General features: G+C 40.7%; 5 protein-coding genes across 8 annotated transcripts in view; 3 read left to right on the plus strand and 2 right to left on the minus strand.

Annotated features, from left to right (window-relative positions):
- tcirg1b (T cell immune regulator 1, ATPase H+ transporting V0 subunit a3b) overlaps positions 1-5,270 on the plus strand; it is a 53,538-nt gene extending 48,268 nt beyond the window's left edge. Inside the window, exons 17-21 of the mRNA XM_061930668.1 lie at positions 83-193; positions 276-368; positions 437-557; positions 672-843; positions 4,638-5,270. Of these exons, the coding sequence (XP_061786652.1) occupies positions 83-193; positions 276-368; positions 437-557; positions 672-843; positions 4,638-4,731 (591 nt within the window). The 3' untranslated portion in view covers positions 4,732-5,270. The remainder of the gene's footprint in view (positions 1-82; positions 194-275; positions 369-436; positions 558-671; positions 844-4,637) is intronic.
- A 6,617-nt stretch (positions 5,271-11,887) lies between these two features.
- On the plus strand, positions 11,888-16,645 carry mrpl18 (mitochondrial ribosomal protein L18). Of its 2 annotated transcripts, none has more exons than XM_061930347.1 (4): positions 11,888-12,175; positions 12,292-12,463; positions 16,205-16,439; positions 16,504-16,645. In XM_061930347.1, the coding sequence occupies exons 1-4, from the start codon at positions 12,061-12,063 to the stop codon at positions 16,579-16,581; spliced, it is 600 nt and encodes a 199-aa protein (XP_061786331.1). In that variant the 5' UTR covers positions 11,888-12,060; the 3' UTR covers positions 16,582-16,645. The 2 variants fall into 2 exon arrangements, with proteins under 2 accessions (XP_061786331.1, XP_061786332.1); XM_061930348.1 differs by having other exon boundaries at positions 12,295-12,463.
- Positions 16,646-20,949: 4,304 nt separating this feature from the next.
- On the minus strand, positions 20,950-69,208 carry ssh3 (slingshot protein phosphatase 3). 3 transcript variants are annotated; one of them, XM_061930321.1, is made up of 17 exons: positions 69,064-69,207; positions 62,284-62,454; positions 60,004-60,041; positions 59,756-59,927; positions 52,162-52,277; positions 52,006-52,074; positions 49,886-49,951; positions 45,495-45,677; positions 45,323-45,416; positions 33,989-34,117; positions 33,865-33,911; positions 33,657-33,803; positions 28,833-29,033; positions 28,573-28,762; positions 28,442-28,507; positions 26,879-26,971; positions 20,950-21,155 (listed from the first exon to the last, which is right to left on the minus strand). In XM_061930321.1, the coding sequence occupies exons 2-17, from the start codon at positions 62,329-62,331 to the stop codon at positions 21,018-21,020; spliced, it is 1,797 nt and encodes a 598-aa protein (XP_061786305.1). In that variant the 5' UTR covers positions 62,332-62,454; positions 69,064-69,207; the 3' UTR covers positions 20,950-21,017. The 3 variants fall into 3 exon arrangements, with proteins under 3 accessions (XP_061786305.1, XP_061786303.1, XP_072768603.1); XM_061930319.2 differs by lacking the exon at positions 20,950-21,155 and adding an exon at positions 26,227-26,815 and having other exon boundaries at positions 69,064-69,208; XM_072912502.1 differs by lacking the exons at positions 20,950-21,155; positions 62,284-62,454; positions 69,064-69,207 and adding exons at positions 26,228-26,815; positions 61,684-62,271.
- Positions 69,209-69,300: 92 nt separating this feature from the next.
- Positions 69,301-105,410, plus strand: grhpra (glyoxylate reductase/hydroxypyruvate reductase a). Its single transcript, XM_061930330.2, has 10 exons — positions 69,301-69,463; positions 69,570-69,659; positions 69,832-69,962; positions 75,959-76,031; positions 79,745-79,861; positions 79,943-80,031; positions 87,149-87,250; positions 93,654-93,789; positions 104,911-105,041; positions 105,138-105,410. Exons 2-10 carry the CDS (start codon positions 69,574-69,576, stop codon positions 105,257-105,259), a joined length of 987 nt encoding a protein of 328 aa, XP_061786314.1. The 5' UTR covers positions 69,301-69,463; positions 69,570-69,573; the 3' UTR covers positions 105,260-105,410.
- Positions 105,411-120,123: 14,713 nt separating this feature from the next.
- LOC133576978 (zinc finger and BTB domain-containing protein 5-like) lies at positions 120,124-122,196 on the minus strand. Its single transcript, XM_061930430.2, has 2 exons — positions 122,093-122,196; positions 120,124-122,016 (listed from the first exon to the last, which is right to left on the minus strand). The coding sequence occupies exon 2, from the start codon at positions 121,969-121,971 to the stop codon at positions 120,343-120,345; it is 1,629 nt and encodes a 542-aa protein (XP_061786414.1). The 5' UTR covers positions 121,972-122,016; positions 122,093-122,196; the 3' UTR covers positions 120,124-120,342.
- Positions 122,197-122,500: the final 304 nt, after the last annotated feature.

Genomic DNA, 122,500 nt, shown 5'->3' on the forward strand with positions numbered 1-122,500 from the left:
TGTGTGTATATATATATATATATATATATATATAAATACGTTTCATTTACTTTTTATTGTTGAATTGGGACTCAATGTGCAGGGTATTGTTCAAAAAGTCCTGGTGGTGTTGGCACTTTGCTCCGTGCCCGTCCTCCTGCTTGGCAAACCCCTCTTGGAGTACATGACACACAAGGGGAGAAGGCGTCTGCCAGTAAGTCTCTTGTTTCTTTTGGACTGCTTTTTAACTTGCCAGTTGAGCAGGACTGCCCTAGATAACCGCATGTCTCCCGCAGCATCAGGAAGAAGAGCGACACCTTCTGGTGGCCGACGAAGGCTCCATCAACACCCGACAGGGGGAGGTGGAAGGCGGGTGTGCGGAGGAGAAGGCGAGGCTGAAGTCTAGTCTGACTCTTCAATAAGGCTTTTGCAAATCCTTTCTGCTTTCCTCCTTTAGGAGTTTGATGGCGCTGACGTGTTCATGCACCAGGCCATCCACACCATCGAATACTGCCTGGGCTGCATCTCCAACACGGCCTCCTACCTGCGACTCTGGGCTCTCAGTCTGGCACACGCACGTTAGTCGCACACGCACTTCCTGTTTGAGACGCACTCTTTCCATGCTATTGTTGGTCAGTCATGAACCCGTGATGGATGCATCATTTCCAAGTGTGCCTCCTTTCTTCCCACAGAGCTGTCGGAGGTGTTGTGGGTCATGGTGATGCGTATCGCTCTCAGGTGGCAAGGCTACGTGGGCTCCGCAGTTCTCTTTGTGGTCTTTGCCTTCTTTGCAGTGTTGACCGTCGCCATCCTGCTCGTTATGGAGGGCCTGTCAGCTTTTCTTCACGCACTACGTCTGCACTGGTACACTCTTTCTTTGCTTTGATTTTTACTAAGGCAACATCATTGCTTGTAACCTATGTGGCAAAGTCAATGACCCCCAGGATGATGTTTCATTAGTAGAGATGTCCGATAATGGCTTTTTTGCCGATTTCCGATATTGTCCAACTCTTAATTACCGATTCCGATATCTTTAAGAAGGGGAACCGGAGGGTGTGTTCTAACTATCGTGGGATCACACTCCTCAGCCTTCCCGGTAAGGTCTATTCAGGTGTACTGGAGAGGAGGCTACGCCGGATAGTCGAACCTCGGATTCAGGAGGAACAGTGTGGTTTTCGTCCTGGTCGTGGAACTGTGGACCAGCTCTATACTCTCGGCAGGGTCCTTGAGGGTGCATGGGAGTTTGCCCAACCAGTCTACATGTGTTTTGTGGACTTGGAGAAGGCATTCGACCATGTCCCTCGGGAAGTCCTGTGGGGAGTGCTCAGAGAGTACGGGGTATCGGACTGTCTGATTGTGGCAGTCCGCTCCCTGTATGATCAGTGCGAGAGCTTGGTCCGCATTGCCGGTAGTAAGTCGGACACGTTTCCAGTGAGGGTTGGACTCCGCCAAGGCTGCCCTTTGTCACCGATTCTGTTCATAACTTTTATGGACAGAATTTCTAGGCGCAGTCAAGGCGTTGAGGGGATCTGGTTTGGTGGCTGCAGGATTAGGTCTCTGCTTTTTGCAGATGATGTGGTCCTGATGGCTTCATCTGGCCAGGATCTTCAGCTCTCACTGGATCGGTTCGCAGCTGAGTGTGAAGCGACTGGGATGAGAATCAGCACCTCCAAGTCCGAGTCCATGGTTCTCGCCCGGAAAAGGGTGGAGTGCCATCTCCGGGTTGGGGAGGAGATCTTGCCCCAAGTGGAGGAGTTCAAGTACCTCGGAGTCTTGTCCACGAGTGGGGGAAGAGTGGATCGTGAGATCGACAGGCGGATCGGTGCGGCATCTTCAGTAATGCGGACGCTGTATCGATCCGTTGTGGTGAAGAAGGAGTTGAGCCGGAAGGCAAAGCTCTCAATTTACCGGTCGATCTACGTTCCCATCCTCACCTATGGTCATGAGCTTTGGGTCATGACCGAAAGGACAAGATCACGGGTACAAGCGGCCGAAATGAGTTTCCTCCGCCTGGTGGCGGGGCTCTCCCTTAGAGATAGGGTGAGAAGCTCTGCCATCCGGGAGGAGCTCAAAGTAAAGCCGCTGCTCCTCCACATGGAGAGGAGCCAGATGAGGTGGTTCGGGCATCTGGTCAGGATGCCACCCGAACGCCTCCCTAGGGAGGTGTTTAGGGCACGTCCCACCGGTAGGAGGCCGCGGGGAAGACCCAGGACACGTTGGGAAGACTATGTCTCCCGGCTGGCCTGGGAACGCCTCGGGGTCCCACAGGAAGAGCTGGACGAAGTGGCTGGGGAGAGGGAAGTCTGGGCTTCCCTGCTTAAGCTGCTGCCCCCGCGACCAGACCTCGGATAAGCGGAAGAAGATGGATGGATGGATGGATGGATGGATATCAAGCGATACCGATATATACAGTGGTGGAATGAACACATTATTATGCCTCGTTTTGTTGTGATGCATTAAACAATGTAACAAGGTTTTCCAAAATAAATCAACTCAAGTAATGGAAAAAAGTGCCAACATGGCACTGCCATATTTATTATTGAAGTCACAAAGTGCATTATTTTTTTTTAACATGCCTCAAAACAGCAGCTTGGAATTTGGGACATGCTCTCCCTCAGAGAGCATGAGGAGGTTGAGGTGGGCGGGGTTGGGGGGGAAGGGGTTTAGGGTGTTAGCGGGGGGTGTATATTCTAGCATCCCAGAAGAGTTAGTGCTGCAAGGGATTCTGGGTATTTGTTCTGTTGTGTTACGGTGCGGATTTTCTCCCGAAATGTGTTTGTCATTCTTGTTTGGTGTGGGTTCACAGTCTGGCGCATATTTGTAACAGTTTTGTAAAAAATGCCAACATGGCACTGCCATATTTATTAATGAAGTCACAAAGTGCATTATTTGTTTTAACATGCCTCAAAACAGCAGCTTGGAATTTGGGACATGCTCTCCCTCAGAGAGCATGAGGAGGTTGAGGTGGGCGGGGTTGGGGGGGAAGGGGTTTAGGGTGTTAGCGGGGGGTGTATATTCTAGCATCCCAGAAGAGTTAGTGCTGCAAGGGATTCTGGGTATTTGTTCTGTTGTGTTACGGTGCGGATGTTCTCCCGAAATGTGTTTGTCATTCTTGTTTGGTGTGGGTTCACAGTCTGGCGCATATTTGTAACAGTTTTGTAAAAAAATGCCAACATGGCACTGCCATATTTATTAATGAAGTCACAATGTGCATTATTTTTTTTAACATGCCTCAAAACAGCAGCTTGGAATTTGGGACATGCTCTCCCTCAGAGAGCATGAGGAGGTTGAGGTGGGCGGGTTTGGGGGGGAAGGGGTTTAGGGTGTTAGCGGGGGGTGTATATTCTAGCATCCCAGAAGAGTTAGTGCTGCAAGGGATTCTGGGTATTTGTTCTGTTGTGTTTATGTTGTGTTACGGTGCGGATGTTCTCCCGAAATGTGTTTGTCATTCTTGTTTGGTGTGGGTTCACAGTCTGGCGCATATTTGTAACAGTTTTGTAAAAAATGCCAACATGGCACTGCCATATTTATTAATGAAGTCACAAAGTGCATTATTTGTTTTAACATGCCTCAAAACAGCAGCTTGGAATTTGGGACATGCTCTCCCTCAGAGAGCATGAGGAGGTTGAGGTGGGCGGGGTTGTGGGGGGGGGGGGCAGGGTTTGGGGGATTAGCGGGGGGTGTATATAAAGTTAAAGTTAAAGTTAAAGTACCAATGATTGTCACACACACACTAGGTGTGGTGAAATTATTCTCTGCATTTGACCCATCACCCTTGATCACCCCCTGGGAGGTGAGGGGAGCAGTGAGCAGCAGCGGTGGCCGCGCCCGGTAATCATTTTTGGTGATTTAACCCCCAATTCCAACCCTTGATGCTGAGTGCCAAGCAGGGAGGCAATGGGTCCCATTTTTATAGTCTTTGGTGTGACCCGGCCGGGATTTGAACTCACAACCTACCGATCTCAGGGCGGACACTCTAACCACTAGGCCACTGAGTAGGTCCTGGAAGAGTTAGTGCTGCAAGGGATTCTGGGTATTTGTTCTGTTGTGTTACGGTGCGGATGTTCTCCCGAAATGTGTTTGTCATTCTTGTTTGGTGTGGGTTCACAGTCTGGCGCATATTTGTAACAGTTTTGTAAAAAAATGCCAACATGGCACTGCCATATTTATTAATGAAGTCACAAAGTGCATTATTTGTTTTAACATGCCTCAAAACAGCAGCTTGGAATTTGGGACATGCTCTCCCTCAGAGAGCATGAGGAGGTTGAGGTGGGTGGGGGGGGGCGGGGTTTGGGAGATTAGCGGGGGGGTGTATATTGTAGCATCCTGGAAGAGTTAGTGCTGCAAGGGATTCTGGGTATTTGTTCTGTTCTGTTACGGTGTGGATGTTCTCCCAAAATGTCATTCTTGTTTGGTGTGGGTTCACAGTGTGGTGCATATTTGTAACCGTGTTAAAGTTATTTATACGGCCACCCTCAGTGTGACCTGTATGGCTGTTGACCATTCAAGTTAGTTTGACACCCCTACCTTTTTTATTTTATTTTTGGATGGGAGAGAGGATAAAAAGTCATACTAGCTCTTCCATCCCTAATTATCCTTCTTTTTTTCCACAATGCTGCGTAAAAACATCCAGTTAACTTGTGATGTCTTTGTTCCAGGGTGGAGTTCCAGAACAAGTTCTACAGCGGCACAGGCTACAAGCTGAACCCCTTCTCCTTCTCTTCTCTGATCAATGCATCAGCTGCCATGTGATCATCAGACCGCCCACGCACAAAATGATTCATTTCACGTACGTCAACAAGTGCTTGGGACTGCAGAAACCTGCCTGAGACGATGTCACAGTTTGTTTGCACAATGAACACGACTGTTATTACAATGACATTTTAAGAAACTATTGTCTTACTTTTCAATTTGTATTTACTGCATTCTTTCTTATTCATTCCAGACACTTAGGTATTGATTTTTTCCCCCACCGTAATTAACATTATGATATTCTTACAAATTGAAAAAGGAAGTTATTGAATTGGGGTTTTCTACTTAATTTAGTTAACGGCCACATTATCATGATTCTCACCCGCTAATGAAGCTTTATCCACCAAACAGTGTTGTGTTACAGATGCATAACACATTTTAACTTGAAAAATTGTAGCAGTTTTCTCTTGTGCCTTACTCAGATTGATTGTTTATTCATTTTCATGACAATACCTTGGACCACATTCTTTCTGTTTTTTTTCCTTATGCATCGTCAAAGTGATCAAATTTGAACTCAAATTAAATATGATTTTCTTGTATGATCACACGGTGTGTTGCGTCTTAATTAGGGCAGGCAAAAATAACAAGTCATGTGATTAATCACAAAACATCTCATTAATCATGTATAAGATCAGATTAATAACTATTTATTTTTAATGCACATGCTGTGTTACCTTTTTAAAAGGTGAAGCGGGTCAGTGATCAGGTCAATGCAAAGATGAATAAGGAGACTACAAATTAGATGTTGAACTGAAATACTGATAGAATGTATTATTTTTTATAGTTTTGTTTTTGTTTATTATTCTTTGGTCAATGGTCAACAAAATAAACAAACAGTTGCACATTTATAGATTGAAAAAGAAAATGTTGCAGAGCGAAAGGGTTTAGGCTGAAGTTGAACACTTATTGCGCCTAACCCTATAAACCATGTCAAGTACAAGATGAACTTTCGAAAATTATGACCAATCTGGCGCCCTAGGCAAGATTTTAGGTGGCACCCCCCCACATCGGCAGTGAAGTGTATATACTCACAAGAAACCGAATAGCTTTGTCTTTGACCTTTTTTTTTACTTAAAGAAAGCAAATTAACAATCAGAATAGTTAACAAGATAAAAAAAATATATGAATAAATAAATGAATGCAAAAAAGTAAAAAATGAATATATGAAATACAATATCTTTACATACATATTGCTTAATTTACATTAATGATGTGCACTTTAACAACTAGGCTTACAACTATACCTAATATATAAAGGGGTGGAAAAGTGACTATTATCTGCAGGGCAAACATTAGCTAACCAGAAGGCAATAACAATGTAAACAAAAAACACCTGCTTAAAAGATCTAACACAAATGTCCCTGAGGAATGTAAGGTGGGAGTACTGTAATTACCTAACGTTACATTATTATTTTCCATAACAATTTAGCCCCCTCCACAATATTAACCCGACGTTAAAACAGAACTAGCTATTTATTGATTAGCAATTGCCGAATCATGTAGCATTAGCTTAATGCTAAAAAGCCAGGTTACTATCACATTCTGTAACAGACAAATAATTTCATGTAGGCTAACGTTACCTACCTGCTACCTCTGTCTTTTCTCGTTTCTCCTCCTCTTCTTTTCTCTTTTTTCTTCCCTGGGCACCTGACAGTTTTGGCCGTTTTGACATCTTGTGTTGATTTTTTGATGTGGTGACGTCCAAAAAGAGTCATGATACGGGAAGGGAGGGGGCGCACCGTGCGGGGGGGCGTAATGTTGTAACAAATAATATTTCTATTAAATAGGCTTTACTTTGCATTTTAATTAACGTGGGGTTATTTTTTGTATTTAGAAATAATAGTACCAACTTTTTTTTTTTTTTCTCCAACATTTGTGGCACTGGCGTGGCGCCCCCTGATGGACGGCGCCCTTAGCATTTGCCTATACGGCCTATGCCACGGGCCGGCCCTGGGGGCGCGTACCGCTTTTAGAAAGTCACGTGACCGATCATGAGCTGTTTTGGTCACGTGACCGATACGCCAACTGTGTCGCACTGACGCCTCCTCTGTGCCCTGTGAGCGGCTCTTTTCTACAGCCGGAGAAATAATAACTAAGAAGAGAAATCGTCTAAAATGTAATACGTCGGAAAAACTTTTATTTATTTATTTTTTTTTTTATAAAAATGTGTAAAAAATAAAATTAAAAGAATTCCCAGTCCACAATCATCCACAACACGTTCTCTTAGATTTCCATGTTATGATACATGTTCACATTATTTATTGACTGTATCTAAAAAAGATAAAAATATATTTTTATTTAAATGAAGATATGAAATAATCCTAAATGAAATACAATGACTTGGTTTATATTATTGTATATACTAGGGCAGGGGTCACCAACGCGGTGCCCGCGGTCACCAGGTAGCCCGTAAGGACCAGATCAGTCGCCCGCTGGCCTGTTCTAAAAATAGCTCAAAGAGCAGCACTTACCAGTGAGCTGCCTCTATTTTTTAAATGTTATTTATTTACTAGCAAGCTGGTCTCGCTTTGCTCGACATTTTTAATTCTAGAAGAGACAAAACTCAAATAGAATTTGAAAATCCAAGAAAATATTTTAAAGACTTGGTCTTCACTTGGAATAAGCGGTAGAAAATGGATGGATGGATGGGTCTTCACTTGTTTAAATAAATTCATTTATTTTTTACTTTGCTTCTTATTACTTTTAGAAATACAATTTTAGAGAAAAAATACAACCTTAAAAATGATTTTAGGATTTTTAAACAAATATACCTTTTTACCTTTTAAATTTCTTCCTCTTCTTTCCTGACAATTTAAATCAATGTTCAAGTCAAAAAAATTTTTTTATTGTAAAGAATAATAAATATTTTAGCTTCTGTTTGTTCGACGAAGAATATTTGTGAAATATTTCTTCAAACTTACTATGATTAAAATTCAAAAAACATATTCTGGCAAATCTCGAAAATCTGTAGAATCAAATTTAAATCTTATTTCAAAGTATTTTGAATTTCTTTTAAAATTTTTGTTCTGGAAAATCTAGAAGAAATACTGATTTGTCTTTGTTAGAAATATAGCTTGGTCCAATTTGTTAAATATTCTAACAAAGTGCAGATTGGATTTTAACCAATTTAAAACATGTCATCAAAATTCTAAAATGTATCTTAATCAGGAAAAAATACTAATGATGTTCCATAAATTCTTTTTTTTAATTTTTTCAAAAAGATTCAAATTAGCTAGTTTTTCTCTTCTTTTTGTCGGTTGAATTTTGAATTTTAAAAAGTCGAAATTGAAGATAAACTATGTTTCAAAATGTTATTTGAATTTTTTTCATGTTTTCTCCTCTTTTAAACCATTCAATTAAGTGTTTTTTTCATCATTTATTCTCTACAAAAAACCTTCCGTAAAAGGAAAAAAAATGCACGACGGAATGACAGACAGAAATACCCATTTTTTTATATATATATATATATATAAATGTATTTATTTAGCTATTCTTGTTTAAATCACACTGACGTGTAACTTACAAATGACAATATATTTATTTATTTAAGTGTGTATCAAACTGGTAGCCCTTCGCATTAATCAGTACCCAAGAAGTAGTTTTTGGTTCCAAAAAGGTTGGTGACCCCTGTACTAGGGCATCAAATCAGTGTCAGTTGAGTCGGTCCATAGGTTGCCTGTAGGGATTTTTAATGTCCAGCAGATGTCAGTATTTAGTGACACAGTATCGACACAGTATCAATACAGTTTTGCAATGTGTCGAAACGCTTCATGACGCCTCATCAACCCATCACTAGCGTGCCGGCTTCTATCACATGATATATGCGGCTTCTACACACACATAAGTGAATGCAAAGTATACTTGATCAAAAGCCATACAGGTCACACTGAGGGTGGCCGCATAAACAACTTTAACACTGTTACAAATACGATTAGTTTATCGTGTATAGTATACACGATAAACTAATCTTGATAATAACTGGACGTAGGAAACTCTTAATTCTCAGTTTAGCCCGGGAGCTCTTTATTTATGTTACCTCTTGGTCGAACACCGCCATCTCCTCCACTTCCGGTTAGTGAAGTGCAATACATCCTGTTACAGCAGTAAGGAACAGACTTTCACAATAAAGGTTTCAGCCGTAAACATTACACTTATGTAATAAAATAATAAAGGGGAGACATTAGGGCAGGTTCGCTAGCCACCGCTTCTTTAATGACAACATCACACACACCTTCCACAACCACACACCTGCGTTTCAGCCCTACGGCAATTCTGGAGGGACAAAACTCCTCCTCCTTACCGAACACACTCTGGTAATTTGGGACACCCTGAACTGTTTGTTACATTATTTTATTAGAGATGTATTATCAATCAATCAATCAATCAATGTTTATTTATATAGCCCTAAATCACAAGTGTCTCAAAGGGCTGCACAAGCCACAACGACATCCTCGGTATAGCCTACATAAGGGCAAGGAAAAACTCACCCCAGTGGGACGTCGATGTGAATGACTATGAGAAACCTTGGAGAGGACCGCATATGTGGGTAACCCCCCCCCCTCTAGGGGAGACCAAAAGCAATGGATGTCGAGTGGGTCTGACATAATATTGTGAGAGTCCAGTCCATAGTGGATCCAGCATAACAGTAAGAGTCCAGTCCACAGTGGGGTCAGCAGGAAACCATCCCGAGCGGAGACGGGTCAGCAGCACAGAGATGTTCCCAACCGATATACAGGCGAGCGGTCCACCCCGGGTCCCGACCCCGGACAGCCAGCACCCCATCCATGGCCACCGGATCTGTGTGTCTTCCCCTCCACAAGGGATAGGGGGGAGCAGAGGAGAAAAGAAAAGAAACGGCAGATCAACTGGTCTAAAAAAGGGGGGCTATTCAAAGGCTAGAGTATACAAATGAGTTTTGAGATGGGACTTAAATGTTTCTACTGAGGTAGCATCTCTAACTGTTACCGGGAGGGCATTCCATAGTACTGGAGCCCGAATAGAAAACGCTCTACAGCCCGCAGACTTTTTTTTGGGCTCTGGGAATCACTAATAAGCCGGAGTTCTTTGAACGCAGATTTCTTGCCGGGACATATGGTACAATGCAATCGGTAAGATAGGCTGGAGCTAGACCGTGTAGTATTTTATACGTAAGTAGTAAAACCTTAAAGTCGCATCTTAAGTGCACAGGAAGCCAGTGCAGGTGAGCCAGTATAGGCGTAATATGATCAAACTTTCTTGTTCTTGTCAAAAGTCTAGCAGCCGCATTTTGTACCAACTGTAATCTTTTAATGCTAGACATAGGGAGACCCCAAAATAATACGTTACAGTAATCGAGACGAGACGTAACGAACGCATGAATAATGATCTCAGCGTCGCTAGTGGACAAAATGGAACGAATTTTAGCGATATTGCGGAGATGAAAGAAGGCCGTTTTAGTAACACTCTTAATGTGTGACTCAAAGGAGAGAGTTGGGTGGAAGATAATACCCAGATTCTTTACTGAGTCGCTTTGTGTAATTGTTTGGTTGTCAAATGTTAAGGTGGTATAATCAAATAAATGTTGGTGTTTAGCAGGACCGATAATCAGCATTTCCGTTTTCTTAGTGTTGAGTTGCAAGAAGTTAGCGGACATCCATTGTTTAATTTCATTAAGACACGCCTCCAGCTGACTACAATCCGGCGTGTTGGTCAGCTTTAGGGGCATGTAGAGTTGGGTGTCATCAGCATAGCAATGAAAGCTAACACCGTATTTGCGTATGATGTCGCCTAGCGGCAGCATGTAAATACCAAAGAGTGCAGGGCCAAGAACCGAACCTTGGGGGACTCCGCACGTTACCTTAACATAGTCCGAGGTCACATTGTTATGGGAGACGCACTGCATCCTGTCAGTAAGATAAAAGTTAAACCACGACAAGGCTAAGTCTGACATACCAATACGTGTTTTGATACGCTCTAATAAAATGTTATGATCGACGGTATCGAAAGCAGCGCTAAGATCAAGAAGCAGCAACATAGATGACGCATCAGAATCCATCGTTAGCAGTAGATCATTAGTCATTTTTGCGAGGGCTGTCTCCGTAGAGTGATTTGCCCTGAAACCGGATTGAAAAGGTTCACAGAGATTGTTAGACATTAAGTGTTCATTTAGCTGCTGTGCGACAATTTTTTCGAGGATTTTCGAGATAAACGGAAGGTGGGACACCGGCCGGTAGTTTACCATGAGGTCAGGATCGAGGTTAGGTCTTTTGAGCAAAGGATGAATAACCGCTTTTTTGAATGCTAGTGGAACAGTGCCAGAGGAAAGTGATAAGTTTATAATATTTAGCACTGATGGACCTAATAATACAAAAAGCTCCTTAATAAGTTTCCCAGGAAATGGGTCAAGTAAACATGTTGTTTGTTTTGTCCCATTGACACATCTTAACAATTCCTCTAGTGTTATTTCATCAAAGAGAGAGAAACTATTTTGGAGGGCGGTATCCTTCGTAGATACAGTCGTATCTGTGTTAATAGAACCCAGTTGTAGCTGTGATGCATTGTCTTTAATCTCCTTTCTAATGAGTTCAATTTTCTTATTAAAGAAATTCATAAAATCATCTGCTGAGTGGGTGGAGCTACTGGGAGGAGTCCCTTGTTGGGTTAGCGATGCTACTGTACTAAACAAAAATTTCGGATCATTTTTGTTGAGGTGGATGAGATTTGAGTAATATTTAGCTTTAGCTAGGTTTTACATTTATATTATTATTATTATTATTATTTTTTTTTAAAGGACCTTATCCTCACCATCCCTGGTTGTCCAAATTAGGCATAATAATGTGTTAATTCCACGACTGTATATATTGGTATCGCTTGATATCGGTATCGGTAATTAAAGAGCTGGACAATATCGGAATATCGGATATTGGCAAAAAGCCATTATTGGACATCCCTATATTTGATCTATAAATAAAATAAATGTATTTACAAAGAGTACAAACATTAAGATGCCAAGTTTAAAAAAAACGTGACCGTTTGTAATGTAAATGGTGTTGAGTTATTAAATATTTGTACTTTTTAGCTGCTGCTTTAAACAAACGTATAATGTCCAATGTTTGGGAAAACAAGCTTTCTATTTATCAGTAGCGGAACTTTACATGAGTCGCTGTTTTCTGTCGGAGCCGTTTTTGACGACGCACCCGGATGTTGTCTGAATGTCAAACATGGCGTCCCATGTGCTGCAGTGACTTGTTTCTTCAATGTAAATATTAGCTTTTTATTTCTGCTAAATGGTATTTTGTGACAAAAGAAGGCAGTTCTATACGTCTAAAAAAAATTGGGTTTGGCTCATAAATGGCGCTGAGTCGAAGTCTTCGTCAGCTGTTTGCTGTAATTCCGCGATGTAGCGTGTCCACTCAGCGATGTAGCGTGTCCACTCCGCGATGTAGCGTGTCCACTAAACTAGCAGGTAAATGTGTCATTTATTTATATTTCAAGTCACTTTAAAAAAAAAAAAAAAGCGGATTCGCTGTATTTATTTAGTCAGAGTGAGATTGTAAACGTTTGTCTTGTTGTTAATGTAAGCAGCTCGGTGTGTGACACAGTGGTCCTCCCAGCCGGAACACAACTTGCGAGAAAATGAGGCCGTGAACCCAAACTTTGTCAACCGAAACCCGCGGAACTTGGAGCTCATGTGCTTGGCGGTGAAGGACCGTGGATGGAAGACGACGTGGCCTCACCGGGAGTTCCACCACAGGTGTGCACAGACTTCTTTGCCTTTTCACAAATAGAACAAGGTCACAAATTGTGTTTTTATGAACCTTCAGGTTCAGATCGAGATCTTTAAAACTACCACCCCATTTTCCGGACCATAGGGCGCACCGGATTATAAGACACACTGCCGATGAACGGGTCTAGTCAGGTCTGTTTTCATACAAAAGGCGCACCGGATTATAAGGCGCATTAAAGGAGTCATATTATTATGTTTTCTTCTAAATGTAAAAGACTTGTTTGTGGTGGTTCTTTGCTCAAAATGTTGCATGGATGATGTTTTACACATCTTCAAGCCGCTTTCTGACAGTCGCTTCAGGATTACGCCGTTTTGTGGGAGCTCTTATTCACGTGCCTCCACTTGGACAGTGTCTTCTCCCCATCATCTTTGTTGTACAAAGTAAACAAAAACAGAATGCTGGACGACAGCAAAGACTTACTGCGGAGCAGAGACGGCGTCCACAAAGTACATCCAAACCATGACATGACAATCAACAATGTCCCCACAGAGAAGGAATAAAACAACTACAATATTCTTGATTGCTAAAACAAAGTAGATGCGGGAAATATCGCTCAAAAGAAGACATGAAACTGCTACAGGAAAATACCAACAGAAGAGAAAAAGCCACCAAAATAGGAGCGCAAGACAAGAAGTAAAACACTACACACAGGAAAACAGCAAAAAAAGTCCAAATAAGTCAGGGTGTGATGTGACAGGTGGTGACAGTACACCTACTTTGAGACAAGAGCTATAGTGATGCATGCTTGGTTATGCTTTAAAGTCATATCCAACAATTGTGACAACTACTTTTTATTGTCAATATCAGCTGCTGAGTTTCATTTTTTTAATAATTTCTGTTGTGGTGTGCCTCAGAGTTTTTTTTTTCAATTGAAAAACACTGCACTCGTGTAACAACAAGGCCGGAAATGTGTCCCGTGAAAAACTGTCCGACCGAAACTCTCTAATAACTAAAGTTCCTTGGGTGAATAATGTAAACTCACTACACCGGTATGTTTTAGCGCTTTCATGGTGAGTTTACTGACTTATATAAGTAAGATCTTTACACTACTTTATATTAGAAATGGCAACAGTGGAGGATGAATGTCACATAACAAGAAGATAGAGGAAAAAGAAGAAGATTATCGACACACACAAATTTTCTGGACTTATGCAGATCCCAAATACAGATCAGCAAGTACCAGTTGCTTTTGCATAATATTGCGAAACAAAACGCCAGATAATGTCTTACCTTATACACACAGCATAATAATACTGGTATGTTGAAGCACAGTACAATCCATCAAGAGGTGTGGCCTCATAGCTTACCAAAGTCTGACTAAAACATTTTTAAAGATTTTCGAGCGCCGTGTGTAATGTTCTGTATTTTCAATAGAACATATACAATTTTGGTGTTTACCTGAGTCATATTGCAGTATCTCTTATGTGTGACTGCCATCTACTGGCCACATTTATCATTCCACCATGTACCAAATAAAATGTATTATTATTATTATTAGCCTTTATTTAACCAGGTAAAATCCCATTGAGATCAAAGATCTCTTTTCCAAGGGAGACCTGGCCAAGAGGGCAGCAGCAAGGTTACATTAAAAAGAGTAAACAAATACATAAAACATCACATTTACAACATTAAAACTTGCTGACATGACACATGTGCATACAGACAAGGTAGACTGCAATCCTTTCACAGAAGCTTTAAACTCATTCAACGTAACTAGGGCTTGAAGTTTAATGTTCGATTGTAGGTTATTCCAAGCCTTCGGTGCTGAAAACCTAAATGCTTTCTTGCCCAGTTCAGTTCTTACTTTGGGGACGACAAATTGCAGAACATTCATTGAACGAAGATTGTGACTTCCTTGTTTCTTTGTTAAAAGACAAGACAGATAAGATGGAGTGATACCCAGAATGGTTTTGTAGATGAAAACATACCAATGATTGAGGCGTCGAGCACATAAAGATGTCCAGTTAACCATTGAGTATAACACACAATGGTGAGTAAGGGGAGTGCAGTTGGTGATGAATCTCAGTGCTAAAATAGCTTCTAGGTCGGTAAGCACAACCAAAATTATTCCATCCACTTATGCACACGCTTGGCATTCTCTCCATGAGCCTTCAAGCACACCTGTGAAGTGAAAACCATTTCAGGTGACTACCTTTTGAAGCTCATGGAGAGAATGCCAAGAGTGTGCGGAAAAAGTAATCAGAGCAAAGGGTGGCTATTTTGAAGAAACTAGAATATAAAACATGTTTTCAGTTATTTCACCTTCTTTTGTTAAGTACATAACTCCACATGTGTTCATTGATGGTTGTGATGTGACAATCTACAATGTAAATAGTCATGACAATAAAGAAAACACATTGAATGAGGAGAAGGTGTGTCCAAACTTTTGGCCTGTACTGTACAGGTAAAAGCCAGTAAATTAGAATATTTTGAAAAACTTGATTTATTTCAGTAATTGCATTCAAAAGGTGTAACTTGTACATTATATTTATTCATTGCACACAGACTGATGCATTCTCAGGAAACAGAGTGGACCGACACCAGCAGATGACATGGCACCCCAAACCATCACTGATGGTGGAAACTTTACACTAGACTTCAGGCAACGTGGATCCTGTGCCTCTCCTGTCTTCCTCCAGACTCTGGGACCTCGATTTCCAAAGGAAATGCAAAATTTGCATGGTTGGGTGATGGTTTGGGGTGCCATGTCATCTGCTGGTGTCGGTCCACTCTGTTTCCTGAGATCCAGGGTCAACGCAGCCGTCTACCAGCAAGTTTTAGAGCACTTCATGCTTCCTGCTGCTGACCTGCTCTATGGAGATGGAGATTTCAAGTTCCAACAGGACTTGGCGCCTGCACACAGCGCAAAATCTACCCGTGCCTGGTTTACGGACCATGGTATTTCTCTTCTAAATTGGCCCGCCAACTCCCCTGACCTTAGCCCCATAGAAAATCTGTGGGGTATTGTGAAAAGGAAGATGCAGAATGCCAGACCCAAAAACGCAGAAGAGTTGAAGGTCACTATCAGAGCAACCTGGGCTCTCATAACACCTGAGCAGTGCCAGAAACTCATCGACTCCATGCCACGCCGCATTAACGCAGTAATTGAGGCAAAAGGAGCTCCAACCAAGTATTGAGTATTGTACATGCTCATATTTTTCATTTTCATACTTTTCAGTTGGCCAACATTTCTAAAAATCCCTTTTTTGTATTAGCCTTAAGTAATATTCTAATTTTGTGACACACGGAATTTTGGATTTTCATTTGTTGCCACTTCAAATCATCAAAATTAAATGAAATAAACATTTGAATGCATCAGTCTGTGTGCAATGAATAAATATAATGTACAAGTTACACCTTTTGAATGCAATTACTGAAATAAATCAAGTTTTTCAAAATATTCTAATTTACTGGCTTTTACCTGTATATAGATTTTTTTTTAACTCACATTTACAAGGCAGGAAGAACTTCTTCAAACTTTACAAAAACCCAGGGGCCCCTCCTTGTGCTTGGGGCCTCTTTACATCCTCACTCACCCGTGTGTGGGGGCACCACACATCCATGTGACCCGTCTAAAACTGACCATGAAGATCGTCCAAACTGCAAAGTTCGACACATTGACTATTTTGTGTTGTGATAGTTCTGCTGTTGGACTTACTTTTTCCCTCCCAGGGACCCTAAATGATTATAATTCCCCCCCCCCCTAGGTTGGTGTTTTCTCGTAGTATACGATACGTGACAGTAGAGGTCTTCTCCTGCTCCTCGCTCGTCCCCGTGCTCTCCTGCTCCACCAAAGAGTGGGCGCTGAAGGAGGACCTGGCCTCCGCCAACTGCGTGGCAGCATGTCAGGCCGTGGGCGAGGTGCTGGCGCGTCGGTGTAAGCAGGCGGGCATCACCAGGATGGTGTTTGAAGCCATCCCCTGGACGTACCGCTCTGATGCTGTGAGTGGAGACCATCAAAAAAAACAATTTTGGACGACGTGTTTGTAACTTTCCTCTGGTGCAGGTTCAGTCATTCCGAGCTGCAATGAAAGAAGGAGGAGTCGTCTTCAGTGAACCAAGAAGGAAATACATCGGGACCTAATTGAGGGTCGTCTAACAGCCACTGTGTTGTTTGGTGAATAAAACCTTACCGGAATGAAAAGAAACAGGATTTGTCTTTATTTTTAATGTGCAGAATCAAACAGCAGAAGTGCTTCTAAACTGGATGATAGAAGAGCTCAGGCTGCTGTCTGATAATACAGGTAAAAGCCAGTAAATTAGAATATTTTGAAAAACTTGATTGATTTCAGTAATTGCATTCAAAAGGTGTAACTTGTACATTATATTTATTCATTGCACACAGACTGATGCATTCAAATGTTTATTTCATTTAATTTTGATGATTTGAAGTGGCAACAAATGAAAATCCAAAATTCCGTGTGTCACAAAATTAGAATATTACTTAAGGCTAATACAAAAAAGGGATTTTTAGAAATGTTGGCCAACTGAAAAGTATGAAAATGAAAAATATGAGCATGTACAATACTCAATACTTGGTTGGAGCTCCTTTTGCCTCAATTACTGCGTTAATGCGGCGTGGCATGGAGTCGATGAGTTTCTGGCACTGCTCAGGTGTTATGAGAGCCCAGGTTGCTCTGATAGTGGCCTTCAACTCTTCTGCGTTTTTGGGTCTGGCATTCTGCATCTTCCTTTTCACAATACCCCACAGATTTTCTATGGGGCTAAGGTCAGGGGAGTTGGCGGGCCAATTTAGAACAGAAATACCATGGTCCGTAAACCAGGCACGGGTAGATTTTGCGCTGTGTGCAGGCGCCAAGTCCTGTTGGAACTTGAAATCTCCATCTCCATAGAGCAGGTCAGCAGCAGGAAACATGAAGTGCTCTAAAACTTGCTGGTAGACGGCTGCGTTGACCCTGGATCTCAGGAAACAGAGTGGACCGACACCAGCAGATGACATGGCACCCCAAACCATCACTGATGGTGGAAACTTTACACTAGACTTCAGGCAACGTGGATCCTGTGCCTCTCCTGTCTTCCTCCAGACTCTGGGACCTCGATTTCCAAAGGAAATGCAAAGTTTGCATGGTTGGGTGATGGTTTGGGGTGCCATGTCATCTGCTGGTGTCGGTCCACTCTGTTTCCTGAGATCCAGGGTCAACACAGCCGTCTACCAGCAAGTTTTAGAGCACTTCATGCTTCCTGCTGCTGACCTGCTCTATGGAGATGGAGATTTCAAGTTCCAACAGGACTTGGCGCCTGCACACAGCGCAAAATCTACCCGTGCCTGGTTTACGGACCATGGTATTTCTGTTCTAAATTGGCCCGCCAACTCCCCTGACCTTAGCTCCATAGAAAATCTGTGGGGTATTGTGAAAAGGAAGATGCAGAATGCCAGACCCAAAAACGCAGAAGAGTTGAAGGCCACTATCAGAGCAACCTGGGCTCTCATAACACCTGAGCAGTGCCAGAAACTCATCGACTCCATAACACGCCGCATTAACGCAGTAATTGAGGCAAAAGGAGCTCCAACCAAGTATTGAGTATTGTACATGCTCATATTTTTCATTTTCATACTTTTCAGTTGGCCAACATTTCTAAAAATCTCTTTTTTGTTTTAGCCTTAAGTAATATTCTAATTTTGTGACACACGGAATTTTGGATTTTCATTTGTTGCCACTTCAAATCATCAAAATTAAATGAAATAAACATTTGAATGCATCAGTCTGTGTGCAATGAATAAATATAATGTACAAGTTACACCTTTTGAATGCAATTACTGAAATAAATCAACTTTTTCAAAATATTCTAATTTACTGGCTTTTACCTGTAAATACAACATGTGCATGTTCAAGCATCCTGCAAAGTAACATAGAAACACTTCTCAACATGAACTGCAGCTATCATTCATTGGCACATTGGAATACAGACTTTGCACCAGAAAACTGGCTCCTAACTTGGTCCACAATAAAATACAGCTTAGGCAAGAAAACCTTCAATGAGTGAACGTCACCAGTCACTGGACTCAACTTTCTTCTTTTTACTTGGCAAATAAGTAATTGCATAGTTGACATCTGGAGTGTTGAAATGTAACTAAACAGACAATGTGGATATGCAAGCTGAATAATCACAAAACAATCAGCTGAAATATAAAGTAAAAACTAGGGATGTCTGATAATGGCTTTTTGCTGATATCCGATATTGTCCAACTCTTTAATTACCGATGTCAAGCGATACCGATATATACAGTCGTGGAATTAACACATTATTATGCCTAGGGATGGTGAAGATAAGGTCCTTTCCAAAAAAATAAGATAAATTAAAAACATTTTTCTTGAATAAAAAAGAAAGTAAAACAATATAAAAACAGTTACATAGAAACTAGTAATGAATGAAAATGAGTAAAATGAAGTGTTAAAGGTTAGTACTATTAGTGGAGCAGCAGCACGCACAATCATGTGTGCTTACGGACTGTATCCCTTGCAGACTGTATTGATATATATTGATATATAGTGTATCCATCCATCCGCTTATCCGAGGTCGGGTCGCGGGGGCAGCAGCCTAAGCAGGGAAGCCCAGACTTCCCTCTCCCCAGCCACTTCGTCCAGCTCTTCCTGTGGGACCCCGAGGCGTTCCCAGGCCAGCCGGGAGACATAGTCTTCCCAACGTGTCCTGGGTCTTCCCCGCGGCCTCCTACCGGTCGGACGTGCCCTAAACACCTCCCTAGGGAGGCGTTCGGGTGGCATCCTGACCAGATGCCCGAATCACCTCATCTGGCTCCTCTCCATGTGGAGGAGCAGCGGCTTTACTTTGAGCTCCTCCCGGATGACAGAGCTTCTCACCCTATCTCTAAGGGAGAGCCCCGCCACCCGGCGGAGGAAACTCATTTCGGCCGCTTGTACCCGTGATCTTGTCCTTTCGGTCATAACCCAAAGCTCATGACCATAGGTGAGGATGGGAACGTAGATCGACCGGTAAATTGAGAGCTTTGCCTTCCGGCTCAGCTCCTTCTTCACCACAACGGATCGATACAGCGTCCGCATTACTGAAGACGCCGCACCGATCCGCCTGTCCATCTCACGATCCACTCTTCCCTCACTCGTGAACAAGACTCCGAGGTACTTGAACTCCTCCACTTGGGGCAAGATCTCCTCCCCAACCCGGAGATGGCACTCCACCCTTTTCCGGGCGAGAACCATGGACTCGGACTTGGAGGTGCTGATTCTCATCCCAGTCGCTTCACACTCGGCTGCGAACCGATCCAGCGAGAGCTGAAGATCCTGGCCAGATGAAGCCATCAGGACCACATCATCTGCAAAAAGCAGAGACCTAATCCTGCAGCCACCAAACCAGATCCCCTCAACGCCTTGACTGCGCCTAGAAATTCTGTCCATAAAAGTTATGAACAGAATCGGTGACAAAGGGCAGCCTTGGCGGAGTCCAACCCTCACTGGAAACGTGTCCGACTTACTACCGGCAATGCGGACCAAGCTCTGGCACTGAGCATACAGGGAGCGGACTGCCACAATCAGACAGTCCTATACCCCATACTCTCTGAGCACTCCCCACAGGACTTCCCGAGGGACACGGTCGAATGCCTTCTCCAAGTCCACAAAGCACATGTAGACTGGTTGGGCAAACTCCCATGCACCCTCAAGGACCCTGCCGAGAGTATAGAGCTGGTCCACAGTTCCACGACCAGGACGAAAACCACACTGTTCCTCCTGAATCCGAGGTTGGACTATCCGGCGTAGCCTCCTCTCCAGTACACCTGAATAGACCTTACCGGGAAGGCTGAGGAGTGTGATCCCACGATAGTTAGAACACACCCTCCGGTTCCCCTTCTTAAAGAGAGGAACCACCACCCCGGTCTGCCAATCCAGTGGTACCGCCCCCGATGTCCACGCAATGTTGCAGAGTCTTGTCAACCAAGACAGCCCCACAGCATCCAGAGCCTTAAGGAACTCCGGGCGGATCTCATCCACCCCCGGGGCCTTGCCACCGAGGAGCTTTTTAACTACCTCAGCAACCTCAGCCCCAGAAATAGGAGAGCCCACCACAGATTCCCCAGGCACTGCTTCCTCATAGGAAGACGTGTTGGTGGGATTGAGGAGGTCTTCGAAGTATTCCCTCCACCGATCCACAACATCCGCAGTCGAGGTCAGCAGAACACCATCCCATATATAATGTAGGAACCACAATATTAATAACAGAAAGAAACAACCCTTTTGTGTGAATGAGTGTGAATGAGGGAGGGAGGTTTTTTGGGGTTGGTGCACTAATTGTAAGTGTATCTTGTGCTTTTTATGTTGATTTAATTAAAAAAAACAAAAACAATACCGATAATTAAAAAACGATACCGATAATTTCCGATATTACATTTCAACGCATTTATCGGCCGATAACATCAGCAGGCCGATATTATCAGACATATCTAGTAAAAACTTAGGCATTTCATAAGAAGTCCTTCAGTTTATTTTAGTTTCATTTAAAGGCCAGACTTGTTTCCTCTTGGCCACTTCAAGGTTTGTCGTGATCAGCGTCCAACACACTTGTGGGTTCGGGTGAAAGATCCACACACGCGCTCTGGTGAATCAGACTCCTTCGGCCGTGGCTTCGCCTCCGTTGTCGTGGCGATCGCCGTGGACTGGCAGGCAGCTTTGAAGACAAAGATGGAGACTGACTGATGTTAGTAATACAAAAAAAAGGCATGCCAGGCAATAAAGGACTGTTGAACGATAGGTCATGTAATAGTCTGTCCACTAGGTGTCACCATACCTGCCAACTTTTGAAATCAGAAAAACCTAGTAGCCAGGGTCCAGGACAAAGTCCTGGTGGGGGGGTTCAGGCTTCGCCCCCCGACGCAAAATGATTATTAGCATTCAGACAGGTTAAAATGTTGCTAAAACCATCACTTTTCTATCAGTCACAGTGACTTTTCAAAACAAAAATATTACAGCAAAAATCATATGGGTTGATTGACATGTTTATTCTGTAAGCTAACTTCAATAGTTTGAAATTATTTTGACAGTTAATGCCAGTTATCCTGTCAACCTTTCACAAGACTTCAATTTGTTAATTGAAAGTATAAACACTTTTTACAGTAAACAAATGGTAAAACAGTACTAAACAATTCCATTAAAAAAAATAATTGGTGTCAGTATTAACTTTCTGTCCAAGCTTGTATAATCTACTGCCTTGTTCAATTGTAAAAAATATTCTGTGCCTAAAATTCACATTTCTATCACAATGATCATACTGTAAACATGGTAAGCTAACTTCATTAAAATTAATAGTCCTGTCAATAGCATGGAATTACAATTCGGGTGGATGGCGGATGGTTGACGACTTTCTGATGCGGTTGCGGATGAAATAATTGCCTATCCGCGCATCTCTAGTGTCTATATATGTGTCTGTATATGTGTCTGTATATGTGTCTGTATATGTGTCTATATATGTGTCATATATGTCTATATATGTGTCTGTATATGTGTCTATATATGTGTCTGTATATGTGTCTATATATGTGTCATATATGTCTATATATGTGTCTGTATATGTGTCTGTATATGTGTCTGTATATGTGTCTATATATGTGTCATATATGTCTATATATGTGTCTGTATATGTGTCTGTATATGTGTCTATATATGTGTCATATATGTCTGTATATGTGTCTGTATATGTGTCTGTATATGTGTCTATATATGTGTCATATATGTCTATATATGTGTCTGTATATGTGTCTATATATGTGTCATATATGTCTGTATATGTGTCTGTATATGTGTCTGTATATGTGTCTATATGTGTCATATATGTCTGTATATGTGTCTGTATATGTGTCTGTATATGTGTCATATATGTCTGTATATGTGTCTGTATATGTGTCTATATATGTGTCATATATGTCTGTATATGTGTCTGTATATGTGTCTGTATATGTGTCTATATATGTGTCATATATGTCTGTATATGTGTCTGTATATGTGTCTGTATATGTGTCTATATATGTGTCATATATGTCTGTATATGTGTCTGTATATGTGTCTGTATATGTGTCTATATATGTGTCATATATGTCTATATATGTGTCTGTATATGTGTCTGTATATGTGTCATATATGTCTGTATATGTGTCTGTATATGTGTCTGTATATGTGTCATATATGTCTGTATATGTGTCTGTATATGTGTCTATATATGTGTCATATATGTCTGTATATGTGTCTGTATATGTGTCTGTATATGTGTCTATATATGTGTCATATATGTCTGTATATGTGTCTGTATATGTGTCTGTATATGTGTCTATATATGTGTCATATATGTCTGTATATGTGTCTGTATATGTGTCTGTATATGTGTCTATATATGTGTCATATATGTCTGTATATGTGTCTGTATATGTGTCTGTATATGTGTCATATATGTCTGTATATGTGTCTGTATATGTGTCTATATATGTGTCATATATGTCTGTATATGTGTCTGTATATGTGTCTGTATATGTGTCTATATATGTGTCATATATGTCTGTATATGTGTCTGTATATGTGTCTGTATATGTGTCATATACGTCTATATATGTGTCTATATATGTGTCATATACATGTGTCATATACGTCTATTTGTGTCATATACGTCTATATGTGTCATATACGTCTATATATGCATACTTGCCAACCCTCCCGAATTTTCCGGGAGACTCCCGAAATTCAGCGCCTCACCCGAAAAACTCCCGGGACAAATATTCTCCCGAAAATCTCCCGATTTTCAGCCGGAGCTGGAGGCCACGCCCCCTCCAGCTCCATGCGGACCTGAGTGAGGACAGCCTTTTTTCGTGACGGGAGGACAACAGGGTGACAAGAACTAAATCATCCAGACTAGAGATAAATTGTATTATTATGTTTATTTTACCTAAAAATAAATATATTTATTAATAAAAAAAACAAAAAAAAACAAAATGCATTTTTACTATATTTTGCTAAAAACATCAAAATTAATTGTATTTTTATTTGTATTTTTTCGTGACTCATTATTACATCCAGCCATAGAATTATACACTAAAATAAACATATTTCAAATAATTGATTTTAAATTATCATAATAATTCATTTAAAATGACCATATTTAATTATTAAAATAATTGCTTGTTTATCAACAACTTTAGCATTTTATTCATTACATTTTGAAACTCTCAGAAGCCAAGTTATGTTATATTCCTTAAGATTTATTTATGCAAGTTTGAAGTATCAATTATCTAAACACAGTTTTGTTTGCATATTTTCAGGATGTAGATATCTACATATATATATATATATATATATATATATATATATATATATATGTATGATATATATATATATATATATATATATATAATATGTATGAAATACTTGACTTGGTGAATTCTAGCTGTCAATATACTCCTCCCCTCTTAACCACGCCCCCATCCACGCCCCGCCAACCCCCGAACACGCCCCCACCCCCCACCTCCCGAAATCGGAGGTCTCAAGGTTGGCAAGTATGTATATATGTGTCATATGCGTCTATATATGTGTCTATATATACATCTATATATGTGTCTGTATATGTGTCATATACGTCTATATATGTGTCTAGATATGTGTCATATACGTCTATATATGTCTGTATATGTGTCTGTATATGTGTCATATACATCTTTATATGTGTCTATATATGTGTCTATATATATGTGTCATATACGTCTCTATATATATGTGTCATATACGTCTATATATGTGTCTAGATATGTGTCATATACGTCTATATATGTCCGCATATGTGTCTGTATATGTGTCATATACATCTTTATATGTGTCTATATATGTGTCTATATATATGTGTCATATACGTCTCTATATATATGTGTCATATACGTCTATATATGTGTCTAGATATGTGTCATATACGTCTATATATGTCTGTATATGTGTCTGTATATGTGTCATATACATCTTTATATGTGTCTATATATGTGTCTATATATATGTGTCATATACGTCTCTATATACAGGTAAAAGCCAGTAAATTAGAATATTTTGAAAAACTTGATTTATTTCAGTAATTGCATTCAAAAGGTGTAACTTGTACATTATATTTATTCATTGCACACAGACTGATGCATTCAAATGTTTATTTCATTTAATTTTGATGATTTGAAGTGGCAACAAATGAAAATCCAAAATTCCGTGTGTCACAAAATTAGAATATTACTTAAGGCTAATACAAAAAAGGGATTTTTAGAAATGTTGGCCAACTGAAAAGTATGAAAATGAAAAATATGAGCATGTACAATACTCAATACTTGGTTGGAGCTCCTTTTGCCTCAATTACTGCGTTAATGCGGCGTGGCATGGAGTCGATGAGTTTCTGGCACTGCTCAGGTGTTATGAGAGCCCAGGTTGCTCTGATAGTGGCCTTCAACTCTTCTGCGTTTTTGGGTCTGGCATTCTGCATCTTCCTTTTCACAATACCCCACAGATTTTCTATGGGGCTAAGGTCAGGGGAGTTGGCGGGCCAATTTAGAACAGAAATACCATGGTCCGTAAACCAGGCACGGGTAGATTTTGCGCTGTGTGCAGGCGCCAAGTCCTGTTGGAACTTGAAATCTCCATCTCCATAGAGCAGGTCAGCAGCAGGAAGCATGAAGTGCTCTAAAACTTGCTGGTAGACGGCTGCGTTGACCCTGGATCTCAGGAAACAGAGTGGACCGACACCAGCAGATGACATGGCACCCCAAACCATCACTGATGGTGGAAACTTTACACTAGACTTCAGGCAACGTGGATCCTGTGCCTCTCCTGTCTTCCTCCAGACTCTGGGACCTCGATTTCCAAAGGAAATGCAAAATTTGCATGGTTGGGTGATGGTTTGGGGTGCCATGTCATCTGCTGGTGTCGGTCCACTCTGTTTCCTGAGATCCAGGGTCAACGCAGCCGTCTACCAGCAAGTTTTAGAGCACTTCATGCTTCCTGCTGCTGACCTGCTCTATGGAGATGGAGATTTCAAGTTCCAACAGGACTTGGCGCCTGCACACAGCGCAAAATCTACCCGTGCCTGGTTTACGGACCATGGTATTTCTGTTCTAAATTGGCCCGCCAACTCCCCTGACCTTAGCCCCATAGAAAATCTGTGGGGTATTGTGAAAAGGAAGATGCAGAATGCCAGACCCAAAAACGCAGAAGAGTTGAAGGCCACTATCAGAGCAACCTGGGCTCTCATAACACCTGAGCAGTGCCAGAAACTCATCGACTCCATGCCACGCCGCATTAACGCAGTAATTGAGGCAAAAGGAACTCCAACCAAGTATTGAGTATTGTACATGCTCATATTTTTCATTTTCATACTTTTCAGTTGGCCAACATTTCTAAAAATCCCTTTTTTGTATTAGCCTTAAGTAATATTCTAATTTTGTGACACACGGAATTTTGGATTTTCATTTGTTGCCACTTCAAATCATCAAAATTAAATGAAATAAACATTTGAATGCATCAGTCTGTGTGCAATGAATAAATATAATGTACAAGTTACACCTTTTGAATGCAATTACTGAAATAAATCAAGTTTTTCAAAATATTCTAATTTACTGGCTTTTACCTGTATATGTGTCATATATGTCTATATATGTGTCAGTCCATCGCCAGCCAGGCATGAAAAAAATGGACCTACAAATGAGCGATCATGGATCCTCACCAAGACGTCACTTGATTGACACTGACAACACCCGAGGGTCTTGTGAGATGACGCTGGCGGCTGCAAGATCATTGTTAAGAAAAAAATGACCGAAAGGAAGGCGAGAAACACTTTTTATTTCAACACCCTCGCCGTACCTGCCGTCAAAACTCTAAAGACCGACTGCACAGTTCCTGTCTTCACAATAAAAGCCCTGCTTCATCCTGCCTGCGCTATCAAAATAAGAGTCTCAGAAAGCTAGCACGCTACAGACTTTGCCGCCAAAGTATTTCTTGTAAAGTGTATAAAAAGGAGTATGGAAGCTGGACAAATAAGATGCCAAAAAGCAAGCACTTTCATGTGGTATTAGACAGAAAGGAGGACTTTTGTTCTCCTCCATTATAAAATGTGGATGTTGTCATCACTACTGTCTGATTCCAATCAACTTATATTCTTGTCTTCATCAAAGAAAGGAATCTATATGTGTTAAACATGCTTGTATAATCAGCAAACACCTTTAAATTGTTAACAAAAACTTCCCTTTCATAAATAAATGGATATAAATGACATATATGAATGAGGTCGATCCCTCCACTTGGGTCAATTGTAAAGTAGCTCACCTGCAGAAAAAGTGCATTAACACATACCGGCCCTTTAAGAGACAGGACACCTGCGTTAGTTACCTGCTCGCATCCTTTGGTCACGTCATCTTGTTCACTGATGGACTGCATGAGGGAGAAGAGGTTCATCCTTCCACTGCGACTCACACATGGAAGCTGGAGACACAAAGTCAATGGAAAAACATCAAGTACTACTTTATTCATGTTGTCATTATGCTGGTACTTAATGAATACTTAGGTCTACTACACTACTGTATTTAATGTTGTCATTATGGTGGTACTTGATGAATACTTAGGTCTACTACACTACTGTATTTAATGTTGTCATTATGGTGGTACTTAATGAATACTTAGGTCTACTACACTACTGTATTTAATGTTGTCATTATGGTGGTACTTGATGAATACTTAGGTCTACTACACTACTGTATTTAATGTTGTCATTATGGTGGTACTTGATGAATACTTAGGTGTGCTACACTACTGTATTTAATGTTGTCATTATGGTGGTACTTAATGAATACTTAGGTCTACTACACTACTGTATTTAATGGTGTCATTATGGTGGTACTTAATGAATACTTAGGTGTACTACACTACTGTATTTAATGTTGTCATTATGGTGGTACTTAATGAATACTTAGGTCTATTACACTACTGTATTTAATGTTGTCATTATGGTGGTACTTAATGAATACTTAGGTCTACTACACTACTGTATTTAATGTTGTCATTATGGTGGTACTTGATGAATACTTAGGTCTACTACACTACTGTATTTAATGTTGTCATTATGGTGGTACTTAATGAATACTTAGGTCTACTACACTACTGTATTTAATGTTGTCATTATGGTGGTACTTAATGAATACTTAGGTGTGCTACACTACTGTATTTAATGTTGTCATTATGGTGGTACTTAATGAATACTTAGGTCTACTACACTACTGTATTTAATGTTGTCATTATGGTGGTACTTAATGAATATTCAGGTCTACTACACTACTGTATTTAATGTTGTCATTATGGTGGTACTTAATGAATACTTAGGTCTACTACACTACTGTATTTAATGGTGTCATTATGGTGGTACTTAATGAATACTTAGGTCTACTACACTACTGTATTTAATGTTGTCATTATGGTGGTACTTGATGAATACTTAGGTCTACTACACTACTGTATTTAATGTTGTCATTATGGTGGTACTTAATGAATACTTAGGTCTACTACACTACTGTATTTAATGTTGTCATTATGGTGGTACTTGATGAATACTTAGGTCTACTACACTACTGTATTTAATGTTGTCATTATGGTGGTACTTAATGAATACTTAGGTGTACTACACTACTGTATTTAATGTTGTCATTATGGTGGTACTTAATGAATATTTAGGTCTACTACACTACTGTATTTAATGTTGTCATTATGGTGGTACTTAATGAATACTTAGGTGTAGTACACTACTGTATTTAATGTTGTCATTATGGTGGTACTTAATGAATATTTAGGTCTACTACACTACTGTATTTAATGTTGTCATTATGGTGGTACTTGATGAATACTTAGGTGTAGTACACTACTGTATTTGAGTGGTGCAGTGCAGGTGTGTGTGATGGTTACAGAGATGATGGGACTGATGACACATGGTGGTGTTTCTTCCTGGGTGGTGTCAGGCTGCTCAAACACCTGAGAAGATAAAGAGTTGAGTGGATGAGAAGAATCAGAAAGTCTTGAGAGCAATAATGACTCACATCTTCCCCTGAATCCTCTTTTTCATCAGAGCTCTCTGTGATGTCATCATCCTCCTCTTCCTCATCCTCCTCTTCTTCATCTCCCTCTTCCTCCTCGGCCTCATCCGGCTTCTCGCCGTCGTCTTTGCGCTGAGACTTCTGCCTTTGGTCTTTGGACTTCCTCCTCCAGAGCAAGCTGTGTCGCTGGCGGCTGAAAGGCGAGCGGACGTGTTCACGTGCCAGTGGGCGGGGCGGGGGGGGGGGGGAGTGTCACGTCTCACCTGGCGTGGAGGATGCCGTTGTAGGTCTGCAGCTGCTTGGTGAAGCCCTCGTTGGGTCTGATGATGGCACGGCGATCCCTCACGTAGGCCGACGCCACGTCCAGCGGCCAGCGTTGCTGCTTCATGGCGTAGGCGATGACGGTGGAGGCGGAGCGAGACACGCCCATCTTACAGTGCACCAACACCGAATGGCCGCTCTTCCTGCCATGCAAAACCACAGGGAAGTTCTTCTTCATCATGATGACAACATTAAATACGAGGGATGTCCGATAACGGCTTTTTGCCGATATCCGATATTCCGATATTGTCCAACTCTTTAATTACCGATACCGATATCAACCGATATACAGGTAAAAGCCAGTAAATTAGAATATTTTGAAAAACTTGATTTATTTCAGTAATTGCATTCAAAAGGTGTAACTTGTACATTATATTTATTCATTGCACACAGACTGATGCATTCAAATGTTTATTTCATTTAATTTTGATGATTTGAAGTGGCAACAAATGAAAATCCAAAATTCCGTGTGTCACAAAATTAGAATATTACTTAAGGCTAATACAAAAAAGGGATTTTTAGAAATGGTGGCCAACTGAAAAGTATGAAAATGAAAAATATGAGCATGTACAATACTCAATACTTGGTTGGAGCTCCTTTTGCCTCAATTACTGCGTTAATGCGGCGTGGCATGGAGTCGATGAGTTTTTGGCACTGCTCAGGTGTTATGAGAGCCCAGGTTGCTCTGATAGTGGCCTTCAATTCTTCTGCGTTTTTGGGTCTGGCATTCTGCATCTTCCTTTTCACAATACCCCACAGATTTTCTATGGGGCTAAGGTCAGGGGAGTTGGCGGGCCAATTTAGAACAGAAATACCATGGTCCGTAAACCAGGCACGGGTAGATTTTGCGCTGTGTGCAGGCGCCAAGTCCTGTTGGAACTTGAAATCTCCATCTCCATAGAGCAGGTCAGCAGCAGGAAGCATGAAGTGCTCTAAAACTTGCTGGTAGACGGCTGCGTTGACCCTGGATCTCAGGAAACAGAGTGGACCGACACCAGCAGATGACATGGCACCCCAAACCATCACTGATGGTGGAAACTTTACACTAGACTTCAGGCAACGTGGATCCTGTGCCTCTCCTGTCTTCCTCCAGACTCTGGGACCTCGATTTCCAAAGGAAATGCAAAATTTGCATGGTTGGGTGATGGTTTAGGGTGCCATGTCATCTGCTGGTGTCGGTCCACTCTGTTTCCTGAGATCCAGGGTCAACGCAGCCGTCTACCAGCAAGTTTTAGAGCACTTCATGCTTCCTGCTGCTGACCTGCTCTATGGAGATGGAGATTTCAAGTTCCAACAGGACTTGGCGCCTGCACACAGCGCAAAATCTACCCGTGCCTGGTTTACGGACCATGGTATTTCTGTTCTAAATTGGCCCGCCAACTCCCCTGACCTTAGCCCCATAGAAAATCTGTGGGGTATTGTGAAAAGGAAGATGCAGAATGCCAGACCCAAAAACGCAGAAGAGTTGAAGGCCACTATCAGAGCAACCTGGGCTCTCATAACACCTGAGCAGTGCCAGAAACTCATCGACTCCATGCCACGCCGCATTAACGCAGTAATTGAGGCAAAAGGAGCTCCAACCAAGTATTGAGTATTGTACATGCTCATATTTTTCATTTTCATACTTTTCAGTTGGCCAACATTTCTAAAAATCCCTTTTTTGTATTAGCCTTAAGTAATATTCTAATTTTGTGACACACGGAATTTTGGATTTTCATTTGTTGCCACTTCAAATCATCAAAATTAAATGAAATAAACATTTGAATGCATCAGTCTGTGTGCAATGAATAAATATAATGTACAAGTTACACCTTTTGAATGCAATTACTGAAATAAATCAAGTTTTTCAAAATATTCTAATTTACTGGCTTTTACCTGTATACAGTGGTGGAATTAACACATTATTATGCCTAATTTGGACAACCAGGTATGGTGAAGATAAGGTCCTTTTAAAAAAAAGCAATAAAATAAGATAAATAAATTAAAAACATTTTCTTGAATAAAAAAAAAGTAAAACAATATAAAAATAGGTACATAGAAACTAGTAATGAATGAAAATGGGTAAAATGAAGTGTTAAAGGTTAGTACTATTAGTGGAGCAGCAGCACGCACAATCATGTGTGCTTACGGACTGTATCCCTGCAGACTGTATTGATATATTACTTACTTACTTAGTCCTCTTGCACTTCAGGGCGCGTAGAGCCGACCATAGCAACCAGGTCTCTCCATCTGGGTCTATTGTGGGCAAGGTGTTGAGCTTGTGCCATAGTCACATTGCAGGCCTTAAGGTCCTGGGCTAATACATCCAGCCAGCGAGTCCTGGGGGCGCCTCTAGGGCGTCTCCAGCCAGCTCGCTGCGGGTTGAAGTCCAGGATTTTGCGCGTGGGGTGTTCCCCCGGCAGGCGGATGACATGGCCGTACCAGCGCACTCGCCGCATTGCTGCGAGGCGAGAGGCTGGGAGCTGTTGGGTTAGCTCTCTTAGGGTCTTGTTGGTGACATGCTGGCTCCACGTGATGCCTTCTATCCTCCTGAGGGCTCTGGAATCAAAGCCATCTAGCCTGGCCGCCAGGATGTTATTCAGCGGCCATGTTTCCGAGCCGTACAGAAGGACGGAGATGACAGAGGAATTGTAGACCCTCAACTTGGTGTCCCGAGATATGTGCCGGTGTCGCCACAACGGTCTCCACAGGGACTGCATGACGGAGGCTGCAAGGGCGCGACGGCGGTCCACCTCTCGTTTGAGGTCGCCGGTGTTGGTGACTGTCGAGCCGAGGTATCTGACGGTAGGGACAAAGTGGACAGGGGTATCCTCAAATAAGAAGGGTGGTGGGTCTGGTCCATCGCCGATATGCATGAGTTCGGTTTTGGACCAGCTGATTTTCAGGCCGAGCTGTTTGGTCTCCTCATCAAACACACCGAGGGCCTCCCTGAGCTGGTCAGCGGTCTCACTGAACAGGGTGGTGTCATCGGCGTATTCGAGGTCCTTTAGGGTGTAGTTTCCAAGTGACACCCCGGGGACTCGCACACAGACTCTGGACATCAGGTGGTCGATGACACAGTTAAATAGTTCTGGTGCGGCAACACAGCCTTGCCTGACCCCGCTGTTGATGGGGAACCACTCAGAGTCTTTACAGTTCACACGCACACAGCTTTCTGCACCCTGATACAACTGCTGAAAGAGTGTGGTGATTTTAGTTGGGACTCCGAGGGACTTCAGGATGTTCCAGAGGGACCCGTGGTCCACAGTGTCGAAGGCAGCCTTAAGGTCAATGAAGGCAATGTAGAGGTGCCGGTCCTTTCTGAACTCCCGGGCCTTTTCTATTAAGAGCCGGATGGCAGAGATGTGATCCGTGGTGGAATGATTGGGCATGAAGCCGGCCTGTTCTTGGCGGCGTCTGCTTCTGGTTGCAGGTAGAGCTCGGGTGAGTAATATGCGGGTAAAGAGTTTACCGGGGATGGAGAGGAGTGTGATCCCTCTATGGTTGCTGCAGGTCAGCTGGTCTCCCTTATGCTTCCAAAATGGTAGTATAATGCCCCGCTTCCAGTCATCAGGCAGCGACTCAGAGACCCACACATGGTTGATGGACAACCATGTATATTGATATATATTGACATATAATGTAGGAACCTACCAGAATATTAATAACAGAAAGAAACAACCCTTTTGTGTGAATGAGTGTGAATGGGGGAGGGAGGTTTTTTGGGTTGGTGCACTAATTGTAAGTGTATCTTGGGTTTTTTATGTTGATTTAATGAAAAAATATTAAATTAAATACAGTAGTGTAGTAGACCTAAGTATTCATTAAGTACCACCATAATGACAACATTAAATTCATTAAACACCAAGCAGAGGTTTTAAATAACAATTATATTTAATCATTTTGGTCACTTCAGCATGACACACACATGGTGCTGTTAAGTTATTGTGGATCAATTTGCCTTAATTTTTTTTTTTTTTTTAATGTATTATTATTTAATTTATATTATTGTTTTAGTTGCTTAAGAGATATTCCTGGCTCTGAATTTGCTCATTGCTATTTTTATGTTTTTGTGCATTATTTGTTGCCGTCATCATTAAACGAACAGGTTACTCATCAGTTACTCGGTACTTGAACATACTTTTTACTTTTACTCAAGTAAATATTTGGGTGACTACTCCTTACTTTTACTTGAGTAATAAATCTCTAAAGTAACAGTACTCTTACTTGAGTACAATTTCTGGCTACTCTACACACCTCTGGCAACGACTACCATCTTACAAAGTGAATAAAAACGACATCAGCGCTTATTTAGTTGATCTGAATATAAACCACCTGAGTGGTTCATTAAACAGAGACTTTACAGTACTTTACTTGGGACGGCGTAGCGCGGTTGGGAGAGTGGCCGTGCCAGCAACCTGAGGATTCCTGGTTCGATCCCCACTTTCTACCAACCTCGTCATGTCGGTTGTGTCCTTGAGCAAGACACTTCACCCTTGCTCCTGATGGGTGGTGGTGAGCGCCTCCCTCCACCAGTGTGTGATTGTGTGTGTGAATGGGTGAATGTGGAAATAGTGTCAAAGCGCTTTGAGCACCTTGAAGGTAGAAAAGTGCTACACAAGTACAGCCCATTTACCATTTACAGTATTCAAATGTGTTTGAAGCTTTTCGACTTCCACTGTATTAGGACATGTTTCACACAAGTTGCTCAAGCGTGATAGACTCTGCAGTGTCACTTCACAAAGCAGAAGTGAGCCGTTTCACGTTAGCGAGCGGCGCAGGACTACCTGGCAGTGTTGATGAAGTTGTACGTGTCGGACCAGTGGGGGAGCAGGTCGGTGGTCTCCACGTCGTACACCCTGATGTTCATGTAGGTGAAGGATTCTGGGAAGAAGTTGTCGATTTCCCGAGTCACATTCAGGATGTAGTCAATGCTGCAAAGAATGCAGAGTCAGCGCTAACATTGCAAACACAACATGAAGGGAAAAAACATACTTGTTTTTCTGCAGCTCCTCAAAGTTGGCTGCGTTCCACTCGGAGCCCTGAAAGAAGTTGAAACCCTGATACAGACCACACGTATTGCTGCCGATTCATGCTCCTACTTTCAGCATGCACTCACCAAGTAGAGGTAGTCAAATATCTTGGATGGCTTGTCCATCTGAGCCATGGTGACCAGCATCTCGTTGTCAATGTACTCTTTAAACGGCCTCATGTCGAAGCCTATCCGAGTCTGCAAGGCCGAGTGGACCTGCAGCAGGAAGAATATTACCTTCACTTAGCTTAGCATTAGCATGCTTTTTAGACCAGTGTTTCTTAAATAGAATAGAATAGAATAAAGTACTTTATTGATCCCTGGGGGAAATTCAGCACCAGTTCGCTCACAATAGATAATGATAATAATAAATAATATAATATATATAATATACAGGTAAAAGCCAGTAAATTAGAATATTTTGAAAAACTTGATTTATTTCAGTAATTGCATTCAAAAGGTGTAACTTGTACATTATATTTATTCATTGCACACAGACTGATGCATTCAAATGTTTATTTCATTTAATATTGATGATTTGAAGTGGCAACAAATGAAAATCCAAAATTCCGTGTGTCACAAAATTTGAATATTACTTAAGGCTAATACAAAAAAGGGATTTTTAGAAATGTTGGCCAACTGAAAAGTATGAAAATGAAAAATATGAGCATGTACAATACTCAATACTTGGTTGGAGCTCCTTTTGCCTCAATTACTGCGTTAATGCGGCGTGGCATGGAGTCGATGAGTTTCTGGCACTGCTCAGGTGTTATGAGAGCCCAGGTTGCTCTGATAGTGGCCTTCAACTCTTCTGCGTTTTTGGGTCTGGCATTCTGCATCTTCCTTTTCACAATACCCCACAGATTTTCTATGGGGCTAAGGTCAGGGGAGTTGGCGGGCCAATTTAGAACAGAAATACCATGGTCCGTAAACCAGGCACGGGTAGATTTTGCGCTGTGTGCAGGCGCCAAGTCCTGTTGGAACTTGAAATCTCCATCTCCATAGAGCAGGTCAGCAGCAGGAAGCATGAAGTGCTCTAAAACTTGCTGGTAGACGGCTGCGTTGACCCTGGATCTCAGGAAACAGAGTGGACCGACACCAGCAGATGACATGGCACCCCAAACCATCACCCAACCATGCAAATTTTGCATTTCCTTTGGAAATCGAGGTCCCAGAGTCTGGAGGAAGACAGGAGAGGCACAGGATCCACGTTGCCTGAAGTCTAGTGTAAAGTTTCCACCATCAGTGATGGTTTGGGGTGCCATGTCATCTGCTGGTGTCGGTCCACTCTGTTTCCTGAGATCCAGGGTCAACGCAGCCGTCTACCAGCAAGTTTTAGAGCACTTCATGCTTCCTGCTGCTGACCTGCTCTATGGAGATGGAGATTTCAAGTTCCAACAGGACTTGGCGCCTGCACACAGCGCAAAATCTACCCGTGCCTGGTTTACGGACCATGGTATTTCTGTTCTAAATTGGCCCGCCAACTCCCCTGACCTTAGCCCCATAGAAAATCTGTGGGGTATTGTGAAAAGGAAGATGCAGAATGCCAGACCCAAAAACGCAGAAGAGTTGAAGGCCACTATCAGAGCAACCTGGGCTCTCATAACACCTGAGCAGTGCCAGAAACTCATCGACTCCATGCCACGCCGCATTAACGCAGTAATTGAGGCAAAAGGAGCTCCAACCAAGTATTGAGTATTGTACATGCTCATATTTTTCATTTTCATACTTTTCAGTTGGCCAACATTTCTAAAAATCCCTTTTTTGTATAAGCCTTAAGTAATATTCTAATTTTGTGACACACGGAATTTTGGATTTTCATTTGTTGCCACTTCAAATCATCAAAATTAAATGAAATAAACATTTGAATGCATCAGTCTGTGTGCAATGAATAAATATAATGTACAAGTTACACCTTTTGAATGCAATTACTGAAATAAATCAAGTTTTTCAAAATATTCTAATTTACTGGCTTTTACCTGTATTATATATAACAGTGACGTGCAGTCACTAGAGGAAAGAAAAAAAAAAGTAAAAAGAAAAAAAAAATTAAATTGTTAAATGTATCCAGTGATTATACTATAAAGTTATTTTCCATTTAACTTCACCAGTTTTAGATTATTTGTATTCAAAATCGCTGAATTTTCACATTTGCCATTCAAATACTGAGAAGAGACGGTGCGGTGAACAGCAGCCAGTTGAGGCACGTCACTCAGTGCCTCAACATGGATTGCGTAATGACTCAGCTAACTGCTGGCCTGCTGTGCAGTGAGACCGTATTGCTATATGAATTATATTATACATTTCCATAGTTTAGTTAGCTGAGGTATATAATCCATCCATCCATTTTCTACCGCTTATTCCCTTCGGGGTCGCGGGGGGCGCTGGAGCCTATCTCAGCTACAATCGGGCAGAAGGCGGGGTACGCCCTGGACAAGTCGCCACCTCATCGCAGGGCCAACACAGATAGACAGACAACATTCACACTCACATTCACACACTAGGGCCAATTTAGTGTTGCCAATCAACCTATCCCCAGGTGCATGTCTTTGGAGGTGGGAGGAAGCCGGAGTACCCGGAGGGAACCCACGCAGTCACGGGGAGAACATGCAAACTCCACACAGAAAGATCCCGAGGCCGGGATTGAACTCACGACTACTCAGGACCTTCGTATTGTCAGGCAGACGCACTAACCCCTCTGCCACCGTGCTGCCCGAGGTATATAATGTACAGTGTATTTTGTCAACAACTGTATGTGTGTAACGTATTTCTTGTGCTGAGCAATCATAAAACTGCCGCGAAGACGCACTGTGTGAGGCTTGGGGTAATCCCGCCTCCTGGTGGTAGAGAATGCACCCCCTGACGGGAGTGTTATATCAACTAAAGCCCACACTTAAACTTTCCACGTGCAAGATTGAATCTATTTAAAAAAGTTATTTAATAAGAAGCCAAAAAGTGCAAAAACAATAATGTTCGTGTTGGAGGAGTTGTGAATGACTGCAGGGCCACAACATTAGGTACACCTGCAGACTGCAGCACGGATTTCATATTTCATTCATTCACAACTCCTCCAACACGAACATTATTGTTTTTGCACTTTTTGGCTTCTTATTGAGCTGCTGCATTTTTTGGTTGGGTTGTTTATTTCTATTGAGTAACTTCTACATTTCTAAAAGGGGAGGAATGTAATAGAGTGATCTATGTTTGTCTGTTGCCATCTCCTGCTATAGCGCACTGTGGTTACTTTTTGTTTGGCCAACGATTTACGTGGTGTTGCGCACCTGACGTCAAGTGTGTTGAGTCTGTTCTGAAGTCTACAGTAAAGAGACGTACTTCATCACCTCGCCTGTTTATTGCCTCCAACCCAATATATTACATAAAGGTAAGACCATAATAACGTTTTTTTTTATTAAATGTGCTTTTTTGTGTGCTACAGTTTGTATGTGTAAAGTTAAAGTTAAGTTAAAGTACCAATGATTGTCACACACACACTAGGTGTAATGAAATTTGTCCTCTGCATTTGACCCATCCCCTTGATCACCCCCTGGGATGTGAGGGGAGCAGTGGGCAGGGAATCATTTTTGGTGATTTAACCCCCAATTCCAAGCCTTGATGCTGAGTGCCAAGCAGGGAAGAATGCTGGTATGAGCTTTTAAACATAACCCGTTAACTGCTGCCAATCAAATGGTGAATAAGATACTCTTTAGGGTTCATATGTTTGTAAATCTGACTGTGATGAAGTCAGTGCCTCACCAGCCATCAACCTCACCGCACGTCACTGATATATACACATATATGAATAATATCAATATATTCTACATGAAAGGTGCCATATGTAGTAATGTGGCCAGAAATGGTACTGCAATCGCGGTCAAAATTCTGTAGTCCCCTCTCACGCTCCATGACTGAGGTTGCCAGATACGCAGCCGAATCCTACTCCAAGGAACTTCAAATGGCAATCGGCGAGTCCTACGCTGTAGGTTTCTCTTGTTTATGCTTCTTGCAAGATGGTTTACTAAGTAATTATGCCACATTTGACTGATGTCAATTAGCCAAGTGTATTTGTAAAGTTACGCAGCAATATTTTCGTCAGGAGTCGGGACAGATTGTGGGCATCACCCTGCTAAAATGTCTAGTTTGACCGCACGGACCACCATCGAAATAATTATATTTAAAAATATATCATATATTATATATGGCATAGGCATACTTTGATGGCAACCCAAGGCCAACAGTAAAATGGCCGCCACATTTGGTTCAGCATAACTCCATGTTGCATCCAACCTGACTCACTGCATTATAATAATAATATATTTTATTTGTAAAAAGCACTTTATATTGAGTAAACAATCTCAAAGTGCTACAGTGTATTAAAAAAAAAAGATAATAAAGAAATAAATACAAATACAAACTAGAACGGCCAAATAGCCATAACTAGTATGCATAAAAAAAAAGGCTTTTTTAAAAAGAAATCAAATCAAATCAAATCAACTTTATTTATAGAGCACATTTAAAATTTACCACAGGGGTAGCCAAAGTGCTGTACAATGAGCAGGTTAAAAGATAAAACGAGTACCGAGCAAACACAACACAAACAGAACACGATAAAAAATAAATAATTAAAATAGAATTAATAAAAACATAAAAACATAAAAACAGGATCACAGCAGGTGTATTATGGGGCGCCATTGCAGGATGGATATCACTCAGTGTTAAAAGCCATGGAATAAAAGTATGTTTTTAAGAGAGATTTAAAAACAGGAAGAGAGGAGGCTTGTCTAACACTCAGGGGTAGGTCGTTCCAGAGCTTGGGAGCAGCAACGGCGAAAGCTCTGTCACCTCTAAGCTTCAGCCTTGTGTCAGGGACCGTCAACAGCAGCTGATCGGCTGATCTTAAGGATCGGGTGGGGCAGTAAGGCTGAAGGAGGTCGGAGAGATAGGTTGGCGCGAGGTTGTTTAGACATTTAAAAACAAATAAAAGGAGTTTAAAATGTATTCGGTAACGCACAGGGAGCCAGGGAAGGGACGCTAAAATAGGGGTGATGTGCTCACGTCTGCGGGTCTGTGTTAGCAGACGAGCAGCAGAGTTCTGCACGAGCTGCAGGCGGGCGAGGGAGGCCTGGCTAATGCCTACATACAGGGCATTACAGTAATCAAGACGAGTCGAGATAAAAGCGTGGATTAATTTCTCAAGATCATGTCTTGATAGAAGCGGTTTCACTTTCGCTATTTGGCGTAATTGATAAAAGCTTTTTTGAACGACGCTGCTGATTTGTTTTTCGAATTTAAAATCTGAGTCAAACTTTACCCCCAGGTTTGTGACAGAGTCGCTGAGATACGGGGTCAGAGTGCCGAGGTCAACGTTGGGGGAGGGACAGCGACTTGGACCGAACAACATAACTTCTGTTTTATCTTCATTTAGGCTCAGGAGAAGAGCTTTTAAACCTTTTTAAAAGCATCCACAGTCTGTGGTGCCCTCAGGTGGTCAGGGAGAGCGTTCCACAGACTGGGAGCGGCGGAGCAGAAAGCCTGGTCTCCCATTGTTCGTAGCTTTGTCCTCGGAGGTTGGAGGAGGTTAGCCTGTCCGGAGCGGAGGTGTCGTGTGGAGGATTTGAGGGTGAGTAGTTCTTTGAGGTAGAGGGGGGCATTTCCATGGAGGCACTGGTGGGTTAGCAGGGAGACTTTGAATTCAATCCTGAGTGGAACAGGAAGCCAGTGAAGGGATTTGAGAATTGGGGTGATGTGGTCATATTTCCGCACTCTCATCAGGATCCTAGCAGCACTATTCTGTAAGTACTGCAGCTTCTGGATGTTCTTGCTGGGGATCCCCACAAGAAGTGCGTTGCAGTCGTCTAGTCTGGAGGAGACAAAGGCGTGGACGAGCCTCTCAGCATCAGAGAGAGTGAGTGAGGGGCGGAGTTTAGCAACGTTCCTGAGGTGGTAGAAGGAGGTCTTGCACAGTTGTTTTATTTGAACCTCAAAGGTCAGGTGAGGGTCCATTGTAACACCCAGATTAGTGACTAAGGATGAGAGGTGAATGTCGTGGCCAGAGAAGGTGATGCTGGTGATGGTGTATGACTGAGTCTGATGTGGGGTGCCCACTAGAATGGCTTCGGTTTTGGAGCTGTTCAGTTGAAGAAAATTGTGTTTCACCTTTATCTCCTCCAGGCAGTTGGTAAGTGTGGATGATGTCAGGGCTGCAGAGGGGGTTGGGTTTGTTTTCAGGTAGAGTTGAGTGTCATCAGAATCAGAATCAGCTTTATTGTCATTACGCAAGGTAACGAGATTGAGGCCATTCCATACAGTGCGATGTGTGCATGCTAGAAAAACAATGTGCAAATATATAAAAATTAAAAAAATGTAGAAGTGCAATGAATATGGTGTGAAATGAATATAACATGAAAAAACAAAACAAAAACAGGGTGGTTGGTGGAATGGGTTATTGCACCGAAGAGAAGGCAGTTATGAGGGACAATGGGGCAGTCCGTTCAGGATGGTTATGGCCCTGGGGAAGAAGCTGTTCTTTAGCCTGTTTGTTTTGGTTTTAATGCACCTGTAGCGCTTCCCAGAGGGCAGCAGGTGGAACAGGTCAGAGCCAGGGTGGGTGCTGTCCTTGATGATGGCACTGGCTCTGATGAGGCAGCGGGAGGTGTAGATGTCCGTCAGAGAGGGGAGAGGGCGGCCGATGATCTTCTGAGCCGTCTTGACCACTCTTTGCAGCCTCTCCCTGTCTGCTGCAGTGCAGCTGCCGTACCATACCGTAATACAGTAGGTCAGCAGGCTCTCGATGGACGAGCGGTAGAAGGTCAGCAGCAGGTCAGGCTTCAGGTTGTACTTCCCGAGGACTCTAAGGAAGTGTAGCCGCTGCTGAGCCTTCTTGATGATTGATGTGGTGTTGACTGTCCAGGAGAAGTCATTAGAGATGTGGACTCCAAGGTACCTGAAGGTGTGGACCCTCTCTACACGCTCGCCGTTGATGTAGAGGGGGGCAGGGTCGGTGCTGCTCCTCCTGAAGTCGACGATGATCTCTCTGGTCTTGCTGGTGTTGAGAGCGAGGTTGTTCTCCGAAGACCAGGCCGTCAGCTTCAGGACCTCCTCTCTGTAGGCAGCCTCGTCACCCCTGGAGATGAGCCCGACCACTGTGGTATCGTCGGCGAACTTGACGGTAAGGTTGTCACTGTGGGCCGGACTGCAGTCATGGGTGTAAAGGCAGTAGAGGAGGGGGCTCAGCACACAGCCCTGTGGGGAGCCGATGCTCAGCGTGCGGGAGGATGAGAGGTGCGGGCCAAGTCTCACATTCTGGGGTCGGTCCGTTAGGAAGTCCCTTATCCAGGCGTTTGTGAGAGGGGGGAGGCCAAGAGTGTCCAGTTTATTGCAGAGTCTGTCTGGGATTATTGTATTGAAGGCAGAGCTATAGTCCACAGAGAGCATCCGGACGTAGCTCTGCTGCTGCTCCAGGTGGTTCAGAGCAGAGTGGAGAGCAACAGCGATGGCGTCCTCTGTGGACCTGTTCGCCCGGTATGCGAACTGGTGGGGGTCGAAGTCTGGAGGGATATGGTCCTTGATGTGCTGGAGAACAAGTCGCTCGAAGCACTTCATGATTCATCGGCATAGCAGTGGAATGATATTCCGTGCTGGCTGATGACACGACCAAGGGGGAGCATGTAGAGTGTGAAAAGGGTGGGGCCGAGGACTGATCCTTGAGGGACACCACAGGTGACAGAGAGTGTGTCCCACACCGTAGTTGAGGGGCGCAGGGGAGACGTTTCTCCAGGGTCTATGTACTTCAAGGCTAACAACCTTCACTTTACCCGGAAGTGGGTCTTTACAGCTGAGGGCGAATGACGAGGTTTGTTGCAATTTTGTGACTTTATTGGACGCAGCCATCCACCAAGCTAGAGCACCTGCACGCACTCACTGTCGCCGCTCGCTCACCTCTCTCGCCCACTCACTCACTGATGTCACTCACCTCACATGCTGTCATATCTTAAAGGGCCACACACACACACACACGCTCCTCTCATAACAACTAACAAGACATAATGGAGAAGCCAGAAGTCGAGTTTTCTTAACAAGGAGACATTCTCAATACTTTTCTTTTGTCGAGCACAAAGAAAATAACATTTTAGTTCAATGTAAGTTGTGTCTTGGATCAAAGATCCTACCCACTTAAAGTTAAAGTTAAAGTGCCATTATGTTGCAGCTATTTAAAATAGTTTTGTCAATTTGTTCTGGCCTGAAATAAATTGGCTTTTTGAAACATATCTTTGTCTTTGTGTGTTGTATGTAGAGCACATTGTTTGTGTGTTGTATGTAGAGCACATTGTTTGTGTGTTGTATGTAGAGCACATTGCTTAGCAGAGTTGAGTGATGCAAATGCATGTCAAGTTGATCAACACATTGTATTATTCTCCAGTGCAATAACAGTACTGACATGAAGGCTAAAAGGGCATTAATGGGAGCCTTAAAAAAAGAAAAAAGAAAAAAAGAAGTAACTAAATAGTTACTTTTCACAGTAACGCATTACTTTTTGGTGTAAGTAACTGAGTAGTTACTTTTGAAATAAAGTAACTAGTAACTGTAACTAGATACTGGTTTTCAGTAACTAACCCAACACTGCCTATCAAGGAGGAAATGAGCAAGTTTGGCGTCAGATGAAAAAATATCCTCCGCCTTCAATCGTCTCCATTTTTCAGAGGCATCCCCGATACAAATTATATTTTGGTCCTGGCTTTGTCATGAATAAGTTGAGAATCGTAACGAGGCCTTTTAGATTTACTAAGGTCTGACATGTTTAGTAACTTTACCAGTGGCAGTAGCTAGACGAATGTGTAACTGGCAACCTCACAGACTTTCTAATTGGTCAAACGGTGGAGGGCGGGGCATCAATATGAAAACAATGACAAGATTTCGGGGCTGTAAATCAAATTTTGAAATGAGCATATCCCGGCTGGACTACCGTTATCAGTTATGAAGGTATTCGAAAAGAACATGATTTATTAATGCCTTTTGACATATCAGGGCCATTTAATGATGACTTGACATTCAATTATTACAGATGGCACCTTTAACATTGTTGGGCGGCGAGCGCCCCCTGTAGGGCCGTCAAAACTGATGTGTTTCTCAGTGGTGGTCCATATAAGCTGCAGCAGTACTCAATTGTAACACATTCTTCCACCACTTGTAGCAGTAATAACATCCATCCATCCATCCATTTTCTACCGCTTATTCCCTTTGGGGTCGCGGGGGGCGGTGGAGCCTATCTCAGCTACAATCGGGCGGAAGGCGGGGTACACCCTGGACAAGTCGCCACCTCATCGCAGGGCCAACACAGATAGACAGACAACATTCACACACTAGGGCCCATTTAGTGTTGCCAATCAACCTATCCAATATCAACAAATAGACGAATCCTGGAGCTAAAATCATAGACGTTTCTTAAGCACACAAATTATGACTTAGTATTTTCATTTGTTGACAGTTATTTATTTTAGCGCTACATTTTTTTTCTTCAGTTATTTATGAGTCCCGTATTTTGCAGCATATTTGAATAGTATTAGTATTGATCATCATGGCGCCGATCACGGCTGCCTCGGTGCTATCGTGCGCTCTGTTTTGTTTGTTTTTGTGCGTAAATTGTGTGTCTGCGTGCTCTTACACCCGCGAAGAGCTACTTAATTTTTCGTGTTTTATGTTGCACCATTGCACCAAGAAAAAGTCCTAGTTTGTGAACCCGTTCTCAAACAATAGCAATAAAAACTATTCTGATTCTGATTCTATTTATGTTTCTAATAAGCAAGTTGCTTTCTCTATGCAAGGTATATGTGTTATACCAGGGGTGCTCACACTTTTTCTGCAGGCGAGCTACTTTTCAATTGATCAAGTCGTGGGGATCTACCTCATTCATATATATCATTTATATTTACTTATTTATGAAATATATGTTTTTGTTAACAAGTTAAAGGTGTTTAATGATAATGCAAGCATGTTTAACACATATAGTTAATATTGTTAATACATTAAAGGTGTTTAATGATAATACAAGAATGTTTAATACATATAGTTAATATTGTTAACAACTTAAAGGTGTTTAAAGATAATACAAGCATGTTTAACACATATAGTTAATATTGTTAACAAGTTAAAGGTGTTTAAAGATAATACAAGCATGTTTAACACATATAGTTAATATTGTTAATAAGTTAAAGGTGTTTAAAGATAATACAAGCATGTTTAACACATATAGATTCCTTTCTTTCATGAAGACGAGAATATAAGTTGGTGTATTACCTGATTCTGATGACTTGCATTGATAGGAATCAGACAGTGGTGCTGATAATGTCCGCATTTTCGAATGGAGGAGAAAAAAAGTCTCCTTTCTGTCCAATACCACATGAAAGTGGTTGGTTTTTGGCATCTTATTTGTCCAGCTTCCGTACTCCTTTGTATACACTTTACAAGAAATACATTGTCGGCAAACTCCGTAGCTTGCTAGCTTGTGCACGCCAGTTTTCTGAGACTCTTATTTTGTTAGCACAACTGTGCAACTGTGCAGTCGGTCTTTGGAGTTTTGACGACAGGTACGGCGCCAGAGTCTGTTGAAATAAAGTGTTTCTCGCCTTCCAGTCGGTAATTTTAATGAGCTGGCAGCAGCCAGCGTCATCTCAGAAGACCCTCGGGTGCCGTGAATGTCAATCAAGTGACGGAAGTGACGTCATAGTGAAGATTTATGATCGCTCATTTTTAGGACTATTTTTTTAATGCCTGGCTGGTGATCGACTGACACACCCTCCGAGATCGACCAGTAGCTCGCGATCGACGTAATGAGCACCCCTGTGTTAGAGAAATAATAATCATTGCAATTTACACATGGGTTCACATCATTTGACAAGGTTGTAAACTGTATTGGGGCGGCATGGCGTAGTGGGTAGAGCAACCGTGCCAGAAACCTGAGGGTTGCAGGTTCGCTCCCCGCCTCTTACCATCCAAAAATCCCTGCCGTTGTGTCCTTGGGCGGGACACTTCACCCTTTGCCCCCGGTGCCACTCACACCGGTGAATTGAATGATGAATGATAGGTGGTGGTCGGAGGGGCCGTTGGCGCAAATCGCAGCCACGCTTCTGTCAGTCTACCCCAGGGCAGCTGTGGCTATGAAAGTAGCTTACCACCACCAGGTGTGAATGATGGGTTCTACATGTAAAGCGACTTTGGGTACTTAGAAAAGCGCTATATAAATCCCAGTTATTATTATTATTATTATTATTTCGGGTAAATATGAATATTAAATTGAAGAGTAAGATGACTAGTTCAGTGTTAATATATGAGAGGGCCAATGGGCTCCTCTGTAGTGGCGAAGTTGGGCACGGAGATCAAAAAGGTTAAGAACCTCTGGTTCAGACCTCTCTTGCTATATTTTCCTACCATTTTAGACGTGAGGTTGTCGAGGTCTTCCGTCCTCATGATGTCTCTCAGTTGCTCCTTAATCAACATCTCTTTGTCATTTCTGTCAGCAATACTGCAGAGAAAACACACATACTGTGGTAGTAGTAGCAGTACTTGGAGAACGAGCAATAAATAATCACGCCATATTCACCCGTGACTATCGGTGTCCCTCCTGACCGACTCCAGGTCGTTCATTACCTCCCACTCGTTGAGGCACAAGCGGTCCGATTCAATGTGCTGGTAGTAATGCTGGGCCCACTCCAGACTGCAGCCCGGAATCACGGCGCCTTTGACGGCCCGCTCGCAGCATCCGTTCAACGCCTGCAGCACTGACCTTGTGGTAAAAGGAATTTGGAGGATAACTTTAAGGATGCATTTTTTTTAAAATCCCATCTGGTCCAGTTTGAATACGACGTGGAAGCCTGAATAAAATGCATTGAATTAGGGCAGGGGTCAGCAACCCAACATGTTGAAAGAGCCATATTGGAGCAAAAATACAAAAAACAAATCTGTCTGGAGCCGCAAAAAGTAAAAAGCCGAATGTAAGTGTTATAATGAAGGCAACACATTAAGTAAGTGTCTCAGAGGGTGAGATAACTCCTGGAAATGACTGGCTTAAAACTGTCAAAGGTTAAGATGAGTGTGCCCAAGTTAAAGAAAGTGGCAATAAATTATAATGGATTTATTACAATCTTTGCAAGCTGGGTAACGTTTGCTGTGGTTTGATTGATTGATTGGTTGAGACTTTTATTAGTAGGTTGCACAGTGAAGTACATATTCCGTACAATTGACCACTAAATGGTAACACCCCAATAAGTTTTTACACTTGTTTAAGTCGGGGTCCACTTAAATTGATTCATGATACAGATATACAGGTAAAAGCCAGTAAATTAGAATATTTTGAAAAACTTGATTTATTTCAGTAATTGCATTCAAAAGGTGTAACTTGTACATTATATTTATTCATTGCACACAGACTGATGCATTCAAATGTTTATTTCATTTAATTTTGATGATTTGAAGTGGCAACAAATGAAAATCCAAAATTCCGTGTGTCACAAAATTAGAATATTACTTAAGGCTAATACAAAAAAGGGATTTTTAGAAATGTTGGCCAACTGAAAAGTATGAAAATGAAAAATATGAGCATGTACAATACTCAATACTTGGTTGGAGCTCCTTTTGCCTCAATTACTGCGTTAATGCGGCGTGGCATGGAGTCGATGAGTTTCTGGCACTGCTCAGGTGTTATGAGAGCCCAGGTTGCTCTGATAGTGGCCTTCAACTCTTCTGCGTTTTTGGGTCTGGCATTCTGCATCTTCCTTTTCACAATACCCCACAGATTTTCTATGGGGCTAAGGTCAGGGGAGTTGGCGGGCCAATTTAGAACAGAAATACCATGGTCCGTAAACCAGGCACGGGTAGATTTTGCGCTGTGTGCAGGCGCCAAGTCCTGTTGGAACTTGAAATCTCCATCTCCATAGAGCAGGTCAGCAGCAGGAAGCATGAAGTGCTCTAAAACTTGCTGGTAGACGGCTGCGTTGACCCTGGATCTCAGGAAACAGAGTGGACCGACACCAGCAGATGACATGGCACCCCAAACCATCACTGATGGTGGAAACTTTACACTAGACTTCAGGCAACGTGGATCCTGTGCCTCTCCTGTCTTCCTCCAGACTCTGGGACCTCGATTTCCAAAGGAAATGCAAAATTTGCATGGTTGGGTGATGGTTTGGGGTGCCATGTCATCTGCTGGTGTCGGTCCACTCTGTTTCCTGAGATCCAGGGTCAACGCAGCCGTCTACCAGCAAGTTTTAGAGCACTTCATGCTTCCTGCTGCTGACCTGCTCTATGGAGATGGAGATTTCAAGTTCCAACAGGACTTGGCGCCTGCACACAGCGCAAAATCTACCCGTGCCTGGTTTACGGACCATGGTATTTCTGTTCTAAATTGGCCCGCCAACTCCCCTGACCTTAGCCCCATAGAAAATCTGTGGGGTATTGTGAAAAGGAAGATGCAGAATGCCAGACCCAAAAACGCAGAAGAGTTGAAGGCCACTATCAGAGCAACCTGGGCTCTCATAACACCTGAGCAGTGCCAGAAACTCATCGACTCCATGCCACACCGCATTAACGCAGTAATTGAGGCAAAAGGAGCTCCAACCAAGTATTGAGTATTGTACATGCTCATATTTCATACTTTTCAGTTGGCCAACATTTCTAAAAATCCCTTTTTTGTATTAGCCTTAAGTAATATTCTAATTTTGTGACACACGGAATTTTGGATTTCATTTGTTGCCACTTCAAATCATCAAAATTAAATGAAATAAACATTTGAATGCATCAGTCTGTGTGCAATGAATAAATATAATGTACAAGTTACACCTTTTGAATGCAATTACTGAAATAAATCAAGTTTTTCAAAATATTCAAATTTACTGGCTTTTACCTGTATACTAACATCATAATACAGTCATCACACAAGATAATCATCAGGGTGTATACATTGAATTATTTACATTATTTACAATTTAGGGTGTGAGGGGGGGGGGGGGGGGGGGGGGTTAGGTTTGGTTGTTATCATCAGTCACCAACAATTGAGAACAGAGAAATGGATATTGAAACAGTGTAGGTCTGACTTGGTAGGATATGTACAGCAAGTAGTGGAAAAAAACAGCTGGTAGAGACAGACAGAAGAATCCACACTACAAAATAATATAAGTACCGGTATGTATGAGTCGTGCTGATATTGAGTTTGAGTTTGAGTTTGAGTTTATTTCGAACATGCAAGCATACAACATGATACATCACAATCTCCAGTTTCTCTTTTCAACATGTTCGAAAAGGAGTAGGAAGAAGCAGAGCTTATTTAATCCTACCCATTTTCTTTTACATAACAGTTGCTAAAACTTTTGTTCACTTCCTGTTCTCAATTTATTCACAATATACTCCATAAGTAATCACAATAAAATAAGTAAATAAATAATAATTGGTGAAGTAAGTTCCATTTCATATGTTGAGATAAGTAAGATTAGTTTGTGAGTGAAAGAATGAAAGAATGGATGAGTTAAATAAATTCAGAATGTTTATCATGGTTCTTCTTCTTTGTACTTTGTAAACACTTTAAGTTTGAAGAGTTTCTTGAAGTGGATCATATTAGTACATTGTTTGATTGCTTTGCTTAATCCATTCCATAATTTAATTCCACATACTGATATACTGAAGGTCTTAAGTGTTGTACGTGCATACAAATGTTTTAAATTACATTTCTCTCTAAGATTATATTTCTCCTCTTTTTTTGAGAAGAATTGTTGTATATTCTTGGCTAGCAGGTTATAGTTTGCTTTGTGTATAATTTTAGCTGTTTGCAAATTCACTATGTCGTAGAATTTCAGTATCTTTGATTCAATAAATAAAGGATTTGTGTGTTCTCTATATCCAACATGATGTATTATTCTAACTGATCTTTTTTGTAACACCGTTAATGAATGAAGTGTACTTTTGTAATTATTTCCCCATATTTCTACACAGTAACTCAGATATGGTAACACTAGTGAGCAGTAGAGAATATGAAGTGATTTTTTGTCTAGAACATGTTTTGCTTTATTCATTATTGACGTGTTTCTTGCTACTTTATGTTGTATATTTTTTACGTGAGATTTCCAGTTCAATTTATCATCAATCATTATACCTAGAAATTTGGTTTCATTTACTCTTTCAATTTCTATTCCGTCTATTTGTATTTGTGTTTGACTTTCTCTTCTACTGTTACCAAATAGCATTATTTTAGTTTTACTGAGATTCAACGATAGTCTGTTTTTGTCAAACCATCTTTTTAATTTGTTCATTTCTTCTGTTATTATTTGTAGTATCTTCTGTGTGTTCTCTCCTGAACAAAACGCTGTTGTATCATCCGCAAATAATACTAACTTTAAATCTTTTGTAACTTTACAAATGTCATTTATATATAGATTGAATAATTTAGGTCCTAGTATTGATCCCTGAGGTACACCACAGGATATATTTAGCATTGTAGAGGTGTGTTCGCCTACCTTCACGTATTGTTTCCTGTTCATTAGATAACTTCTTATCCAGTTTAAGACTAACCCTCTGATGCCATATCGTTCTAGTTTTTTGATTAAAATATTGTGATTAATTGTGTCAAATGCTTTAGTTAGATCCATAAAAACTGCTGCCGCACATTTTTTATTATCTATAGCATTGGTAATTTCTTCTGTAATTTCAATTAAAGCCATCGAAGTTGAAACATTAGCTCTGTATCCATATTGATTTTCTTCGAGTATTCTATTTTTATTTATGAAACTCTCTAATCTGTTATTGTATTGGGTTATAACCGTATCGGTCAAGACTAAAGGCTCCAATATCGGTATTGAAAGTGAAGAGTTGTATCGAGAGACCCTTATTGAAAACTAAACCATATAAAAAGTGTGTCATACAAAAACCAAGGTAATACTGTAATAATGTTTGTTGTATTAGGGGTGTAATAGATTGATGTGTGTTTCTGTACATGTAACAACTCACCACATGGTCTGCATGGAAACTGGCTTAAAAATTCTTGTTTCTTCTGCTGAGGTGACACTAAAACCGCTGTGAAGGAGGAAGAGAGAGAGAGAGACAGGAAAAGATACCAAGTGAGACTTAGAGAAAAGAGGAAGTGACACTGACACAGAGTACAATAAATAAACTGGCCCAAAAGGACAATTATTTCACTATCCAGGGCAAATTAGTGACGAGTGGCGTGAAAGAGAGCGGTGCGAAGGAAGGTGTAAAAAGCACGTTAACACAGTTTGAAACGGGAGCCGACGCGGTGAGGGTAGAACAAGCTGACGTGACAACAGCATGTGATAGCAGATCCATTGCAAACGCTGTAGTCCATACTTGCCAACCTTGAGACCTCAGATTTCGGGAGGTGGGGGGTGGGGGCGTGGTTGGGGGCGTGGTTAAGATATATATATATATATATATATATATATATATATATATATATATATATATATATATATATATAAAAAATACTTGACTTTCAGTGAATTCTAGCTATATATATATATTTTTTTTTAATTATATATATATATATATATATATATATATATATATATATATATATATATATATAATAAATTATTATTTATTTATATATATATAAATAAATAAAATAAATACTTGAATTTCAGTGTTCATTTATTTACACATATACACACACATAACACTCATCTACTCATTGTTGAGTTAAGGGTTGAATTGTCCATCCTTGTTCTATTCTCTGTCACGATTTCAGAACACACACATTATACAAATATACATTATAAAACCAATAAGAAAACGGGAGCTCTAATTTGGGAGTCTGAATTAGGATCAGAAGTTCCTATATAAACATTGCGTACTCAAGTCGCCATTTTGTATTGATTACTGCAGCTGTGCACTGGATTCATTCACAAATACAAACTACAACTCACAAACACTTTAGAGTTAGGCTCCACCAGAATGTGTACTTAAACTTATAAAGATCACATGGATATTATTCAGTGAGTTGATTCACCAAAACTAACCTGTTATACAGGAGGAAAAAGCACACAGGACGTTTCAATTGTTCACAAACTGGTCGTGCTCATCAGATTGACAAGACACTTCCGGTCTGCAGGTGATAGCATTCAATTGGGAAGAAACGCCTTACTGCCCCCTACTGACCAATGTGAATACTGATAAATGGGTAATGACAGCTCCAAAAACGAATTCAAACCACAAAATAAAATAAATAAATCAACACAAAAATGTGACACATTATGGGTGGGTCACATATGCATGTACAGTAGATGGCAGTATTGTCCTGTTTAAAAGTGTCACAACATTGCTGTTTACGGCAGACCAACTGCTTTACGTAGACAAAATGCTGTTGTTGTGTGTTGTTACCGCGCTGGGAGGACGTTAATGAAACTGCTGTACAATATACCCACATAAGAAACCAAGAACTCGCCCTCGATCATTAGCTGTATATATTGTGGGAAAGCGGACGTGAGAACAGGCTGTCAACACGTCACTCAGGAGGGGGCGTGGCCTCCAGCTCCGCCTGAATTTCGGGAGATTTACGGGAGAAAATTTGTCCCGGGAGGTTTTCGGGAGAGGCGCTGAATTTCGGGAGTCTCCCGGAAAATCCGGGAGGGTTGGCAAGTATGCTGTAGTCTAAAGTGGAGTCTTCTTTTCTTCACCACATCTTCTTTCATGAGGAAAGATCTCACACCATAGCTTTATTTGGAAGTTCACTTATCTCACATTTGAAACAGAAAACGAGGCCAAGCATGCTGGAGTTTCACACAGTTCTCAAGCTTATGTAAGTAAGTGATAGGGGCAGTTATAATTCATGGAGAATCATTCCGCTCCATAAATAGCAACATTCCTCATTCACATGATCTCAGGCCAGAGAGTCTGCGCTGGGGCTGCACAGTTTATGCTTTGCTGTGAACAACAACATGCTGCGCTTCTGCTACTTTTCATTTATTTCAATTCTTGCCCCACCGCCATGAGTTATTGTCAAGTGTTTTTTTTTTTTAATAACAACTCATATAATTTCAAGAAGGGTTCCATGACAAAAATATATATTTTTTTTATATAATAGTGAAGCCAAGACTGAGTTCTGCTCTTACCCATCTCCATCCAGGTACACTTGTGTGTCGCTCCAAATAGGTAGAACCAACCCAATGGTGCACTCGTCACTGAACCACAATCATAAACAGCAAGATGCTTACTGATAATATGTCACAGAAATGGTTCTCAAGGTGGACTATGTTGGAGGCACACACCTTTCCTGTTTGGAGAAGTCCATACCTAGCAGGATGCTCTCGTCTTTGTTAGCCAGGGTGGAGACGACAATGAGGTACCTGACTCGGACCGTGCTGACGGACTCCAACTGCACGGCCTGCAGGATGCATAGAGAGTGTATGAGGCAGCCTGGAGGGCAACACAATGCATCGTAACAACCAAAGGCTGAGCAGAAGCTAATTATGTCAAAACTTAACCGTTTACATTTGCCTTTTACAACAATGGCATTCCAGCCATAACAATCTAACTGACCCAAATACAATTACTGCATTCAACATTCTGCCTTAAAGAATACAAAATGCTGACACTATTGGTCACCAGGTCAATCGGATTTTATAGGTGGAACAATAAATCAGTATGATGCACTGCAAACCACTGTGTCAATAACAACTTAACATATGTGTAAAGACACAATGGCAGCCATAGTATTGTGCTAAGTGAGGTGTTGCTGCTTTCTTATGACGTGCCAGGAAGGCCAATGTTGTACCAATCAATCCAAAAGGTTATTCTCTATTGTAAAGTCACTTTTATTAGCACACATGACAGTTTGGACTTTGTTCTTTCACGGTTCCTAATCAAAAGACTCGCATGTCGCCTGCCGTCTCTGTATCCAGGGGTCACCTTTCCTTTTGTCTTTGACAAGAGGAATGTGCACAAAGTCCAAAAGCTCCATAAATGTAAAGGTAGCGTTCACACAAACGCTATCACAGCGGTCAAAAGCCTGTTTGAGCATCCAGGCTCAACACCTAACACACCTGTTGCCCCCTCGCTCGTATACTTAAGTCTGCAGCACCAACTAATGTACAAACACATATTACTTAAACTGTTGTGCCTATTATTAATGATAACAATGATATAAATCAGTACAATCACACATATAACAAATTGACACTACACCTGGGTAAAACAGAGTCCATCCTACTTGGGTCCAAGCACAACCTAAGTAAATCCCCGGGCTTTACGATTAAAGCAGGTGATACCATCATCACACGCAAAGATGAGGTCATTTACCTAGGTTGTCTATATTCTTACTTCAAAAGAAAGCGATTAGAATTGTAAATTATGCGGATTATCATGACCATACCAATTAGGGGTGTGGGAAAAAATCGATTCGAATTCGAATCGCGATTCTTACGTCGTGCGATTCAGAATCGATTCTCATTTTTAAAAAATCTTTTTTTTTTTTTATTGTATTTTATTTTATTTTTTTTTATTTTTTTTTTAATTAATCAATCCAACAAAACAATGCACAGCAATACCATAACAATGCAATCCAATTCCAAAAGCAAAGCCGAGCCAGCAACACTCAGAAGTGCAATAAACAGAGCAATTGAGAGGAGACACAAACACCACACACAACAAAGCAAAAGTAGTGAAACAAAAATGAATATTATCAACAACAGTATCAATATTAGTTACAATTTCAACATAGCAGTGATGAAAAATCCCTCATTGACATTTATAATAAAATAAAAAAGAACAATAGTGTCACAGTGGCTTACACTTGCATCACATCTCATAAGCTTGACAACACACTGTGTCCAATATTTTCACAAAGATAAAATAACTCATATTTTTGCTTCATTTAATAGTTCAAACAAATGTACATTATTGCAATCAGTTGATAAAACATTGTCCTTTACAATTATAAAAGCTTTTTACTCTGCTTGCATGTCAGCAGACTGGGGTAGATCCTGCTCAAATCCTATGTATTCAATGAATAGACAATCCTTTTCAATCGGGAAAATATCCTTTTTTAATCGAGAATCGTGTTAAATTGAAAAAAAAGAAAAGATTTTGAATCGAATCGTGACCCCAATAATCGATATTGAATCGAATCGTGGGACACCCAAAGATTCACAGCCCTAATACCAATGCTCTGTTTATTACATTAAAAACATTAAAAGTGCACGATCTTGTTGACCTCAACACTGCTATTGTGACGTACAAAGCTCATAACCACATGCTGCCTGGGTGTCTACAGGAGAGGTTCAAACCCAGAGAGAATCCCTATGACCTCAGAGGTTCAGCTGTCTTTCAGAAAGCAAATATAAGAAGGAGCTTAAAAAGTAGATGTGTTTGTGTCAGGGGGGTTCAACTGTGGAACAAACAGCTTGGATGATTCCTTCAAATGTTCCACTTCCATTCACACATTTCAAAAACACTTTAAGACCAATGTCTTGAAAAAATATATCACTCTTGAATCAACACAGTAGTTAATACTATGATCAATGTTAATTACAAACTAAATGTGGGATATAAATAATAATGGAATTATAATTGTTTGTATATAGTACAGGTAAAAGCCAGTAAATTAGAATATTTTGAAAAACTTGATTTATTTCAGTAATTGCATTCAAAAGGTGTAACTTGTACATTATATTTATTCATTGCACACAGACTGATGCATTCCAATGTTTATTTCATTTAATTTTGATGATTTGAAGTGGCAACAAATGAAAATCCAAAATTCCGTGTGTCACAAAATTAGAATTTTACTTAAGGCTAATACAAAAAAGGGATTTTTAGAAATGTTGGCCAACTGAAAAGTATGAAAATGAAAAATATGAGCATGTACAATACTCAATACTTGGTTGGAGCTCCTTTTGCCTCAATTACTGCGTTAATGCGGCGTGGCATGGAGTCGATGAGTTTCTGGCACTGCTCAGGTGTTATGAGAGCCCAGGTTGCTCTGATAGTGGCCTTCAACTCTTCTGCGTTTTTGGGTCTGGCATTCTGCATCTTCCTTTTCACAATACCCCACAGATTTTCTATGGGGCTAAGGTCAGGGGAGTTGGCGGGCCAATTTAGAACAGAAATACCATGGTCCGTAAACCAGGCACGGGTAGATTTTGCGCTGTGTGCAGGCGCCAAGTCCTGTTGGAACTTGAAATCTCCATCTCCATAGAGCAGGTCAGCAGCAGGAAGCATGAAGTGCTCTAAAACTTGCTGGTAGACGGCTGCGTTGACCCTGGATCTCAGGAAACAGAGTGGACCGACACCAGCAGATGACATGGCACCCCAAACCATCACTGATGGTGGAAACTTTACACTAGACTTCAGGCAACGTGGATCCTGTGCCTCTCCTGTCTTCCTCCAGACTCTGGGACCTCGATTTCCAAAGGAAATGCAAAATTTGCATGGTTGGGTGATGGTTTGGGGTGCCATGTCATCTGCTGGTGTCGGTCCACTCTGTTTCCTGAGATCCAGGGTCAACGCAGCCGTCTACCAGCAAGTTTTAGAGCACTTCATGCTTCCTGCTGCTGACCTGCTCTATGGAGATGGAGATTTCAAGTTCCAACAGGACTTGGCGCCTGCACACAGCGCAAAATCTACCTGTGCCTGGTTTACGGACCATGGTATTTCTGTTCTAAATTGGCCCGCCAACTCCCCTGACCTTAGCCCCATAGAAAATCTGTGGGGTATTGTGAAAAGGAAGATGCAGAATGCCAGGCCCAAAAACACAGAAGAGTTGAAGGCCACTATCAGAGCAACCTGGGCTCTCATAACACCTGAGCAGTGCCAGAAACTCATCGACTCCATGCCACGCCGCATTAACGCAGTAATTGAGGCAAAAGGAGCTCCAACCAAGTATTGAGTATTGTACATGCTCATATTTTTCATTTTCATACTTTTCAGTTGGCCAACATTTCTAAAAATCCCTTTTTTGTATTAGCCTTAAGTAATATTCTAATTTTGTGACACACGGAATTTTGGATTTTCATTTGTTGCCACTTCAAATCATCAAAATTAAATGAAATAAACATTTGAATGCATCAGTCTGTGTGCAATGAATAAATATAATGTACAAGTTACACCTTTTGAATGCAATTACTGAAATAAATCAAGTTTTTCAAAATATTCTAATTTACTGGCTTTTACCTGTATATAATTGGTGCAAAGGTGTACAAGGATATTTCACATGTCTTTACTGTGTATATAATTGAACTGTGTTTATGTTGTGTATGGAGCTGCAACAACTAATCAATTACATCGATTAAAATCGATTATAAAAATAGTTGACGGTTAATTTAGTCATCGATTCGTTGGATCTATGCTATGCGCATGCGCAGAGGCTACTTTTTTTTTTTTTTTTTTAAATAAACCTTTATTTATAAACTGCAACATTTACAAACAGCTGAGAAACAATAATCAAAATAAGTATGGTGCCAGTATGCTGGTTTTTTTTTTCAATAAAATACTGGAAAGGATAGAAATGTAGTTTGTCTCTTTTATCCGATTATTAATCGATTAATCGAAGCAATAATCGACAGATTAATCGATTATCAAATTAGTTGTTAATTGCAGCCCTAGTTGTGCATAATGTGTATTTATAATATGTTGCACAAAGGACATTTCATAATTTTCGGAAGTTCATCTTGTACTTGACATGGTTTATAGGGTTAGGCGCAATAAGTGTTCAACTTCAGCCTAAACCCTTTCGCTCTGCAACATTTTCTTTTTCAATCTATGAATGTGCAACTGTTTGTTTATTTTGTTGACCATTGATCGAAGAATAATAATAAACTAATAATAAACTATGTTGGGCAACACTCTCTCGGGTGAAAAAATGGCATTAAAAGCAATCACCAAGATCAATAACAAAACTCGATTTTTGGGCAGTTTTTCTGCGTTTATCAACAGGGATACACTTCAGACCCTCATTCAGTCTCATTTTGACTACGCCTGCACCTCATGCTTCACAAGTATCCTCAAGCCACTAGAAACAAAACTGAAAGCTTCCCAAAACAAGCTGGTGAGACTCCTGCTCAACCTAAATTGGGCAGAACTTAGACCTAAAGTGGGCGAGACTTAGAATGGGCGTGACTTAAACCTAAAGTGGGCGAGACTTAGAATGGGCGTGACTTAAACCTAAAGTGGGCGAGACTTAAGCGTGGGGCGTCACTTAGAATGGGCGTGACTTAGACCTAAAGTGGGCGAGACTTAAGCGTGGGGCGTCACTTACACCTAAAGTGACTTAAGAGTGGGCGCAACTTAGACCTAAAGTGGGCAGGACTTAGACCTAAAGTGGGCGAGACTTAAGAATGGACGCAACTTAGACCTAAAGTGGGCAGGACTTAGACCTAAAGTGGGCGACACTTAGAGTGGGCGCGACTTATACCTAAAGTGGGTGAGACTTAAGAATGGACGCAACTTAGACCTAAAGTGGGCAGGACTTAGACCTAAAGTGGGCAACACTTAAGAGTGGGCGCGACTTATACCTAAAGTGGGCGAGACTTAAGAATGGACGCAACTTAGACCTAAAGTGGGCGAGACTTAGACCTAAAGTGGGCGAGACTTAAGAATGGACGCAACTTAGACCTAAAGTGGGCGAGACTTAGACCTAAAGTGGGTGAGACTTAGACCTAAAGTGGGCGAGACTTAGACCTAAAGTGGGCGAGACTTAGACCTAAAGTGGGCGAGACTTAGACCTAAAGTGGGCGAGACTTAGACCTAAAGTGGGTGAGACTTAGACCTAAAGTGGGTGAGACTTAGACCTAAAGTGGGCGCGACTTAAGAATGGACGCAACTTAGACCTAAAGTGGGCGAGACTTAGACCTAAAGTGGGCGAGACTTAAGAATGGACGCAACTTAGACCTAAAGTGGGCGAGACTTAGACCTAAAGTGGGTGAGACTTAGACCTAAAGTGGGCGAGACTTAGACCTAAAGTGGGCGAGACTTAGACCTAAAGTGGGTGAGACTTAGACCTAAAGTGGGCGAGACTTAAGAATGGACGCAACTTAGACCTAAAGTGGGCGCGACTTAGACCTAAAGTGGGTGAGACTTAGACCTAAAGTGGGCGAGACTTAGACCTAAAGTGGGCGAGACTTAGACCTAAAGTGGGCGAGACTTAGAGAGGGCGCGACTTAGACCTAAAGCGGGTGAGACTTACACCTAAAGTGGGCGTGACTTAAGAATGGACGCAACTTAGACCTAAAGTGGGCGCGACTTAGACCTAAAGTGGGTGAGACTTAGACCTAAAGTGGGCGAGACTTAGACCTAAAGTGGGCGAGACTTAGAGTGGGCGCGACTTAGACCTAAGGTGGGTGAGACTTAGACCTAAAGTGGGCGAGACTTAGAGTGGGCGCGACTTAGACCTAAAGTGGGCGAGACTTAGACCTAAAGTGGGCGCGACTTAAGAATGGGCACGACTTAGACCTAAAGTGGGCGAGACTTAGACCTGTAGTGGGCGAGACTTAGAGTGGGCGCGACTTAGAGTGGGCGCGACTTAGACCTAAAGTGGGTGAGACTTAGACCTAAAGTGGGCGAGACTTAGACCTAAAGTGGGCGAGACTTAGACCTAAAGTGGGCACGACTTAGAGAGGGCGCGACTTAGACCTAAAGTGGGTGAGACTTACACCTAAAGTGGGCGTGACTTAAGAATGGACGCAACTTAGACCTAAAGTGGGCGCGACTTAGACCTAAAGTGGGTGAGACTTAGACCTAAAGTGGGCGAGACTTAGACCTAAAGTGGGCGAGACTTAGACCTAAAGTGGGCGAGACTTAGAGAGGGCGCGACTTAGACCTAAAGTGGGTGAGACTTACACCTAAAGTGGGCGTGACTTAAGAATGGACGCAACTTAGACCTAAAGTGGGCGCGACTTAGACCTAAAGTGGGTGAGACTTAGACCTAAAGTGGGCGAGACTTAGACCTAAAGTGGGCGAGACTTAGAGTGGGCGCGACTTAGACCTAAGGTGGGTGAGACTTAGACCTAAAGTGGGCGAGACTTAGAGTGGGCGCGACTTAGACCTAAAGTGGGCGAGACTTAGACCTAAAGTGGGCGCGACTTAAGAATGGGCGCGACTTAGACCTAAAGTGGGCGAGACTTAGACCTAAAGTGGGCGAGACTTAGAGTGGGCGCGACTTAGAGTGGGCGCGACTTAGACCTAAAGTGGGTGAGACTTAGACCTAAAGTGGGCGAGACTTAGACCTGAAGTGGGCGAGACTTAGACCTGAAGTGGGCGAGACTTAGAGTGGGCGCGACTTAGACCTAAAGTGGGCGCGACTTAGAGTGGGCGCGACTTAGACCTAAAGTAGGCGAGACTTAGACCTAAAGTGGGCGAGACTTAAAGTGGGCGCGACTTAGACCTAAAGTGGGCGAGACTTAGGGTGGGCGCGACTTAGACCTAAAGTGGGTGAGACTTAGACCTAAAGTGGGCGAGACTTAGACCTAAAGTGGGCGCGACTTAGAGTGGGCGCGACTTAGACCTAAAGTGGGTGAGACTTAGACCTAAAGTGGGCGAGACTTAGAGTGGGCACGACTTAGACCTAAAGTGGGCGCGACTTAGACCTAAAGTGGGCGAGACTTAGAGTGGGCGCGACTTAGACCTAAAGTGGGCGCGACATATTGTTATTGTTGGCTTCATGAGGTGTCAAGGTTTCCCTATGCTTGTTGTGCACTTCCGTGCTGCACTAGCTTCTGGTTTGAGTATTAAAGACTTCTCTTACCTGCATGTCGTCTCCTGTCTCCGCATTTTGGGGTCACAACTTGCGCAACAATGCAGCACCGTGCTAGGACATTACGTAAGGAAGTATGAAGTAAATAGTGTTGTAAAATAACACAAGTCCGTTACCAGCTTGATGCTATCCTCTGGTCGAAGCAGCTCAACCATGGCGTGTATGTGTCGGTGTCGCGTGTCTGAAGCGCCGTCTTCTGGCTTCAGGGGAGACGTGTCCTCGTGTTGGTCCTCTCTCTCTGCCTCTTCCAGCAGGAGCACCGCTCCCTTGACGAGGGCAAAGCTCTCCCTGACAACCCACAAGACTTGGGGATCAGGATTGCAGGTTTTGCGAGACGCGAACCAGAAGAATGGTGTCAATGTACCTTTTTTGGAATCTCCCTGTTCTTTGAGTGGTTTCATCCTTAAGAGATCACATATATCACACAAACATTTGAAAGAAGCAACTTTACAAATAGTGATGATATACGCGTTTTCTATTGCTGTAACGTGGCATGTCTGTCGTACCTAACTGACAGGAGTTTTTGTGTAAAAGTAGACAGTTTTATGTCGTCCACAGCTCCTTTACCACATGGGGTCCCCCAGGGCTCAATCCTTGCCCCAATTTTATTTGCGCTTTACCTTCTCCCCCTTGGTTCTATTTTTAGGAAGTACAGTATTGCATTTCATTTTTATGCCGATGATTGCCAGATTTATTTTCCCATGGCACAAAATAACACGGTTCAACGTCTTATTGACTGCCTGCACGACATCAAAGTCTGGCTTTCAGCTAACTTCCTGAGCCTAAATGAAGATAAAACAGAAGTTATGTTGTTCGGTCCAAGTCGCTCTCCCTCCCCCAACGTTGACCTCGGCACTCTGACCCCGTATCTCAGCGACTCTGTCACAAACCTGGGGGTAAAGTTTGACTCAGATTTTAAATTCGAAAAACAAATCAGCAGCGTCGTTCAAAAAAGCTTTTATCAATTACGCCAAATAGCGAAAGTGAAACCGCTTCTATCAAGACATGATCTTGAGAAATTAATCCACGCTTTTATCTCGACTAGTTTTGATTATTGTAATGCCCTGTATGTTGGCATTAGCCAGGCCTCCCTCGCCCGCCTGCAGCTCATGCAGAACTCTGCTGCTCGTCTGCTAACACAGACCCGCAGACGTGAGCACATCACCCCTATTTTAGCGTCCCTTCACTGGCTCCCTGTGCGTTACCGAATACATTTTAAACTCCTTTTATTTGTTTTTAAATGTCTAAACAACCTCGCGCCAACCTATCTCTCCGACCTCCTTCAGCCTTACTGCCCCACCCGATCCTTAAGATCAGCCGATCAGCTGCTGTTGACGGTCCCTGACACAAGGCTGAAGCTTAGAGGTGACAGAGCTTTCGCCGTTGCTGCTCCCAAGCTCTGGAACGACCTACCCCTGAGTGTTAGACAAGCCTCCTCTCTTCCTGTTTTTAAATCTCTCTTAAAAACATACTTTTATTCCATGGCTTTTAACACTGAGTGATATCCATCCTGCAATGGCGCCCCATAATACACCTGCTGTGATCCTGTTTTTATGTTTTTATTAATTCTATTTTAATTATTTATTTTCTATCGTGTTCTGTTTGTGTTGTGTTGTGTTTGCTCGGTACTCGTTTTATCTTTTAACCTGCTCATTGTACAGCACTTTGGCTACCCCTGTGGTAAATTTTAAATGTGCTTTATAAATAAAGTTGATTTGATTTGATTTGATTTGCTCTAAGCTGGGGGAGAAAAAGAAGTCTTCTTCTAACGCTGTGCATTATTTCCACAGCTACGACAATTTTATAGACGGTGTGCTAAAATTTGGAATAGCAATGACTGGGAGAAAAAAAAGTTGAGCGTGAAATGTGGTGGAACACTGATAAGGCGTAGCGGAAGCCAGAAGTGAGGAGACAGACGGAGATAATAACACATAAGATGGGGGAGGGAAGGATAAAAAAAGCTGCGAAGGAGAACAGGACAGAGAGAGCGAGGTATCGCTACACATATAAAAAGAGAAAATACATGTGACAAAGAGAGCATTACCTGTTACGCAACTGACAAGTCCAGACAGAGTGAAGGAGAGAGAAAAAAAAATGTTTAGATGGTGGAGTGGGCAGGAGCCAGGAGAAGAACGATGGAGAATTGGGAGAGAAGAAGAAGAAAAAAACACAAGTTAAGACATATGATGATCAGTTTCTATGGTTGCAATGAGACTTGCTTTAACTTGATGACACAACCCAACATAAAAGACTAGTTGACTGTTAGGATTTGATATGATCTTTGTTTGAAGATGGATGAATGCAAGAAGAGGAGATGGCGAGAGACAAAAGCCGATGGCACTGTGAGCGTTTAGGTCGACAGGAAGAGAACCAATCCCTGCTATCTATGCAGAAATGAATATGAATTGTGATGAAAGCCACGTTATACTCGCGGAATGTTTGCTCTGCAACGCTATCCGATCACCAGCCCGGCCTGCTATGCAAAACAAAGCATTTGTTATTGCACTGATATGCACGCACGGCTGCCGCTCGTGGACGGTCCCGCTGCTCCTGGGCCAGACTGCTGTCGTTCTTCTAATACGTGTCAAGCAAATTCATGATGCAAAAAAAAAAACTCGTACTGCGAGGCACGGTGATGACTCACTGGAGCAGGGCTGATGGAGGGAATCCTGCGCAGAGTCAATAGCGCCATTGCGCAGTACAGGTGTCTCCACACTCAACGGGCTGCTGCTGCTGCTGCTGGCAAGCTCAGACAAGCTCTGCAGGTTCCACAGGCCAAAAGTGTGCAGGCTCTGGCATGAGTACAATTTTTGTCCTGAAACGATAAGAGGACACAATGTGACCAGAAAAGCCAGCGCTGACCTCCACCCAGGCCCTTGTAGCCCCCAAAATGTAATATGTCGTTCCTTATCCCATTTCTGAGATTTCCTGGAAGTTGAATCAACACGTGCCCATACATTGTAAATCTATAGCAGCATGGTAGCAACCAGAGGTGGGACCAAGTCATTGTTTTGCAAGTCACAAGTAAGTCTCAAGCCTTTGCCCTCAAGTCCGAGTCAAGTCCCGAGTCAAGACAGGCAAGCCCCGAGTCAAGTCCAAAGTCAAGACTGGAGAGTCAACCGCTCCCGAACTTTGGAACGCTCTCCCCGACCATCTTAAAGCACCACAGTCGCTCGACCATTTTAAGAAGGGACTAAAAAGGCACTTTTTTTTTTTTTTTAGCTCATTTCTGTGTCTTGTTGTTTTCAAATGCACTGCTTGCTTATCTGTTTTATCCAGTGCTTTCATGCTCTTATTAGGGCCCGCATGGCCCATCCCAATGGGACATAAGGACCTATTGAATTTCTAAGGTTTTATTATTATTATTATTATACCGGCCGCCTCTTTGAGCTGCAATTTGACCCACTTAACATGCTTCAAAACTCACCATATTTGACGCACACATCAGGGCTAGCGAAAATTGCCTTTTGATAAAAAAACCAAACCCCAAAAATAAAAATTGCGCTCTAGCGCCCCCTAGGAAAAAAAAAAACTAGACTGCCTGTAACTCCCACTAGGAAGGTCGGAGAGACATGAAAGAAAAACCTCTATGTAGGTCTGACTTAGACCATTGTCGGGCTAAAATCAACAAAAAGTTGGCAATTCCCCCTTCAAGACAAAAAAGTACTAAAAACAGTAACTTTTGCCTCTTTGAGCTGTAATTTGACCCCCTTAACACGCTTCAAAACTCACCAAACTGAACGCACACATCAGGACTGGCAAAAATTGCGATCTAATGAAAAAACCTAACCCCAAATTTAAAAATTGCGCTCTAGTTTCTATTTGTATCTGTTTCTCTTTTATCCAATGTGTGTCATGATTTCATGGCTATTTAAATGTTTTATTATATATTCTTACTTTCTATTTTTATACTTTGTAGCAGAGGTGGGACCAAGTCATTGTTTTGCAAGTCACAAGTAAGTCTCAAGTCTTTGCCCTCAAGTCCGAGTCAAGTCCCGAGTCAAGACAGGCAAGCCCCGAGTCAAGTCCAAAGTCAAGACTGGAAAGTCTCAAGTCAAGTCCTAAGTCCTGCATTTTGAGTTTCGAGTCCTTTCAAGTCCTTTTAACCACAGACTAATATATTAACACAGATTGTGTATGCTTTTCAAACGCTGTATTTATTTATTAAAACAAGTGCATTTTAAATTGCAGGAAAGAAAATTGTGCTGACATTGCACTTTATAATAGCACTATTAACCAGTCATTTTAAACATTAACTCATTCCTTTACAGAACAAACACATTGAAAAATAAAGTGCAAATGTACTTATTTGTACAAAAGTGTTAACATTGAAAAAACATGACATATACGTGAACATAACAAAAAAGTTGTACTTTTTATATGTCAGGGCCCTATGCTGCATTGCATTTGCAAAAGACCAAATTAGCCAAGAGTCTGTCAGTCATTTGTGCACGATGGGGGCGTAGTATGATGCCACCATGGCTGAAAACTCGCTCCACTGGAGCACTGGAGGCAGGCACTGCCAAGACTCTCATGGCCACTCGGAACAGTGAAGGAAGAGTCTTCATGTTCAATGCCCAGAACAAAAGGGGGGAGAGAGTTGCTTTGGGTTGGTGCACTACTTGTAAGTGTATATTGTCTTTTTTATGTTGATTTAATTAAAAAAAGAAAAGAAAAAAAAAATTATTTCTTGTGCGGCCCGATACCAATCGATCCACGGACCAGTACCGGGCCGCGGCCCGGTGGTTGGGGACCACTGAGGTAAACAACCAACAGTATGTCAGAAAGCTAGCTAAAACGGTACACATATCCATAATATAGTATACATTTTAACTGACCTTTATTTGACTATTTTTGTCTTTTTTTAGGTGGCTAAAATACGCGGTGCTGCTGACCGCCGTCTAACGTTACGTGTGATATATTGACTAACGTAACCCTGCTTAAAAAAAATCACTGAACAAAAAGTATGAATAAGGTAGTGAACTGCAACAGATTCCCGTGTTTGCAATAACGTTATAACGTTAGCAGTGAGTTTACAGCCTCACTGATTTAACTACACAGCAAATAAAAGTCACGTTACTTAGCCAATAAACGTTAGCTTACATTCAAAACTTACCGTTCTTTGTGCAACTTCAAATGCCGGACGAAGTTGGAAGTTGTTTCCTCTCCATCAGTCATTTTCGAACCGCATGTGTTGCATACTGCAAACCGTTTTGTGTTGACCACCTCGTAATTTTTATACCCAAACAAAATTATTTTAGGTATCATTTTTTGTTCACTGGCGTGTGGTTTGGACATGTCTTCTTCGTTGGTTGTCCTGCAATTTGATTGGATGAATGCTGTGTGATGAAAACAAAGTAGATCTAATTTGATTGGCTGTTGTACTGCGAGCACACCAGCTGACACACGCAACGCTGATAGACAAGTACACAATGAAAAATACGGAGCGCTCCCGAATAACTTTTTCATCTTTGGGTTTTGGGGAAAGTAGCAAGTCATGTCAATTCAAAAGGCTCAAGTCCAAGTGAAGGCACAAGTCATTGATGTTAAAGTCTAAGTCGAGTTGCAAGTCTTTTTACATTTTGTCAAGTCGAGTCTAAAGTCATCAAATTCATGACTCGAGTCTGACTCGAGTCCAAATCATGTGACTCGAGTCCACACCTCTGGTAGCAACTTTTTAAAGCTATCTATAGCAGGGTAACAGAAATTGAGTCAACACTCTTGTCAGTCATATACTTGCCTAAAATCTAATAAATTGTCGCTTATTCGGACATTTCCAAAAAAGTATCATGAAAATCCACCCATAACTTTTTGTTTTATTTTGCAAACTAACTAAAAAAACTGTCAGTGATTACATTAACTCCTGGCAGATGTAAAAGAGCTTCAAATTAGAAAATGCTGATGATGTTTTGTGTCATAAATATGTTTCAACAACAGTATAATCATACTGAACTTAACTAAATGTAAGAGGGGATAATGTATGTTTATTATGAAGCAATTGAGACTTAATTGCTTAATGACAGTTTTTTTTTGCACAAATAACTTGAGTCATCAAGTATTTTGGTTAATGAAAGCTATACAAACACCAACATCAAAGTTAGGACCACTCAGTATCATCATTCATTTGTTATTTTGATCTGGTAATCACTGTTGAATAGTGCAGTGTTTTTCAACCTTTTTTGAGCCAAAGCACATTTTTTTCCATTGAAAAAAACTCTGAGGCACACCACCAGCAGAAATCATTCAAAAATGAAACTCAGCAGCCGATATTGACAATAAAAAGTCGTTGTCACAATTGTTGGATATGACTTTAAAGCATAACCAAGCATGCATCACTATAGCTCTTGTCTCAAAGTAGGTATACTGTCACCACCTGTCACATCACACCCTGACTTATTTTGAGTTTTTTGCTGTTTTCCTGTGTGTAGTGTTTTACTTCTTGTCTTGCGCTCCTATTTTGGCATTTTCCTGTAGCAGTTTCATGTCTTCCTTGACCGCTATTCCCCACACCTGCTTTGTTTTAGCAAGCAAGAATATTTAAGTTGTTTTTATCCTTCTTGTTGATTGTCATGTCATGTTCGGATGTACATTGTGGACGCCGTTTGCTGCTCCACAGTAAGTCTTTGCTGTCGTCCAGCATTCAGTTTTAGTTTTATTCCACATAGCCTTCCCTAAGCTTCAATGCCTTTTCTTAGGGGCACTCACCTTTTGTTTATTTTTGGTTTAAGCATTAGACACCTTTGTACCTGCACACTGCCTCCCGCTGTTTCCGACATCTACAAAGCAATTAGTTACCTGCTGCCACCTACTGATATGGAAGAGTATTACACGGTTACTCTGCCGAGCTCCAGACAGTGCAGACACTCAACAACAGAACATTATTTGCGGAAATATAATTACTGGCTTGCAAAAAATATATTTAACCCAAATAGGTGAAATTAGATAATATCCCGCGGCAAAACACTGCCATAGGGGTCCATGATCACAATAACCCCTGTTTTAGAATGTCTTCATTGATTGATAGATTGATTGAAACTTTTATTAGTAGATTTCACAGTACAATTGACCACTAAATGGTAACACCCGAATACGTTGTTTAAGTTGGGGTCCACTTAAATTGATTCATGGTAGAGATATATACACTATCATCATAATACAGTCGTCACACAAGATAATCATCAGAGTATATACATTGAATTATTTACAATCCGGGATGTGGGGGGAGGGGGGGTAGGTTTGGTTGATATCAACTGCTAACACAGACCCGCAGACGTGAGCACATCACCCCTATTTTAGCGTCCCTTCACTGGCTCCCTGTGCGTTACCGAATCAATTTTAAACTCCTTTTATTTGTTTTTAAATGTCTAAACAACCTCGCGCCAACCTATCTCTCCGACCTCCTTCAGCCTTACTGCCCCACCCGATCCTTAAGATCAGCCGATCAGCTGCTGTTGACGGTCCCTGACACAAGGCTGAAGCTTAGAGGTGACAGAGCTTTCGCCGTTGCTGCTCCCAAGCTCTGGAACGACCTACCTCTGAGTGTTAGACAAGCCTCCTCTCTTCCTGTTTTTTAAATCTCTCTTAAAAACATACTTTTATTCCATGGCTTTTAACACTGAGTGATATCCATCCTGCAATGGCGCCCCATAATACACCTGCTGTGAACCTGTTTTTATGTTTTTATGTCCCTCGGGAAGTCCTGTGGGGAGTGCTCAGAGAGTACGGGGTATCGGACTGTCTGATTGTGGCAGTCCGCTCCCTGTATGATCAGTGCCAGAGCTTGGTCCGCATTGCTGGTAGTAAGTCGGACACGTTTCCAGTGAGGGTTGGACTCCGCCAAGGCTGCCCTTTGTCACCGATTCTGTTCATAACTTTTATGGACAGAATTTCTAGGCGCAGTCAAGGCGTTGAGGGGATCTGGTTTGGTGGCTGCAGGATTAGGTCTCTGCTTTTTGCAGATGATGTGGTCCTGATGGCTTCATCTGGCCAGGATCTTCAGCTCTCACTGGATCAGTTCGCAGCTGAGTGTGAAGCGACTGGGATGAGAATCAGCACCTCCAAGTCCGAGTCCATGGTTCTCGCCCGGAAAAGGGTGGAGTGCCATCTCCGGGTTGGGGAGGAGATCTTGCCCCAAGTGGAGGAGTTCAAGTACCTCGGAGTCTTGTTCACGAGTGGGGGAAGAGTGGATCGTGAGATCGACAGGCGGATCGGTGCGGCGTCTTCAGTAATGCGGACGCTGTATCGATCCGTTGTGGTGAAGAAGGAGTTGAGCCGGAAGGCAAAGCTCTCAATTTACCGGTCGATCTACGTTCCCATCCTCACCTATGGTCATGAGCTTTGGGTTATGACCGAAAGGACAAGATCACGGGTACAAGCGGCCCAAATGAGTTTCCTCCGCCGGGTGGCGGGGCTCTCCCTTAGAGATAGGGTGAGAAGCTCTGCCATCCGGGGGGAGCTCAAAGTAAAGCCGCTGCTCCTCCACATCGAGAGGAGCCAGATGAGGTGGTTCGGGCATCTGGTCAGGATGCCACCCGAACGCCTCCCTAGGGATGTGTTTAGGGCACGTCCCACCGGTAGGAGGCCGCGGGGAAGACCCAGGACACGTTGGGAAGACTATGTCTCCCGGCTGGCCTGGGAACGCCTCGGGGTCCCACAGGAAGAGCTGGACGAAGTGGCTGGGGAGAGGGAAGTCTGGGCTTCCCTGCTTAAGCTGCTGCCCCCGCGACCCGACCTCGGATAAGCGGAAGAAGATGGATGGATGGATGTTTTTATTTATTCTATTTTAATTATTTATTTTTTATCGTGTTCTGTTTGTGTTGTGTTGTGTTTGCTCGGTACTCGTTTTATCTTTTAACCTGTTCATTGTACAGCACTTTGGCTACCCCTGTGGTAAATTTTGAATGTGCTTTATAAATAAAGTTGATTTGATTTGATTTGATTTGACTATGGATTAATAAAGTATTTCTGATTCTGATTCAGTCATCGACAATTGCATCATCAGAGAAATGGACATTGAAACAGTGTAGGTCTGACTTGGTAGGATATGTACAGCAAGTAGTGGACATAGAGAGAGAGATCAGAAAGCATAAGAATAAGTATCTACATTTGATTATTTACAATCCGGGGAGGTGGGATGTGGAAGGGAGGGTGTTAGTCAAGGGTTGAAGTTGCCTGGAGGTGTTCTTTTGTCTATAAAACTATACTACTATACTGTGCAGTATCAAGTGATATTCTTCTATTGTATGAAAAAGGGTATCTTTCATATATGTTTAAATCAACACAGGGCTTTATTCTAACTGAGCTGCCACATCGAAACACTGCAATCCTTGTTTATGTGAGCCTGTTGCAGCTAGCGTTAGCTCATGCGTCCAACGTGCAGTAAACGATGAAAAACAAATACCAAAAAAAACAAACAATTTCTTACATTCAGCAGACGGTCTCCCGACACCTATTTCCAGCACCGAGGACGTCCGCGCGGTCTTTGAGAAATGCCAGCTGCGAGGAGAGGTCTCTGACACTGACACTGTCTGGCTGGCTGAGGGTGACGTCATGCGCACGCTATGTACGTAACGTACGTAACTACCCCGTGGGGCCCCTACGCAAAGTTCGGGAAAATGCGCATTTCTTGCCAGAATTTGCTACAAACCAATTCAAATGAGCGAACAGCAATACATATGATGAATATAATAAAATAGTAAGATGATAGATATGTAACTGTATGTTTACTGGAGCTAAATTCGCCGGACAATTTTTTTTTTTTTTGGAAAGGCGGAGCTTAGCTCGTGTTAACTTCCGGGTTAATGTGGCGTTGGAGTCGTTGAAAGGTAAATATTAACCAAACAAGGTGTATTGTCCTCTGGAAAGTTATCATCTTTTCCAAGTGATAAGGCCCTTATCACAAAGTACTTAAACCAACCCCCTTTTTTTCAGTAGGATGAACGCAATTGGGAAACTCATGAAGATTTACGTGACTAGACGCCTTTCGCAGGAAGGGCTGAAGATCCTGTCATCATCTGGAGTGTATGCTTTTTTTTAATTGCTTATTTATTGTAAACACGACTTAGTCATCTACAGTCATACTCGTTAACTTACTAAGATTTCCCACGCAACGCAGTAATGCACTCAGTCAATGTGTACATTTCCACGTGAAAGCTGCTGTATTAGAGTGATGATGTCATGCTTGGTTGTCCAGGTGTGACGTGTGCATGTGGGACTCCAATCAACCTGTTCCAAGAGAAGAGCTTCTCAAAGGGGTGCAGGGGGCCCACGGTGTCCTGTGTCTGCTGTCAGACAAGGTCGATGCTGAGGTTCTGAATGCTGCAGGTAGTACTCTTTCTCAGTCAGGACTAAGTTTTAAAACAAGTACGGTATTTTCCGGACCATAGGGCGCACCGGATTATAAGGCGCACTGCTGATGAGCGGGTCTATTCAGGTCTTTTTTCATACAAAAGGCGCACCAGATTATAAGGCGCATTAAAGGGGTCGTATTCTGATTTTTTTTCTCAATTTTAAACATTTCCTTGTGGTCTACATCAGTGGTGCCCAATTAGATAAATAAATACATTTTTATTTTTGTATTAAATCAACATAAAAAACACAATATACAGGTAAAAGCCAGTAAATTAGAATATTTTGAAAAGCTTGATTTATTTCAGTAATTGCATTCAAAAGGTGTAACTTGTACATTATATTTATTCATTGCACACAGACTGATGCATTCAAATGTTTATTTCATTTAATTTTGATGATTTGAAGTGGCAACAAATGAAAATCCAAAATTCCTTGTGTCACAAAATTAGAATATTACTTAAGGCTAATACAAAAAAGGGATTTTTAGAAATGTTGGCCAACTGAAAAGTATGAAAATGAAAAATATGAGCATGTACAATACTCAATACTTTGTTGGAGCTCCTTTTGCCTCAATTACTGCGTTAATGCGGCGTGGCATGGAGTCGATGAGTTTCTGGCACTGCTCAGGTGTTATGAGAGCCCAGGTTGCTCTGATAGTGGCCTTCAACTCTTCTGCGTTTTTGGGTCTGGCATTCTGCATCTTCCTTTTCACAATACCCCACAGATTTTCTATGGGGCTAAGGTCAGGGGAGTTGGCGGGCCAATTTAGAACAGAAATACCATGGTCCGTAAACCAGGCACGGGTAGATTTTGCGCTGTGTGCAGGCGCCAAGTCCTGTTGGAACTTGAAATCTCCATCTCCATAGAGCAGGTCAGCAGCAGGAAGCATGAAGTGCTCTAAAACTTGCTGGTAGATGGCTGCGTTGACCCTGGATCTCAGGAAACAGAGTGGACCGACACCAGCAGATGACATGGCACCCCAAACCATCACTGATGGTGGAAACTTTTCACTAGACTTCAGGCAACGTGGATCCTGTGCCTCTCCTGTCTTCCTCCAGACTCTGGGACCTCGATTTCCAAAGGAAATGCAAAATTTGCATGGTTGGGTGATGGTTTGGGGTGCCATGTCATCTGCTGGTGTCGGTCCACTCTGTTTCCTGAGATCCAGGGTCAACGCAGCCGTCTACCAGCAAGTTTTAGAGCACTTCATGCTTCCTGCTGCTGACCTGCTCTATGGAGATGGAGATTTCAAGTTCCAACAGGACTTGGCGCCTGCACACAGCGCAAAATCTACCCGTGCCTGGTTTACGGACCATGGTATTTCTCTTCTAAATTGGCCCGCCAACTCCCCTGACCTTAGCCCCATAGAAAATCTGTGGGGTATTGTGAAAAGGAAGATGCAGAATGCCAGACCCAAAAACGCAGAAGAGTTGAAGGCCACTATCAGAGCAACCTGGGCTCTCATAACACCTGAGCAGTGCCAGAAACTCATCGACTCCATGCCACGCCGCATTAACGCAGTAATTGAGGCAAAAGGAGCTCCAACCAAGTATTGAGTATTGTACATGCTCATATTTTTCATTTTCATACTTTTCAGTTGGCCAACATTTCTAAAAATCCCTTTTTTGTATTAGCCTTAAGTAATATTCTAATTTTGTGACACACGGAATTTTGGATTTTCATTTGTTGCCACTTCAAATCATCAAAATTAAATGAAATAAACATTTGAATGCATCAGTCTGTGTGCAATGAATAAATATAATGTACAAGTTACACCTTTTGAATGCAATTACTGAAATAAATCAAGTTTTTCAAAATATTCTAATTTACTGGCTTTTACCTGTACACTTACAATTAGTGCACCAACCCAAAAAACCTCCCTCCCCATTAACACTCATTCACACAAAAGGGTTGTCTATTTCAGTTATTAATACTTCTGGTTCCTACATTATATATCAATATAGATCAATACAGTCTGCAGGGATACAGTCCGTTAGCACACATGATTGTATTTTTTTATGACAAAAAAAGAATTAAAAAAATACCGGACCCAGCAACACTCAGAAGTGCAATAAACAGAGCAATTGAGAGGAGACACAAACACCACACAGAACAAACCAAAAGTAGTGAAACAAAAATGAATATTATCAACAACAGTATCAATATTAATTAAAGCTGCAAGCAGCGATGGACGGGACCGACTTTTGCTGGTGTTTCCCGCCTTTACCCATTCAACAAGGTATTATGTGTAGAATTTAGACAGAAATGAATTGCTTCCATTTCACATTGTCATTATAGGGTATTGTGTGTAGAATTTTGAGGACGAAAAAGAAATAATTTAATTTCACGTTGTTATTATAGAGTATTGTGTGTAGAATTTTGAGGACAAAAATGAATTAATTCCATTTCACATTGTCATTATAAGGTATTGCATCAACATTTGGCCTATACATATTCAAAACACACATATTTTGGCCCTGAATAATCATATTTAATATTAACCAGCGTCCTTGTGAGTCATTTTCCACAGAGTTAAATAGAAAATTAAAAGGTTATTTTATCAAAATCATAACACCGTTTGAATATCTGTGACCATGTGAAAAGATAATTGGACCATCCCATTCTGTTCTCCATTTTTCTTCAACTAAATGTGTTGAATGCGTTTCTTGAAGACAAAAAATATCGTGTATTTTTTCACCTGCACATTACCTACCTTCTCTGCATAGTGGGGTCAGGCTGGTGCTTCCTGCCTTTACCCATTCAACATATCTTCACCCGCACATTACCTACTTGCTCTGCATCCTCGGGTCACGCTGGTGCTTCCTGCCATCACCCAGTCAACATATCTTTACCTGCACATTACCTACCTTCTCTGTATCCTGGAGTCAAACTGGTGCCTCCTTCTTTCACCCAGTCAACATATCTTTACCCGCACAGTACCTACCTTCTCTGCATTGTGTGCTCACGCTGGTGCTTCCTGCTTCTAAGCGGCCATCTTGAGACGGCAGCAGCGCAGCAGCATCAGCGCAGCGGTTCTTTGAAGGCTCGTAAAATCAAAACCAGAGCAGTTATTAAAACTCTTTCATAAACGTTTAATCAGAAGGGTTCAATCTCTCTCCTGTGCTAGTTTGAAGCCAACACGACAAACGCGCTCAGAGGTGATCATGTTTAAAAAAAAAAGGAGACTGTTTTGACCCAACTTTTGTTTTGAAGGGGGAATAACAAACTTCCTGTTGATTTTTGCTGAGGGTTGTCAATGAATGAAATCTAGGTCTAAGTCAGACCTACATAGGGGTTTTTGTTTCATGTCTCTACAACATTCCTACCGGAAGTTACAAGCAGTTTTGTCTGAGTTTTCTTCCCAGGAGCAGTTTTGTCTGTGTTTTCTTCCTAGGGGGCGCTAGAGCGCAATTTTGAGTTTTGGGGTTGGGTTTTTTTTTTAGATCGCAATTTTTGCCAGTCCTGATGTGTGTGTCCAGTTTGGTGAGTTTTGAAGCATGGGGTCAAATTAAAGCTCAAAGAAGAAAACATGTTTTGAAGGGGCAATTGCCAACTTCCTGTTGATTTTTGCTGAAAAAAGTCAATGTATGGAATCTAGGTCTAAGTGAGACCTACATAGAGGTTTTTGTTTCATGTCTCTACGACATTCCTATCGGACGTTACAAGCAGTTTTGTCTGTGTTTTTTCCTAGGGGGCGCTAGAGCGCAATTTTGAATTTTGGGGTTTGGTTTTTTTATTAGATGGCAATTTTCGCCAGTCCTGATGTGTGTGTCAAATATGGTGAGTTTTGAAGCATGTTAAGGGGGTCAAATTACAGCTCAAAGAGGCGGCGGAATAATAATAATAATTAAAGCTGCAAGCAGCATTGGTCGGGCCCGCGTATTTGGCAGGTGCTAGTCCTAAGTGTCCCAATACTTTTGTCCAGTGATAGTCATAAGTGTCCCAATACTTTTGTCCAGTGATAGTCATAAGTGTCCCAATACTTTTGTCTACTTTTAGTCTGAAGTGTCCCAAGACTTTTGTCTAGTGTACCTACCTTGTCTGCATTGTGTGGGCACGTTGGTGCTTCCTGCTTTTAAGCAGCCATCTTAAAAAAACAGCAGTGCAGCAGCATCAGCGCAGCGGGTCTTTGAAGGGTCATACAATCAAAACCGGAGCAGTTATAAAAAAAGCGCTTCTGTTTTTGTAATCACAAGGGTTCAATCTCTCTCCTGTGTTAGTTTGAAGGCGAAACGACAAATGCGCTCAGAGGAGTTCGTTGAAGGAAGGTGACCGGTTTTCACAAAAAAATTGTTTTGAAGGGGGAATAGCAAACTTCCTGTTGATTTTTGCTGGGGGTTGTCAATTTATGAAATGTAGGTCAAAGTGAGACCTACGGAGAGGTTTTTGTTTCATGTCTCTCCGACCTTCCCAGTGGGAGTTACAGGCAGTTTTGTAATTTTTTTCTTCCGAGGAGCAGTTTTTTCTCCGTTTTATTCAAAAATTGCTGTAGAGCGCAATTTTTAAATTTGGGGTTAGGTTTCTTTATTAGATCGCAATTTTTGCTAGTCCTGATGTGTGCGTTCAGTTCGGTGAGTTTTGAAGCATGTTAAGGGGGTCAAAATACAGCTCAAAGAGGCAAAAGTGACTGTTTTTAGTACTTTTTTGTCTTGAAGGGGGAATTGCCAACTTCCTGTAGATTTCTGCCCGATGATATACGATTATGAAAAGTAGGTATAAGTCAAACCTACATACAGGTTTTTGTTTAATGTCTCTTCGATCTTCCTAGTGGGAGATATAGGCAGTCTAGTTTTTTTTTTTCCTAGGGGGCGCTAGAGCGCAATTTTGAGTTTTGGGGTTCGGTTTTTTAAAAAAAAGGTAATTTTCGCAGGTCCTGATGTGTGGGTCAAATATGGTGAGTTTTGAAGCATGTTAAGTGGGTCAAATTACAGTTTGTTGTGGCGGCGGAAGAATAAAGAATAATAATAAAACCTTAGAATAACAATAGGTCCTTATGTCCCATTGCATAAGGACTCCCTTCGGGAGTCCTTTTGCAATGGGCCATTGCGGGCCCTAATAAAACCTTACAATAACAATAGGGTCTTCTGTCCCAAAGGGACATTGCGGTCCCTAATTACAATTTCAACATAGTAGTTATTAAAAATCCCTCATTGACATTATCATTAGACATTTATAAAAAAGAACAATAGTGTCACAGTGGCTTACACTTGCATCGCATCTCATAAGCTTGACAACACACTGTGTCCAATATTTTCACAAAGATTAAATAAGTCATATTTTTGATTCATTTAATAGTTAAAACAAATGTACATTATTGCAATCAGTTGATAAAACATTGTCCTTTACAATTATAAAAGCTTTTTACTCTGCTTGCATGTCAGCAGACTGGGGTAGATCCTGCTGAAATCCTATGTATTGAATGAATAGACAATCCTTTTGAATCGGGAATCGCGTTGAATCGAAAAAAATCGATTTATAATCGAATCGTGACCCCAAGAATCGATATTGAATCAAAACGTGGGACACCCAAAGATTCGCAGCCCTACAAAATACACCTGCAGACAACATCGTCGATCCGCTTCTAAATTTGCACGTGGCAAAGTGAAATGTGAGAGTGAAAATAAAGCCAGTCATACAGCATAACATTTTATTATTTCTTTTACACCTACTAAATCACTAAAGCCAATCTTGTCAAGTTTTTAGCAACCAAGACTCATCCTGACTCGGGCAACCTATAAGCCTACATTACGTCCAGCTCTCTTATTGATGGTGATTACAATAAAACTGTTTGCATGATCTGAGCTCCTCCCAGGTGAGGGGCCTGGCTCCGGGTAGGTCCCCGCTTTGACCCCCGAGCCGGGGGCGCGCCGCCTTCCCAGCCCTAACCTGTAGCTTTGCCCCTAAACCTCACATGTAGTTGATAATGAGCAAACATGGTATTTACTGTAACACCATATTACTGTCCACAGGACCCAACCTGAAAGTAATCAGCACCCTCTCTGTGGGATACGACCATTTGGACCTTAATGAAATAAAGAAACGGTAAGAAACCTCACAGTCATATAAAAAAAAAATTGGAATTTGATATGTAGGATTTTTCTCATTTTGATATGAGGTGTGCTCAAAATGCTTTGAAAGACATGGAAGCACATACAGGTAAAAGCCAGTAAATTAGAATATTTTGAAAAACTTGATTTATTTCAGTAATTGCATTCAAAAGGTGTAACTTGTACATTATATTTATTCATTGCACACAGACTGATGCATTCAAATGTTTATTTCATTTAATTTTGATGATTTGAAGTGGCAACAAATGAAAATCCAAAATTCCGTGTGTCACAAAATTAGAATATTGTGTAAGGCTAATACAAAAAAGGGATTTTTAGAAATGTTGGCCAACTGAAAAGTATGAAAATGAAAAATATGAGCATGTACAATACTCAATACTTGGTTGGAGCTCCTTTTGCCTCAATTACTGCGTTAATGCGGCGTGGCATGGAGTCGATGAGTTTCTGGCACTGCTCAGGTGTTATGAGAGCCCAGGTTGCTCTGATAGTGGCCTTCAACTCTTCTGCGTTTTTGGGTCTGGCATTCTGCATCTTCCTTTTCACAATACCCCACAGATTTTCTATGGGGCTAAGGTCAGGGGAGTTGGCGGGCCAATTTAGAACAGAAATACCATGGTCCGTAAACCAGGCACGGGTAGATTTTGCGCTGTGTGCAGGCGCCAAGTCCTGTTGGAACTTGAAATCTCCATCTCCATAGAGCAGGTCAGCAGCAGGAAGCATGAAGTGCTCTAAAACTTGCTGGTAGACGGCTGCGTTGACCCTGGATCTCAGGAAACAGAGTGGACCGACACCAGCAGATGACATGGCACCCCAAACCATCACCCAACCATGCAAATTTTGCATTTCCTTTGGAAATCGAGGTCCCAGAGTCTGGAGGAAGACAGGAGAGGCACAGGATCCACGTTGCCTGAAGTCTAGTGTAAAGTTTCCACCATCAGTGATGGTTTGGGGTGCCATGTCATCTGCTGGTGTCGGTCCACTCTGTTTCCTGAGATCCAGGGTCAACGCAGCCGTCTACCAGCAAGTTTTAGAGCACTTCATGCTTCCTGCTGCTGACCTGCTCTATGGAGATGGAGATTCCAAGTTCCAACAGGACTTGGTGCCTGCACACAGCGCAAAATCTACCCGTGCCTGGTTTACGGACCATGGTATTTCTGTTCTAAATTGGCCCGCCAACTCCCCTGACCTTAGCCCCATAGAAAATCTGTGGGGTATTGTGAAAAGGAAGATGCAGAATGCCAGACCCAAAAACGCAGAAGAGTTGAAGGCCACTATCAGAGCAACCTGGGCTCTCATAACACCTGAGCAGTGCCAGAAACTCATCGACTCCATGCCACGCCGCATTAACGCAGTAATTGAGGCAAAAGGAGCTCCAACCAAGTATTGAGTATTGTACATGCTCATATTTTTCATTTTCATACTTTTCAGTTGGCCAACATTTCTAAAAATCCCTTTTTCGTATTAGCCTTAAGTAATATTCTAATTTTGTGACACACGAAATTTTGGATTTTCATTTGTTGCCACTTCAAATCATCAAAATGAAATGAAATAAACATTTGAATGCATCAGTCTGTGTGCAATGAATAAATATAATGTACAAGTTACACCTTTTGAATGCAATTACTGAAATAAATCAAGTTTTTCAAAATATTCTAATTTACTGACTTTTACCTGTATGTGTATCATCCAAATTTGACAGTCATTCGAAAATTGGTCAATGACTTAAGGACATTTAAGGTAGTCCTGAACGCGTCCCTGCAAAAATGTTTTTCCACTAATCTTGCTCAAACGTCAGTCCCCTCTCCGTGTATCAACATTCATGCTAAATCTTCTAGACACCCTAACAGTACAGTGGTTGTTCTGTAGAGCTGTGAGAAATTTCAAGTCAATCCAACATTTTGGGTCAAAACATGTATGCCCACATGTAAGAGAATGCCTTGTAGTTTATAAGTGGTACTTTATTATGGATGTTAATTTGTTAACATTTTTACATGTGATTTTTCTTACAATAAATTATGCTGACAATTTCATTGAATAAAAATTTGCGAGCAAAATTTGTGTGTTTAAAAATTCAGTTTGTAAAAATACAGTCTTTTAAAATTCAGTATAAAAATTCAGTATAAAATAATTTAGTGCAGAAAAATTCAGTGCTAAAGTATTCGTTGATGCAAAACTCCAGAATCACCTGCGGTAAAGTAAGATTGAATCAATCGATCCTGTCTCAGAAGCAGCCATTGAGGTGAATTCTTCTGCACTGAATTTTAAAACACTGTATTTTACGCACACATTTTGCTCATACATTTTTAGAAGTTGATGTGTGTCTTTATTACCACATCATTTTTTGGATACTGTATTTATGTAACTGAATTTTTTGTGTTTGAATTTTGTGAACTTAATTTTCTTACATCAAATTTGGCTGACAATTTAATTGAATAAACATGTGTGTGTTTAGAAATGCAGTTTGTTCAAATACGGTGTTTGAAAATTCAGTGTAAAAACATTTCAGTGTATGAGAGTTATTTCCAGAAAAATTCAGTGCAGAAATATTTTTTATATACAGTACAGGCCAAAAGTGTGGACCCACCTTCTCCTCATTCAATGTGTTTTCTTTATTTTCATGACTATTTACATTGTAGATTGTCACATCAAAACTATGAATGAACACATGTGGAGTTATGTACTTAACAAAAAAAAAGGTGAAATAACTGGAAACATGTTTTATATTCCACTTTCTTCAAAATAGCCACCCTTTGCTCTGATTACTGCTTTGCACACTCTTGGCATTCTCTCCATGAGCTTCAAGAGGTAATCACCTGAAATGGTTTTCACTTCACAGGTGTGCTTGAAGCTCATCAAGAGAATGCCAAGAGTGTGCAAAGCAGTAATCAGAGCCAAGGGTGGCTGTTTTGAAGAAACAAGAACCTACTCAGTGGTTAGAGTGGCCACCCTGTGATCGGTAGGTTGTGAGTTCAAACCCCGGCCAAGTCATACCAAAGACTATAAAAATGGGAGCCATTACCTCCCTGCTTGGCACTCAGTATCAAGGGTTGGAATTGGGGGTTAAATCAACAAAATGATTCCTGGGCGCGGCCACCGCTGCTGCCCACTGCTCCCCTCACCTCCCAGGGTGTGAATAAGGGGATGGGTCAAATGCAGAGGACACATTTCACCACACCTAGTGTGTGTGTGTGTGTGACAATCATTGCTACTTCAACTTTAACTAGAATATAAAACATCCATCCATCCATCCATTTTCTACCGCTTATTCCCTTCGGGGTCGCAGGGGGCGCTGGAGCCTATCTCAGCTACAATCGGATGGAATATAAAACATGTTTTCAGTTATTTCACCTTGTTTTAAGTACATAACTCCACATGTGTTCATTGATAGTTTTGATGTGACAATCTACAATGTAAATAGTCATGACAATAAAGAAAACGCATTGAATGAGGAGAAGGTGTGTCCAAACTTTTGGCCTGTACTGTGTATTTGTTTGTTTCTTTACACTGAATTTGAAAACAATATCTTTTAACAAACCACATTTTGAATTGCACACATTTTGCGCACAAATTTGTATTCAATAAAATTGTCAGCATAATTGGATGTGAAAAAAAAAATCAGTTCTCTAAATTCCGGGTCCTAAACAAGCTTTGGTACTAAAAACACAAATGGTGTATTATTTCCCCCAGTGGTATTCGTGTAGGTTACACGCCTGATGTCTTGACTGATGCCACAGCTGAGCTGACTGTGGCTCTGCTCCTGGCCACAGCTCGCAGACTACCTGAGGCGATGGACGAAGTGAAAAAGTCAGTCCTGTTGTTAAGTTACACTCATCAGTGTCAAGCAGTCGCCTCAATGTAGTGACCTTGTCACCAAATGTGTCTCAGTGGAGGCTGGAGCTCCTGGACACCGTTCTGGATGTGCGGTTACGGTCTGTCAGGCAGCACTGTGGGAGTCATCGGCCTGGGACGCATCGGTAAGGATTGTTGCTGCACTTTAGGGATCGGCAATATGGCTTAAAATCTATATTGCGATATATTTTGCACCTTCCTGCGATAACAACGTTACTTGGCATATGAATGATAATGTAAATATTTCAAAACGGGTTACAAAGGCTACTGATATGTACAGTACAGGCCAAAAGTTTGGACACACCTTCTCATTCAATGCGTTGTCTTTATTTTCAAGACTATTTACATTGTAGATTGTCACATCACAACTATGACACCTCCATCCATCCATCCATCTTCTTCCGCTTATCCGAGGTCGGGTCGCGGGGGCAGCAGCTTAAGCAGGGAAGCCCAGACTTCCCTCTCCCCAGCCACTTCGTCCAGCTCCTCCCGGGGGATCCCGAGGCGTTCCCAGGCCAGCCGGGAGAGATTGTCTTCCCAGCGGGTCCTGGGTCTTCCCCGTGGCCTCCTACCGGTCGGATGTGCCCGAAACACCTTCCTAGGGAGGCGTTCGGGTGGCATCCTGACCAGATGCCCGAACCACCTCATCTGGCTCCTCTCGATGTGGAGGAGCAGCGGTTTTACTTTGAGCTCCCCCCGAATGACAGAGCTTCTCACCCTATCTCTAAGGGAGAGCCCCGCCACTCGGCGGAGGAAACTCATTTCGGCCGCTTGTACCCGTGATCTTGTCCTTTCGGTCATGACCCAAAGCTCATGACCATAGGTGAGGATGGGAACGTAGATCGACCGGTAAATAGAGAGCTTTGTCTTCCGGCTCAGCTCCTTCTTCACCACAACGGATCGATACAGCGTCCGCATTACTGAAGACGCCGCACCGATCCGCCTGTCGATCTCACGATCCACTCTTCCCCCACTCGTGAACAAGACTCCGAGGTACTTGAACTCCTCCACTTGGGGCAAGATCTCCTCCCCAACCCGGAGATGGCACTCCACCCTTTTCCGGGAGAGAACCATGGACTCGGACTTGGAGGTGCTGATTCCCATCCCAGTCGCTTCACACTCGGCTGCGAACCGATCCAGTGAGAGCTGAACATCTTGGCCGGAGGAAGCCATCAGGACCACATCATCTGCAAATAGCAGAGACCTAATCCTGCAGCCACCAAACCAGATACCCTCAACGCCCTGACTGCGCCTAGAAATTCTGTCCATAAAGGTTATGAACAGAATCGGTGACAAAGGGCAGCCTTGGCGGAGTCCAACCCTCACTGGAAACGTGTCCGACTTACTGCCGGCAATGCGGACCAAGCTCTGACACTGATTATACAGTGAGCGAACTGCCACAATAAGACAGTCCGTTACCCCATACTCTCTGAGCACTCCCCACAGGACTTCCCGGGGTACACGGTCGAATGCCTTCTCCAAGTCCACAAAGCACATGTAGACTGGTTGGGCAAACTCCCATGCACCCTCAAGGACCCTGCCGAGAGTATAGAGCTGGTCCACAGTTCCACGACCAGGACGAAAACCACACTGTTCCTCCTGAATCCGAGGTTCGACTATCCGGCGTAGCCTCCTCTCCAGTACACCTGAATAGACCTTACCGGGAAGGCTGAGGAGTGTGATCCCACGATAGTTGGAACACACCCTCCGGTTCCCCTTCTTAAAGAGAGGAACCACCACCCCGGTCTGCCAATCCAGAGGTACCGCCCCCGATGTCCACGCGATGTTGCAGAGAACTATGACACCTATGAAGTGAAAACCCTTTTAGGTGACTACCTCTTGAAGCTCATGGAGAGAATGCCAAGAGTGTGTGAAAAAGTAATCAGAGCAAAGGGTGGCTATTTTGAAAAAACTAGAATATAAAACATGTTTTCAGTTATTTCACCTTTTTATGTCAAGTACATAATTAAAAAGTTCAAGTTAAAGTAGCAATGATTGTCACACACACACTAGGTGTGGCAAAATTATTCTCTGCATTTGACCCATCACCCTTGATCACCCCCTGGGAGGTGAGGGGAGCAGTGGGCAGCAGCGGTGGCCACACCCGGGAATCATTTTTGGTGATTTAACCCCCAATTCCAAGCCTTGATCCGGAGGTAATGGCTCCCATTTTTATAGTCTATTGTATGACTCGGCCGGGGTTTGAACTCACAACCTACCCATCTCAGGGCGGACACTCTAACCACTAGGCCACTGAGCACATGTGTTCATTCATAGTTTTAGTTTATTATTTCTTCGGTCAGTGGTCAACAAAAATAAACAAACAGTTGTACATTCCATCCATCCATTTCCTACCGCTTGTCCCTTTAGGGGTTGCGGGGGGTGCTGGAGCCTATATCAGCTGCATTCGGGCGGAAGGCAGGGTACACCCTGGACAAGTGGCCACCTCATCACAGGGCCAACAAAGATAGACAGACAACATTCACACACTCGGGACCATTTAGTGTTGCCAATCAACATATCCCCAGGCTGAAAGGGTTTAGGCTGAAGTTGAACATTTATTGCGCCTAACCCTATACACAATGTCAAGTACAAGATGAACTTCCTAAAATATGAAAGTTTTGTTAGTTTTGAGGCCTTCAATGACAATCTACACCAGGGGTCCTCAAGTACAAATCTTGAAGGTCCACAAATGTTTTTTTGAAACAGGCTGGGTCCGTTTATTATCGGTCAAGCTTATATAATAGCAGGAGGTAGGTAGTTTAACATTTTCTTAAAATTAACAAAAATAAAATAAATATCCAATAAAATACATGAAATATTTTCTTTGAAACAAAAATAAATAAGAACTTTGAAAAAAAAATTCCTCTGCATTTGACCCATCCCTTGATCACCCCCTGGGAGGTGAGGGGAGCAGTGGGCAGCAGCGGCGCTGCGCCCGGGAATCATTTTTGGTGATTTAACCCCCAATTCCAACCCTTGATGCTGAGTGCCAAGCAGGGAAGAATGCTGGTATGAGCTTTTAAACATAACCCGTTAACTGCTGCCAATCAAATGGTGAATAAGATACTCTTTAGGGTTCATATGTTTGTAAATCTGACTGTGTTGAAGTCAGTGCCTCACCAGCCATCAACCTCACCGCACGTTACTGCTCTGTTGCTATTTGTTGTTGTGTCATAGATTTAACAAAAATCTTGCTTGATGTTTCATATGACTTTTTCAGCCTCGTGATTTCTTTTTTTCTTAGCTCTGAATCATGAGGAAATGTCTCTTCAAATTCGCGGTGCTCTTTCAGATAGTGACGTTTCAGATTTTCACTTTTCACCAGAGCAACAGTAGTGTTGCATAGTAGACACATTGGTCTGGTACTTGCAGTAGGTAGGATGAAAACATATTGCTCTGTCCATTCTTCCTTGAAACGTCGGTTTTCCCTGTCCACCTTTCTTTTACCAGCCTGAGCCAACTTGGAGCATGCCATTGTGATTTGATTCACATTCAGTGACTGACAAGTGAACAGTTAGCGAAGTAGCGGTACGAGACAACTGTGTGCCTGCAGCGAAAGGTTCCATGCACTGTGCACATGACCCAGGTGGTAACAGCCTATCAGCGTGTCGTTGTGAAAGAGATGACAACCCATACCCCGGAATTAGCCAATCAGAGTGGCGTTCTCTCGCTCTCACTCCGTCTCTCTCTCTTTCTCTCTCTGAGAGAGAGAGAGAGAGAGAGAGAGAGACGGAGTGAGTGAGACACGAGAAGTGTAAACGAAACATTTGACTAAAAACAACAAAGAACGTTGACTTGCGCTAGCGATAACTCACAGATAAATACAATTATTATATTTTTTTATAATAATTATAATTATAATAATAAAAAAAACATTTTTTTTTTTTTAATTATTTTTTTATTTTTTTTTATTTTTTTACTATAATTCGTGCTGGGTCCGGACGGACACGTCGCTGGGTCTGGACATGGACTGCGGTCCGCCTGTTGAGGATCACTGATCTACACCATCATAAACACACAAACAGTTGACACTTTTAAATACCTGGGCGTAACCTTGGACAATAAACTCACCTTTGATCAGCACACCACGGACATTCAAAAAAGAAGTCAACAAAGACTGTCAGCCATCCGAAAACTTAAAGGACTTTACGTTGCACCTCACCTCAAGCATTGTTCAAGCCATCCTAAGGTACTGTTCCACATGTTTTTTCACCACGCTTTCTGTAACCAACCGGACCAAACTCACACGCATTACAAACATAGCAGCTAAAATCATCGGCCTCCCCACACCCAACATTTCAGACTTAAACCACAGGTCCAGCACTCGACTGGCAAAAACGATAGTCCAGGATAATCATACTTGCCAACCCTCCCGGATTTTCCGGGAGACTCCCGAAATTCAGCGCCTCTCCCGAAAACCTCCCGGGACAAATTTTCTCCCGAAAATCTCCCGAAATTCAGGCGGAACTGGAAGCCACGCCCCCTCCAGCTCCATGCGGACCTGAGTGACGTCAGGTGCGCAACACCACGTAAATCGTTGGCCAACCAAAAAGTAACCCCAGTACGCTATAGCCAACATTCACCAGGAGATGGCAACAGACAAACATAGATCACTCTATTACATTATTCCCCTTTTAGAAATGTATAGAAGTTACTCAAAATAAATAAACAACCCAACCAAAAAATGCAGCAACTCAATTAAAAAACTGTACTTAAGCCACATTCTTAGCCCTCATTTGTAAAAAAAAATAACATGCTTATTATACAAACAGTATTTGTACACCTTTAACACAGATTTTTATACTGTCTTCAGAGATTCAGTTTTTTTGGTGGTACTCGAAACCTTTCTGGGTACCTGCGAAAGGGTGTTCAGCATGGTTAGAAAAATAGTGACAGAGAATAGAACAAGGATGGACAATTCAACCCTTAACTCAACAATGAGTAGATGAGTTATGTGTGTGTATATGTGTAAATAAATGAACACTGAAATTCAAGTATTTATTTTATTTAAAAATATACAGTGGGGCAAAAAAGTATTTAGTCAGCGACCGATTGTGCAAGTTCTCCCACTTAAAATGATGACAGAGGTCTGTAATTTTCACCATAGGTACACTTCAACTGTGAGAGACAGAATGTGAAAAAAAATCCAGGAATTCACATTGTAGGAATTTTAAAGATTTTATTTGTAAATTATGGTGGAAAATAAGTATTTGGTCACTTCAAACAAGGAAGATCTCTGGCTCTCACAGACCTGTAACTTCTTCTTTAAGAAGCTCTTCTGTCCTCCACTCGTTACCTGTATTAATGGCACCTGTTTGAAATCGTTATCTGTATAAAAGACACCTGTCCACAGCCTCAAACAGTCAGACTCCAAACTCCACTATGGCCAAGGCCAAAGAGCTGTCGAAGGACACCAGGAAAATAATTGTGGACCTGCACCAGACTGTGAAGAGTGAATCTACAATAGGCAAGCGGCTTGGTGTGAAAAAATCAACTGTGGGAGCAATTATCAGAAAATGGAAGACATGCAAGACCACTGATAATCTCCCTCGATCTGGGGCTCCACGCAAGATCTCATCCCGTGGGGTCAAAATGATCATGAGAACGGTGAGCAAAAATCCCAGAACCACACGGGGAGACCTGGTGAATGACCTGCAGAGAGCTGGGACCAAAGTAACAAAGGTTACCATCAGTAACACACTACGCCGACAGGGAATCAAATCCTGCAGTGCCAGACGTGTCCCCCTGCTTAAGCCAGTGCATGTCCAGGCCCATCTGAAGTTTGCCAGAGAGCACATGGAAGATCCAACAGAGGATTGGGAGAATGTCATGTGGTCAGATGAAACCAAAATAGAACTTTTTGGTATAAACTCAACTTGTCGTGTTTGGAGGAAGAAGAATACTGAGTTGCATCCCAAGAACACCATACCTACTGTGAAGCATGGGGGTGGAAACATCATGCTTTGGGGCTGTTTTTCTGCTAAGGGGACAGGCCGACTGATCCATGTTAAGGAAAGAATGAATGGGGCCATGTATCGTGAGATTTTGAGCCAAAACCTCCTTCCATCAGTGAGAGCTTTGAAGATGAAACGTGGCTGGGTCTTCCAGCATGACAATGATCCCAAACACACCGCCCGCGCAACGAAGGAGTGGCTCCGTAAGAAGCATTTGAAAGTCCTGGAGTGGCCTAGCCAGTCTCCAGACCTCAACCCCATAGAAAATCTGTGGAGGGAGTTGAAAGTCTGTGTTGCTCGGCGACAGCCCCAAAACATCACTGCTCTCGAGAAGATCTGCATGGAGGAATGGGCCAAAATACCAGCTACTGTGTGTGCAAACCTGGTAAAGAACTATAGTAATCGTTTGACCTCTGTTATTGCCAACCAAGGTTATATTACAAAGTATTGAGTTGAATTTTTGTTATTGACCAAATACTTATTTTCCACCATAATTTACAAATAAATTCTTTAAAAATCCTACAATGTGAATTCCTGGATTTTTTTTTCACAATCTGTCTCTCACAGTTGAAGTGTACCTATGATGAAAATGACAGACATCTGTCATCATTTTAAGTGGGAGAACTTGCACAATTGGTGGCTGACTAAATACTTTTTTGCCCCACTGTATATATATGAAATACTTGACTTGGTGAATTCTAGCTGTAAATATACTCCTCCCCTCTTAGCCCCGCCCCCAACCACGCCCCCGCCCCACCCCGTCCAACGCCCCCCACCCCTCACCTCCCGAAATCGGAGGTCTCAAGGTTGGCAAGTATGCCAGGATATCAGTCACCCACTACACCAATACATCATCCCACTACCATCAGGGCGCAGGTACAGAACCATCAAATTCCAGAGGGCCCGCCTCAGGAAAAGCCTGATCCCTGCAGCTATAGCCGCCCTTAACAGCAGGCCCGGCTGACCTGTCTGACAAGCCTGTAAATGTGTTGGTCATGTATGATGTCTTTGTGTTATTTTTGTTTTGTGATGTGTAATGTCTATTGTTGAAATGTACGGCAGTGAAGATGAAGTTCTTCAACGGGGACCAATAAATCTAAATCTAAAAACCTAAATGTAAATAGTCATGAAAATAAGAAAATGCATTAAATGAGAAGGTGTGTTCAAACTTTTGGCCTGTACTATATGTCATTTATATCGTCTATATCGCGCAACCAAATTGCAGGTGGAAAAATAGCTACTTGATGTACACTTTATATATGATGCTGTTTATATTTCTGTTAAGGGATGGCCATCGCTCGCCGCCTCATGCCATTTGGAGTAAAGCGGCTGCTTTATTCTGGGAGAACTGAGAAGGCTTACGCCGCTGAGCTAAATGGAGAGTTTGGTAAGTAAAAGAAGTAAAGCGTCTACAGTGTATGGGGATTTCAAGCGCAGTTAGTAGGGTTGTTGGTCTGGTTCATGACATGGTTCATAATTAGAGATGTCCGATAATATTGGACTGCCGATAAATGCTTGAAAATGTAATATCGGAAATGATCGGTATCCGTTTCAAAAAGTAAAATATATGACTTTTTAAAACCCCGCTGTACGGAGTGGTACTCGGACGTAGGGAGAAGTACAGAGCAGTTGCGTCTCCCAGTCATACTTGCCAACCCTCCCCATTTTCCCGGGAGACTCACGAATTTCAGTGCCCCTCCCGAAAATCTCCCGGGGCAACCATTCTCCCCAATTTCTCCTGATTTCCACCCAGACAACAATATTGGGGGCATGCCTTAAAGGCACTGCCTTTGTGTGCCGGCCCAGTCACATAATATCTACGGCTTTTCACACACTCACAAGTGAATGCCATGCATACTTGGTCAACAGCCATACAGGTCACACTGAGGGTGGCCGTATAAACAAGTTTAACACTGTTACAAATATGCGCCACACTGTGAACCCACACCAAATAAGAATGACAAACACATTTCGGGAGAACATCCGCACCGTAACACAACATAAACACAACAGAACAAATACCCAGAACCCCTTGCAGCACTAACTCTACAACAGGGGTGGCCACACTTTTTCAGCAGGCAAGCTACTTTTTAAATGACCAAGTCGAGGTGATCTACTTCATACATATATATCTAAGTATAATTTTTTAATTTTTTTTGCCGTTTTTGTTCACATGTAAAAGGTGTACAATATACAAGCATGTTTAACACATATAGATTCCTATCTTTCATGAAGACAAGAATATAAGTTGGTGTGATTGTGATGACCTGCATGAATTGGAATCAGACAGTAGTGATGATAACCTCCACATTTTCCATTTTACATCGTGGAGGAGTAAAAAAGTCCTCCTTTCTGTCCAACACCACATTGAAGTGGTTGGTTTTGGCATCTTATTTGTCCAGCTTCCATACGCCTTTTTTTTTTTACACTTTACAAGAAATACATCAACGGCAAACTCCGTGGCTTGCTAGCTTGTTTGCGCTAGCTTTCTGAGACTCTTATTTTGTTAGCACAGGTGCGATGGAGTGGCACTTTTATTGTGAAGACAGGAACTGTGCGGTCAGTCTTTAGGCTTTTGACGGCACGGTTGGAATAAAAAGTGTTTCTCGCCTTCCTGACGGTCTTTTTTTCCCTTCACACTGAGCTGGCGGCAGCCAGCGTCATCTCACAAGATCCTCGGGTGTCAATCAAGTGACGTCATAGTCAGAGGGAAGATTTATGATCGCTCATTTTTAGGTCCATTTTTTTCAATGCCTGGCTGGTGATGGACTGACACACCCTCCACCATCCACCGGTAGCTCGCCATCGACGTAATGAACTCCCCTGCTCTACAATATACACCCCCGTTACCCCCCCACCTCACCTCAACCTCCTCATGCTCTCTCAGGGAGAGCATGTCCCAAATTCCAAGCTGCTGTTTTGAGGCATGTTAAAACAAATAATGCACTTTGTGACTTTAATAATAATTAAAGCTGCAAGCAGCGTTGGTCGGGCCCGCGTATTTGGCAGGTGCTAGTCCTAAGTGTCCCAATACTTTTGTCCAGTTTTAGTGCTCAGTGTCCCAATACTTTTGTCAAGTTGTAGTCCTAAGTGTCCCAATACTTTTGTGCAGTGTATGTGTCCCAATACTTTTGTCCAGTGGTAGTCCTAAGTGTCCCAATACTTTTGTCCAGTTTTATTCCTAAGTGTTCCAATACTTTTGTCCAGTTTCCGTCATAAGTGTCCCAATACTTTTGTCCGGTGGTAGTCATAAGTGTCCCAATACTTTTGTCTAGTGTACCTACCTTGTCTGCATTGTGTAGGCACGCTGGTTTTTAAGCAGCCATCTTAAAAAAACAGCAGCGCAGCGGTTCTTTGAAGGGTCATAAAATCAAAACTGGAGCAGTTAGAAAAACGCTGTTCTGTACTTTTATACACAAAGGTTCAATCTCTCTCCTGTGTTAGTTTGAAGCCGAAACGACAAACGCGCTCAGAGGAGATCGTTTTTGAAGGAAGGTGACCGGTTTTTACAAAAAATGTGTTTTGAAGGGGGAATAGCAAACTTCCTGTTGATTTTTGCTGGGGGTTGTCAATCGATGAAATGTAGGTCTAAGTGAGACCTACATAGAGGTTTTTGTTTCATGTCTCTCCGACCTTCCCAGTGGGAGTTACAGGCAGTTTTGTCATTTTTTTCTTCCGAGGATCAGTTTTTTCAGCGTTTTATTCAAAAATTGCGCTAGAGCGCAATTTTGAGATTTGGGGTTAGGTTTTTTTATTAGATCGCAATTTTTGCCAGTCCTGATGTGTGCGTTCAGTTCGGTGAGTTTTGAGGCATGTTAAGGGGGTCAAATTACAGCTCAAAGAGGCAAAAGTGACTGTTTTTAGTACTTTTTGGTCTTGAAGGGGGAATTGCCAACTTCCTGTTGATTTCTGCCCAAGGATGTACGATTATGAAATCTAGGGCTAAGTCAGACCTACATAGAGAACTTTGTTTCATGTCTTTCCGACCTTCCTAGTGGGAGTTACAGGCAGTCTAGTTTTTTTTCTTTCCTAGGGGGCGCTAGAGCGCAATTTTGAGTTTTGGTTTTTTCATTAAAAGACAATTTTCGCAGGTCCTGATGTGTGGGTCAAATATGGTGAGTTTTGAAGCATGTTAAGTGGGTCAAATTAGTGCTCAAAGAGGCGGCCGGTATAATAATAATAAAACCTTACAAATTCAATAGGTCCTTATGTCCATAAGGACATAAGGACTCCCTTTGGGAGTCCTTATGCAATGGGCCATGCGGGCCCTAAATATGGCAGTGCCATGTTGGCATTTTTTTGCATAACTTGAGTTGATTTATTTTGTAAAACCTTGTTACATTGTTTAATGCATCCAGCGGGGCATCACAACAAAATTAGGCATAATTAAAGCTGCAAGCAGCATTGGTCGGGCCCGCGTATTTGGCAGGTGCTAGTCCTAAGTGTCCCAATACTATTGTCCAGTTTTAGTCCTAAGTGTCCCAATACTTTTGTCAAGTTGTAGTCCTAAGTGTCCCAATACTTTTGGCCAGTGTAGGTGTCCCAATACTTTTGTCCAGTGGTAGTCCTAAGTTTCCCAATACTGTTGTCTACTTTTAGTCCTAACTGTCCCAATACCTTTGTCCATTGGTAGTCATAAGTGTCCCAAAACTTTTGTCTACTTTTAGTCAGAATTGTCCCAATACTTTTGTCTAGTGTACCTACCTTGTCTGCATTGTGTGGGCACGCTGGTGCTTCCTGCTTTTAAGCAGCCATCTTAAAAAAACAGCAGTGCAGCAGCATCAGCGCAGCGGGTCTTTGAAGTGTCATAAAATCAAAACAGGAGCAGTTATTAAAAAGCCCATCTATACTTTTAATCACAAGGGTTTAATCTCTCTCCTGTGTTAGTTTGAAGCCGAAACGACAAACGCGCTCAGAGGAGATAGATTTTGAAGAAAGGTGACCGGTTTTTACAAAAATTTTGTTTTGAAGGGGGAATAGCAAACTTCCTGTTGATTTTTGCTGGGGGTTGTCAATTTATGAAATGTAGGTCTAAGTGAGATCTACTCAGTGGCCTAGTGGTTAGAGTGTCCGCCCTGAGATCGGTAGGTTGTGAGTTCAAACCCCGGCCGAGTCATACCAAAGACTATAAAAAAAAATGGGACCCATTACCTCCCTGCTTGGCACTCAGCATCAAGGGTTGGAATTGGGGGTTAAATCACCAAAATGATTCCCGGGCGCGGCCACCGCTGCTGCCCACTGCTCCCCTCACCTCCCAGGGGGTGATCAAGGGTGATGGGTCAAATGCAGAGAATAATCTCGCCACACCTAGTGTGTGTGTGACAATCATTGGTACTTTAACTTTAACTTTAACTTTACATAGAGGTTTTTGTTTCATGTCTCTCCGACCTTCCCAGTGGGAGTTACAGGCAGTTTTGTCAGTTTTTTCATCCGAGGAGCAGTTTTTTGTGCGTTTTATTAAAAAATTGCGCTAGAGCACAATTTTGAGATTTGGGGTTAGGTTTTTTTTTTTATTAGATCACACTTTTTGCCAGTCCTGATGTGTGCGTTCAGTTTGGTGAGTTTTGAAGCATGTTAAGGGGGTCAAATTACAGCTCAAAGAGGCAAAAGTGATTGTTTTTAGTACTTTTTTGTCTTGAAGGGGGAATTACCAACTTCCTGTTGATTTTTGCCCGAGGATATACAATTATGAAAGGTAGGCGTAAGTCAGACCTACATAGAGGTTTTTGTTTCATGTCTCTCCGACCTTCCTAGTGGGAGTTACAGGCAGTCTAGTTTTGTTTTCCCTAGGGGGCGCTAGAGCGCAATTTGTATTTTTGGGGTTTGTTTTTTTCATCAAAAGGCAATTTTTGCAGGTCCTGACGTGTGCGTCAAATATGGTGAGTTTTGAAGCATGTTAAGTGGGTCAAATTGCAGCTCAAAGAGGCGGCCGGTATAATAATAATAATAAAAACCTTACAAATTCAACAGGTCCTTATGTCCCATTGCATAAGGACTCCCTGTGGGAGTCCTTATGCAATGGGCCATGCGGGCCCTAATAATGTGTTCATTCCACGACTGTATACAGTGGGGCAAAAAAGTATTTAGTCAGCCACCAATTGTGCAAGTTCTCCCACTTAAAATGATGACAGAGGTCTGTCATTTTCATCATAGGTACACTTCAACTGTGAGAGACAGAATGTGAAAAAAAAATCCAGGAATTCACATTGTAGGATTTTTAAAGAATTTATTTGTAAATTATGGTGGAAAATAAGTATTTGGTCAATAACAAAAATTCTACTCAATATTTTGTAATATAACCTTTGTTGGCAATAACAGAGGTCAAACGATTACTATAGGTCTTTACCAGGTTTGCACACACAGTAGCTGGTATTTTGGCCCATTCCTCCATGCAGATCTTCTCGAGAGCAGTGATGTTTTGGGGCTGTTGCCGGGCAACACGGACTTTCAACTCCCTCCACAGATTTTCTATGGGGTTGAGGTCTGGAGACTGGCTAGGCCACTCCAGGACTTTCAAATGCTTCTTACGGAGCCACTCCTTCGTTGCCCGGGCGGTGTGTTTGGGATCATTGCCATGCTGGAAGACCCAGCCACGTTTCATCTTCAAAGCTCTCACTGATGGAAGGAGGTTTTGGCTCAAAATCTCTCGATACATGGCCCCATTCATTCTTTCCTTAACACGGATCAGTCGGCCTGTCCCCTTAGCAGAAAAACAGCCCCAAAACATGATGTTTCTACCCCCATGCTTCACAGTAGGTATGGTGTTCTTGGGATGCAACTCAGTATTCTTTTTCCTCCAAACACGACGAGTTGAGTTTATACCAAAAAGTTCTATTTTGGTTTCATCTGACCACATGACATTCTCTCAATCCTCTGCTGTATCATCCATGTGCTCTCTGGCAAACTTCAGACGGGCCTGGACATGCACTGGCTTAAGCAGGGGGACACGTCTGGCACTGCAGGATTTGATTCCCTGTCTGCGTAGTGTGTTACTGATGGTAACCTTTGTTACTTTGGTCCCAGCTCTCTGCAGGTCATTCACCAGGTCCCCCCGTGTGGTTCTGGGATTTTTGCTCACCGTTCTCATGATCATTTTGACCCCACGGGATGAGATCTTGCGTGGAGCCCCAGATCGAGGGAGATTATCAGTGGTCTTGTATGTCTTCCATTTTCTGATAATTGCTCCCACAGTTGATTTTTTCACACCAAGCTGCTTGCCTATTGTAGATTCACTCTTCACAGTCTGGTGCAGGTCTACAATTATTTTCCTGGTGTCCTTCGACAGCTCTTTGGTCTTGGCCATAGTGGAGTTTGGAGTCTGACTGTTTGAGGCTGTGGACAGGTGTCTTTTATACAGATAACTAGTTCAAACAGGTGCCATTAATACAGGTAACGAGTGGAGGACAGAAGAGCTTCTTAAAGAAGAAGTTACAGGTCTGTGAGAGCCAGAGATGTTCCTTGTTTGAAGTGACTAAATACTTATTTTCCACCATAATTTACAAATAAATTCTTTAAAATTCCTACAATGTGAATTCCTGGATTTTTTTTTCACATTCTGTCTCTCACAGTTGAAGTGTACCTATGATGAAAATTACAGACCTCTGTCATCATTTTAAGTGGGAGAACTTGCACAATCGTGGCTGACTAAATACTTTTTTGCCCCACTGTATATCGGTATCGCTTGATATCGGTATTGGTAATTAAGAGTTGGACAATATGGGATATGGGCAAAAAATGCATTATCGGACATCTCTACTCATGATACATGTCGGTCCTTCTCTCCTGTTCAGTTCCTCTGGACACTCTCACGTCTGAGAGTGACTTCATCGTGGTGTCCTGCTCGCTGACAGCAGAGACGCAGGGTCTGTGTGACAAGACCTTCTTCAGCAAGATGAAAAAGACAGCAATCCTCATCAACTCAAGCAGGTAGATTCCAAAGCAGTTTTAGAAAGTGGTCAAACAGTTGAACCTCCAGGTACTTACAATGTCTTTAAAAATCACACAAAACATCTTTCAGCACCAAAAGATTCATTCTGGGTGTATGTTTTGCTTTTTTCTGTCTCACTTCTACACCTATTCCATCAAGGACATACTAACAAATGACTTCAGCAAAGTCTATTAACAATATAATGTCAATTTAACACAACAATTCTGGCAACTAAGCTCACAGCTTTTTCCGTAAAGATTCCCCTCAAAAACGGTGGTACTGTTTTTCCATTTACCTCTACTTAAAAAACCCAGCCTCGACCCCTCTCTCCTCTCTAACTTCAGACCTATCTCTAATCTTCCATACATTTCCAAAATATTAGAGAAGGTTGTCTACAGTCAGTTGTTGCCCTTCTTAGAGGATAATGGTATCACTGAGCTGTTCCAGTCCGGTTTTAAAGCCCTCCACAGCACAGAGTCAGCGCTTCTAAAAGTTTTTAACGATATCCTCCTGTCCACTGATTCTGGTAAATATGTTGTCCTGGTGCTTTTAGATCTGTCTGCTGCGTTCGACACCGTCGACCACGCCACCTTAATCACTCGTCTTGAGAACTGTGTGGGCATTAAGGGCGTCGCCCTCAACTGGTTCCGGTCGTACCTAACCGACAGGAGTTTTTGTGTAAAAGTAGACAGTTTTATGTCGTCCACAGCTCCTTTACCACATGGGGTCCCCCAGGGCTCAATCCTTGCCCCAATTTTATTTGCGCTTTACCTTCTCCCCCTTGGTTCTATTTTTAGGAAGTACAGTATTGCATTTCATTTTTATGCCGATGATTGCCAGATTTATTTTCCCATGGCACAAAATAACACGGTTCAACGTCTTATTGACTGCCTGCACGACATCAAAGTCTGGCTTTCAGCTAACTTCCTGAGCCTAAATGAAGATAAAACAGAAGTTATGTTGTTCGGTCCAAGTCGCTCTCCCTCCCCCAACGTTGACCTCGGCACTCTGACCCCGTATCTCAGCGACTCTGTCACAAACCTGGGGGTAAAGTTTGACTCAGATTTTAAATTGGAAAAACAAATCAGCAGCGTCGTTCAAAAAAGCTTTTATCAATTACGCCAAATAGCGAAAGTGAAACCGCTTCTATCAAGACATGATCTTGAGAAATTAATCCACGCTTTTATCTCGACTCGTCTTGATTATTGTAATGCCCTGTATGTTGGCATTAGCCAGGCCTCCCTCGCCCGCCTGCAGCTCGTGCAGAACTCTGCTGCTCGTCTGCTAACACAGACCCGCAGACGTGAGCACATCACCCCTATTTTAGCGTCCCTTCACTGGCTCCCTGTGCGTTACCGAATACATTTTAAACTCCTTTTATTTGTTTTTAAATGTCTAAACAACCTCGCGCCAACCTATCTCTCCGACCTCCTTCAGCCTTACTGCCCCACCCGATCCTTAAGATCAGCCAATCAGCTGCTGTTGACGGTCCCTGACACAAGGCTGAAGCTTAGAGGTGACAGAGCTTTCGCCGTTGCTGCTCCCAAGCTCTGGAACGACCTACCCCTGAGTGTTAGACAAGCCTCCTCTCTTCCTGTTTTTAAATCTCTCTTAAAAACATACTTTTATTCCATGGCTTTTAACACTGAGTGATATCCATCCTGCAATGGCGCCCCATAATACACCTGCTGTGATCCTGTTTTTATGTTTTTATGTTTTTATTAATTCTATTTTAATTATTTATTTTCTATCGTGTTCTGTTTGTGTTGTGTTGTGTTTGCTCGGTACTCGTTTTATCTTTTAACCTGCTCATTGTACAGCACTTTGGCTACCCCTGTGGTAAATTTTAAATGTGCTCTATAAATAAAGTTGATTTGATTTGATTTGATTTGAAATATTGTAAGAAAAAAACACTAACATTTTGTAAATGTCAAGATTTTACTGTAAAATGGACAGTCTACTTAAAAGAATTTATAGAATTAATAATGAAATCCAGAGGCAAAGTCATACATTATTCAGTGTTACAAGCGGCCCTCAATGAAAAGCAGTTTGACATTCCTACTTTCGAGGCATTTTCACACCCATTGCGGAGTGTAAATGCAACTGCATGTGGTTTAATGCAACCTTTTTTGAGGCAAGGCACATTTATTTCATCAAAAAATACGGAGGCACACCACCAGCAGAAAAGGTTAAAAAAATGAAACTCCACCTGTCAAGACTTGGACTATGGCTAGGTTTGTTCTCCCGTGGTGCAAAATGATTTGGACCAGACATGGCGTGAAGGTGAATACATTTGAATTCTAACTCAAAAAAATACAAAAAGGTATAAACAAAAGGCGCTCACAGCGGAGGTAAAACAACTTGGCTATGAAAACAAATACTTGCACGTGGGCAAAAAAAACTAAGGACATGAACAAAAGTCGCTAACTGTGGCATGAATAGAAACAACTTACCGTATTTTCCGCACCATAAGGCGCCCTGGGTTATAAGCCGCGCCTTCAATGAACGGCATATTTCAAAACTTTGTCCACCTATAAGCCGCCCCGTGTTGTAAGCCGCATCTAACTGCGCTAAAGGAATGTCAAAAAAACAGTCAAATAGGTCAGTCAAACTTTAATAATATATTAAAACCAGCGTGATGTGGGCGCGCATGGAATCGTATATCAACATGGACAGAGCTGCGTGAAAAAAGCCACCCGGCCTCTTCGCGTAAACTTAAACTTACCTTAACCACTCGCTCATCTTTTCTTCATCCATCCCTTCGAGTTAGCTTTTATGATGACGCCGGCTGGAAAGGTCTCTTTTGGCAAGGTCTTCCTTTTGAATATCACCATGGGTGGAAGTTTCTGGCCATTAGCATGGCAAGCTAGAACCACAGTGAAGGATGACTTCTCATTCCCTGTGGTGCGAATATTCACCGTACGTGCTCCCGTTGTATCCACAGTGCGGTTCACAGGAATATCAGTTGCTGTGAAATAGTAATCCGTGTGCGGATGGAGAGATTGCGTCTTTTCATGAACCGGATCCCTGTCGCTTAGTAGGAGCCATTTTGTGGTCTTTACAGATGTAAACACACAAAGGAAATGAAACGTACGGTAATATCCGCGCGCTTTTCCTCTTCTACGCGGGCGGGTGGTTGCTTACAGTAGAAGAAGAAGCGCTTCCTGTTCTATGGGGGCGGGTGCTTACCTTGGCGGTTGCTTGCGTAGAAGAAGAAGCGCTTCCTGTTCTACCGGGAAAAAAGATGGCGGCTGTTTACCGTAGTTACGAGACCGAAACTTTATGAAAATGAATCTTAATATTAATCCATATATAAAGCGCACCGGGTTATAAGGCGCACTGTCAGCTTTTGAGAAAATTTGTGGTTTTTAGGTGCGCCTTATAGTGCGGAAAATACGGTACTTGGACATGGCTTGAAGTGCGCAGAGGTAAACAAAGTGTGAAGCAGAGAGTCAGGGGTATTAAGAGCATAAATGCGGGATGTCACCAGAAAGACAAACTGAAAACAATGAACTTAAATACTGCAGACATGATTAACGAAAACAGGTGCGTGACTCAAAACGTGAAACAGGTGCGTGACGTGACAGGTGAAAACTAATGGGTTGCTATGGTGACAAACAAGAGTGCACAATGAGTCCAAATGTGGAACAGGTGAAACTAATGGGTCATCATGGAAACAAGACAAGGGAGTGAAAAGCCAGAAACTAAAGAGTCCAATAACTAAACAAAACAAAACATGACTAAAACAAAACATGATTACACAGACATGACACCACCAGGTTGTCGTGTCTTATTTTGACTTTGTTTGTGTTTTCCTGTGTGTCGTGCTTTAGTTCTTGCCTTGCGCTCTTATTTCGGTGGCCCTTGCTGTTTTGTTGGTGTCATCCTTTGAGCGCTATTCCCCGCACCTGCTTTGTGTTAGCAAGCAAGACTATTTAGTTGTTGATATCCTTCTTTGTGTGGACATTGTTAATTGTCATGTCATGTACGGATGTGCTTTTTGGACGCCGTAAGTTTTTGCTGTCGTCCAGCAGTTCTTTTCTGTTCACTTTGTAGTCAGTTCAGTTTTACTTTCGCTTTGCATAGCCATTGCCTTTCCCTTTCCCTTTCCCTTTTGGTTTAAGCATTACATACCTTTTTTACCTGCATATTGGGATCACCACAAGCCATCCTTTTCTCACCCGACACAAATTTGCGACTTTTACAAAGCAATGAACTACCTGCTGCCACCTACTGACATCACTCCACTGGCTCCCTATCGCATCCCGGACCCAATTTAAGATCAACCTGCTCACTCATCAAAGCATCTCCGGCAACACCCCCTCCTACCTAGTTTCCCCGCAACCTCCGCTCCTCAAACACTAACCTCCTCAAAGCCATCAGGACAAAGTTACAATCTATGGGCCGCCGGGCTTTCTGCTCGACCGCTCCCGAACTTTGGAACGCTCTCCTCGACCATCTTAAAGCACCACAGTCGCTCGACCGTTTTAAGAAGGGACTAAAAAGGCACTTTTTTTTTTATTTTTAGCACAGCTTTTATCTCATTTCTGTGTCTTGTTGTTTTCAAATGCACTGCTTGCTTATCTGTTTTATCCAGTGCTTTCATGCTCTTATTAGGGCCCGCATGGCCCATCCCAATGGGACATAAGGACCTATTGAATTTCTAAGGTTTTATTAGGGCCCGCAATGGCCCATTGCAAAAGGACTCCCACAGGGAGTCCTTATGCAATGGGACATAAGGACCTATTGTTATTCGTTCGTTTTATTATTCTTTATTCTTCCGCCGCCACAACAAACTGTAATTTGACCCACTTAACATGCTTCAAAACTCACCATATTTGACCCACACATCAGGACCTGCGAAGATTACCTTTTTTAAAAAAAAAAACAACCCCAAAACTCACAATTGCGCTCTAGCGCCCCCTAGGAAAGAAAAAACACTAGCCTGACTGTAACTCCCACTAGGAAGGTCGGAGAGACATGAAAAAAAAACCTCTATGTAGGTCTGACTTAGACCTAGTTCTCATAATTGTATATCCTCGGGCTAAAATCAACAGGAAGTTGGCAATTCCCCCTTCAAGACAAAAAAGTACTAAAAACAGTCACTTTTGCTTCTTTGAGCTGCAATTTGACCCCCTTAACATGCTTCAAAACTCACCAAACTGAACACACACATCAGGACTGGCTAAAACTTTGATCTAATCAAAAAACCTAACCCCAAATCTAAAAATTGTGCTCTACAGCAATTTTTTAATAAAACGCACAAAAAACTACTCCTCGGATGAAAAATCTGACAAAACTGCCTGTAACTCCCACTGGGAAGGTCGGACAGACATGAAACAAAAACCTCTATGTAGGTCTCACTTAGACCTACATTTCATAAATTGACAACCCCCAGCAAAAATCAACAGGAAGTTTGCTATTCCCCCTTCAAATCAACATTTTTGTTAAAACCGGTCACCTTCCTTCAAACATTATCTCCTCTGAGCGCGTTTGTTGTTTCGGCTTCAAACTAACACAGGAGAGAGATTGAACCCTTCTGATTAAAAGTTGGTGAAAGAGTTGTGATACCTGCTCCGGTTTTGATTTTATGACCCTTCAAAGACCCGCTGCACTGATGCTCCTGCGGTGCTGTTTTTTTAAGATGGCTGCTCAAAAGCAGGAAGCACCAACGTGCCCACACAATGCAGACAAGGTAGGTACACTAGACAAAAGTCTTGGGACACTTCAGACTAAAAGTAGACAAAAGTATTGGGACACTTAGGACTAGCACCTGCCAAATGCGCGGGCCCGACCAACGCTGCTTGCAGCTTTAATTATTATTATTATTATACCGGCCGCCTCTTTGAGCTGCAATTTGACCCACTTAACATGCTTCAAAACTCACCATATTTGACGCACACATCAGGGCTAGCGAAAATTGCCTTTTGATAAAAAAACCAAACCCCAAAAATAAAAATTGCGCTCTAGCGCCCCCTAGGAAAAAAAAAAACTAGACTGCCTGTAACTCCCACTAGGAAGGTCGGAGAGACATGAAAGAAAAACCTCTATGTAGGTCTGACTTAGACCTACATTTCATAATAGTACATTGTCGGGCTAAAATCAACAAAAAGTTGGCAATTCCCCCTTCAAGACAAAAAAGTACTAAAAACAGTAACTTTTGCCTCTTTGAGCTGTAATTTGACCCCCTTAACACGCTTCAAAACTCACCAAACTGAACGCACACATCAGGACTGGCAAAAATTGCGATCTAATGAAAAAACCTAACCCCAAATTTAAAAATTGCGCTCTAGTTTCTATTTGTATCTGTTTCTCTTTTATCCAATGTGTCATGATTTCATGGCTATTTAAATGTTTTATTATATATTCTTACTTTCTATTTTTATACTTTGTAGCAGAGGTGGGACCAAGTCATTGTTTTGCAAGTCACAAGTAAGTCTCAAGTCTTTGCCCTCAAGTCCGAGTCAAGTCCCGAGTCAAGACAGGCAAGCCCCGAGTCAAGTCCAAAGTCAAGACTGGAAAGTCTCAAGTCAAGTCCTAAGTCCTGCATTTTGAGTTTCGAGTCCTTTCAAGTCCTTTTAACCACAGACTAATATATTAACACAGATTGTGTATGCTTTTCAAACGCTGTATTTATTTATTAAAACAAGTGCATTTTAAATTGCAGGAAAGAAAATTGTGCTGACATTGCACTTTATAATAGCACTATTAACCAGTCATTTTAAACATTAACTCATTCCTTTACAGAACAAACACATTGAAAAATAAAGTGCAAATGTACTTATTTGTACAAAAGTGTTAACATTGAAAAAACATGACATATACGTGAACATAACAAAAAAGTTGTACTTTTTATATGTCAGGGCCCTATGCTGCATTGCATTTGCAAAAGACCAAATTAGCCAAGAGTCTGTCAGTCATTTGTGCACGATGGGGGCGTAGTATGATGCCACCATGGCTGAAAACTCGCTCCACTGGAGCACTGGAGGCAGGCACTGCCAAGACTCTCATGGCCACTCGGAACAGTGAAGGAAGAGTCTTCATGTTCAATGCCCAGAACAAAAGGGGGGAGAGAGTTGTTTTGGGTTGGTGCACTACTTGTAAGTGTATCTTGTGTTTTTTATGTTGATTTAATTAAAAAAAGAAAAAAAAAATTATTATTTCTTGTGCGGCCCGATACCAATCGATCCACGGACCAGTACCGGGCCGCGGCCCGGTGGTTGGGGACCACTGAGGTAAACAACCAACAGTATGTCAGAAAGCTAGCTAAAACGGTACACATATTCATAATATAGTATACATTTTAACTGACCTTTATTTGACTATTTTTGTCTTTTTTTAGGTGGCTAAAATACGCGGTGCTGCTGACCGCCGTCTAACGTTACGTGTGATATATTGACTAACGTAACCCTGCTTAAAAAAAATCACTGAACAAAAAGTATGAATAAGGTAGTGAACTGCAACAGATTCCCGTGTTTGCAATAACGTTATAACGTTAGCAGTGAGTTTACAGCCTCACTGATTTAACTACACAGCAAATAAAAGTCACGTTACTTAGCCAATAAACGTTATCTTACATTCAAAACTTACCGTTCTTTGTGCAACTTCAAATGCCGGACTAAGTTGGAAGTTGTTGCCTCTCCATCAGTCATTTTCGAACCGCATGTGTTGCATACTGCAAACCGTTTTGTGTTGACCACCTCGTAATTTTTATACCCAAACGAAATTATTTTAGGTATCATTTTTTGTTCACTGGCGTGTGGTTTGGACATGTCTTCTTCGTTGGTTGTCCTGCAATTTGATTGGATGAATGCTGTGTGATGAAAACAAAGTAGATCTAATTTGATTGGCTGTTGTACTGAGAGCACACCAGCTGACACACGCAACGCTGATAGACAAGTACACAATGAAAAATACGGAGCGCTCCCGAATAACTTTTTCATCTTTGGGTTTTGGGGAAAGTAGCAAGTCATGTCAAGTCATGTCAATTCAAAAGGCTCAAGTCCAAGTGAAGTCACAAGTCATTGATGTTAAAGTCTAAATCGAGTTGCAAGTCTTTTTACATTTTGTCAAGTCGAGTGTAAAGTCATCAAATTCATGACTCGAGTCTGACTCGAGTCCAAGTCATGTGACTCGGGTCCACACCTCTGCTTTGTAGCACTTTGAGATTTAAACAAATGTAATTAGGGCCCGCAATGGCCCATTGCAAAAGGACTCCCACAGGGAGTCCTTATGCAATGGGACATAAGGACCTATTGTATTTGTAAGGTTTTATTAGGGCCCGCAATGGCCCATTGCAAAAGGACTCCCACAGGGAGTCCTTATGCAATGGGACATAAGGACCTATTGAATTTCTAAGGTTTTATTATTATTATTATTATTATTATACCGGCCGCCTCTTCGAGCACTAATTTGACCCACTTAACATGCTTCAAAACTCACCATATTTGACCCACACATCAGGACCTGCGAAAATTGTCTTTTAATAAAAAAAAAAAAACTGCAAAAATCAAAATTGCGCTCTAGCGCCCCCTAGGAAAAAAAAAAACTAGACTGCCTGTAACTCCCACTAGGAAGGTCGGAAAGACATGAAACAAAATCCTCTATGTAGGTCTGACTCAGACCTAACTTTCATAATGGTACATTCTCGGGCTAAAATCAACAGGAAGTTGGCAATTCCCCCTTCAAGACAAACAAGTACTAAAAACAGTAACTTTTGCCTCTTTGAGCTGTAATTTGACCCCCTTAACATGCTTCAAAACTCACCAAACTGAACACACACATCAGGACTGGCTAAAACTGTGATCTAATGAAAAAACCTAACCCCAAATCTAAAAATTGTGCTCTACAGCAATTTTTGAATAAAACGGATAAAAAACTGCTCCTCGGAAGAAAAAAATTACGAAACTGCCTGTAACTCCCACTGGGAAGGTCGGAGAGACATGAAACAAAAACCTCTCCGTAGGTCTCACTTAGACCTACATTTCATAAATTCACAACCCCCAGCAAAAATATACAGGAAGTTTTCTATTCCCCCTTCAACACAACATTTTTGTAAAAACCCGTCACCTTTCTTCAAACATTATCTCCTCTGAGCGCGTTTGTTGTTATGTGGTTACCCTGCCCAGTTCTACACAGCACAGACGATAAGCAACGGCACATTATAATTATTGATTTGCAGAAAATATTTTTCGGACCAAGTTGCGTCATTTCCCATGGCCCACCAGACAATATCTCACGTGGTTGAAAAGCACTGGTTTCATGGATACAATGAAGCATATAAAGTCAACTTGTTTTTCCATTGGACTGGTACTTGAACAGATTCATAATTCTTCAATGACTTCCTTCCAGAGGTGTGGACTCGAGTCACATGACTTGGACTCGAGTCAGACTCGAGTCATGAATTTGATGACTTTAGACTCGACTTGACAAAATGTAAAAAGACTTGCAACTCGACTTAGACTTTAACATCAATGACTTGTGACTTCACTTGGACTTGAGCCTTTTGAATTGACATGACTTGACATGACTTGCTACTTTCCCCAAAACCCAAAGATGAAAAAGTTATTCGGGAGCGCTCCGTATTTTTCATTGTGTACTTGTCTATCAGCGTTGCGTGTGTCAGCTGGTGTGCTCTCAGTACAACAGCCAATCAAATTAGATCTACTTTGTTTTCATCACACAGCATTCATCCAATCAAATTGCAGGACAACCAACGAAGAAGACATGTCCAAACCACACGCCAGTGAACAAAAAATGATACCTAAAATAATTTCGTTTGGGTATAAAAATTACGAGGTGGTCAACACAAAACGGTTTGCAGTATGCAACACATGCGGTTCGAAAATGACTGATGGAGAGGCAACAACTTCCAACTTCGTCCGGCATTTGAAGTTGCACAAAGAACGGTAAGTTTTGAATGTAAGCTAACGTTTATTGGCTAAGTAACGTGACTTTTATTTGCTGTGTAGTTAAATCAGTGAGGCTGTAAACTCACTGCTAACGTTATAACGTTATTGCAAACACGGGAATCTGTTGCAGTTCACTACCTTATTCATACTTTTTGTTCAGTGATTTTTTTTAAGCAGGGTTAACGTTAGTCAATATATCACACGTAACGTTAGACGGCGGTCAGCAGCACCGCGTATTTTAGCCACCTAAAAAAAGACAAAAATAGTCAAATAAAGGTCAGTTAAAATGTATACTATATTATGAATATGTGTACCGTTTTAGCTAGCTTTCTGACATACTGTTGGTTGTTTACCTCAGTGGTCCCCAACCACCGGGCCGTGGCCCGGTACTGGTCCGTGGATCGTTTGGTATCGGGCCGCACAAGAAATAATTTTTTTATTTTTATTTTAATTAAATCAACATAAAAAACACAAGATACACTTACAAGTAGTGCACCAACCCAAAAAAACTCTCTCCCCCCTTTTGTTCTGGGCATTGAACATGAAGACTCTTCCTTCACTGTTCCGAGTGGCCATGAGAGTCTTGGCAGTGCCTGCCTCCAGTGCTCCAGGTGAGCGAGTTTTCAGCCTTGGTGGCATCATACTACGCCCCCATCGTGCACAAATGACTGACAGACTCTTGGCTAATTTGGTCTTTTGCAAATGCAATGCAGCATAGGGCCCTGACATATAAAAAGTACAACTTTTTTGTTATGTTCACGTATATGTCATGTTTTTTCAATGTTAACACTTTTGTACAAATAAGTACATTTGCACTTTATTTTTCAATGTGTTTGTTCTGTAAAGGAATGAGTTAATGTTTAAAATGACTGGTTAATAGTGCTATTATAAAGTGCAATGTCAGCACAATTTTCTTTCCTGCAATTTAAAATGCACTTGTTTTAATAAATAAATACAGCGTTTGAAAAGCATACACAATCTGTGTTAATATATTAGTCTGTGGTTAAAAGGACTTGAAAGGACTCGAAACTCAAAATGCAGGACTTAGGACTTGACTTGAGACTTTCCAGTCTTGACTTTGGACTTGACTCTGGGCTTGCCTGTCTTGACTCGGGACTTGACTCGGACTTGAGGGCAAAGACTTGAGACTTACTTGTGACTTGCAAAACAATGACTTGGTCCCACCTCTGCTTCCTTCCATCCATCAAGAGGGGCTGTAGTGACTCAAGAGGATCTGTACGAGGCTCTGAAGAGTGGACAAATAGCAGCAGCTGGCCTGGACGTAACAACACCTGAGCCACTACCAACAAACCACCCGCTTCTCACACTCAAAAACTGTGGTAAGTAAGAAGGACATCTTTGTTACAATGAAATGAATCTCAGTTGCTTCCTCTCCTGGTCAATGCTAACTTTCCGTCCCGTTTGGCTTTGTGCAGTGGTGTTGCCGCACATCGGCAGCGCCACCTACTCCACGAGAGGCGTCATGGTTGCCTTGGCAGCCCGGAACCTGCTGGGTGGTTTACAGGGCACGGAAATGCCCAGTGAACTTGCACTCTAGAAGCTAAAATGGAGGATGTGGCGGCGCAGCACATGCAGTATGTAACTAGCAGAATATGTAAACAAGTCATTTTGACATATTTGCCTTTAATCAGTTCAATCTCTGGCAAACACCACGTCTTACATTATTCTTAATAAACCTTCCATCCATCCATTTTCTACCGCTTATTCCCTTCGGGGTCGCGGGGGGCGCTGGAGCCTATCTCAGCTACAATCGGGCGGAAGGCGGGGTACCTACTCAGTGGCCTTGTGGTTAGAGTGTCCGCCCTGAGATGGGTAGGTTGTGAGTTCATACCAAAGACTATAAAAATGGGACCCATTACCTCCCTGCTTGGCACTCAGCATCAAGGGTTGGAATTGGGGGTTAAATCACCAAAAAATGATTCCCGGGCGCGGCCACCGCTGCTGCCCACTGCTCCCCTCACCTCCCAGGGGGTGATCAAGGGTGATGGGTCAAATGCAGAGAATAATCTCACCACACCTAGTGCGTGTGTGACAATCATTGGTACTTTAACTTTAACTTTACACCCTGGACAAGTCGCCACCTCATCGCAGGGCCAACACAGATAGACAGACAACATTCACACTCACATCCACACACTAGGGCCCATTTAGTGTTGCCAATCAACCTATCCCCAGGTGCATGTCTTTGGAGGTGGGAGGGGCCTATCCCCAGGTGCATGTCCTTGGAGGTGGGATGGGCCTATCCCCAGGTGCATGTCTTTGGAGGTGGGAGGAAGCCGGAGTACCCGGAGGGAACCCACGCAGTCACGGGGAGAACATGCAAACTCCACACAGAAAGATCCCGAGCCCGGGATTGAATTCACGACTACTCAGGACCTTCGTATTGTGAGGCAGACGCACTAACCCCTCTTCCACCGTGCTGCCCCCATTTATTATACATTTGTATAATTTTTTTTTATGTACTTTTTGTTTTGTTTTATACCCTTTTTGTCAAATGAAACTTTGTGTATTATAACGCAAACACACAAAATGTGCAATGTTTTCCCCAAAATATTTAAAAGTTGAATTTTTTATGTGAATTTGTGAAGTAATTGGAGCCTTAAATAGGTCAATAATTCATAACATTAATTTTAATTCATAAAATTTACGAGCAATTACCTTTAAACAAAACCCTACCAAAATTATTAGGGCTCTGAAAGGGCCCCAATCATAAAAGTGTTGTTTTTTTTGTTTTATTTTTTACTTTATTTTAACTTCAGATCTATCCATCCTTTATAAGTTTTTATTATATTTTCATGTATTCTTTATTTTGTTTTATGCTCTCTTTGTCAAAGAAAACGTAGTTTTTTTTATGACAAACACAAAATATGCAATATTTCCCCACACAATATTTAAAAGTAGAATTTTTGATGTGAACTTGTGAAGTAATCGGACGATCGATTATAAATTGTTGTTATTATTTGTTTTTGTTTTTTTTCAGTTTTATGCCCTTTTTGTCAAAGAAACTTTTTTTTATGACAAACACAAAATATGCAATATTTGCCCACAAAATATTTAAAAGTAGAATTTTTATGTGAACTTGTGAAGTAATCGGAGTATTAAATAGGTCAATAATTCATAACATTAATTTTAATTCATTAAAATTCACGAGAAATTACCTTTAAAAAAAAAAAAATCGCACCAAAATTATTGGGGATCCAAAAGGGCCACACTCATAAAAGTTTTGTTCTTTTACTTTCAACGCTTATGTCCCTAGATCAACTTTAGATCTAGTCATCGATTATACATTTTTGTTATTATTTCATTTTTTTTTTTTTTTTTTCAGTTTTATGCCCTTTTTGTCAAAGAAACTTTTTTTTATGACAAACACAAAATATGCAATATTTGCCCACAAAATATTTAAAAGTAGAATTTTTATGTGAACTTGTGAAGTAATCGGAGCATTAAATAGGTCAATAATTCATAACATTAATTTTAATTCATTAAAATTCACGAGAAATTACCTTTAAAAAAAAAAAATCGCACCAAAATTATTGGGGATCCAAAAGGGCCACACTCATAAAAGTTTTGTTCTTTTACTTTCAACGCTTATGTCCCTAGATCAACTTTAGATCTAGTCATCGATTATACATTTTTGTTATTATTTCAGTTTTTTTTTTTTTTTTTCAGTTTTATGCCCTTTTTGTCAAAGAAACTTTTTTATGACAAACACAAAATATGCAATATTTGCCCACAAAATATTTAAAAGTAGAATTTGTGATGTGAACTTGTGAAGTAATCGGAGTATTAAATAGGTCAATAATTCATAACATTAATTTTAATTCATTAAAATTCACGAGAAATTACCTTTAAAAAAAAAAATCGCACCAAAATTATTGGGGATCCAAAAGGGCCACACTCATAAAAGTTTTGTTCTTTTACTTTCAACGCTTATGTCCCTAGATCAACTTTAGATCTAGTCATCGATTATACATTTTTGTTATTATTTCATTTTTTTTTTTGTTTTTTTCAGTTTTATGCCCTTTTTGTCAAAGAAACTTTTTTTTATGACAAACACAAAATATGCAATATTTGCCCACAAAATATTTAAAAGTAGAATTTTTATGTGAACTTGTGAAGTAATCGGAGCATTAAATAGGTCAATAATTCATAACATTAATTTTAATTCATTAAAATTCACGAGAAATTACCTTTAAAAAAAAAAATCGCACCAAAATTATTGGGGATCCAAAAGGGCCACACTCATAAAAGTTTTGTTCTTTTACTTTCAACGCTTATGTCCCTAGATCAACTTTAGATCTAGTCATCGATTATACATTTTTGTTATTATTTCAGTTTTTTTTGTTTTTTTTTCAGTTTTATGCCCTTTTTGTCAAAGAAACTTTTTTTTATGACACAAAATATGCAATATTTGCCCACAAAATATTCAAAAGTAGAATTTTTATGTGAACTTGTGAAGTAATCGGAGCATTAAATAGGTCAATAATTCATAACATTAATTTTAATTCATTAAAATTCACGAGAAATTACCTTTAAAAAAAAAAATCGTACCAAAATTATTGGGGATCCAAAAGGGCCACACTCATAAAAGTTTTGTTCTTTTACTTTCAACGCTTATGTCCCTAGATCAACTTTAGATCTAGTCATCGATTATACATTTTTGTTATTATTTCAGTTTTTGTTTTGTTTTTTCTCAGTTTTATGCCCTTTTTGTCAAAGAAACTTTTTTATGACAAACACAAAATATGCAATATTTGCCCACAAAATATTTAAAAGTAGAATTTTTATGTGAACTTGTGAAGTAATCGGAGCATTAAATAGGTCAATAATTCATAACATTAATTTTAATTCATTAAAATTCACGAGAAATTACCTTTAAAAAAAAAAAATCGCACCAAAATTATTGGGGATCCAAAAGGGCCACACTCATAAAAGTTTTGTTCTTTTACTTTCAACGCTTATGTCCCTAGATCAACTTTAGATCTAGTCATCGATTATACATTTTTGTTATTATTTCAGTTTTTTTTTTTTTTTTTTTTCAGTTTTATGCCCTTTTTGTCAAAGAAACTTTTTTTTATGACAAACACAAAATATGCAATATTTGCCCACAAAATATTTAAAAGTAGAATTTTTATGTGAACTTGTGAAGTAATCGGAGCATTAAATAGGTCAATAATTCATAACATTAATTTTAATTCATTAAAATTCACGAGAAATTACCTTTAAAAAAAAAAATCGCACCAAAATTATTGGGGATCCAAAAGGGCCACACTCATAAAAGTTTTGTTCTTTTACTTTCAACGCTTATGTCCCTAGATCAACTTTAGATCTAGTCATCGATTATACATTTTTGTTATTATTTCAGTTTTTTATTTTTTTTTTTTCAGTTTTATGCCCTTTTTGTCAAAGAAACTTTTTTATGACAAACACAAAATATGCAATATTTGCCCACAAAATATTTAAAAGTAGAATTTGTGATGTGAACTTGTGAAGTAATCGGAGCATTAAATAGGTCAATAATTCATTACATTCATTTTAATTCATTAAAATTCATGAGAAATTACCTTTAAAAAAAAAACGCACCAAAATTATTGGGGATCCAAAAGGGCCACACTCATAAAAGTTTTGTTCTTTTACTTTCAACGCTTATGTCCCTAGATCAACTTTAGATCTAGTCATCGATTATACATTTTTGTTATTTCAGTTTTTTTTGTTTTTTTTTCAGTTTTATGCCCTTTTTGTCAAAGAAACTTTTTTATGACAAACACAAAATATGCAATATTTGCCCACACAATATTTAAAAGTAGAATTTTTGATGTGAACTTGTGAAGTAATCGGACGATCGATTATAAATTGTTGTTATTATTTGTTTTTGTTTTTTTTCAGTTTTATGCCCTTTTTGTCAAAGAAACTTTTTTTTATGACAAACACAAAATATGCAATATTTGCCCACAAAATATTTAAAAGTAGAATTTTTATGTGAACTTGTGAAGTAATCGGAGTATTAAATAGGTCAATAATTCATAACATTAATTTTAATTCATTAAAATTCACGAGAAATTACCTTTAAAAAAAAAAAAATCGCACCAAAATTATTGGGGATCCAAAAGGGCCACACTCATAAAAGTTTTGTTCTTTTACTTTCAACGCTTATGTCCCTAGATCAACTTTAGATCTAGTCATCGATTATACATTTTTGTTATTATTTCATTTTTTTTTTTTTTTTTTCAGTTTTATGCCCTTTTTGTCAAAGAAACTTTTTTTTATGACAAACACAAAATATGCAATATTTGCCCACAAAATATTTAAAAGTAGAATTTTTATGTGAACTTGTGAAGTAATCGGAGCATTAAATAGGTCAATAATTCATAACATTAATTTTAATTCATTAAAATTCACGAGAAATTACCTTTAAAAAAAAAAAATCGCACCAAAATTATTGGGGATCCAAAAGGGCCACACTCATAAAAGTTTTGTTCTTTTACTTTCAACGCTTATGTCCCTAGATCAACTTTAGATCTAGTCATCGATTATACATTTTTGTTATTATTTCAGTTTTTTTTTTTTTTTTTCAGTTTTATGCCCTTTTTGTCAAAGAAACTTTTTTATGACAAACACAAAATATGCAATATTTGCCCACAAAATATTTAAAAGTAGAATTTGTGATGTGAACTTGTGAAGTAATCGGAGTATTAAATAGGTCAATAATTCATAACATTAATTTTAATTCATTAAAATTCACGAGAAATTACCTTTAAAAAAAAAAATCGCACCAAAATTATTGGGGATCCAAAAGGGCCACACTCATAAAAGTTTTGTTCTTTTACTTTCAACGCTTATGTCCCTAGATCAACTTTAGATCTAGTCATCGATTATACATTTTTGTTATTATTTCATTTTTTTTTTTTTTTTTTTCAGTTTTATGCCCTTTTTGTCAAAGAAACTTTTTTTTATGACAAACACAAAATATGCAATATTTGCCCACAAAATATTTAAAAGTAGAATTTTTATGTGAACTTGTGAAGTAATCGGAGCATTAAATAGGTCAATAATTCATAACATTAATTTTAATTCATTAAAATTCACGAGAAATTACCTTTAAAAAAAAAAATCGCACCAAAATTATTGGGGATCCAAAAGGGCCACACTCATAAAAGTTTTGTTCTTTTACTTTCAACGCTTATGTCCCTAGATCAACTTTAGATCTAGTCATCGATTATACATTTTTGTTATTATTTCAGTTTTTTTTGTTTTTTTTTCAGTTTTATGCCCTTTTTGTCAAAGAAACTTTTTTTTATGACACAAAATATGCAATATTTGCCCACAAAATATTCAAAAGTAGAATTTTTATGTGAACTTGTGAAGTAATCGGAGCATTAAATAGGTCAATAATTCATAACATTAATTTTAATTCATTAAAATTCACGAGAAATTACCTTTAAAAAAAAAAATCGTACCAAAATTATTGGGGATCCAAAAGGGCCACACTCATAAAAGTTTTGTTCTTTTACTTTCAACGCTTATGTCCCTAGATCAACTTTAGATCTAGTCATCGATTATACATTTTTGTTATTATTTCAGTTTTTGTTTTGTTTTTTCTCAGTTTTATGCCCTTTTTGTCAAAGAAACTTTTTTATGACAAACACAAAATATGCAATATTTGCCCACAAAATATTTAAAAGTAGAATTTTTATGTGAACTTGTGAAGTAATCGGAGCATTAAATAGGTCAATAATTCATAACATTAATTTTAATTCATTAAAATTCACGAGAAATTACCTTTAAAAAAAAAAAATCGCACCAAAATTATTGGGGATCCAAAAGGGCCACACTCATAAAAGTTTTGTTCTTTTACTTTCAACGCTTATGTCCCTAGATCAACTTTAGATCTAGTCATCGATTATACATTTTTGTTATTATTTCAGTTTTTTTTTTTGTTTTTTTTCAGTTTTATGCCCTTTTTGTCAAAGAAACTTTTTTTTATGACAAACACAAAATATGCAATATTTGCCCACAAAATATTTAAAAGTAGAATTTTTATGTGAACTTGTGAAGTAATCGGAGCATTAAATAGGTCAATAATTCATAACATTAATTTTAATTCATTAAAATTCACGAGAAATTACCTTTAAAAAAAAAAATCGCACCAAAATTATTGGGGATCCAAAAGGGCCACACTCATAAAAGTTTTGTTCTTTTACTTTCAACGCTTATGTCCCTAGATCAACTTTAGATCTAGTCATCGATTATACATTTTTGTTATTATTTCAGTTTTTTTTTTTTTTTTTTTCAGTTTTATGCCCTTTTTGTCAAAGAAACTTTTTTATGACAAACACAAAATATGCAATATTTGCCCACAAAATATTTAAAAGTAGAATTTGTGATGTGAACTTGTGAAGTAATCGGAGCATTAAATAGGTCAATAATTCATTACATTCATTTTAATTCATTAAAATTCATGAGAAATTACCTTTAAAAAAAAAACGCACCAAAATTATTGGGGATCCAAAAGGGCCACACTCATAAAAGTTTTGTTCTTTTACTTTCAACGCTTATGTCCCTAGATCAACTTTAGATCTAGTCATCGATTATACATTTTTGTTATTTCAGTTTTTTTTGTTTTTTTTTCAGTTTTATGCCCTTTTTGTCAAAGAAACTTTTTTATGACAAACACAAAATATGCAATATTTGCCCACAAAATATTTAAAAGTAGAATTTGTGATGTGAACTTGTGAAGTAATCGGAGCATTAAATAGGTCAATAATTCATAACATTAATTTTAATTCATTAAAATTCATGAGAAATTACCTTTAAAAAAAAATCGCACCAAAATTATTGGGGATCCAAAAGGGCCCCACTCATAAAAGTTTTGTTCTTTTACTTTCAACGCTTATGTCCCTAGATCAACTTTAGATCTAGTCATCGATTATACATTTTTGTTATTATTTCAGTTTTTTTTTTTCAGTTTTATGCCCTTTTTGTCAAAGAAACTTTTTTATGACAAACACAAAATATGCAATATTTGCCCACAAAATATTTAAAAGTAGAATTTGTGATGTGAACTTGTGAAGTAATCAGAGCATTAAATAGGTCAATAATTCATTACATTAATTTTAATTCATTAAAATTCATGAGAAATTACCTTTAAAAAAAAATCGCACCAAAATTATTGGGGATCCAAAAGGGCCACACTCATAAAAGTTTTGTTCTTTTACTTTCAACGCTTATGTCCCTAGATCAACTTTAGATCTAGTCATCGATTATACATTTTTGTTATTATTTCAGTTTTTTTTGTTTTTTTTTCAGTTTTATGCCCTTTTTGTCAAAGAAACTTTTTTATGACAAACACTAAATATGCAATATTTGCCCACAAAATATTTAAAAGTAGAATTTGTGATGTGAACTTGTGAAGTAATCGGAGCATTAAATAGGTCAATAATTCATAACATTAATTTTAATTCATTAAAATTCACGAGAAATTACCTTTAAAAAAAAATAAAAATCGCACCAAAATTATTGGGGATCCAAAAGGGCCCCACTCATAAAAGTTTTGTTCTTTTACTTTCAACGCTTATGTCCCTAGATCAACTTTAGATCTAGTCATCGATTATACATTTTTGTTATTATTTCAGTTTTTTTGTTTTTTTTTCAGTTTTATGCCCTTTTTGTCAAAGAAACTTTTTTATGACAAACACAAAATATGCAATATTTGCCCACAAAATATTTAAAAGTAGAATTTTTATGTGAACTTGTGAAGTAATCGGAGCATTAAATAGGTCAATAATTCATAACATTAATTTTAATTCATTAAAATTCACGAGAAATTACCTTTAAAAAAAAAATCGCACCAAAATTATTGGGGATCCAAAAGGGCCACACTCATAAAAGTTTTGTTCTTTTACTTTCAACGCTTATGTCCCTAGATCAACTTTAGATCTAGTCATCGATTATACATTTTTGTTATTATTTCAGTTTTTTTTTTTTTTTTTTCAGTTTTATGCCCTTTTTGTCAAAGAAACTTTTTTATGACAAACACAAAATATGCAATATTTGCCCACAAAATATTTAAAAGTAGAATTTGTGATGTGAACTTGTGAAGTAATCGGAGCATTAAATAGGTCAATAATTCATTACATTCATTTTAATTCATTAAAATTCATGAGAAATTACCTTTAAAAAAAAATCGCACCAAAATTATTGGGGATCCAAAAGGGCCACACTCATAAAAGTTTTGTTCTTTTACTTTCAACGCTTATGTCCCTAGATCAACTTTAGATCTAGTCATCGATTATACATTTTTGTTATTTCATTTTTTTTTGATTTTTTTTTCAGTTTTATGCCCTTTTTGTCAAAGAAACTTTTTTATGACAAACACAAAATATGCAATATTTGCCCACAAAATATTTAAAAGTAGAATTTGTGATGTGAACTTGTGAAGTAATCGGAGCATTAAATAGGTCAATAATTCATAACATTAATTTTAATTCATTAAAATTCATGGGAAATTACCTTTAAAAAAAAATCGCACCAAAATTATTGGGGATCCAAAAGGGCCCCACTCATAAAAGTTTTGTTCTTTTACTTTCAACGCTTATGTCCCTAGATCAACTTTAGATCTAGTCATCGATTATACATTTTTGTTATTATTTCAGTTTTTTTTTTTCAGTTTTATGCCCTTTTTGTCAAAGAAACTTTTTTATGACAAACACAAAATATGCAATATTTGCCCACAAAATATTTAAAAGTAGAATTTGTGATGTGAACTTGTGAAGTAATCAGAGCATTAAATAGGTCAATAATTCATTACATTAATTTTAATTCATTAAAATTCATGAGAAATTACCTTTAAAAAAAAAATCGCACCAAAATTATTGGGGATCCAAAAGGGCCACACTCATAAAAGTTTTGTTCTTTTACTTTCAACGCTTATGTCCCTAGATCAACTTTAGATCTAGTCATCGATTATACATTTTTGTTATTATTTCAGTTTTTTTTGTTTTTTTTTCAGTTTTATGCCCTTTTTGTCAAAGAAACTTTTTTATGACAAACACAAAATATGCAATATTTGCCCACAAAATATTTAAAAGTAGAATTTGTGATGTGAACTTGTGAAGTAATCGGAGCATTAAATAGGTCAATAATTCATAACATTAATTTTAATTCATTAAAATTCACGAGAAATTACCTTTAAAAAAAAAAAAATCGCACCAAAATTATTGGGGATCCAAAAGGGCCCCACTCATAAAAGTTTTGTTCTTTTACTTTCAACGCTTATGTCCCTAGATCAACTTTAGATCTAGTCATCGATTATACATTTTTGTTATTATTTCAGTTTTTTTGTTTTTTTTTCAGTTTTATGCCCTTTTTGTCAAAGAAACTTTTTTTATGATAAACACAAAATATGCAATATTTGCCCACAAAATATTTAAAAGTAGAATTTGTGATGTGAACTTGTGAAGTAATCGGAGCATTAAATAGGTCAATAATTCATTACATTAATTTTAATTCATTAAAATTCATGAGAAATTACCTTTAAAAAAAAAATCGCACCAAAATTATTGGGGATCCAAAAGGGCCCCACTCATAAAAGTTTTGTTCTTTTACTTTCAACGCTTATGTCCCTAGATCAACTTTAGATCTAGTCATCGATTATACATTTTTGTTATTATTTCAGTTTTTTTTTGTTTTTTTCAGTTTTATGCCCTTTTTGTCAAAGAAACTTTTTTTTATGACAAACACAAAATATGCAATATTTGCCCACAAAATATTTAAAAGTAGAATTTTTATGTGAACTTGTGAAGTAATCGGAGCATTAAATAGGTCAATAATTCATAACATTAATTTTAATTCATTAAAATTCACGAGAAATTACCTTTAAAAAAAAAAATCGCACCAAAATTATTGGGGATCCAAAAGGGCCACACTCATAAAAGTTTTGTTCTTTTACTTTCAACGCTTATGTCCCTAGATCAACTTTAGATCTAGTCATCGATTATACATTTTTGTTATTTCAGTTTTTTTTTGTTTTTTTTCAGTTTTATGCCCTTTTTGTCAAAGAAACTTTTTTATGATAAACACAAAATATGCAATATTTGCCCACAAAATATTTAAAAGTAGAATTTTTATGTGAACTTGTGAAGTAATCGGAGCATTAAATAGGTCAATAATTCATAACATTAATTTTAATTCATTAAAATTCACGAGAAATTACCTTTAAAAAAAAAATCGCACCAAAATTATTGGGGATCCAAAAGGGCCACACTCATAAAAGTTTTGTTCTTTTACTTTCAACGCTTATGTCCCTAGATCAACTTTAGATCTAGTCATCGATTATACATTTTTGTTATTATTTCAGTTTTTTTTTTTTTTTTTTCAGTTTTATGCCCTTTTTGTCAAAGAAACTTTTTTTTATGACACAAAATATGCAATATTTGCCCACAAAATATTCAAAAGTAGAATTTTTATGTGAACTTGTGAAGTAATCGGAGCATTAAATAGGTCAATAATTCATAACATTAATTTTAATTCATTAAAATTCACGAGAAATTACCTTTAAAAAAAAAAAAACGTACCAAAATTATTGGGGATCCAAAAGGGCCACACTCATAAAAGTTTTGTTCTTTTACTTTCAACGCTTATGTCCCTAGATCAACTTTAGATCTAGTCATCGATTATACATTTTTGTTATTATTTCAGTTTTTGTTTTGTTTTTTCTCAGTTTTATGCCCTTTTTGTCAAAGAAACTTTTTTATGACAAACACAAAATATGCAATATTTGCCCACAAAATATTTAAAAGTAGAATTTTTATGTGAACTTGTGAAGTAATCGGAGCATTAAATAGGTCAATAATTCATAACATTAATTTTAATTCATTAAAATTCACGAGAAATTACCTTTAAAAAAAAAAATCGCACCAAAATTATTGGGGATCCAAAAGGGCCACACTCATAAAAGTTTTGTTCTTTTACTTTCAACGCTTATGTCCCTAGATCAACTTTAGATCTAGTCATCGATTATACATTTTTGTTATTATTTCAGTTTTTTGTTTGTTTTTTTTTTCAGTTTTATGCCCTTTTTGTCAAAGAAACTTTTTTTTATGACAAACACAAAATATGCAATATTTGCCCACAAAATATTTAAAAGTAGAATTTTTATGTGAACTTGTGAAGTAATCGGAGCATTAAATAGGTCAATAATTCATAACATTAATTTTAATTCATTAAAATTCACGAGAAATTACCTTTAAAAAAAAAAAATCGCACCAAAATTATTGGGGATCCAAAAGGGCCACACTCATAAAAGTTTTGTTCTTTTACTTTCAACGCTTATGTCCCTAGATCAACTTTAGATCTAGTCATCGATTATACATTTTTGTTATTATTTCAGTTTTTTTTTTTTTTTTTTCAGTTTTATGCCCTTTTTGTCAAAGAAACTTTTTTATGACAAACACAAAATATGCAATATTTGCCCACAAAATATTTAAAAGTAGAATTTGTGATGTGAACTTGTGAAGTAATCGGAGCATTAAATAGGTCAATAATTCATTACATTCATTTTAATTCATTAAAATTCATGAGAAATTACCTTTAAAAAAAAATCGCACCAAAATTATTGGGGATCCAAAAGGGCCACACTCATAAAAGTTTTGTTCTTTTACTTTCAACGCTTATGTCCCTAGATCAACTTTAGATCTAGTCATCGATTATACATTTTTGTTATTTCAGTTTTTTTTGTTTTTTTTTCAGTTTTATGCCCTTTTTGTCAAAGAAACTTTTTTATGACAAACACAAAATATGCAATATTTGCCCACAAAATATTTAAAAGTAGAATTTGTGATGTGAACTTGTGAAGTAATCGGAGCATTAAATAGGTCAATAATTCATAACATTAATTTTAATTCATTAAAATTCATGAGAAATTACCTTTAAAAAAAAATCGCACCAAAATTATTGGGGATCCAAAAGGGCCCCACTCATAAAAGTTTTGTTCTTTTACTTTCAACGCTTATGTCCCTAGATCAACTTTAGATCTAGTCATCGATTATACATTTTTGTTATTATTTCAGTTTTTTTTTCAGTTTTATGCCCTTTTTGTCAAAGAAACTTTTTTATGACAAACACAAAATATGCAATATTTGCCCACAAAATATTTAAAAGTAGAATTTGTGATGTGAACTTGTGAAGTAATCGGAGCATTAAATAGGTCAATAATTCATAACATTAATTTTAATTCATTAAAATTCACGAGAAATTACCTTTAAAAAAAAAAAAATCGCACCAAAATTATTGGGGATCCAAAAGGGCCCCACTCATAAAAGTTTTGTTCTTTTACTTTCAACGCTTATGTCCCTAGATCAACTTTAGATCTAGTCATCGATTATACATTTTTGTTATTATTTCAGTTTTTTTGTTTTTTTTTCAGTTTTATGCCCTTTTTGTCAAAGAAACTTTTTTATGACAAACACAAAATATGCAATATTTGCCCACAAAATATTTAAAAGTAGAATTTTTATGTGAACTTGTGAAGTAATCGGAGCATTAAATAGGTCAATAATTCATAACATTAATTTTAATTCATTAAAATTCACGAGAAATTACCTTTAAAAAAAAAATCGCACCAAAATTATTGGGGATCCAAAAGTTGAGTTTGAGTTTATTTCGAACATGCAAGTATACAACATGATACATCACAATCTCCAGTTTCTCTTTTCAACATGTTCGAAAAGGAGTAGGAAGAAGCAAAGCTTATTTAATCCTACCCCTTTTCTTTAACATGACAGTTGCTAAAACTTTTGTTCACTTCCTGTTCTCAATTTATTCACAATATACTCCATAAATAATACAATAAAATAAGTAAATAAATAATAATTGGTGAAGTAAGTTACATTTCATATGTTGAGATGAGTAAGATTATTTTGTGAGTGAAAGAATGAAAGAATGGATGAGTTAAATAAATTCAGAATGTTTGTCATGGTTCTTCTTCTTTGTACTTTGTAAACACTTTAAGTTTGAAGAGTTTCTTGAAGTGGATCATATTAGTACATTGTTTGATTGCTTTGCTTAATCCATTCCATAATTTAATTCCACATACTGATATACTGAAGGTCTTAAGTGTTGTGGGCCACACTCATAAAAGTTTTGTTCTTTTACTTTCAACGCTTATGTCCCTAGATCAACTTTAGATCTAGTCATCGATTATACATTTTTGTTATTATTTCAGTTTTTTTTGTTTTTTTTTCAGTTTTATGCCCTTTTTGTCAAAGAAACTTTTTTATGACAAACACAGCAGCAGGAAGCATGAAGTGCTCTAAAACTTGCTGGTAGACGGCTGCGTTGACCCTGGATCTCAGGAAACAGAGTGGACCGACACCAGCAGATGACATGGCACCCCAAACCATCACTGATGGTGGAAACTTTACACTAGACTTCAGGCAACGTGGATCCTGTGCCTCTCCTGTCTTCCTCCAGACTCTGGGACCTCGATTTCCAAAGGAAATGCAAAATTTGCATGGTTGGGTGATGGTTTGGGGTGCCATGTCATCTGCTGGTGTCGGTCCACTCTGTTTCCTGAGATCCAGGGTCAACGCAGCCGTCTACCAGCAAGTTTTAGAGCACTTCATGCTTCCTGCTGCTGACCTGCTCTATGGAGATGGAGATTTCAAGTTCCAACAGGACTTGGCGCCTGCACACAGCGCAAAATCTACCCGTGCCTGGTTTACGGACCATGGTATTTCTGTTCTAAATTGGCCCGCCAACTCCCCTGACCTTAGCCCCATAGAAAATCTGTGGGGTATTGTGAAAAGGAAGATGCAGAATGCCAGACCCAAAAACGCAGAAGAGTTGAAGGCCACTATCAGAGCAACCTGGGCTCTCATAACACCTGAGCAGTGCCAGAAACTCATCGACTCCATGCCACGCCGCATTAACGCAGTAATTGAGGCAAAAGGAGCTCCAACCAAGTATTGAGTATTGTACATGCTCATATTTTTCATTTTCATACTTTTCAGTTGGCCAACATTTCTAAAAATCCCTTTTTTTGTATTAGCCTTAAGTAATATTCTAATTTTGTGACACACGGAATTTTGGATTTTCATTTGTTGCCACTTCAAATCATCAAAATTAAATGAAATAAACATTTGAATGCATCAGTCTGTGTGCAATGAATAAATATAATGTACAAGTTACACCTTTTGAATGCAATTACTGAAATAAATCAAGTTTTTCCAAAATATTCTAATTTACTGCCTTTTACCTGTGTGTATATATATATATATATATATATATATAGATAGATAGATAGATGTATGAGATATCTATATATATATATATATATATAGATATATAGATAGATGTATGAGTTATATATATATATATATATATATATATATATATACACCGGCCCCCAGACACATTATTTTCTATAAATTTGGCCCCCGAGTCAAAATAATTGCCCTGGCCTGCTCTAAGGTGTATCCAAGTTCAATCTTACAGTATTGTCCTTTGGGACGCTGCAAGTAATACAAATGTTTGCGCCAATTGCCGAGGAGTGCTTGTTTTGTGAGCTATTGTATGAATGACAACACATTTTGTGGTTATCCACATAGAGTAACATGAAAGCTGTTAGTGTGGAGCGTCTGGGAAAGAATGCTCGTCCTTCCAGTTGACGCAGGAGGAATTCTTGGAGTGTTTGTACAAATGAGACGACTGGCTGAAGCGTTTCCCACATCTTGGACAAGGATAAGGCTTTTCTCCCGTGTGGACACGAATATGTTTCTTACAATCCGTCAGGTTCATGAATGTCTTTGAGCAGATCTTGCAGGCGTACTTCTTCTCGCCCTCCACCAGGAGCACGTTGTCTTCGGCCGCCGCCTTTTTGCACTTGGAGAGCACGTCCTCCGACGCTCTGGTCAGAGGTGCTCTGTCATCTGCTGCGGGGCTGGAGGAGGGAAAGGCTGCGGGTGGATCCGCTTCTGACTCGGGCACCACTTTGGGGGCGATGCGGCGGAAAGTCGTTCCGCTCGAGGCCACGCGTCCTTTAGGGGCCTCCAGACTGAGGAACCCTGTTAAGGAGTTGTGCGCGGGCCGCAGGATGAGCGTGTCGCTAAAACCCGGACTCTGTGTCGGGAGTATCTGTTCCAAAGGGACGGACGTTAAAAGCACAGTCGCGTCCGAGGCTTGAGCCGAGGTGTTGGGACTCAGTTGGTCCGCAGCATCACTGGCGGCGGCGGCTGCTGTGAGACTCGCAAAACTCTCTTCTTCCGCCATAGCTGCTGTCTCGCTCTCATGACCAGGGTTTAGGAAGCAGGACAGGGCCAACTCAGACAGGCTGTCCATGCCCTCGTCTTCAAACCCAGCGTCCCTTTCAGCCAGATCTGAGCACAGGTGTGTTTGTAAACAGCTGACGTCGCCACCTGCCAGACTGCTTATTTGCTGCTGTAAATCACCACAATCTTCTGCAAGAGAGCGATCAGAAGAGGACGTGGTCATAGTCTCTTTCTTTACCTCTACGGTCTCCATCTTGGGCTCTCCTTCGCCTTCCTCTGCCAGTTTCACCTTCACTCCACTCGCACTGCTGTCCGACTGACTCGGCAGCTGGATCTCCTCCATATCTAATGACATGGTCGCGGCGTATTTCTCCTCCACCTCATCTGGTCGTCCCTCCCAGATTTTCGATTCCTCGTTAATAACCTCGTCCTTATCTCCAGGCATTCCGCAGGTCCTCTTCCTGTCACCTAACCTCTCCTCATGAGGCTTTCTCTTGTGCTTTGAGGACTCGTCACCAGACTGGCTCACCACGCCGCCGCCCTCGTCAAGGACTTTCACGGATTGCTGCTGCGGAACCGACCTCCAGCCTTTGGGCGCTGAGGTCGGGAAGTTTTTTCTGGACAGGTGCAGCTTGCAAGCCTTTACCACGGTGTTAAGGTGCAGGTGCGAGGCGGCCAACAGCACGTCCATCACGTTGGAGGCCCCGAGCGACAAGGTGGACGTGTAGATCATGTTGAGCAGCGTGGAGAAGGCCTCAGGGGTCACCACCTCCGGGTCGAGCACCATCACACCAGGACCTCCACCGCCGCCATCCTCGCCTGAGCCGAGAAGAGCCTTGAAGTGGGAGCTGCCGGCTGCTAGGATGGCGCGGTGAGCGTGGAACTTGTGGCCGCCCACCTCCACCACGCAGTCGCACAGCTGAGCGTGGAGCCGCTGGAGGTTCAGCTGCTGGAAAATGTGCTGGAAGTGACCTGGGAAGTCCATCGTCTAGCATCTAAAAGGCATCACGATAGCAAACTGGAAGTCATTCTTAAAAAACGAAAAAACGGGATCAAGAGTTACTCCAGTCTGATCCTTCATTCCAAATAAGTCACTCCAGTCTGACCTTCATTCCAAATGATGACGTCGTCAACCGAAGCTCTTGTCTGGAGGATGCGTGGGCTTCAAAAGCCAATCACAAACCGTCTCTTTAACACGTGGATAGATCCACTAGTATCTTGATGTCTGCAACAAAGAAACGTTCATTGCCGTCAAAGCTCGACGACGTCCAAAAAGGAGGCAGGCTTTTGTTGTCTGCGCGTTAGCGCCGCCATTAGTCAAATCATCATCGCCCCCAAGTGGCCGTCCTGTGGAAGTGCAACACATCAACAATGGACTGATTGAGACTTGTATTAGTAGATTGCACAGTCCAGTACATATTCTCTACAATTGACCGCTAAATAATAACACCCCAATAAGTGTTTGCACTTGTTTAAGTCGGAGTCAATCAATCAATCAATCAATCAATCTTTAT

Source organism: Nerophis lumbriciformis, linkage group LG36, assembly GCF_033978685.3.
Source record: "Nerophis lumbriciformis linkage group LG36, RoL_Nlum_v2.1, whole genome shotgun sequence".
Taxonomy (NCBI): domain Eukaryota; kingdom Metazoa; phylum Chordata; class Actinopteri; order Syngnathiformes; family Syngnathidae; genus Nerophis; species Nerophis lumbriciformis.

Coding starts and splice junctions, on each gene's coding strand:
- mrpl18 (XM_061930347.1), top strand. CDS start 12,061: ATGGCGCTGAGTCGAAGTCTTCGTCAGCTGTTTGCTGTAATTCCGCGA. Junction 12,464..16,204: donor CACCGGGAGTTCCACCACAG/GTGTGCACAGAC, acceptor CCCCCCCCCTAG/GTTGGTGTTTTCTCGTAGTA. Junction 16,440..16,503: donor GGACGTACCGCTCTGATGCT/GTGAGTGGAGAC, acceptor CCTCTGGTGCAG/GTTCAGTCATTCCGAGCTGC.
- ssh3 (XM_061930319.2), bottom strand. CDS start 62,331: ATGGCGCTATTGACTCTGCGCAGGATTCCCTCCATCAGCCCTGCTCCA. Junction 52,075..52,161: donor GACTTCTCCAAACAGGAAAG/GTGTGTGCCTCC, acceptor ATTGTGGTTCAG/TGACGAGTGCACCATTGGGT. Junction 49,952..52,005: donor GTGTACCTGGATGGAGATGG/GTAAGAGCAGAA, acceptor CCTCCTTCACAG/CGGTTTTAGTGTCACCTCAG.
- grhpra (XM_061930330.2), top strand. CDS start 69,574: ATGAACGCAATTGGGAAACTCATGAAGATTTACGTGACTAGACGCCTT. Junction 69,660..69,831: donor ATCCTGTCATCATCTGGAGT/GTATGCTTTTTT, acceptor TTGGTTGTCCAG/GTGTGACGTGTGCATGTGGG. Junction 87,251..93,653: donor TGAGCTAAATGGAGAGTTTG/GTAAGTAAAAGA, acceptor TCTCCTGTTCAG/TTCCTCTGGACACTCTCACG.
- LOC133576978 (XM_061930430.2), bottom strand. CDS start 121,971: ATGGACTTCCCAGGTCACTTCCAGCACATTTTCCAGCAGCTGAACCTC.